Raw genomic sequence first — 118,852 nt, 5'->3', positions numbered from 1 at the left:
GAATTAAGATTGCTGTGAGTTTTCCTGGCTGTATGGCCATGTTCCAGAAGCAATCGTTCCTGACATTTCGCTCACATCTATGGCAGGCATCCTCAGAGATTGAGAGGTCTATTGGAAACTAGGACAAGTGAGGTTTATATTTCTGTGGGAAGGCACTGCAGACTAATTCAACCAGAGAAGTCAGCCATAGTGGAGCACCTGATGAACCAATCTGGACTCAGCATATTATTTGAGAACACAGAAATGCTAGTCCACTCTAACAACCACCATGTCAGACTACACAGAAAAGCCATTGACATCTTCAAGCATTTGGACAATTTCAACTGAAAGGAGGTAACCAATGAAAATGAATGAAATCTGTCTACCAGTATTTTAAAAAACTCTAAAATCAGGACAGTAAATAAAGAGCAACACTAAAAAAATGGGAATTCCAGACAGGAAACAATCGGGGCCTGCTAACACCTCCCAACAAAGGATTTCCCCAGTCAGGATACAGCCAGGCTTTAAAGCTTCAAGGCCATTCAATACTAATCAAGGTGGCCAACTGCAACATTCACACTTGCCTCACACAGACAAGTTCTGGAAAACAGTCTGAAAAACTCACATAAACCTATATTACAGTAGTGACGTGAACATCTTGCATTTCTTTCAATGAGCTCAAGGTGGTGCACAGAACTCTAGTTTTTCACTTTCTCATTAGAAATCTGTCGTGTAGGCACAGGTAGAAAACTGTCATAAGGTCATTCAGGGAGTTCAGTGACTCGGTAGGGACTTGAACCTGGAGCTCCCAAATTCTAAACTAATGATTACACCATACTGGCTCTCTTCAGGTAAGTGGATGGATCTTGTTGTGTACCATCCAGTTATTTTTCAACTGGTGATGATCTTAAGGCAATTCTTTCATGGGGTTTTCTTGGCAAGATTTGTTCAGAGGGGGTTTGCCTTTGCCTCCCCAGTGGATTTCTATGGGTGAGTTGTGATTCAAACATTGGATCTCCAGAGTCATGGTCCACCATTCAAACCAATACACTAACCATGCTGGCTTTTGCCACTGCAATTTGCAGCATTCCTGTTTAGAGTTGCAACTTAATACCCAAAGAAGGACGGCACAACTTACTCCTGAAGCAAGGAGTTGGCTCCAGATATAGTAATTTTAGCACTAACCATGGATTACATCTGGATTCAACTTGTTTCAGGAGTGGGAGTTGTGTAGCCCTTTTTGATATTGTTAAGCTGCAGCTCTCAGCAGCCACAGCCAATGGCTAGGAATTCTGGGGATTCTAGTTCAATAACATGTGGATACATCACAATCACTATCCCTGTTCCTTTTCTATTGTTTAGCCCATTTCCCCTTCTAAGCTTTATGTTTACTTTTTGTAATAAAAACAACTTGAACTGAATGCAATTAAAATAACCACAACACCATTCTTTGTATTATATTTTATTTATACCGATCAGGTATATATGGCTTTAACCAATATGAATATGGTGCATATACACTAGAATTAAAGGTCCCTCAGCGTAGTGGATTAAATCACTAAGCTGCAGGACTTGCTGATCAGAAGGTTGGCATTTTGAGTCCGGGGAGTGGGGTGAGCTCCCACGGTTCGCCCCAGCTTTTGCAAATGTGAGTAGATGAATAGGTACCGTTTTGGCAGGAAAGTAATGGCGCTCCATGCATTCATGCTAGCCACATGACCTAGGAGGCGTCTACAGACAACTTCAGGCTTAGAAATGGAGACGAGCACCACCCTCCAGTCGAACACAACTAGACTTAATGAATGAATGAATTGTTTATTGTACCAGCCATAGGCCATGCCATCAAATAATATGTGTTGTTGTTGTTCATTCGTTCAGTCGTCTCCGACTCTTCGTGACCTCATGGACCAGCCTACGCCAGAGCTCCCTGTCGGCCGTTACCACCCCCAGCTCCCTCAAGGTTAGTCCAGTCACTTCAAGGATGCCATCCATCCATCTTGCCCTTGGTCGGCCCCTCTTCCTTTTGCCTTCCACTTTCCCCAGCATAATATACAACCTTTAAAATGAGCACTTTTCAATATAAATATTAAAACTTATTCCATATACTGGCTCTTTAAAATGATAGTAGCAGTGACATGGTAAACAATAACAGATGTCTGATTTGTATCATACCAAACTATCTCTATTTCCATTTCTAGCCTCCACTGTGGACTTTACTAATTTAGCTCAGATTTTTTGGGCTGCGACTGCAAATGTGGCAACCTTTAACGTTATAGTTTTGGAATAATCTGCCAACAAGTCACATATAACTATGTGCTGTTGCCATGCTGCCCTTTTTTCCAAAAGGGCTCCCAGAAGATTGTTTCTAGGGTCATTATACAAAGGGCAATATAGCAGATAATGTATTAAATCCTTTCTTTCCACGGACCCACAAATACAAAGTCGTTGGGCATGAGGGATCTTTCTATATTTTCCCTCTAGCCACCCTTAATGCAGTTTGACACCACTTTTACTTCCATGCTCAATGCTAAAGAATTCTAGTTTTAGTTTGGTAAAGCACCAACCCCTTTTTGCAGAGAAGGCTAAAGACCTTGTAAAACTACAGCTCCCGTGATTCCATAACATTGAGCCATGGGCATGTACATGTACAGATCAGGCACGAGCAAACGTTTCCTAGTTTTAGTTTGATGAAGCACCAGCCCCTTTTTGCAGAGAATGCTAATGACCTTGGAAAACTACAGCTCCCGCAATTCTATGACATTTAGCCATGGAGCATGCACATGATGTTAAACTTGTTTCCACAGTATAGATCAGGCATGGGCAAAGTTTTTTCTAGTTTTAGTTTGATGAAGCACCAGTCCTTTTTTGCAGAGGAGGCTAATGACCTTGTAAAACTACAGATCTCGCAGTTCCATAACATTGAGCTATGGGTGTGTACATGTATAGATCTGCCATGGGCAAACTTTTTCTAGTTTTAGTTTGATGAGACATCAGCCCCTTTTTGCAGAGAAGGCTAATGACCTTGTCAAACTACAGCTCCCGCAATTCCATGACATTGAGCCATGGGGCGTGTACATGATGTTAAACTTGTTTCCACAGTATAGATCAGGCATGAGCAAACTTTTTCTAGTTTTAGTTTGATGAGGCACCAGCCCCTTTTTTGCAGAGAAGGCTAATGACCTTGTAAAACTACAGATCCCACAATTCCATATCATTGAACCATAGGTGTGTACATGATGTTAAACTTAATTCTACAGTATAGAATGAAGCATTGGTAAACTTCAGCCCTCTAGATATTTGGGACTTCAACTCCCACTGTTTCTATGTTAGAAAATGTGGGAGTTGAAGTCCCAAACATCTGGAGGGCCAAAGTTTGCCTATGCCTGATCTATGCTAAGTTCAACTTCCTGTAGTCTGCCCGGTATAGATGAACCCCTGGATTTCTCCTCTGCAGCCTCCCAAGGGTAATGTATCTGGAAACCTGAAATCTTATGTGCAGACCAAAGAACTGCAACTCTATTTCCTTGCTGCACAACACAACAGCAGGAGGGGGCCCTTTGTGGAGGCAGCAGCAGGACTGACACACACCGCCTCCCGATTGGCTCCTCTGCCCGCCCCACGCCCTCGCCTCAGCCAATCAGCGCTGACTATCCTCCCAAAAGATACAGCCAAGGAGAGAATCTATTCACATGAGCTGAGCACCCAGCTGGGAGAAGGGAGCTGATTCCAGAGGCGTTCTCCATCCATCTATTTACCTTTTTCATCTTTTTCCCTCCCTCCAATCAACTTTGCAAAGTAAGTAATGGAAGAGCAATTTCTCTGGTCATTTAGAAAGGCCAGAGTGGGGGTGGGATACAAGCAGCACTGGCTCTCTTTCTACACAAAGCCCTGGAGAAATGTGTCTAGAGCAGGCCTGAGCAAACTTGGGCCTTCCAAGTGTTTTGGACTTCAACTCCCACCATTCCCAACAGCCTCAGGACCTTTCCTTTTGCCCCTCAGTCGCTTTCCATCAACTAATTGATGGCTGAGGGGCAAAAGGAAAGGTCCTGAGGCTGTTGGGAATGATGGGAGTTGAAGTCCAAAACACCTGGAAGGCCCAAGTTTGCCCAGGCCTGCTAAACATGCACTTTTGGTTTCCAGAATCATAGTACAACACTATTTCTACTATGTTTCTTTGGGCTTTGCTCCCAGGTAGACAAATATAAGACCGAAGCAAATGGGAATACATGAGAATCGACTACCAGACTCCTATCAGGGCTCTTTAAACAAGTTAAACTAAAAACTGCAACATGTACAAAATGCAAATATTATTAACTCAGTGTAAAAATGCAGGAGGCAGCATTTTAAATGCGAAGTTAGTCCTCCCAAGTTAAAGTGCCATGCGTCCGAAATTGAATACATAACTATTATGTAGTTATGTATTATATTTCAGTTCGGTCCTCGTAAGTTAAAGTGTGTGAAATATACATCACTATTATTAACAGAAGGTCACAAAAAAGGTATTTGAATAAGTCGAACAACAAACGAACCATTTTTATTGGTTAGCCAGTTTTTGAATAAGTCATTTTTCAAATAAAATATATACTCTGCACAACGCAGAACATTAACTTAGGCCAGACGCTGCGAAGGGTGGTCCAAAATGTAACATTTTGTAATGTTCTGGAATATGTGTTTCATCCGAAATTAACTTTCTCCCTCTGAGTTGCTGTGAGTTTTCTGGGCTATGTGGCCATGTTCCAGAAGCATTCTCTCCTGATGTTTCACCCACATCTATGGCAGGCATCCTCCGAGCTTGTGAGGTCTGTTGGAAACTAGGCAAGTGAAGTTTATGTATCTGTAGAATGTCCATTCACACTTGTCTGTTGGAGGCAAGTGTGAATGTTGCCATTGGCCAGCTTGATTAGCATTGAATGGCCTTTCAGCTTCAAAGCCTGGCTGCTTCCTGACCAGGGGAATCCTTTGTTGGGAGGTGTTAGCCGGCTCCAATTGATTCTTATCTGGAATCCCCCCCCCCTTTTTTTTAAGTGTTTCCAGCCATGAGTGCCTTCAACAACACTTTCTCCCTCAGTTTTTCACTTTTTGATAATGGCTGAAAAATTCTATAGAGTTGTCTTTTCAAAAAATAGCCTTTTCTATGTCAGGAGGGAATGCTTCTGGAACATGGCCATGCAGCTCAGAAAACTCACAACAACCCACATTCCTGTGTTGTTATGTTTTAGTCACCATAGGTTTTTCATAGGATCAGTTTTCCATAGGAAAAAGGAAAGGCAAATTATGAAATCACAAAATCCACAAATGTAGCTGATGAAAGCAGCACCATTTCTGTCAACATAAGAATATAGGAAAAGATATTATTTGTGAACAAAATCCCAGAAATGCTTCCTTCTCCTGCTTGAACATTGGAAAGAAGATCTGCCTTGGGGAACTTGTCCAGGCTCCAATTACATATGACTTCTTCGGCAGATAAAATGGCAAGAGAGCCTTTCCAAAAGGGTTCAGGTCAGAGGTCAAAAGGAAGCTGGGTATAGTTCCAGTCTGGCAAAATTCCAGAAATTCCTGTGGTTTCCTTTTTCTTAAAGGAGCGCAATTCACACAGCAGTTCTTTTCCATCTTCCAACCCCTATTACCATCGAAAAGAAATGGTCTGGGTTGGGATAAACCTTATTACCTTTTGTTGCTGGTGCCTTTTGTTACCTCTGGGGTTTTGTGTGTGTGTGCCAGGAGCAACTTGAGAAATTGCAAGTTGCTTTTGGTGTGAGAGAATTGCCATATGGGTGTGTACATGATGTTAAACATTGAGACATTGCCCAGGGAATGCTTGGATGTGTTACCATCCTGTGGGAGGCTGCTCTCATGTCCCCACATGGGAAGCTGGAGCTGACAAATGGGAGCTCACCCCATCTCACAGATTCAAACCACTGACCTTAAGGTCAGCAGTTCAGCCAGCACAAGGATATAACCCATTGCACCACCACAGCTCCACACTTTACCTCAGGCAAAACAGCAATATTTAATATTGCATATCACAATTCTGATCTTATATACAGGGAAAATGCAGGCACGTTTATGAGGCATTTACAGAAGAAAAAGAAAAACAGGCATTCTGAATTGGCTGATTTACAGATCAATCTTGTGCGCGCTTTCTCAGTAACAAGTTTCCATTATGTACTAATCGTGTGGGCTTTGTAAGCAAATATTTGTGTAGAAGGGAAGCCTTTAAAAAATACTGTAGAAATACTGCAGCAACGGCTCACTAGTTAATGGTTGTCAGCTCTTCTCATAAACCAGAATATTTTGACATAAATCATTATATATTTACATCATATTTGTGGAATGGTGTTTGCTTTTGCCATTATAAAAGATTGTATATACTTCCTTCCCCATCTTTCAATACGCATTTGGGAAATATAGCTGTATTTCAGTCATTGAAAGAAGTGGATTTTGCAGATGAATTGCAGATGAATCAGGATTCCTCATTCAGAAGTATCTGAACTTGGAAGAGTTGTGTTGTCAGACTGTTTCTTGCTGCTTTGGACTTCAGTTCCCAGGCATTCCTGCCAGTTCAGCCAATAGTTAGGAATTCTGGGAGCTGAAGTACAAAACATCTGGAAGACCAAAGTTTATAACACTCAGACTTTATTTTTATGAGTGTTAAAATTAAATTGTTTTTGGGTTGCTATGAGTTTTTCGGGTTGTATGGCCATGATCCAGAAGCTTTCTCTCCTGACGTTTCGTCCACATCTATGGCAGGCATCCTCAAAGGTTGTGAGGTCTGTTGGTGGGAGAAAGAACTTTTGACTATTGGAGGCCAGTGTGAATGTTTCAATTGCCCAGCTTGATTAGCATTGAATAGCCTGGCAGCTTCAAAGCCTGGCTGTTTCCTGCCTGGGAGAATCCTTTGTTAGGAGGTGTTATCTGGCCCTGATTGTTTCCTGTCCAAATTCCCCTGTGTTGCCCCAAACAGACAAGAGTTCTTTCTCCCATTAATAGTTGTAATAGGTGGAGGCGAGAGAGGACAAAAGTAATCTTCAATTAAAAAGCACACTGTCACATCATACAAAAATTACTTCTGTAAACTGCAATTACTGCTTTGAATCACAGCATGAAAAAATTACTTTTTTGGACCATAACCTGCTGGAAGTTTTAACCTTTTCTTAGGCTCTGAATAGTATGCTTGCAGAACCAGTTACTACTCCATTCAGGGTGACATTTCTCTCTCTCCCAAGTCTGAAAGTGTGAATATAAAGTAAAAGTGCAGAGATTTCTAGGCACAAAGATTACTGCAGACTACAGCCAGGAAATCAGGAGACGCTTACTTCTTGGGAGGAAAACAATGACCAAACTCAATAAAATAGTGAAAAGTACAGACATCACACTGGCAATGAAGATCTGCATAGTTAAAGCAATGATATTCCCAGTAGCAACCTATGGATGTAAGAGCTGGACCATAAGGAAGGCTGAGCAAAGGAAGATAGACACTTTTGAACTGTGGTGTTGAAGGAAAATTCTGAGAGTGCCTTGGACTGCAAGAAGATCCAACCAGTCCATACTTAAGGAAATAAAGCCTGACTGCTCATTAGAGGGAAGGATATTAGAGGCAAAGATGAAGTACTTTGGCCACATCATGAGAAGACAGGAAAGTTTGGAGAAGACAATGATGCTGGGGGAAATGGAAGAAAAAAGGAAGAGGGGCTGACCAAGGGCAAGATGGATGGATGGATGGTATCCTTGAAGTGGCTGGCTAAACTTTGAAGGAACTGGGGGTGGCGACGGCAGACAGGGAGCTCTGGTGTGGGCTGGTCCATGAGGTCATGAAGAGTCAGAAGCAACAACGAATAAACAACAACAAAGTAAGAACAGGGCTTACAATATCTATTGTTGATATAGTGACGTGACAAGAAGGGTACACATATAATTTGGTGGTTTTATTTTGGTGTGCCTTCAAGTTGCTCCTGACTCATGATGACCCTAATATTGTATTCTCTTGTTAAGATTTATTTGGAGGATGTTGTCTATTGTCTTCCTCTTGGGATGAGAGAGTGTGACTTGCCCAAGATCTCCCTATAGATTTCCATGGCTGAGTGGGGGAGTGAACCTTACTTCTCTCTGAGCCCTAATCCAACACTCAAACTAGTATACCATACTGGCTCTCATAAGTAAGAAAACAATATCAAGTATCAACTTGATATAAACTGATGAAATTAAAGGTTTGACTATGCATGTGAAACTTCTGAGCATGTCTGTGCATTCTCAGTTTTCACTTGACACAGAACTCAAGTATAATAGACTATCCTGCAGTATTTACCATACTATCTATCCTAGGAATGTGATAATTATAGAGGGAGCTAAGAAAGGAAAGGTGAGGTGGGTGGGACAGTGATGCATGTGGGTTTCTAAAAACCTTTGATTCCTTTGGTAAAACCTTTGGTAAAACAAATCCCAGCATGAATAGAAGAGGTAATAGAGATTCCAGAGTATCATTGCATGAGGCTGCTGGCACATGCTTAATGTAATTACTATAACTATTTAAGAGACTTCTGTTTTGAACATAATTTATCAAATATGTTTATGAGGATTTAATTGCACAAATAAATGGATGCAGTAATGGAAGAAGTTTCAGTCTGAATATCTTTCTGAAAGGTTTAGGCAGTGATTCCTCCACCCTGCAAAGAAGTTGCAAGTGCCATGCTTTGGTTCTATGCTAAGAATGTAGAGTTGTCGGTCTGCCAATGAGTAGTAGCATGTGAAAGGTATGGTTGCATAATAGTTGTCTTTCAAGTTGTAAAGATAGCAATTTATACATAAGATTCTAACTGGAGGTTGTAAAAGTAGTGTTGCACACTGTTTCATTTGGATAATTAAAATCTCCTGATAAGTCAGATAATTTTTAAACTTGAGACAACTTGTTCTTGTTTGTTCATTGACATCTCTCTGCTTGAGTGAAATTATTTTCCTGCTTTCTGTTATTTGCTAAATCGTCAGGCTATTAATAACTGACAAATCTATTCCTCCTTCTTGCATCTTTGACAGTGTTGCAGCTATGGGTATTTATATAGTTTTTCAAAGTTTGATCAACTTTGTGTTCAATTTGTATGTTTGAGAACAATGTTGGAATGCCCAAAGATCAGAGTTTTTGAACAATTGATATAAATAGTCTGATTGGTTGACTGATTAATTGAAGCTTTAAAGCTCTTGGTAACTATTCTGCAGAGCAAACTATCACCCCTACATAGTTATTGAAAGTTATGAAAGTTATTTTATTTATCATGTCAGAAGCGAGTTGAGGATACAGTTAACATGTATTTAAAAACACAAAGTTTAAAAACTTGGCATTATGCTAAATGTCCCTTGACCAGAAGCTGGCCACTTGTAGTGCCTCTGGTGTTGCTGTGAGAAGGTCCTCCATGGTGCATGTGGCAGGGCTCAGGTTGCATTGCAGTAGGTGATCAGTGGCTTGCTCTTCTCCACACTTGCATGTTGTGGACTCCACTTTGTAGCCCCATTTCTTAAGGTTGGCTCTGCATCTCGTGGTGGCCAGAGCACAGCCTGTTCAGTGCCTTCCAGGTTAACTAATTTCTGTGTGCACAGGAGGGAGTTTCTCATCTGGTGCCAGCCACTGATTAAGGTGCTGGGTTTTAACCTTCCACTTTTGAATTCTCGCTTGCTGAGGTGTTCCTGAGAGGATCTCTCTTGATCTTAAGAAGCTGTTTCTTGATTTAAGGTGTTGGCATGCTGGCTGATATCCGAACAGAGGATGGGCTGGAGATGTCACTGCCTTGGTCCTTTCATTATTGCCTGCTACTTCCTGGCTTGTGTCTGGTAGTGCAGTACCAGCTAAACAGCATAATTTCTCCAGTGATGTGGGGCGTAGACATCCTGTGACATGTCTTATTAAGAGCCACATTCACTGTTTTAACGTATTCCGCACTGGACATGCATTTTCAGAAGCAAAGTAGCAAAGGGCAAGGGCAGCTGGCTTCACTGTACCTGGTTGTGATTCCCAGGTTGTGCCAGTCAGTTTTGTATGATATTATTTCTAGCACCCACTTTTTGCTTGATATTCAAGCAGTGCTTCTTATAAGTCAGAGCACAGTCCAGAGTGACTCCCGGGTATTTTGGTGTGCTGCAATGCTCCAGTAGGATTCCTTCCCAGCAAGGAATCCACTTCAAGGGTTGCATCTTGCAGCATGCAACCCTATTAAAGTGAAAAACCACAAATAAAAATATATTTGAGAGAATTTTTTTGTTTTTTATGTTTTCCAGCAATATCTGCTGGAAGCTTGACTATAGAATTGCACTGGAGGACATAGAGATTCCTAGAAAGGTGTTTTCTCTATACATCTCTAGTCTTCCAGCATGACTGAAGGAAATTGGCCATAGAATCACACTGGAGAGCCTAGATATTCATAGAGTTCATGTGTTTAACCGTACCCATGAATAATCAAATCCTCAAAAATCAAAACTGTAAATGCGGAGAGGCAACTGTATATTTATTGATGTAAAACTTTTCCCACCCACAGATAAATCAAAGCCCTTCGTTTGGTAGGTTGCCTTATTCACTTCTGTGGAAGACTTGAAATGGGCATGAGTATAATTCACTTACTCATTCAGGACTGGATTCAAGACTTCCACTTACTGGGGGCACTGTCACATTTCCAGGGCTCTGCCTTATTTAGGTAGAGATGCATCAAACTCCCAGTTTTAAGAAACAGTTCAATTAAAACAGCACTTACTTGCTGGCTGTTTTAATAGACCAAAACATAAAACACAAAGATAGCATGCAGCTACAGAATAAACAAAAACTGATAGCAAAAATAACTTCGTAGTCAAAAGGATCCAGTCAAATGCCAAGAGTTCAATAAACAAAGTCCAGGGATCAAGAGTCTATACCGTAGTCAAAAGCCAGTCCAAAGGTTCAAGGTTCCAAGATTACAGGAAACAGGTCAGGATACCAAAAAAATCCAACAGACCTGGGGAAAAACCAGCAGCATCCACCACCAAAATGCAACAGATACTTTTCTCCCAAAGATCAGTCCCAAGGTTAGCTCCTTAAATTCAGTAACACGCAGCTGCAAACTATCTCCTGCATGTCTCCACCCTTAATTGCTTTTACCTATAAACTGTTACTTACAAACTACTCGGCCCTTTAGAACCAAGACTTACATTAACCCTTCCATCACCAACTACCAGGTCTACCACCACCAACCACCATCAACTATGGAACATATGGCAGGCACCCTTTTGGATGAGAGGACATATATGAACATGGACATATATGTACTGGATATTTCTAAAACAGAAGTGAAACATAGAACCATATATATTCAGAATTTCTCTCCATGTTTTGGGGTATGATTCCCATCAAGTTTTACAGGCATCGGCAGCCAGAATCACATGAAAGTACTGTGTCGGGAACTACATGTTTGTGATCGGCATACAATCATAGCCAAGAATCCAAAGTCCCATAGTCTTCTGTATTTTTACATTGCCTCTGGAGATCAGATTGAGGAATGGAATTGCATGCTAATATAACTCTACCTTGAAATCTGGGACATTGAATTTGTTGCTAATCTTCATATATAAGGGATGAGAACATAAAAATATGACATTGGAATAACTGTATTATCATCCTGCTGGCACCATATAATTGAAATCTCCACCCCAGAATGTTCTTGGCAGGTGATTGTGCAATTTTCATTTTGACATGGTCCGCCAGTTGTAACTTGTTTTGCCTTCTAGACAAATCAACTCCAACTTTTACCAGATTATAATCTCATCTGTTACAATTTGCACATCATCTGGGATTTCTTCATGAAACTGTCTTGAGCATTTTATGGAATCATTGGGAGAAACCCATCCAACCCTCTGCCATGCAGAAAAAGCACCACAAAGCACTCCCAACAGATGGCCATGAAGCCCCTACTTTAAAACCTCCGTACAGCTCTTACTGTCTTATCTGTCTTCTAATTAGGGGAAATAGACTTCTAAGGACAAAAAAGGCATAAAAATTTCATTCTTTTATGATTCTATGATTATTATATTTTCCAATTTACTCCACTTTGATTTTCCCCCACTTGCATTTTTTATTTTCTTGCATCTTGACTCCGAGGCAAAGACTTCCACTTCAGAACAGCTCTTACAATCAGGGAGTTCTTCCTAATGTTCAGATGGAATTTCCTTTCCTGTTATTTGAACTCATTGTTCCAAATCCTAGTTTCCAGGGTAACAGAAAACAAGCCTGCTCCCTCTTCCTTATAGTATCCTTTCTCATATACTTGACTAACATGTCTCCTCTCAGTCTTCTCTTCTGCAGGCTAAACATAAACAGCTCTTTAAGACTCTTCTCATAGGACATGGTCTCCAGACCTTTGATCATTTTAGTTGCCCTCCAGCTTGTCATCATCTCTTTTAAATTGTGGTGTCCAGAATTGGGCACAGTATTCCTGGTGAGGTCCAACCAAAGCAGAAAAGAGTGGCACCATGACCTCCCTTGATCCAGACACTCCATTTGATGCAGCCCAAAATCCAATTGGCTTTTTTAGCTGCTGCATCACACTGTTGGCTTGTCCACTAAGACTCCAAGATCTTTTTCACATGGACTGTTGACGAGCCAAGTGTCACCCATCCTGTATCTGTGCATTTCATTTTTTCTGCCTAAGTGAAGTATCTTGCATTTGTCCTTGTTAAAATTCATTTTGTTTGTTTTGGCCCAGCTCTTTAATCTGTTGAGGTCCTTTTGAATTCTGATCCTGTCCTCTGGAGTATTAGCTATTCTTTCCAATGTGATGTTGCATGCAAACTTGATAAGCATGTCCTCTAAATTTAAGACATTAATAAAGATGTTGAACAGCACCAGGCCCAGGACCGAACCCTGCAGCACTCACAGTCACTTCTTTACAGGAATGACAATGAACCATTGGTGAGCACCCAGGCCCGTATCCAGGATTTCGTTTCGGGGGGGGGGGGCTGAATTTTTTTTCAGGGGGGGGGGTTCGGGGGGGGCTGAGTTTCGGGGGGAGCTGAGTCTGAGTGAAAGAGGGTCTAGCCTAGCAAACCTTTTGTATCATTACTCCAATACCCCCATGCATATGGGATATATTGAGTATGGTGATCAGATCATGATATGAATAAACATAACAGTTTAAATAATGCACCAGTAAGGCCTTTTCGCGAACCACCATGAGAATTTCGGCTACATGCCTGTGAGCACCCTTTGGGTTTGGTCACTTAACGAGTTAAAAATCTACTTTATTTTCTATCTCACATTTTAAGTTCTCAAAGCAGAGGACCTAGAGGTGCCTTAAAAGGTGTCTTTTGGGTCCTTCAGCTCAATTCTGAGGCAGGCATTGTTTGTTTTGAAGGGTTCACTAATACAGTGGGAATGTTGAATTACAGTGGAGTAGATTTCTTCAGAGGCTGGTATGCTCCTCCCAGTAGTTCTTACACCAAGTCTAGAGAATGAGGGATGGTGTAGTTGTGAGTTTCCTTCCCTGGCAAAGGATTGTACAAGATGGCCCTTGCATCGCTTCCAGTTCTACCTCCTCTGGTGTTTTATCCAAGGGCATAATAGTGATGGTTGGAAGAGGTAAGAAGGTATCTTACCTTAAGAACCTCTCCTCATCACTAGCAGTAAATATCAAACTGGATAAGTTGCAATCTGCTGGTCCTACATGACTCTACAGATGCATGTTAATCTAAGGTGCCCTGCTTAGAGCATTATTTCACATTCAAACAAATGAAGATAGAAAGTGGAAGTAGTTTATAGCAGATTAAGAGAATACCCATGGTTTATGTAGCAACAAGTGCTATTTCCTGTGGCATAGGGATGTAAGCCATGCCTTCTTCCAGATCTTGCTGAATTGCAGATCCCAGCCAGGCATGTAGCCGGGGGGGGGGAGGGGGTCAGCCTCCCCCCCCCCCAAATTCTCATGGTGGTCCGCGAGAAGGCCTTACTGGTGCATTATTTAAATTGTAATGTTTATTCATATCATGATCTGATCACCATACTCAATATATCCCATATGCATGGGGGTATTGGGGTAACGATACAAAAGGTTTGCTAGGGTAGACCCTCATTCACTCAGAATCAGCCACCCCCCCCCCCAATCAAACTCACCCCCCCCCCGAATCAAAATCCTGGCTACGGGCCTGATCCCAGCATCCCCCATGACTGAAGATGTAAGAATTACAGTCCAGCAACATCTTTCCTTAGTGAAGCTTATGTGAAAACATCTTCAGGACACTCCTATCAAGTCAACAGAGCTGGATATTGTCTTAAGGAATTAAAAGTATCTTTTATCAAATATCTGGACAGAGTTACACCCATGAGTCAACACTAAGCCGGCTTTGTATTTTGAAATTAAAAACCTCAGAGCTGATGATTATTTCCATGACGTACTAAATCTACGTTACAATAAACTGCAGCAGAGACAGCCTTTCAAAGAATTCCATTTCCCAGAAGAAGTACAATAGAGTTCTTCTAAAGTTTACAAAAATGACCTCCTCCTCCAAGGTTTAGTGAGGAAATCATTTCAGGTTTGAAGTGAGGATATCATGTTCAAAGGATGGCAGAGTTCAGGAAATCACTCAGACACTTCCTGAAATATAGGAAGGACACTAGTGGCCTCTTGATTTGTTTCTGTCATTCGGCTTGCCTATCAAACTGAGGGCCATGAGTTACCCCATTCCACCAGGGCTGTGGCTACCTTGACTGCTTTCATGAGGGGCGTTCCATTGTAGGATGTCAGCCAAGTGGCTGTATGGTCAACTCCGCTGACTTTCGACGCTCACCACAAGGAAGAATACAGTGTTCAGCAGAGCAGTTCTTTTTTCCTTGGTGGCATGACACCCGCCTACTGCAGTAAGTAGGTAGATAGCCTACCATATGTGTGATTTTCACAGAGACCATGAAGAAGGAGGAAAGGTTGCTTACCTGTAACCATGTTTCTTTGAGTGGTCATCTCTGAAATTCGCACATCCCCACCCATCCTCCCCGCTATTGTCTTGCCTTGGCTGCCATTTGTTGGTGAAGAAACTGAGGCTACAGCCCCTTCTCATGGTCTATATGCCTCCTGGGAGGGTGGGCAGGGTATAGCCAGGAATCAAAAGCTTTCTAGAAGATTCTGAGCTACCGCACAGGTGCAGAAAGTACCATGTGTGTGAATTTCATGAATGACCACTTGAAGAAATGCAGTTACAAGTAAGCTATTGGCTAGTGGCCAATAGTACTGTCCACTGATTCACTACAGGCCATGAATCCCTACTTGGCATCTCAGCTGCTCAATGCTATTTGCTTCTGGTTTTTGGCTTATGCATGGAATGAGCAGCTAAGGCGAGAATATTGGCAGAGGTTGTTCATACAGGTGGGGGAAAAGGTCCCACTGTCACAGCTCTGGGCTGACTGGCTGAAGCAAAGGGTCATCCAGACCAGTGGTTCTTCAGCTTTGGTCCTCCAGTTCACAGAAGATAATCAGGATGATCCAGGGAATCCTGGGAACTGAAGTACAAAAATCCTGAAGAACCAGTAGATGAAACTATTGCTCTGATCCAAACACTTTCTTGGTACAAGAAATCCAGAGTTAGCGTACTGTAAGGCCTCCTGTCTGCAGGGGTTACGTTTCTGATTGGAGTGTGATTATTTGAGAGTGTAGTTATGACAAAACACCATGGAACTGCTTAACTTCTAGTCCAGCATACTGTAGAATTGCACTGGAGAACCTAGAGATTCTTAAATAGATACCGTCTTTAAGATATCCTTTCTAAGATGAAATTGCAGGTATAAGTCTTGCCGTTATCTCATTTCTTCTTGAAGATCACCCGTCTGCAGTTAATTGATTCCACTGTCAGCTTACTCTTTCAGAGAAGCAGTTTTCTAGATGTTTAAACAAAATCTTTTTCTTCTGAGTTAAGTTCGTTAGATATCCTTCTGGGGCAGCAGATAGCAAATCTTTGCCTTCTTCTCCGTGGCAGCCTTCCATGTATTTGACTATACCACTCCAGTCATCTTTTCTCCACCATAAGCTACCCATTTCTTCTAGCGGTATTTTATTGAACTTGTTTTCAATATGAGGGACCATATTCATTGTGTGTCTCTTCTGCACTGACATCAGATCAGATAATCCACATTATCTGCTTTGAATTGGATTATATGTGTCTACACTGCCATATAATGCAGTGCAAAGCAGATAATCTGGATTTTATATGGCAGTGTAGAAGAGGTCTCTGTTAGCATTCTTCTTAAAATGTGGCATCCAAATCACTGAACAACTGCAAAATAAAGTATTACTTCACTCATATTAAATATTAAACCCATATGTATGTATCTAAGTCTTCCTTTCATTATAGACTGCCTTTTTCAATGAGTTCTAACATGGGTGTATTCTTCCTGACCTCTTCAGTAACTTTTTGTGCTAAATTAGACTGCGAGACAAACACTGACCCAGGACCAGTGGCGGATGGTACTTCGAGTCATAGGCCCCTTCCACACAGCTAAATAAAATCCCACATTATCTGCTTTGAACTGGGATATGTGGCAGTGTGGACCCTGATAACCCAGTTCAAAACAGATATTGTGGATTGTTCTGCCTTGATATTCTGGGTTATATGGCTGTGTGGAAGGGCCCATAGTGGAGATTTGACTTGAAAACTCCAAAATCCTCGTCTAATAACCTTTTCCACCTTGGCTCTTCTAATGCAAGTCCCATTGATTTTAGTGATCTACAACTGGAATTACTAAGTTTGAATCCAATTCAATAATTTATCTTGTTCATTTCCTTTCCCCAAAGATCCTCACAACTCTCATTCTTGCATTAAAATTCAATTTCAATGTAGTTCCGCTACAACAGATATTGTAAACACCAGCCATATTCTGGACTTACTCCTAGGTTTATTAATATAACTGATGAGCCTTGGGAAACAGATATGCCAGATTCTGTTTGGAAAGATCCATGGTACAAGGGGAGTTCAGATTTTAGAGCCTTAGAGCTATATATATCATAACAAGCATTACAACTACTACTTTTATATCTCAGTATGCTGACTGCGCCTGCTGTCTCTGCTTTCCTACAAGTGGGTGTTGCATAATCTTGGCGCACCATGCAGTAACTGAGAACCAAATAGTAATAGTTGCATTTGTAGTGTGAAGCTCAGCGATCAAATTATCACTCTACTGGCGTCAATGTAACACATGCTTTAAGAAACACCCTACTTAACACACCTATGTTTGCTTTATGAGACCCCAGTACACCAAAACATTATTGGTGTGCACATTTAGGATATCAGCAAAAATCTTTCCAAGGTTGTGCTGACTGGGGGATTCTGAGAGTTGTAGCTCCAAAATTCATGTTGGTCTAATACAGTGGTTCTCAGCATTCCTAATGCCGCAACCGCTTAATACAGTTCCTCATCTAGTGGTGACCACCCAACCATAAAATTATTTCTGTTGCTACTTGATACTGTAACTGTAATTTTGCTACTGTTATGAACTGTAATGAAAATATCTAATATGCAGGATGTATCTCCATTCACTGGACTAAATTTGGCACACATACTCAATACGCCTAAATTTGAATACTGGTGGGGTTGGGGGGTGGGGATGATTTTATCATTTGGGATTTGTAGTTGATGAGACTTATAGTTAACCTACAATTAAAGAGCATTTTGAATTCCACAAAAATTGGCACACAGAACTCCCATGCCTATCAGAAAATACTGGAAGGGTTTGGTGGGCACTGACCTTGAGTTTTGGAGTTGTAGTTCACCTACATCCAGAGAGCACTGTGGACTCAAACGATGATTGAGTTTGGGGAAAACAGACTTTGACATTTGTAAGTTGTAGTTGCTGGGATTTATAGTTCACCTACAATCAAAGAGCATTCTGAACCCCATCAACAATAGAATTGGCCCAAACTTCCCACACAGAACCCCTCTGAAACCCCTTTGTGACATTCTATCACACATTTATAATTTGAATGAGTTGCTAACATTTGGTGTGGAAAGTGATTGATTTGGGGGCAAAGAAGAGTCATTTATACATTATGACTATTTTAATGGCCCTTTATTGTATTAACATGTAGATACCTTACTGTCTTAGAAATCCCTCTGCTGAATTTTTTAAGTTCTCAGAATATTTGTCTGAATTGTATAGTTATATTCTGACAAAACACAGGATTCCTTTCCTTTTAGTGCTTCTGATTGATTATGTTCTGTTGTTTTTCCTATTCCTTGAATGTATCAGGCTTGTTTGGGAAGAAACCAAGATGGAAAAGTTACTATGGGTAATCCATACTAATATTCTCTTCATCCAATGGGATCTTATTTAAGTATCTCTGAGAAGGTTCAGACAACTCTTGACATCTGCGTTTCACTTGTTTTCCTTTTTTTCACTGATAGAAACAAATGGATTTCTGTGTAGGATGGCTAGAATAATCCTCTTCACAGGACAAGTGTGTAGTTTGGCAAGCAGTAGGTCTCAACTTTAGTTCTGTGACATAAAAAGCAGAAGTAGGAAACAGAAAATGTATGCTTGCATAATAATTCCAGTTAATTAGGGCAGCAAAGCTATAGTATGAGTCACATGCATGCAAATATGCACATATAAATATGCTGTAGTTGTACTTTCACTCCTTTTCGGAAAAAGGAGAGGTGAACTATTGTATGAGAACACACCCCTCACTGCCACTTGTCCCTTCCAAAAATAGTATTGTAATTAAATGATGTTGAAAAAAACTTGAGAAGATATCCAAGAATGTCCAGGAAATAAATTTAAAGCCTAAAACATTTTAATCTTCCTTGTCTAAAGATTGCGCCACTGTCATTGCTGGCATTATCTGATGCCCTGTCCTCAGCACTGCTCATGGAAGATGGTTTTTCCTCCCTGCTTTAACATCTTCTGATTCATCCAGTGCATTAAAAATGACTGTTGCTTTAAAGCTTTTAACCACAATGCCCTCCTTGATAAGGTCCTAACTTTTAAAGAGTGGACCAACACCCTGAGATATGGATGGAGGATGATGAACATCAATTTTAGTGGGACGACTGACCATTGTATTTATTGAATGTAATTGCTGTTTTAATGTTTTATTGTAATATGAAGTATGATGTTTTATTGACTGTATGTGATATTATGGTTGGAAACCGGTCTGAGTCCCTCAAGAGAGGTGAGAAGGTCAGTATACAAAACTTTTAAATAAATAAATAAATAAAGACACATATGCACATCAGTGCTTCACATTTCCAGCCGGTGTCTATTGGTGATCACTGCTCATCATCCACTCATTATACAAATGCACAAGAAAAAACATTAACAGTCATGGGGAACCCTAAGTTTTGCAAAAGCAGAAGCATACAGGAAAAATGCAAGAAGGGATGCCCAACCCTTTACGAAAGACCCTTTGGGGGCTGATCATATTGAATGACTGCAAAATGGTGGTGGTTCTCTGGAGGACAAATGGAAATACTGAAGTATGGTCAAATGGAGTATCCTGCAGAAGCTTGTACCTCACTGTTTGGATCCCTGGACAAGATTATTCTGCATTTCATCATTGTCTTGGACTTCTCACTTTATTTACTTTGATAAAGAATGGGACTGATTGAAGAGACAAAAGACAAAGAGCAGAGTAGTCAGGGAAACCTTGTACCTCTTTCATTGCCCAGTAAGAGAAAACAATGTACTGCAAAGGCTGTAACAAACTGTGGAAAAAAAACGTACTGTGATCCATATTCTGTGATTGTTTTGTTTTAATGGAGAAAGTTACTAATCTTCGTATAATCACGAAACTCTCAGTTTCCATTTTCTTTCTTGACCTTGTGATGGCACAGAAGTTGGAACACACAGTACAGTAGAAATATCTGATACTATCTTCCATGATGAACAGCTTGTCCACCACACAGGGTTTATGACCTTTTTACAATAACCCCACATAGGAGATTGTTGGTTTTGTTCCAGACTTTTTTCCAGATAGTGACCATATTCTTTGGAACATCCCAGAGATCTAAGATGAAATTTTCTTCTCTCAGAACTGCTGAGGGTTAAATGGATAAAAGTAGAGAATGAAATAAATCTAGGATGGGGAAAATACGGGCTATACACCAGAGATATTAACAAAATAAAGGAAAATCTAACAGGGCCGAGAAAGGTAGCATATGACTGTTAGCAAAAATGGCAAAAACTATGGGCATATAAAATATCACGAAAGACCCCTATTAAGAGCATGGGAGCATGGGACTCCCGAAAGGTTAGCAAATAACTTAGAAGAAAAGGGATTAAGGAGGGTACAAGATATGTGGAAACAAGATGGAGAGATAATTAATTGGCCAGAATTTTTGGAAAAGGGGGGGGAAAGAAAATTGGTTAAAATTAAGAGGGATTTGGGAAAAAGTAAAAAAAGAGGGTGCAAAACCCACTGAAGAACTAAAGGTAGATAAATTGCTAAATGCAAGAGAAAAGACAAGTAAAGGAACAGTGGCAAAAATATATAATTTAATGGTAGAAGATAAAGAGTTTATGATTAGAGCAATAAGTAATAAATGGATTGGAGTTAAATCATTACAGACAAGAGAAATAGAGGAAATAATTAGGAACATGAATAAAATAAAAATAGAAAAATATAATGAATTAGAAAAAAAGATGATATTAAGATGGTATAGAACTCCGGAACAATTGGCTTATATGTTAAAAGGAAAGAATTCGAAGTGTTGCCATTGTAATAAAGAAAAAGGTACTTATTCACACATGTGGTGGGAGTGTTCTGAAATAAAAAAATTCTGGCAAATCATACAAGTAAAAATTCAGGAGATATTCCAGATAAGAATTCAAATTAATAATGATTTGCTACTTTGGGGAGTGTTGGATCATCCGAGTATAATAATTAATTGCCAGGAGTTATTTAAGGTAATGATAAGAGCAGCCCATGCAGTGATTGCCAGAGGATGGAAAGACAAATCGAAATGGACGTTAACTAATTGGAATGATTATATGTACGATCAAGTGCTGTTAGACATTACGGGAATTATGACCAAGCAAACACCAAGAATGGACAAAGAAAAGATCATTACAAATAGATGGAAGGTCTACTTCAACTGGGTGAAAAATGGAGGAGCCAACGATCACATCAAAGAAAAAACACAAAGACTCTACCAGTGGCTGGATCTGCAAGATTAGCTAGAAATATACTGTGGTTGAAGAGGGAGGGAGGGTGGGAGGGAGGGAGGGAAGGTGGAGATAAGGTAATATACACCAGTGTAAATTAGTATAATATCTTTAATATTTGTTGAATTATTTAGGTTTTATATGTGTAACACTTGGAATTTGGCTTACTGATCTGTGTGTATAATATAATAAAAATATCTTTAAAAAAAAAGAACTGCTGAGGGTTTCGCCAATCTCAGAAATTAAAACAAATGCCTTATTGGTGTAAAAAATGTGGCTGCATGCAAGTTGCATGATAGCAGGAGTGTTTTATGCTTCAATCATGTGGTTCATTGTAGTTAGGTGACCAACATTATAAAGATATTATAGCCTGGGTTCCTTTCTACTCTTTGACCAAATAAGCAAGTGGTCTGCCGGGATTAACACTCCCTTCGGATGTTTAGGTGGCAAGGTAATGAAAAGATATGTGACAATTGATTTATCATCTCATCTTGAATGAAATAGTGTAGGAAAGTCTAACAAAGTGCAGGCTTCTCCCACTCATGACAGTGTTTTCTTAGTGGGGCACTCTGGCTGAAGAATACTCTTCCCTTACAGTTTGGATGGTTCCAACATTCAGTTTTTGGCATTCACTGAAAATCCTCCTTTTTCAGCAGGGCTTTTGATTAGACCTAGGTGAAAATCAGGCAGCCTCCAAATAATGTGGAAACTCAAACCAAAGGTGAAGTATCCCTGACAGATGGCCACCCAGCCTCTGTTTAAAAGCTTCCAAGGAAGGAGCTTCCACTACATGCCAAGCCAGAGAGTTCCACTTCTGAATAGTTCTTATAGTCAGGAAGTTCTTTCTAATGTTCAGGTGGAATCTCCTTTCCTGTAATTTGAACTCATTGCTCTGAGTCCTAGTTTCCAGAACAGCAGAAAACACACACACACACACACACGGCTATCATATCTCCTCTCAACCTTCTCTTTTGCAGGCGAAACATCCCAGCTCTTTAAGACACTCCTCATAGTTCATGGTTTCCAGGTGTTTGATCATTTTTGTTGCTTCCTCTTGACATCTTCAAGCTTGTCAATGTCTCTTTTATACTGTGGTGCCCAGAATTGGACACAGTATTCCTGGTGAAGCCCAACCAAAGCAGAATAGAGAGGCACCTTGGCCTCCCTCCATCTAGACACTATATTCATTTTGATGCAGTCCAAAATACCACTGGCCTTTTAAGCTGCTGCATCACACTGTTGGCTCATGTTCACCTTGTTGTCTACTAAGACTCCAAGATCTTTTTCACATGGACTGTTTTTGAGCCAGGTATCACCTATTCTGTATCTTTGCGTTTCATTTTTTTCTGCCCAAGTGTAGTATCTTATATTCTTGTTGAAATTTATTTTGTTAGTTTTGGCGCAGCTTTGTAATCTGTTAAAGTCATATTGAATTCTGATCCTGTTTTCTGGAGCATTAGCTTTCCCTCCTAATTTCTCTGAAATAAGTTATACCCCTCCATTGCTACATTCCAATTATAGGACTCGTCCCACCAAGTTTCGGTTATGCTTGTTACATCGTAACTGTATTGTTATGCTAAGAGTTCCAGCTCATCTTGTTTATTTCTCATGATCTAGGCATTAATGTGAAGATATATAAGCCTGTGGGACATTCTCCTTAGCTATTTATTTGAGATCATTGTCCTCTCACTGCTTGGTACTTGTGTTTGTCCAAACCTTTCTTTAGCCTTTTGTCTGTTAACTCTGTGTATTGATAAACTACTGCCCCCAAGGAAAATGTCACCCTCCCCCACACAATCTAGTTTCAAAACAGTCTGATCAGGATTGCCAGTTTCTGAGCAAAACCATTCCTTTCTACTTATGTGAGGAGCAACCCATCCTGTGCCAGTAGCCCATCTTCCTGGAATAGCAGGCCATGGTCCAAGAAGCCAAATTGTTCTTCCTGACACCATCTGTGGATCCAGTTACTCACCTCTAGTATTTTTCTTGGTCTTTGTGGGCCATGTCTTCCAATGGGGAGGAGATATGAAAAGACATTAAGATCTTTTAGCTTTCTTCTGAGAGTTTCAAAATCCTTTCTGACGTTTTGAAGACTATGCCTTTCAGTATTGTTAGTTCCTACATGAAATAACATTGGGGGGGGGGTCAGTGGGCTTGATAAGTCTTGTCAGTTATGTGGTAGATTGTTGCCCTGAGTAGATGGCATATTTCTCTAGACATCCTGTCAGGTTTGCAAATTACTGCTTCTGTTCCTCTCAGGAGGGAGTTACCTACGACCAAAACCTGTCTTCTTTGAGGATTGACAGGATCCTTTTCATGTATGTGTGCTCTGCAGATCTTCTGAAAACTGACCCTGTTGCTGAACTGGATTGTATAGCTCTAAACTTTATTAGGTCTAACTCCAGACATTTGAGGGTTCTTGGAAGATTGCCTTTGAGGTGTCCCCTTGTACTGGCTAGATCCCACACAATCATCCAATGCCACACAATCCCTTGCCTTGCCTCCCCCCCCCCCTTTCAAGCAGGTAGGGTTGACAAAAGTGGAATGGATTTTCAGTTCCGAGACCATTACAGAACTGTTGCTAAATGAGCCTACTGGTGGAAGAAACTGGTTACAGCATGTGAACAGGCTTTCACAGGTGGTGGCATTGGCATCAGATGCAAGTTAGACAAACATCCCACTGTTGATCCATTGCAGCACCAACATACAAACATCATGAACTTTAAAGAACTGCTATAGGGAACCAATTCTGTATGGCTGGTGAGGACCCTGGTAAGGCATGCAAATGCCCAGATATACTCATACTAGACCTGTTTTTTCTGTATGTTTTGCTTGGAGACAGGTTTGCACCTTCCATATTGCTTTGTCAATGGGGCTGATCTATCTGATAAGATTTCAGCCAGGACCATGAATAAGGAGGCCCACTAAACCAGATCAACCAGCACAGAGAACAAGCACTTTGAGTTGAAGGCAAACTACAGAGGTTTATTACAGTTTGTCCAAAAGGGATGCAAGTGCCAGCCAATGCTCAATGGGCAAGCATAACCCCATAGAAACATACAAGACATTTTATACAATTCTGACTGCTATTCAGATTTCCTGCACCTTCTCCTGATTGGCTAAGAAACTGAATCGGCTGGATCCACGGATATTGGCCAGAGATTTCCTGATGTCACTGACAGGAGGAGGGGATTCCTGTGGAGAGAAGAAGAACAGCTGGTCATTGGTCAGTTTACATGTCTGGTCTGTTGCAAAGATGCCTGTGTGGACGGTGCAAAACAGAAGAGAGTGATGACATGGTTATGCAGATAATTCCTTGATTGACCTAAGTGTCCAGTTCCATGGAGACAAAGGTGTAAGACTCAAACGACAAAGGATGACAGTCCCAAATAACCAGGGGCTTCAATGCCTATTCAGAAGGCTAATTCTTCTTGGAATTAGCCTTTTCTTCCATGAGAATGGCAAGTCTCCAGCCTTAGTCAAACAGGTAAACATCCTAACCTCATCTTGGTCCCATACCTACATGCACAGAAGGATCTGATATTTTCTGACTTGAGAGATCACTGAAGGGACCTTTCTTTAATTGTATAGCAATCTCAGTTCCCAGAAGCTAATGCAAACAGGGGTCACTGAGGAAGCAGCTGCCTTTAGGATATATTTGATACATGTTTATATGTATATAAATTGATTCAGTACATAAGCAATACAAGTTACACAAGAAATATGAATTTTATACATTTATTAAAGGATTTAGCTTTAATATGGTTCGGTGTATAGTTGCTGCTCGGTCCTTTCAGAGCCCCTAGCGGCTTTGACATTGCGAAACTCTGAAAGAGCAGAAAATGTCTTATTGAAGTTCATAAATCTTTCAGAGGGGATGCCAGGGCTCGACAACATATCTATCACATAGTACATTGAGTTTCATTTGGATACAAGCTGGAGCCTGACTTTTCGCCCTTTGCAGGAGGAAAAACTGGCAACCCACAAGTTCTTTAAACCTTGGCCAAAAGAAAGTTGGAACACAAAGAAAAAACTAAGCTGCACCCAGTATGGAAACTCTGTGCTTTTTCTTAAACTAAGTATTGCCATTTATATTTATCTCAACTCCTGAAAGACTATCTCCTATTCATTCTCTAAAAACATGTTGGTAGAGGCAAATGTGACAGTTTGTTGTAACCTAGAATCAAGTTCACGTATATAAAATTGTATTTAGAAATACAAAAACTTAGAACTAGATTCAAATTGCATTGTGCATTGCAGTCTTAGACTGATAGGCTTGCCAGAAGATGCAATCTTTTCTGGTTATAAAGGTCAAGCTTCCAAAATACAATTTCGAACTGTGATTACAGCAATAGCTGACCAACAATTAAGAACAAAGCCTGTTTTCTGTACCTTAGATGGCTCTACATGCAGCTACTTTGAAAACAACCACAAAGGTCATGGGGGCTTTGGGTGGTAGGATGGGCAAATCAGCTTTTTATGAGAAAAGGAACCATGGGGTTAGGAAAGGATGACTTTGCACTCTACAACATCAGCTGTAGAACAAGTAGAGAGTTCAGGCAGAAGCATTTGAAGGAATCCAGTGTCATTACAGCCCTATATCAGCAGCTAGCCAGATATGCCTTGGTGAGTAGCTATTTCTCTCATATGGCTCCTGTGCCTTTGCAGATGGCATGGCATTTGTAACATTTGTTTATTTAGCATTTGTAGGATTCGTTTATTTTGGTTCATTCCCTCTCAGATTACCTGATCCCCAGAAGTGACATGAAACAGTTTCTCATTTGAAAAAGACACAAAGATCCCGGACAAACAAAGTATTTGACTTCCCTGTTCATTTCAATCTCATTGGAACTTTCTCCACTAGTTCATGCTGGGGATTTCTGGGATTTCCAGGTTGTGGGGGAGTATTTAAAATCACCATAGTACCTCTGTTTTCTATGTATGGTTGTAAAAGCTGGAAGGTGAAGAAAGCTGAAAGACATCAACTCAATTTAAATGTGCTGTTAGAGGAGCATGCTACTGATACCATTCAACGACTGAATAGGGAACAGAGTGGGACATAATATTATTGCCCTCAGACTAAACTTGTGTGGCAGTTTCAGCTTGTCCTCTCTTGATGGCTGACAAATAATCTTTGAAGTTATGTGGCTGATGCAACCTTTTTTGTTCTTATCCAAGACAGCAGCAGACAGACAAGCACACCATTAGGACTACTAGCCAAATCAAATGAAAGGTTGACTAAGTTATCCTGTTAGAAAGTAAATAAAAGACCTCAAGGTATTATCTCCTACAATAGCCTTGGATTGAAAACTGTAGTGTAGGATTACCAGTCCTTTATCTAGACATTTCAGGGCTCAATCAATACAGGGTTTGATACTACAGACAGTCAAAGGTTATTTAAATCCAAGTACACTCCTACTATGTGACAGTACCATTGACTTAGTGTTATCCTGAAGTTGATGCTTATCTTGACATCCAGGGGATTGTAAAGAAGAAAGATTTTGTCCTAGAGTAACGGATGGCCTCAGATTTATTCAGTCATAAGGAACCTATACTATAATCCCATATTCCTAGTCCTAGCCTGTGAAACATGTACAACCACAGAACACAAAGCAGCCACTCGCAGCAGTAAAGATCTGAGAAGGAAACATTTTCATCTTTTGTTTGTAAATACTTTTGCTGTTGTGTCCATGTTGGTGTTTTTACATTCCTGACAGACAAGGAGGGTAGCAACAGGGAAAGGAATGTAAGAAGGCTTGTTGTGGAGCCCTTGGCTTCATGAGGATAATTATCATAGAACTACTTGGCAGAGCTTGGGAAAGTTACTTCCGTACTACAATTTTTAACTGGCATGGTTTAAATGGCTAAATAAGTGATGTGACACTTTGATTCTGGATCAAAACTCCATGGAAGAATTTATTTCAAAACAAACAACCAGTTTACATATAGATCAGCTAAGTGTGACAGAATATTCTGCGTAATGTATTGTTGAAGGCTTTCATGGCCAGAATCACTGGGTTGTTGTAGGTTTTTTTGGGCTATATGGCCATGTTGTAGAGGCATTCTCGCCTGATGTTTTGCCTGCATCTATGGCTTGCCATAGATGCAGGCAAAACGTCAGGAGAGAATGTCTCTAGAACATGGCCATATAGCCTGAAAAAACCTACAACAACTCAATATTCTGTGTAGTTTAGCTCTTTAGCACATCACTTGGTCCCTAACGTCTTCCTTGAACCCAGAGCCTGTTGCAAGTTATGCCTTAGCTATTCTTTTAAACTATGGTCCCACATCCTCTTAATTTAAGTTATAGGGATAGAGGCCTCCTGTGGTAGGGAAGCGGAGAAAGTGGGGCAGGGAGAACATCATTGGTCACTGGAAAAGAAACAAATTATCCATCATAGGTCTTCCTATCATCTGCTCCTAATGTCATTTTGTAAAGTCCACAGCAGGGATAGGGGATACAGTCCTCGAGGGTATTGTAAACTGCTGTTTGTGTTCACCTTGTGCTGCATAGCTTATGAGGTGGGATGATTGATGTTTTACTTAGCAATGTCGGGAATATCACACATTCCCCATTCTTGGTCTGAAGGCTAAGCAGAATTTCACAAAAAGATCATGTTGTTGGGAAATGCTGGAAGTTGTTGTGCCCAGAAGTAACATTTTCAAGCTCAGAGCCTAGCTTCACAATTTTTCCACTGAAGCTTATTGTTCACAGCTGAACTAAAAGAAACTTTTGGCCTTGTGAGCACCATTAATTATGTTTCCCCACTTGGGCTCAGTTCTTGTCTAATCAAGTCCTTGTGAATGTTTCCATTCATCCATGTAGATTACTGCTTCCTTCCTACCTTCTCATCATTGTAAGTGTGCCTGCTAGCAGATGCTATTTGACTAGCAAGATTGAAAGTCCTTTTCAAATAATTGCAGGACCTTTCAGTCGTGTGCTCTATGCAAGCTTTGCTCTCTCTTGGCATGGCTTATGTTCTGCATAGCATGTGGAGGGTGTGTGATAGGGCTGTGTGAGGGTGTGTAGGGCTGGGTGTTGCCACGTTGTCAAGGCATGTGTATTGACAATATGGGGGTGTTGTCAGTATGCAGTGCTGTGATTGGTGAGTGGCAATGGAGTTTCCAGAGGCACTAGGGGGGAGTGTCTGTCACTGCTATTTTGGTTTTGGTTTCTGCAGCTGTTGTGCTATTGGTACTCCTGTTGGTTAAGGATAGGAACACAAGTATGTTACGTTGGCACATATCTGGTGCATAGGATTACCTCTTCTATTGTTTTTTCAACTCTTCATCAATTGCAGGCTTTACAAAGTACAATGTCCACAAACAGGCACAAACACCTGTAATGGTGATGTAGATGACACAACAAGCGTATATTATTTTTGGTTGCATTCATTCCTCAGTACCTTCTCATAATTATGGCATCTTACATACAAGAAAAAAATGTTTAATCACTTTGTTTTAACAATCCTTTGGCCACCTTTAAAAAAATTCAGACTAGCCAAAGCCATTCCTATCCATAGATCCCTTTTATCAATTATTGGTGAAAGGTTTCTAACATAATTTAGTACACATGCTTTGCATGCAAAAAATCCTAGGTTCTCTCTAAGGTTTATTGCCTTTTCAGGAATGGCAGTACCTGGCAGGATACTGTAATTTATGTAGACGCACCACAAAACACCCATATTTACTGTCATTACGCAATCTTTTATTTACATGAATATATTTTTACGAGGCTGTCAGTTGCTTCCTCAAGTCCAAAAGACTCCATGCCAGGTGCATTAAGAGCAAAATCCCTCTTGTGCAGTTGTTTAAATTGTAATCTCTAAAAGCTCAGAACCATGTTCAAGAGAAAAAAAAGATGCTAATTTGTGTATGTATGTGTTAGGGTGTAGTACAAACTCTGTGCCCACAGGACTAGTACCTGCTGTTTGATCTACATGTGTCTGAAATTTGGAGGCAGTAACATCATTTCTCCTGAGCCTAGTCTCTATAACATGGTCTCGTCTCCTGGCTACCAGGATATTTTGGCAAACAAACCATAACCTGTCCGAATTTCTTTTTTTGCTGCTTCCTCATCAACAAAGTGGAAGGTGCTTTCTTGTCACTGCTAGGGATCAAATGTGATGCAAACACCTCAACACCAGAAGATTCTGGTCAGGTTCTTGCTAAAGAGAGTATTTCTTGGTGCTTTATGAACACACAGGCAGCATTTCCTGATGCTGTGACTCCTCTAAACTCTACTAGTTCCTGATTTTCCAGTCTTGTGAACGTCACTGCTGCTTGCTTACTTGCTACACAAAGATTTTGTGTTTATTGTTTTCCTGGTTGAATCTTTTGAAAATAATGTAAGTGTTGTCACCTTCAGATGGGTCAAATGTTTGGGGAAGTTGCAGTATTTGTTATGATAATTCTCAGGTTTTAAATATATATATATGCAAACAGTGTTTTTGTTATCCATGACTATTTTCTGGTAACATTTTATTCCTACCTTCAAGTGGAATTCCTTCCAGTTCAAAGACATATCAGAACAAACATGTATTCTTTTCTTTCCCTCCTTTAAAACAAAAATGTGCAATGTCATTGAAGCAAGTGCCAATAAAAGAAACCTTTTATATTCAAATACTATAATTAAAAAATCAAAGTAGAGGAAATTTTGACCTTAAAATCATTGCTACACCTCAACAAACTACATCCCTGGTTTTATAAAACATTTGTAAGAGCCCTAATGGAGATTAAAGAACTACAAACAAGTGCCAAAAAGAATGGAACGAATGGATATGGAAACGACAACAACTAGCAAAACCACAGAGCTATACTGAAAGAACTCATACTTCGTTAGACTAGTCTGGAGAGTCCAGAAATAGCTGCTTTCTTGCAGAACAAATACTTCATATTGGTGAAGTTAGGGTGCACTTAGAATTTTAGTCCACACTTAGGTGTGAATATGACTTCCAGATTAATTCGAAGTTAAGCCTTTATTCACTGAGATGTAGCTAACATGATTTGTCCACAAAAGACTTATGAGACCATTGTTAAACTTTAGAAGCATTACTGCTCTTGAGGTTCAGTTAATTGCTGAGGAATAGACCTCTACACAACACCATAGAGAACTTCTAAGGCTTAGTCATAACCAGATTCTGGAGATGTCACTTTTGAGGTTTTAATTTTCAGAATTAATATGCTGTCACTGAATTATATCTGAGTTTCTATCAGTAACATTTCCAGTGCGGAGTAGCCTCACTTTGTATGAGGAAATGTCATTCATTCAAGAAGCCAAAGCTCACATTGTTCTTATAAGCTGAATAATCCAAACCAATAGTAACTTTTTGCTTTTCACTTACTGCCCCAGAGCAAATAGACTCACATTCTTCCTTCTAGTCATGAAGATACAGATCATTTACATAGTGCAATTATTAAAGAGGGTTTTTTCAGTTCCTGGTCAAGCAACAAGATTAATTTTCCCCATAGTAACCTTTGAAAGGGTGTGTTGGTGGTGGTTGTGATGCCTTTTTAAAATGCAAAAGTGTCTACATGCTCTAGAAAATGTAAGATGCTAGCATTTCCCCCTTATTCTCAAGAAGCAAGTTGTTTTTGCATATCCAGTAAGATGTCTCCCAGCCTTCCAACTAAAAGTGATTTTGTGTAAACGAAACAAGAAGCAGCAAAGGGAAAACATAGAATCATAGAGTTGGAAGAGACCTCATGGGCCATCCAGTCCAACCTCCTGCCAAGAAGCAGGAAAATCGCATTCAAAGCACTCCTGACAGATGACCATTCAACCTCTGTTTAAAAGCATCCAAAGAAGGAGCCTCCACCACACTTCGGGGTAGAGAGTTCCTCTGCTATACAGCTCTCACAGTCAGGAAATTCTTCCTAATGTTCAGGTGGAATCTCCTTTCTTGTAGTTTGAAGCCGTTGTTCTGCATCCTAGTCTCCAAGGCAGCAGAAAACAAGTTTGCTCCCTCCTCCATCCCTCGATCAAATGTGAAAAATGATGATTTTATTTATTTATTTATTTATTTATTTATTTATTTACTTTGCTTGTATACTGCCGTTCTCAGCCCGAGGGCGACTCACAGCGGTGTACAACATAGAAAGGACAGGTTCAAATTCAAGACACAATCTAAAATATCAATCTAGCAATAACCAAAAACATCATCATCAAAAACATCAACAGTATCAGTAATACAAAAAGCCATTCTCGTCGTCTCATCATTTAAACCACAATCCAGTATCATTTTCCGTTGTTCCATTCCTGTTGTTATTACCAATTATGCACTTCTTGTTCGAATGCCATCTTGAACAGCCATGTCTTTAATTTCCTGCGGAATATCACCAGGGAAGGAGCCAGTCTGATGTCCACGGGAAGGGTGTTCCACAGCCGAGGAGCCACCACCGAGAAGGCCCTGTCTCTCATCCCCGCCAGGCGTGCCTGTGAGGCAGGCGGGATCGAGAGCAGGGCCTCCCCGGATGATCTCAAAGTCCTGGTGGGCTCGTAGGCAGAGATGCGGTCAGATAGGTATGGGGAAATGATGTATTTCCCCTTCTCCTAACATTCTCTGTTTCAGTTAGAATAATGGGATACAGAGTGGAAGGATCCATATAGAAACACTCCTTGAATATGAATGAATACATATAGATATGTGGGTGTGCTTATGCACGTTTAAGTCGCTTGTCTACTTAAAATCATCCCATAAATTTCATAGGGTTTTACTATCTAGCACAGTGGTTCTCAACCGGTAGGTCCCCAGGTGTTTTGACCTTCAACTCCCAGAAATCCTAACAGCTGGTAAACTGGCTGGGATTTCTGGGAGTTGTAGGCCAAAACACCTGGGGACTCTCAGGTTGAGAACCACTGGTCTAACAAATTCCTCTTGAACCTGTAAGACTCATTAATTCAATTCTTCCATTCCAGTCGTATGCTCTTTTCTTCTTTCTCCTTATTCTAAATCCTAGGACATTGAAGATGAAATCACTCTTAAAATAAAAATGTGAGGAGCAAAGCAAACATGGGGTGCATCTACACTATAGAATTAATGCAGTTTGACACCACTTAACTGGCATGGCTCAATACTATGGAATCCTGGGAGCTGTGGTTTCACAAGGTCTTTATCTTTCATTGCTAAAGAGTGCTAGTGACTTTCCAAACAACAGGATTCCAAAGCACTGAGTCATGGCAGTTGAAGTGGTGTGAAACTGCATTAATCATGCAGTGTAGATGCGCCCTTAAACAGTTTTGTATATTTATTTATTATTTATTTATTTACTACACTTTTATCCCACCCTTTTCAGCCCGAAGGTGACTCAGGTTGGCAACATTAGATGCCGAGGACAAAAAAAAGTTATCATTTAAAACAGGTTAAATCACATAATAAAATTCATAATAAAACAGTTTAAAACCATTAAAAATCAATGACTTCTGGGTTAAAATTCATCCATGTATATCACAAAATATCAAAAACCTTGTTTAATATAGCCCAGTGCCATGAAAATGAAGCATCAAAAGAAAAGCACTCTGTATTTTCACATTAGCTGGGAGGATTTTTAATTTCCAAAAGTAAATTACAGTACAGTATTCTGCCAATTATAGGATTTGATTTTTACTATGTTTGCTCAGCTTTGAAGATGTTGAGTCACTTAGTAGTCGCAAGGTACACATAAATGTTCTACTTCTTTATTTGAGATCGATAATATTGACGTTCCAGTTTGCATTTATTGACAAGTGACTGAAGGATTGCCCAACGATGCCTTTTGCAAATGATTACTCACAACTACATTGTCCTTTTCTCCCTCTTCAGGCCACTATGCCATCACTTCCTGCAGAGGCTGAAATGAATGCCCTCTCTTGCCCTCACTTCTCAGCCAGCTGCATCCCCAATGGAGGTCTGGCAAAGGAGTCCAGCAGCACCCTTGAGAAAGACCCTTGCAACAACACAGAAAAGGAAAGGAAGTGGATCAGGCCTGATGCCCCAAGCAAGTGCAGCTGGGAGCCCGGAAAATCTCCCTCTGAATCACCACATCACCATGTCACACTGTAAGTGGGCGTTCAGTAGTACTCTACCACATAGTAGCTGTACTTGGATTTTTCTGAGGGTCAGGCTGAGGAATGGAATTGCTCCAGTCATATCCCATTGTAACTTGTACATGAGATGGAGTAAAAAGCCTGCCCTAAACACATTTTCTTGTAAGACCCACATATTGCTTTGAAATCTCTTTCCACGTAAATGTATTTATTGTAATCTTGGGCTTGTTTGATGCCAGGGATTCAATATATGTTAATCTAAAACATCATTCTGTCAACCTAGCAGTTTGAAAACATGCAGATGTGAGTAGATCAATAGGTACTGGTGGGAAGGTAATGGCGCTCCATGCAGTCATGCAGGTTGCATGATCTTGGAGGTGTCTATGGACAATGCTGGCTCTTCAGCTTAGAAATGGAGATGAGCACCAACCCTCAGAGTTGGACATGAACAGACTTCATGTCAGGGAAAACCTTTACCTTTACCTTAAAACATCATTCCCGCATGGCATTGGATTGGACTGAATGGTCTTTATGGCCTCTTTCAATTCGATGATCACATTTAGTTATTTGTTTGTTTATTTGTTTATTTATTTATTTATTGAAAGCTATGTTTTAGATGCTGATGTATTGCTGTGGGGTTAAGGACTGTTTTCCATTTCTATTACATGTTTCTGTGTCTTTCTGCTTTAGAACAAAGACTCCACATATTATGCCAAACATCCTGAAGAAAATCGGCGACACTCCATTGGTGCGAATCAACAAGATTGGAAAGCAGTTTGGTCTTAAATGTGAACTTTGTGAGTATTGTGGAAGAAACACAGAGCTGGTGGGGGCTGTAGCACAAGTGCCACTCATGCCATTCAGATCATGCTCGAGGAAAATCCTGTTCTATCCAGAAGTTGATGGTGTTTACTTTTACTACTTGTGTTATCTATAGCCATCTGCCTAGTTACTGTACATATTCCCAATTATGTGTAGTGAACAGGAACTGATAGGCATTCGTTAAAAGGCCAAAACAAGTCTGAATCAGAGAGATGGAAAAAGAGAAGGAAAGGTACAACCCCCCCCCCCCCCCCAGGTGGGCTTACTGGCTGTTGGAAGAGGACCTTTTCTAGGAAAGTGATTTGTCAAGAATTCTTGGGAAACAAAAACTCAGGTTAGAAGACAAAACATGTTATCTCACATCAGTGTTAAAGCTACCTAAAAGAGGAAGCACAGCATTGTAATGATCCAGAATAGATATAATGAAAGCCTTTAGTTCAGATGGGCAACTCTTCGGAGCTAGGGTAATGCATTGAGACCTACGTGGGAAATATTGGGTGGCTGCAGCCCCTCTTTTTGGGCTTCCAAAAGCATTAAAATCCCTCTGGGGGCATGGGGAAATTTAATCGTGTTTTAGGCCCAGGAGTGGCCTTTTTCCTAACAAGGGGTAACCTGGAAGCTTCAGTTGTTAAAAAAGGGGGCTTTCCTGGACCTAAAACAGTATAGATGTGCTAAACCCATGGCACAATTGCCCTTCCATGAAGCAATTTAAAAAATGATACAATGAGTCCCTCCAGATATGTGGGCTCTGGCTTCAGTATTTACACTGTCCACAGATCATCATACACCATATCTATGAAAACCATGAAGCCATATAATAATATGGGGCAAGATCATGCATGCTTTTTCCCATTTGGAACTGAACCCATATGGACACTCTGGGCCCATTGTGGTCTGAAGGAGCCACAAAAATGGCTCTGAGAAGCTGCAGACAGCCCAGGTCATAATTTCTTCACCACCGCTTTAATTTCATCATCTTTTGTCCACTTGGGATACAGTTAAACAGACCACATGTCCCTTTTACTGGGTGATGGCTAGTTTTAATTATGTTCACCAAATCCTTCACTACAATGTGGTGTTCATTCTCATCCATCACCAGCTTTTTGGTGTGGTGGGAGTATTGATTTTGCTGAAATTTCAGCTGAAAATTCCAATTTAATGTGTTGCTTGTGATTTCCAGTGGCAAAATGTGAGTTTTTCAATGCTGGAGGTAGTGTGAAGGACCGAATAAGCCTTCGTATGGTTGAAGATGCTGAAAGGGATGGTATTCTGAAACCTGGGGATACTATTATTGAACCAACTTCAGGAAATACAGGTATTGACATCTCAGGCTGAAACAGTAGTAATGAGAATCTGAATTATGGTGTCTACAGGGAGGGTGGGCAAAGGAACAGGATATGGTATTTTCTTCCCTTCCCCCCTTTCAAAATAAAAATACAGTGACAGGTGTGAAAAGATTAAGCATGTTCCTAACTCTTGGTTAATAATAAAATGTCCATTGAATAAATTGAGTGAGATGCACTTCAGACTGGTGCACACTCAAATTATATGTGTGTGTGTGTGTGTGTGTGTGTGGTCCAAAAAAGATGTTTTCAAAACAAGCAAGCAAACCATGAATTGAAATGGAAGTTGACCCTAGATACATGGGGGAAGGGTCCTTTAAGATCCTTTTAAAAATTAAAAAATTGTATGGAGACACAAACAGGGCACATGGAAGAGGTTCCTAAGCTGTTGTCCATCAGTTTTTCCCATCTGATGCCCTCTTAATGTATAAGACTGCCACTCCTACATTTCCATCACAGCTGGTTATGGGATTCTGACTAATCAGGAGTACACTGAGTTGAAGAGGGGGTGGTGTAAACAAGGCTGAGCTAGATGAACCAATAGCTTGATTCTGCACAAGACAGCTTCCTATATTCTTATGGATGAATTATTCTTAAATATGAAGCAAGTATGGTTTCTTTTCATGACATATTTGTCTTGGTTCCAGGGATTGGACTGGCCCTGGCAGCTGCAGTGAAAGGCTACCGCTGTATAATTGTGATGCCAGAAAAAATGAGCATGGAGAAGGTCAGACCCACTTATCATTTCGGATGTTTTAAGATCAACACTTAATTTCATGACTGGACTTTAAAGCCAGCATTGCTGTTGGCTATATATATCTAACTAGCTGTGGCAGTAAAGTAGTACCTTGTATAATGAGGATAAGTATTTAAGTTAACATTATCCCAACATGTGAGGTCAATACTGTTGTGGTGTCAATTTGCTAAGTATAACTGAAATAGCCAACTATTACTTCTGAAGTATACTATTTAAATTCCTGTTGTTTAAGTTTTCATTTCTCACTTGGAGCAGATATTGCAACACATTTCACCAGGAAAAAATGTTTTCCCGTTTTTTAAAAAAATAGGTGGATGTCTTGCGTGCTCTTGGAGCTGAAATTGTGAGGACTCCAACTAATGCGAGGTTTGACTCTCCAGAATCTCATGTCGGGGTGGCATGGAGACTGAAAAATGAAATCCCCAACTCTCACATTCTGGATCAGGTATAGTATCATCCACGGGGGGGGGGGGGGGGGGGGGGAGAGTATTAAAAATGGGTGCATCAAGTTCCCAATGGGGTAGTCTTTTGTGGAGTACATTTATTGGCACATGAGAAACTGAGTGTTTAGTCTCTTCCCCAAGTGATCTGACTGGCTGAACTTCCATTTGAATCATCATTTCATGAAGAGGTGAAACATAACCATTATTTGTATTATTGACGGCTTCCATAGCTGGAATCATTGGGTTGTTGTGAGTTTTCTGGGCTGTAAGGCCATGTTCCAGAAGCATTCTTGCCTGTATCTATGGAAGGCATCCTCAGAGGTTGTGAGGATGCCTTCAAGCTTGTAGACCTCACAACCTCTGAGGATGCCTGCCATAGATGCAAGTGAAATGTCAGGAGAGAATACTTCTGGAACAAGGCCTTACAGCCCATAAAACTCACAACAACCCAATAACCATTATATTTCCTTAGATGGAACAAAAAAAATTTACCCTCTCCCCTACATCTAACAACATATAAGCATTTAGTGCCCAAAAGACAGGCAGCCATGTTGTGTTTGAGACATGTGATTTAACATCCCACTAGTGCCATTTTCTCTCTCTGACAGTAAAAATAAAATAGTACTTTCAATAACATAACAATTTTCTGACCTTTCATGGTATACACACTTGTCCTTATGCTGTATATGAAGCAGCTAAACTCCTAGGTACAACTCTAATTCAGTTTAAGTCTAATATTCTGATTAAAGCTGAATTTATGTTCTTCCTGGGTCTTATAGCAGAGAGTTTTAGCCATCACACTCTTTGGTTCAGCCAAAGTTTCAGCAAGTTAAAAGGACTTGGATCAGTTGCAACTAAAGAGGAGTAAATATTGACATGTAAATAATCTCTGTGTTATAGTAAAGGTAAAGAAATTTGAAACATCCTTCTTATGAAGCTGAGTAATGCTGAAATTGTCATAGTTTCTTTGAATCTATTATTGGTAAATTAACATTTGATAAATCACCTGTGAGAACATAGTTCAGCTTTTTAATTTAAACAGCAATAATAGAAATACAGTAACATGTGCTAAAATACTACAAACTAGAGAAGGGAAAAACAAGTAGAACACCAGTCAAACGTATATGTATATTTACAATTATTCCTAGGCTACTTTTATGGGTTGAGCGCTCCCATAGCAAGACATATACATAAAATACAAACAGTCAAAATCAGCGATAAAACAATAAATGCCTAACTTTACTTCAAGGAAGAGCAACAAGTGGGTCTCCAAAACATCCCTGAGGAAAAAAGAAAAGGCCTAATGAACTATGAATGGAGACTCAATCCTGATACTCAATTCTGACAAGTCCCTTTCTGTCATACTTGCCACTATGAGCAGAGTGTAATGAGAAGAGGCCTCTATGGATCAACAACACCAACCAAAAAAAGTCACTTCCAGATTCTGTAAATAACATGAACCTCCATCTGTGCCTCTGCATTAGTGTTATTCTTAAATTTTCTTTATTTTTGCATTCTCCTTCCTTTTTTAATACAGTATCGCAATGCCAGTAATCCTCTGGCCCACTATGACACAACAGCAGAGGAGATCCTACAGCAATGCGAAGGTAAGTCCAGCCTGCAGGTATCATCTCCATTCTTCGTCCAGTATTCTTCCAGAATTGGTGGATTCCTTACAATAACTTAAACAGAGAGAGCAGACAGGGACCAGACGTTTCCATCTACAAGCTGCAGGCTAGCGACAAAAGCCACAATTATAAGCTAGGTCATTTTACTTTGGAGTCCATTCTGCTTTGAAGTGAAATTGTGGGTATTCTGCCATTACATCACAACTTTTGGGTGTTGCACCATTGCATTCAGTGGTGATGTTTGGGAGGAAAATGGCAAATGGCTTCGAGGTGCGGCATTGCCTTGATTTGGTAGTTGTCACTCACCCTTGAATTTCCACTGCTCTCTCTGTCCTAAGATGGAAGAAAGGAAAACTTCTGTCCCACATGCCTGTCTTGACCAATACTCAGGTGCCATGCCTTTTCTAACCTCTGAGGGTTTTTTTAGAGAGAGTGTCTTATCAAAAAGGTGATCTTTACTACACATTTGCTTTGGGATAATTCTCAAAAAGAGTCAAACACAAAGCAAAATGGCAAAGGATAGGGCTTGTAAAGGTAGCATGTGTGTGTGAATGGTGATTGCAGTGATGACCACAACCCACAAGAAGTATTTTTGTGGTGTGATGTAAAATAAACCATGTGTAGTTCATGTTTGATCAGCCCACACACTGCCTTGCCAGAGAAAGAAAATATGCCACGCAGGTGAACAATAAAGAACAAGTAGTATACTCTTTGTAATGCAGAACAACATATTTACAATTATGTGATCAGTTGCATAGACTCACATAATGTCCTTTTATGAGAGATTTAAAATTGTCTTACTTTGTCGATGTGGAGAAACTCCTTCAGCAGCTCAAGAAGCAAGAGCACACTCCAAACTGTCTCTCTCTGCAAGCACTTGCACAGCCCAGGCCTAAAAATGTAACAGTAACCAAAAATCCCAGGCTCAGCTAGCTCCCCAGACATAGCCCAACCCATCAGCTTTGTGCATCTTATTTTGAAGTTAACACGCACATACTAACTAATTTCTTACATGCTCCAACATTTTTGCTGCCTGCGAATATGTTTCAGAGGAACTGTGAAATCTTTTCATCTGCATTTTTGTTTTAATGTCTGGCACAGAACTGTGGGGAAGCTGTAATTCCATTTTGTTAGACCCTAATGTTTCATAGAACTCTTCAGTGCACAAGGGATTTCATAACATTCCTGCCTTCCTTGCATTCTCCATATCTTTGTGGCGCTGGATAGACAGAAGGTCAGTTAATACATTGAAACTGGTCAGCTGTGCCCTACGTATACATCATTGGAGAAAATTGGAAAATACCTACTTTGCACAGTACCCTGTGGAAGTATTCTGGAGGTGCTTTCAAATAACAGTCGTAATATGAAAACCTGAAAATTGAGATGTTGGAGTTTATGTACCGAGGCAACTTTGTAACTGAGGAAGGACTTCTAAAAAGTTCCTTTCTCTAATCATATATACATAAGTAGCATTATAGTTATTGTTTTACTATTACCCCCAGAGTCTCAAAACAGGGCATGCTAGATATTTTTAGTAAATATACTCACTGGTAGGCTTGTGCACAGATTCGGAGTTGTTGGTTCCCTTCGGCCAGTTCGGCTTGGCCAGATGGCCATAACAGTAAGGGCCCAGATGTCATGTTTATCGTCCCTTACAGGACCACATGGCAGCTGATCACTGTTCCTCCTTTCCCTGTGAGCCCTCTCTGTTGGACCAATCTGAATAGAAGAACACCGTGATATGTCTTTCGCAGTGCTTCTTTAACCCTCTTGCTCAAACCCAGACTTCCTTGAAAGGAAGGGAAAAAAAGGGCCCCAGGACGGGTGGTTCCTTAAACCTGTTGCTTAAACCCAGACTCTTGAAGGCAAGAAAGAAAAGGGGTCCCAGGAAGGTTGCTTCTTTAACCCTGTTGTTCAAACCCAAACTCCCTTGAAAGGAAAGGACCCCAGGAACAGAAGGGGGAGTTTTGTAAGTTGCTCATTGCCACCAATTGGCCGGATCTTCCATATCTTTCAATGCATAGCCAAATACAGATATTTCCATTAGCTGATTTTCGGGAGGTCTCCCAAAAAACAAATCTGGGTGCCCTGTGAAATTCAGTTGCCAAAACTGGATCGCCTTCCAGCCAAATTGCATAAGCCTATTCACTGGCATTAGCACTTTTGAAGTCACAGAATGACAACCCAGCTCTGTTTTTAAACTATTTGGCTATAATCCCAAGGCCAAATGAGGAGGAAACACATGTTACACATTAGTTACACATTACAAGGAATGCAAAGTGTATATTTTCCCATATTCCTCTTGCCATGTTTGCATAGGGAAGGTATGTGATATGATGACATCTCGTTCAGTAGTTTCATATAAAGAACAACCCAAGAAAAGGGGGGTCTTGGAAAGTTATAATGTCACACATCTCTCTCCTTTAAGTATTTTAAGAGCAGCAGGTCAGAGACATTCGTTGTAATGTTTAACTAATTTGGGCTTCATTTAATGTCTTGAGGAAGTAATGAGCTCACTAATTAACCTGCTGTGTTTAGGCTTGCTGCTTTGCCTCCAGCAGAGGGTGCTCTCACATAGCAAGTTCTAGACTTAAGGAAATCCATTACAAAAAAATTAGACCTAAGGGCTACATACTCCTAGTTCTAGTCACACTGAGCTACCTATTGCCTATAGGAAGTCAATGCTGCGTTGAGCATATCTTCTATAAATGCCATGCTAAATAAATAACCCTTATATCAGTTCTTGGGAAAAGATAGTGACCAGCATCTAAAATGCACATTTAAATTGCTAGGAGTATTATCTGAGAAATAATTTGCATGATGTTGTAATTCGAATAATGCATTTCAGCCTGAAGGCCTTGAATAAAAAGCAAGAGGGGGCCATTCAAGCTCTTTTGCCTTGAATAGTAGTGAAGTATTGAGAATTTTTGCGATTAAAAGCTTCTCCTGTCGCGGAAATGGAACGTAATGCTAATATTGAGTTTTGTGTGCCATTGTAAAAGGTACTAAAACCTTATCTAATGGATGCAGTTGCCATAAGTGAGGTAAAATGCCTTGAGAGATGTGCAGGCATTAGAAATTTCTTATGCTTAAATTAGTATGTATATGGAATCTTATGATCCTCATAAAATTTTATAGGGGCATGTTTTATAGCATGTAATAAAAAAGATAAATGCATATGTAGGTTATTCTTCATAATGAGAGACTGAATCTTATCACATGGAGAGGAACTGGTGACAAAGGCTTAAACTACTGGCATGAAAGTTTGTATCATAATTTATTTCCTTATGCTCATTCTTCTTTAATTGGTCTTAAATAAAACCACAGCAAATAGTCTTTATCATTAATTTAGTGCTTTCTTATTAATGAAATAACTTCTGATGCTGCCCCCAGTGGCGCAGCAGGTTAAACTGCTGAACTGCTGAATTTGCTGGCAGAAAGTTGGTGGTTCAAATTTGGGGAGCAGGGTGAGCTCCCGCTGTTAGCCCCAGCTTCTGCCAACCTAGCAGTTTGAAAAAATGCAAATACAAGTAGATCAATAGGTACCACTCCTGCTGGAAGGCAATGGCACCCCATGCAGTCATGCCAGCCACATGACCTAGAAGGTGTCTATGGACAGCGCTGGCTCTTTGGCTTAGAAATGGAAACGAGCACCACCTCCCAGAGTTGGACTCGACTAGATGTAATGTCAAGGGGAAACCTAAACCCTTACCTTTACTTGCTGCCTTCATGCCCTGCTTTCTCATAAATTAAAGAACTATTTTCATTTACACTTCTTGTAACCCACTTCAACTCTTTCTGCCTGTTCAATAGGTAATATAGACATGGTTGTGGCTGGAGCTGGCACAGGGGGCACCATCACTGGCATTGCCCGAAAACTAAAGGAGAAATGCCCAGGATGCAAAGTGAGTGTCAAACTGGGGTATCTTAGTCACTGTTTACACTTATCACTGTAAACCTCAGAACATTGTTTTTGACTGTAACATGCTCCTTATTTCAGATTAAGTTCTACCACAAACTCTTGCTCATAGGACCACCTTTCCCATATAAAGAGTCCCACATTTACAAGGGGTCAATAGAATGTGTCTAGATCATTATTCAATCATGGTGGAAGTGCTGTATGAACACACCAGGAGAAAAGAGTGCTGGCTCCATTCCTTGTATCCAACATGGCTCCATCACAGTTCCAGTTTGCATAGGTAGCCTTCATAGATGGCAGAAGGAGCCTCTGGTGGCACAATGGGTTAAATCTTTGTGCTGGCAGAACTGAAGACCGACAGGTCGAATCTGGGGAGAGTGCGGATGAGCTTCCTCTGTCACCTCCAGCTCCCCATGCGGGGACATGAGAAGTCTCCCACAAGGATGGTCAAACATCAAAACATTTGGCCGTCCCCTGGGCAACATCCTTACAGATGGCCAATTATCTCACACCAGGAGCAACTTGCAGTTTCTCTAGTCGCTCCTGACACGGGGGGAAAAATAGATGGGACACTACTTCAGATGGCCATTTTCCATGTGCCGGACAGGGACAAAACCCAAGACAGAGGGCATAAGGCTAACCGTCCTCTGTGTTACTACAGTACATTCCCCTTGTGTGTTGTTACAGTACACTTATATAATGACTGAATAAGGTTTATGTGGCAACAGAGGGGATGTACATTTATTATCATGATTGTGACAAAGGCAGTGCTGCCTTGAGGAGAGGAACTGCAGCCAGTCATCTCCTTCATGACTACTACATTCACTGTCCATATTTATCCATATGAATGATTGAACATGCCTCTAAGAAACTGCTACATGGATGTGCGATTCATTAATCACACACAAAGGGAAATGCTTACACCAGTGTTGACGCACAAAATAGATCATTACGCTTATTGTGTTCTTGATGTGAGACTCTCTTGTGTGCTATTGCACACTTCTATTCAGTATTGAAACTTCTATTATTTTGCCCTTATCCCCTCCAGCTGCTGAATGGTGTTCCTCGTGGAATGTCTTTCCCAGAAAAAAAAAAACGTACATGCTGAGATCTTGTTCTCGGCCTCACTTCTGAGAAGGCAAAATCAGGGAGCAAGACCCAACTATTCTGGAATATGGGTTGCTGTGAGTTTTCTGGGCTGTATGGCCATGTTCCAGAAGCAGTCTCTCCTGACGTTTCAATCACATCTGTTGCAGGGTATCCTCAGAGGTTAAGGGGTATTCTGGAATAGTCTCTTAAACCACAATGAATGATTTTTCTGTTCAGGAAACATGAGAGGGTTGTGTGAAAAAGCTACATTTTTTCTCTTCACAACTTCTTTGGGGTTTTAAAATACTGAGAGGAAATTGCACAATGGAGAAGACTGATTCCCCTCTTTCCTGTGGACATACACTTTGGGAAAGTCATTTTTTTTCAGCCTCAGAAGAAGACAACGGCAAAATCCCTCTGAACACAACTTAGCAAGAAAATCCCTTGATAGATTCACCTTTCGATCACTGTGATGACTTGAAGGCACACAGCAACAATATTCATGAAATGACCATTGCATAGACAATTGTGATTAAGTTATCTCTGTCCAGAAATGCCATAGCTAGCAAGCTAGTTTTAAAAATATGTTTTTAGAAATGTACTGATCCCTATCACTTACAACATGATGACAGGGAGATGTTTGTCAAGAGACATGTAATGTAATATTGTTCCTTGCATCTCTTGGGAGTGGGGTGGCCGCTTTTTAAAATATTGATCACAGATATGTTCTGTAATGAGATCCAGCATCTGAATGTGATCCAGAGAAATGCCTTGACCTCCAGCCTTCTACTAAGCCAAATGAAATGAATTTAGGAGCAGTGGGGTTTTTCCACGGTCTTTAAAAGCATCCACAGTTTTAAACTTGGACATTTTTCCACAGTGTAAATGCATGAGGAAACATTTCTGCCATTGCTTCATCATGGTGTTGTGAATTGAACACTGCAGTTTTAATAGATGTATTTGGAAAACTAAACTGCTGCTTCAACTGTTTTGCAGGTTATAGGTGTTGATCCTGAAGGCTCCATCCTTGCAGAACCTGAAGAACTGAATGCAACAGACAAAACTAGTTATGAAGTCGAAGGGATTGGATATGATTTTATACCTACAGTTCTGGACAGATCAGTAAGTCAACCACTAGATCTCATTGACACTGCTTGTTAAATTGCAGCTCCCAGAATTTCCCAACCAGCAGGAGCAATGACTTTGCTGGCAAAGGATTCTGGGAGTTGTGGGTCATGAAACTATTTTTTCCAAGGTATATTTTTTCTACCTATTTGTGCACCTTGCATTTTCCCCCGTCATTCTTATGCACACCTCATGGGGGTGTCCGCAAAAGTAGCAATAGTCAAGCTGTTGTTGTTTTTATTGTTATATTATTATAATTATTTCTTAACCACCTCTCCTCAAAGATTGAAGCAGGGTACAACATTGTTAACATACATCAATAAAAACATGAGTGCAGTTTTATTAAGTCTTAGTTGATATTTTATAGGTATATGTGTTTTGCTTATTGCATTTTGTATTGTATTTATTTTATGTTCTGTTTTTAGGCAGCTTGTGCTGTGTGTAAGCCACCCCAGGTCCCTTCGGGGAGATGGTGGCAGGATACAAGAATAAATGTTATAACATTATTAAAGACACATATATTAAAAGACATAAGATTGAAACACATTAAAATCATTCATCGCAATAAACTGCCAATTTAAAAATTCATAGTTTCAAATCCTGCCAGAAGAGATAGATCTTTAATTTTGTGACAAATTCTGACAACTGCTGAATCTCTTCTGGTTATTCTTAAGTTTGTGACAGACATTTTTGCAGAACTGGCCCCCTTTTTTTTGTGTCAGGAGCAACTTGAGAAACTGCAAGTCGCTTCTTGTGTGAAAGAATTGGCCATCTGCAAGGATGTTGCCACGGGATGCCCGGATGTTTGATGTTTTACCATCTTTGTGGTAGGCTTCTCTCATGTCCCTTCATGGGAAGCTAGAGCTGAGACAGGAGCTCACCCTCTTCCCGGATTCGAACTGCCAAGATGTCGGTCAGCAGTTCTGCCGGCACAAGGGTTTAACCCATTGCACCACTGGGGTCTCCAACTGGTGCACTGATTGAGCTAAATCTAATTTCTATCTGACAGTGTTGACCTACATATTTTATTCAGATTCCTAGATGTTCTTAACTGACTGGCCCTTTTGGAAACAAAGCAATTATTTTACTAAGAAAATGATTTTCTCATATTTGCAAGTGTGTGGTGTAATGCATACAAACTGTTCTGATGCTCAGTTTCAATCATGTCCACCTCATTTGCACTCTGTCTAATGGTTGGACAACAGCGGCCGCTCATGTCCATTGGTGTAGTAGCAGAAGGCAGAGTGCCTGCCTGCAGGTGGAACCAGTATTCATAACAGGGGCAGAGAAATCAGTGGTGGGTGGAATTTGTAGTCATAATCTACCTGTCTGCTACAGAATGGAGTGTTCTTGCTTCAAAAAAGGGGTTAAGGCTTAGATAGCAAAGGTTGGGTAATGTTTTCTTACTTCTGCCTCAAACTAGGTGCTCAGTATTCCAAAAATAGAAACAAATCTGAGCAGAACATTCCTCCATAGTGCTCTGCCATAGCTTCAGTGTACAGTGGCCCTTCTACATTCACTGGGGCTTGGGCACAGGGCCCCTATGAAAATGGGAAAACTGTACATTTTTCTGTCTGAGAGAACAGGAATCTCTAGGTCCTCCAGCATGACTCTATGGTTAACTTACAGGAAACTCATCCTGGAGGACCTAGAGATTCTTAGAACATGATAATCAAGCCACAAATAATCAGATTCATAAAAATTAAACCCCCAACGTGGAGGGCTGGCTGTCATAATCCTGAGCATGCCTGTTGAGCTGGTTCTAGGTTGAAATATATGGAGGTGGGTAAGGAAGCCATCCATTGGTGAGAAAGGAACACTATAGGTTTCCCAAAGCAACGGAAAGCTGAGAAAACATTGAGCTGATGTGCTGCAGCAGGAGAAAGACTGTGTGAGGTCAAGAGACAGAAGAGAGAAAGGGAAAGGGGCTTGCAACACCACACCCTTAATAAAAAATGGCTAAAACTAGACATACTGGGAGTGATTTGGTTAGCACAAACAAATGAAAGTTAGAAGAGAAGATGTACATAAAATAGAAGCTGCAACCTTTCCAACTTTTTTCAGCTGGCTATATTATGGTTGTTGACATGAGACCCAAACATTAGCTTCCGGGCCCACAACACATCTTTATACAAATAGGATGGGAATGCATTGGTGTGCCAGTCCTCAGCTTAGTGAAACCAAGTCATAAAGAGAGCAGGAAAGTCATTGGCAGAGACATCTGAGCTACAGGTAAGTGTCCTTCCTTGAATTTGTGATGGTGAATGCATAATACTACCTTGAACACTCCTGAGGAACCCATTTTGGAGATGAGACAGGGTCTGGCTCAGTTAACCTTTGGATAGAATACCACCAGCAAACCCAAGAGATCTCCAAGAAGATAATTTCCTACTAGAATCCCTGGGGGGGTCCTTTCTGCCAACTCAATTAGACAATGCTGGCTGGGCTCAATCAGCCAATATCTGTCTCCGTATAGAACAACTTCTGATGTTCCTGACACTTTGATCCATTTCTCTCCTTGTTTGTTGGCATTCTCAGCGTTACTGCAACATCGAAATGGAGAATGAGCTTTAATACAGTACTTTCCCTTTCTTTCCTCTAGCTGGTGGATCAATGGTATAAATGCAATGATGAGGAAACATTTGCCTTTGCGCGCATGTTAATCAGGGACGAAGGATTGTTATGTGGTAAGTGCACTCTGAAGGTTATGTTCGAAGTTTCTGAAGTGGATTATTGGACAGCTATGGTGAAGAGGGAAAAGTAGAAAAAATTATGGTATTGGGGTTGGCGTGTGTCATACATTGGATTGTCTGTAAGAGGATTGAGGATTGGAGCTTGTGAGTTTCAGTCAGATGTTGTAGCTCTCCAATATATGCCTTTGGGGCTGAAATAGTTCCCATGAGTAACACCTGTGAAATACATATTACCCTACTTATACCATGGCACCACAAGAAGAAGTAGTCAACCATAATGTATGAATCTTCCTCTTGAAGCCAGTTTAGACTTTAGAAGGCAATGCCATTTCATTCAGAAGGCAAATCTGATGAAGTTCCCTGTAGTGCTGTCTGTGTAACAAAACAGGTTCTTATTTTTTTGATCTGGAGAAAGAAGAGACGACTGATTCCATGGCCAAGACTATAGGTTCGAATGATGCACAATGATACCAGTTTATGGGTTCCACACTATAACTTAACCTTACGTCAGATAGTCTGTCAAGTAGAATTTAGATCATTAATTAAGAGAATTTTACATCAGGGTTTTTCTCTTATCATAAAATCATCGAGTTGAAAGAGACCCCAAGGCCCATCTGCCATGCAGGAACACACAATCAAAGTACGTCCAACAGATTGCCATCCAGTCTTTACCATGCTTCAAGGCAGCATATTCCACTACATAATAGCTCTTACTATCAGGGTTTTCTTTCTCATTTTGAGACAGAATTTCTTTTCCTGCAGTTTGACTCCTTTGCGCCATGTCCTAGTCCCCAGAGCAGCAGAAAAATCAAGCCTGCCCCCTCCTCAATATGACAACTTTTCAAATATTTAAATATGACCATCTTGTCCTCTCCCAACCATCTTCAAGCTAAATATATCCAGCCATTCCTCATATGACTTTGCTTTCAAGGGGTTTTACTATTTGGGTCATAATTTTCTTTTTCTCCTTTAACACCTGCATTTTTGATAATGTTTTCTCTCCTTTTGACAGGTGGCAGCTCTGGCAGTGCAATGTCTGTGGCTGTGAAGGCTGCCAAACAACTGAAAGAAGGCCAGCGGTGTGTTGTCATCCTCCCTGACTCTGTCAGAAACTACATGTAAGTAACTCTCTTCTGCTGTGACATCCCTCCTGAGTAGAATAATCTCTGCTTGCATAACTGGCCCCATCTGCTTAATTCTAATCATGAGGACATCTGAGTGGACTTTCATAGCTAAGCACCTCCATTACCATTACTATGACACATGAAAATCATTGAAGATATTGAAACCTATTATCGCTGTAAGACAGAGGATCTGTAGTGGAGTTGATTGTCACCCGTAACATAGTGGGCTCTCTGGATCCACATTTTCCAGCCATCTTAGAAACTGCCACCTTCCAAAGTAGTATTTCTGCATCTTAAGATCTGAGGGATGGACCCTTCCCTGTTTCCCAGGTTTAGTGGAGGGTGGGGTTGGTGGACATGACAGAAATGACCTTAACGGTGATCACACAAGGTGTGGTGTATCTTAGTATCTTAAGGACTATGCCTTCCAAAGCAATCTTTCTGTTCCTAAACATATGATGATGATGAATACGCCCTTTCTTGTTACATGGAGGTGGGGTTGATCGACATAACAGAAATGACCTTCTTGGTAATCACATGAATTTGAGGTTTTTTTCCCCCTGAAGGCTCAATTGACAGTCTTTTCTATCATATTTACTTTAATAGTTGATAAGTTCTATCAGATGCATACCTCTGCTGTAAAAAAAAGCACATCCTCTTCAAGAATGTTTGTGGTTGGTCTTAATTTTGGTATTGTCCTGGTGTGGTATAAAAGCTCCAGGAAAGCATAAAAATAAACAAACTGAAGATCGCACTTCTTGAGTAGGACCTGCCTTCTAATACATAGTGATGCTGTTTTATGCTGCCTTCTCATCCTGCTCCCACTGAGTCTATGATGACTGATGTTTCTGATTATCCTCATAATTCTATCCTCATCTTTCCAGGCTTCCTTTCCACTGCTACGTTTAAATACTGAAGCCAAAAGGAGGAATCCTGTTTTCTTTTGTGCACCTAGGGTGGTGTGTGTGTGAAAAAACAGAAGTGGATTTCTTGTTTTCTTTTAGACAGGACTGGAGGCAGCCTTTGTAGGATATTGGTGGCTGGCATTTGTATTTGACCTCCAGAGCCTTCCCACTCTTACCCAGTTACACTTGCCCCACTACGACGGTAGTAGTCGGTGGCAATAAACCATCAGACTTCACCTATGGGTTGTGTTTGATTTCCTCAGATGAACTTTTGCAAACTTGTGTGACAGCGTGATGTTTATAATGATGTATTTTTGTCATAAATGCAAGCTGTGAAATTTCTTTCCACATCATTTTTAATAACTTGTTTACTTTTCAGGCGGGTTTAACCTAAATTGATGATTGTGACTAATCTAGTATTGTGGTCATTTCCAGGTCCAAGTTTTTGAGTGACAAATGGATGACCCAAAAAGGGTTCATGACAGAAGAGAATGACATCATCAACAAACCTTGGTGAGATGATAAAAATCTGTCATGATACATCAGATGCACTTGTGAAGTCACATCCTAAAATAATCCCTAAATTGCAAGAAAGTTTATATCATATTCTAGCTAGGTTTCATTGGACCAGATATGTGATAAGATAATGCTGAAAATTAATATTCCTTAGGTGAAAATAGTTACTGTTTTAATTAAGATGAGGTTGTTCCTACCTCCAAAAAATTATATGTTGGATGTCATGTGCCTTCAAGATTTTTCAGATTTACAACAAACCTATCACAGGGTTTTCTTGGTAAGATTAATTCAGAACAGGTTGGCCTTTGCTTTCTTCTGAAGCTGAGAAGGTATGACTTGTGTAGGGTCACCCATTGGGTTCTCATAGTTGAGCAGGAATTTGAACCCTGGTCTCCAGATTCATAGTCTTGTTTGCATATGCCTGCTGATTGAAGATACCACTTCATGTGTCTGATAAAGTTGACTCAGGCCTGTGAAAGAAGGCGCTGAACAGACTGCGCTCTGGCACCACAAGATGCAGAGCCAATCTTAAGAAATGGGGCTACAAAGTGGAATCCTTGACATGCGAGTGCGGAGAGGAGCAAACCACTGACCACCTGCTGCAATGCAACCTGAGCCCTGCCACATGAACAATGGAGGACCTTCTTGCAGCAACACCAGAAGCACTCCAAGTGGCCAGATACTGGTCAAAGGACATTTAATCAACTACCAAACTCACAAATTTTGTATTTTGTCTGTTTGTTTGTTTGCTTTGTTCTGTTAGAAATGTAATATAATTGACTGGTTGCCCCGACACGACAAATAAATAAATTAACCTAGTTGTTACTGTTGGTGGTTAACTCTTTTGTCTACGGATTTTTAATTAGTGTGCTGGCCTTGGTTTCTTTTGGACATTTTGATATGAATCCTTATGTTTTTATTTCAGCTGAGATTCATTACATAGTAAAAGTCCTGATGATAATAACTCCTAGGTGGTATTGTTAAAATGTCCCACCCACCTCACTGAACACAACTAGTGGCACAATGGGTTAAACCAGGCATCCTCTCCAGCTGTTTGGGCCTCCAACTCCCAGAAGCCCTAATGAGCTTGTTCAATTGTCAGGAATTCTAGGAGTTGAAGGCCCAAACAGCTGGAGGTCCGTAGTTTGAGGATGTCTGGCTTAAACCCTTGTGCCCGCCGCAGGTCTGAGGACCAACAGATCACAGGTTCAAATCCGGGAAGAGCACAGATGAACTCCCTCTGTCAGCTCCAGCTCTCCATGTGGGGACTTGAGAGAAGCCTCCCACAAGGATGGTAAAATATCAAAATATCAAAACAGACTTCCATTTTCAAAACCATGAAACCAAAAAAAGTACTTGTTGCTGAATGTAATGTTCAGCAGCAAAAGGTAATTTGGCCATTACAGTTGCTGTCTTCTTTAAAAACAAAAATATTAGAACACTAAAGCTTTCAGCAATGGAAAAGAAAACCTTGGGGTGCATCTATGCTGTAGGATGAATCCACTTTAACTGCCTTGGTTCAATGCTATGGAGTCATGGGGTCTGTAGTTTTTTAAGGTCTTGAGCCTTCTCTGCCCCACCAAACTACAAATCCCAGCATTGCATAGCGTTGAGCCATGACAATCAAATTAGAGATGATGTCCCTCAAAATGGAGCTCCAGGTGTTCCTGAAGCAGCTTCCCCTTTTGCTTTGGCTCAGTACTAAGAATACCATAGTACACTAATCTGATGTGCACCCTAATATTGACAAGGTAATTTAGCCAAAATAGGTGAGCGTTAGATTCGAGTAAACCCAGTACTGTTTTCCTTTTCATATGCAAGACCTTGTTGCCTAATTTAGCCCCAGTAATTTTGCTATAGATTTTTATTTGCCACACAATAAGTGGCCCCACCAACCTTTCTGTGAAAGATACACAAAGTATGAGGACATGTATTTTTCTTCAATGCCTGAATTGCTTGCTATAAAATCATGCGCGTGATGTGCCATAAAATCACGTTTATGGGGAATGATGATGTTTATTTGTTTTTTTCCTAGGTGGTGGCACTTGAAAGTTCAGGAACTGACCCTCTCTGCCCCTCTTACAGTACTACCAAGTGTCACCTGTGAAAAAACTATTGAAATACTTAAAGAGAAGGGCTTCGACCAGGTACCAGTTGTTGATGAATCAGGGTATGTGCAGACTTTGTGTTTCCTCCTCTCCTTTACACCCCTAATTTTCTAGAGATGTGGTCCCCTGTGCTGGAGAACCTTGAAATTCCTAGAGAGGTGTTCTTGCAGGTTAAAAAAAGAGCAGGTTTCTTTTAAATTTGTGTTTTTTCCCACTTTCATGGAAGTCCTACATCCCTAACCCCCATGAAAGTGGCCTACTCTAACAAAACATTGAAGTCATCCTTAATGGAATGTCAGGATGATAATATGGATCATAAGGAAGCTGACTCTGACTCTTGGCTTGTGCCTTCCTAACAGATTAAACTCCTTGTACAAAAAGTGTCCTAAACTTGCCTGGATGACTCAGGAGGTACCTGATCAGAAAAACATCCCACCTTCTCATTCCTTTCTTTCTTTTTTGATCCTTTGTTCACTTCCTTGAGGTTAAGCGGAATAGGCATGGTAGCAGTTGTTGGGTTTCAAAATCTGCCTTTAAAATTGGTTTTATTGCCTTTTGAGGGCTGTGGTCATTACTTCGAAATGGCCCATAAAGGAATTAACTGAGCCCAAACTGTATCTCAGTTCTTAAGACAGCCAGGTAGGAAATAGGCCAGTGGATTTGCCAGCATTATTGGCTGGTCAGATGGGGACAAACTGCAATTCAGGCAGTATGTCCGCACCCAGAATACAGTCTGGTTTGCTAAATGAAGTTTACTTTTTGATCATCTACCATGCCAATTTAAAAGCCCAAATCATCTAATGACATTTACCCAGATTGGAAAAGAGGAAATGTGCCATGTTTGAACTTTCAACTAATTTCAGCATTTCTTTAAAGGTTAATGTGTGTACACATGCTAGTAGGCGCTACCCAGGCAGCCTAAGTCTAAAATGCACATGTTTTTGCAAGATAATAAAACAGGTCACCGTGAATAGTGTAAATATATTTCCACTGTTTCAGTAACAATAATATGATGATAATTGTGATGATGATAACAATTCAGAGTGCTGGTTTTAGCCTATAAAACCTTAAACGGTTCTGGCCCAGTTTACCTGTCCAAATGTATCTCCTCCTATGAACCATTGCAGAGATTAAGATTATCTAGGGAGGCTCTGCTGTTGGTCCCACATCCATCACAGGTGCATCTGGTGGGAACAAGAGACAGGGCCTTCTCAGTGGTGGTCTCTTGACTGTGAAACTCCCTTCCCAATGACATTAGATCAGCTCCCTCTCTCCTGACCTTCAGAAGGAAAGTGAAAATCTGGCTCTGGGGTCAAGCCTTTGGAGATTAATCTATAGTGCAATAATAGCCTCAAATTATGTGCAGTTGATCTTTGGAATGGCCCCGGGTTATGATTGAGGATGTTGTGATTTTAATAGTGAATGTAATGTTTTATATGTTATAATGTGTATTCAATTTTAATTTTAATTTTTTAACTTTTGTATATTCTATTTGTTGTCCAAAGACATTGAATAGTTTCCATATGTAAACCCGCTTCGAGACCCCTTTGAGGTAGAGAAAGGTGGGATACAAATAGAGCAAATATTCGATTGGAAAAGCGTTCTAAAGTGGAGAGTGGTTAAGAATCTGTCAATAAGATTAAAAGAAAATGTGTAGAAAAGTCATATGGAGATGGTATACCACTCCAGTTAAACTACATCAGATGGATAGTAAGCAAAGTAACCTCTGCTGGAGATGTGGCATGCACAAAGGGACATGTTTTTATTTATGGTGGGAATGCCCCCAGTTGAAAAGTTTTTGGAACAACATATTTATCAAAATAGGTAACATTATAGAGCTAAACCCAATACAAGGTTAGCATTGCTAATGGACGCCATAAAGTTGAATTTAGAAATGGAAAAGAAAGAATTGGTGATTATTTTACTCACAGTGGCGAGACTTATAATCACAAGGAATTTGAAAATAGTAACTAATATCACTCTGGAAGCATGGTATGGGGAGATTTGGAACGTAGCCTTAAACAATAAACTATCAATGGAAATGAGGGTGTTCAGGGGAAGAAACTAACAGATCAGATTTTGATTCATACTGGTCGGTTTTTATTAAATATGTTTTAGAAAGTGGAAAAGGAAAACAATATACCTTGTTAGTCAGGAATTTTGGATTTGACATTTGGTTAATGGTTGACTCATACATATATGGCAAAGGAAAGGATACTTGTTCAGGCCTTGGTGGTGGGGTTATGTGTTTGTAAAATGTTTGTTGTTTTGTGTTCTGTTTACACTGCAAGCTGTTAATGTATGTAAATAAAAATATATTTTAAAAAACAGAGTAAATAAATAAATATTCCCCACACCCAAGTGGAATCATTTGGACAAGTAAGGATTTGGAATGGTGTACTTTGTAGTCAGGCAAATGGTTGAATGCCCCATTTTTCCCCTCTAGGTATACACTCTAAATTTCCTTTCGGGAATTAGCGTTTCTTTTTAAAAGCAATGGTATTATACACAACATGTGATGGGTCGTTTGCAATTAAAGACCTTAAAAAACAACAACCAGTGAATTCAGACTTGAAGAGGAATCTGAAAATACTAGTTCAAGGTAGTAAACTGAACAGAAAGTAAGGACATGGAACTCATTCTGTAGGAAGTCCACCTGACCTGCTGTGCTTGGGTTTTCTTTTCAGAGTGATTTTGGGAATGGTTACTCTTGGCAATATGCTTTCTTCAGTGCTTGCGGGCAAAGTACAGCCATCAGACCAAGTCAGTAAAGTCATCTACAAGCAATTCAAAAAGGTACCTGCATCTTCTAGTATCTCTCTCTCTCCACCCCTCCCCATATCATGACACACACCATCAATTTAGTACCATTCGACATTCAGGCAGTGTGTTGATTTCACCACAAAGGATTGTTTTATAACTCTTAGATCTGCAGCAGTAACAGAAGTACACTTTATTTTTTAATACTGGGTGAGCACAATGTAAATGCCTGCTTCATCCTTTTGTGGCCAAAACCCAAAGTGGAATGACACATTAATCAATGGAATTTATTGATGTGCCATTCAATCGACTTAATTCATCTAGTCCATTGGGACAACAATTGAGCTTAGACCAATACCTTAAGATACAGTGCTACTATATGATTTTTGAACACAGTAAATCACTTGTTTTTCTCCTCTAGCTGTCAAATGAATCATCCTACAAAATGGTGCGTAATTCAGCAACATAGCATCTCTTTTCTCTAGCTTGCGATGGCTGGTGTCTATATGGAGAATGTTGTTGGTGGCTGATCCTAAATTAAAGAAAAGCTATCTACCAACATTTCCCTAATAAGAGAAGGGAGCTACACTGAAGGGAATCCTTTTTTTCCTACTTAATACAAGATGCTTTTACAATCAAACTGCCATTCTTGCATTGGAGCAAGCTCACTTGGTTTGAACTGTTAAGAGTAGAGCAGAAGGTTGAATTATCGATTATGTAGGTAGGCTTAAAAATCTACTGGGAAAAATGAGTTAAGTAGAGTGTATTTGTTCTTGTGGCCAAATCCATGGTCCTGCTTACTATGAAGCTGGGCCACATCAACCTGGACATGTATATCAATGCATATGGGTTGCTTGTTAGGAAATAATAAGGTCAGAGATAAAATACTGCATTTGTAGAATAATGCAGCTGCTATTATATGCCTTCATGTTGACTATATTTGTAGCAACCCTATCACATACGGTTTCCTTAATAATATTTGTTTAGATGAAATTTGTCATTGCCTTCCTATGAGGCTGAGAGAGTGTGACTCAGCCTTATTATTATTATTATTATTATTATTATTATTTTACTCTATTATTATTGGACGCATACGTAAGCACATTTACATTGAAGAAAGTTAGAATAATGGTTTAATCAGAGTTGGACAGTCTTATTTTAAATTAGTTTATGTAAATATTCAAAAACATTCAACCTACTGTTGCCTCAATTCATGTAATTTTATTGGTATCTATTTTTATTTTTGAAATTTACCAGTAGCTGCTGCATTTCCCATCCTTGGCTTATACTCGAGTCAATCAGTTTTCCCGGTTTTTTGTGGTAAAATTATGTGCCTTGGCTTGTATTCAGGTCGGCTTATACTCGAGTATATACTGTAGTTAAAACCATTAAAAACCTATTTAAAATACATAAACACCCCACCCGTGACTTGGTGTTACAGACTTTCTTCTTTAATAGGAAGATTTCCGTATTTGAGCCCTCATCTCCCAGAGTTCTAGTCCAGTACTCAAGTTGGCTCTTGACCTGCTATGGAAGCATTCAATCTCAACATATATTTCTACCCAAAACTTGGTTTTCCCCATCCCAAACAGCTATATGAAATTTGACATTCAAATCCACTATGCAGTCCACTTGTTTCACTAACTTCTGTGATGTCACCTAACCATTTTATAAACCCCCGAAATGATTTTACCCTTACCAAAAAAAGTTTTTTAAAAAAATTATAATCGATAGATGACCGAGCTGCCTACATTTGGGATGGTTTGGTTGATGTAAAAGCATAATGCGCAAGGATTTATCTTGTTTCATTTTTCTTTTAAGGAAACTTGTTTTCTTCATAAAGTTCAAAACTATTCTGCGTGTTTGTATGTGCTTTTGGGTTCTTCCTTTTTCTTTCTTTCTTTCTTTCTTTCTTTCTTCTTCTTTCTTTTTTTTTCTTTTCTTTTTCTTTTTTCTTTTTTTTTTTTTTTTGCTAACATCACAGGGAATAGCCAGCGAACACTAGTAAGCCTAGCCAGTGGTGATGGATTTGCTGTTTGACCAATAGCTTGGAGGGCCATATAGTCCTCATCCCTTGTATGACATCCAAACTTTTATTCAGCTGACTTCAATTATACCTGTGTCTTTGTAGTTCATCCATTCATATGAACATTGGTAGGGATCTATGACAGATAAGGGAACTGTTTTTATTGATATGCCCCCTCCTCCCCCCCCCCCCCCCCCCACACACACATGCAAGTTGTGTGCTTTGCACACATAGCAGAAAAATAAAACCAAAATAAATCAGCGGAGAGGGTGAGTCCAACCAGCACTCCAGACTTACTGCTACATTTTGGTGGAAGAGCAATACAGTCTTTTTTTCTTCTTCCTGCATTTCTAGTTTTTATTAAAACACAGCAATTTCATGGGAGAGGTCCCTACAAAATATAATAATTGCTATTATAATTCAAGTATTTTTTTAAAGAATAATTATCAAAGTACCAGGTTAGGTGAAAATTGGGATGTTTATCTGTTTAGACATTTTAAAAATAGACAATTTTTCTCTTTCCAGATCCGTCTGCAGGACAACTTGGGAAAGCTGTCTCATATTTTGGAAATAGACCACTTTGCTCTGGTGGTTCATGAGCAGATTCAGTGTGAGTAGAAGAGTGCTCTGGACCATTTCCTACCTGTTCACTGTGAACCTATCATTTATACCTATCTGTGTTAATTGCTTTTCTATCAAACACTCTTGAGGCATTTTTCAATTAAAGAATTATGTGATTTTCTTTTTTGTGTCAGGAGCGAATTGAGAAACCGCAAGTGTGATTAGGGCCACATTTGATTACTATCAACTTCCACAGTTGACTGTCTCAAGTTTTTTTTTCTTAATAATGGAATGGACTTATCATATGCACCTATATACAGAGTTTCTATTTATTTATTTATTTATTTCATGTCAAAAGCATTGCATAAAATAGTTTATCTAAAACTGATAAAATAGTTTATCTAAAACTATTTAGATAAATAGGGATCACAAGCTGCTAGATAGTTTTAGAACAAAAACAGGCAACAGTGACCGCATTGTCTGTAGCTTTAAACAATGTTTCCTCTGTGCATGAGGCAGGACATTGTGGGCAAGCCTACAGATGCTGAGTTGTTTGTTCTGCTTCACAGTCACACGTGGCGGATTCTTCTAAGTAGCACCATTTTACCATCTTTTGTTCTGCCAACTCCACTTCTGAGTCTGTTCAGGGACTTGCCCATTCTTGGTTTGCTCCTGGAGGAAGGGGGAGGGCATCCAGTCCAGTTGGAATTGCCTGATTTGTAGCCCACAGGGGTATTCTGGAGTGGTGGTTCCCATTAAACTTTTCCTTGATTTAAGGCTACTGGGAGGAGGCTAGTAGCCATACAAACTCATTTTTAAAGGCATAGCATTAAACCCTTCTTCATTTTTATCCCTGGTTTTGTTTGCTAGCTACTTTGGGGCAGAAGGCTAACCTGAACAGTCAAAGATAAATAAATAAACATCCTCTGTGTGCTGATACAGATAGCATTCCACCTTTTTTACAGACCTGGCTGTCTCATTGTGTATCTGAGAATGATCCTTGTTTATTTAACCTTCTTGTGTCTGTCCTTCTTTGTGGTGGTTCCAAAGGTTCCCTTCCTTCGGAAGAAAGAATTTTCTCTCAACAGAGTGATTTTTTCCATCAAAGGAAGGAAATGTTTGGTTCTAATCCTTGGTTTTTAAACTCCTTGTACTGCAGGCAGATCTTTGAAAACAGGGGTGCAAAGGTGAAGTATTCAAACCTCAAGGCTGCTTTTTTGAGATCACCCCAGCACCACTCAGAAGGGGGGTTGGTTTCAGGAAATGGTATTTTTCCACAAAATGAGGGGTTTTAAAGAAGTCCTCCCTAAAAAATGCTATAAAAGCCTCAGAGGGCTTGGCTGACAGTTTTGCTATATTTATGGGGACTGGGCTGTTGTAGATGTGGAGAACCTTTTTCCCCAACAGGACACAGTCATTGAGATCACTTCCTGTTGGAAAAGACCCCCCTTGAGCTAAAACAGCCACAGACATGGTTAATGTATCTCCAGGATGGGAAAAAAACCCAGCAGATTATAACTGTCTAAGCGAGGGGGGAGCATTGGGGGCCCTTAAACCCCCGAAATTGCCTACCCTGGTTTAAAACAGCGAATAGAAAACAAATATTCAATATTTGGGAACTGAAATCCTGCCACTAGAAGAATACTACAATATCTAAGGCTCCAAAACATTTGCCTGGTATGACTTCCTTGTCCAAAATGTTTCTGACCATTACCTCTCTTTAAGGTGCTTTTATCTTTCAATCCAATGTTTAGCTGCTGTGGAGCAAGCTAAGACTGGTGCCTCAACACCTAAAACAACACTATTTTTACAAGGCAAGTGAAGCAGTGTTTGGGCAAATTCTTCTTCAGATGCCCAGAACAATCTTTGTTACTACTGCTTGTGCAGAATTGCATAGGTTGAGAGTAAAACAATGTGATCAGTCAGAAGGCCCATAGGATCTGGCAGATTCTGTATCTTTCAAGAAAGTTCATCACTTGTCAAGAGTGCCAACTGCACCAACGGTTCCAGCTTCTAGAGCAAAACAATATATATACATACATACATACATACATACACACATATATATATATATATTTGTCCTTCATGCTCTCTGTGAAATGAGCATATATGGTAGATGATGTACCACATGTGCTGATTTCACAGATGACCACTCAAAGAAACATGGTTACAGGTAAGCAACCATCATATATTTGGACTAATTCCCAGAAACTAGAAGTCTGGGGGTTGCTGTCCAAAATAGAGGAACATTTCAGAGTTTTGTCATCATTGAGCATCTACAGTTTGCTGCTAGGCTTTCAGTTCAGTAGTTCTCATGAAAAATGGGGCACGTGTTTATGAATATGTGTATGTATCTCTAGATTGGGGAATGACTCTCCAGATGGCAGTGAATAAATCTTCTCTTATCTCTCACTAATTGGTCTATATAGGTAGATATGTTCTGTAGTTAGTAGTAACCTGTTGGTGGTGTGTGCTTTCAAGTGATTTCCCCTTTGTACAACCTTATGATGGGCCTGTCATTAGGTTTTCATGGCAAGACTTGATCACAGGGAGTTTTCCTTTGCTTTCCTCTAAAGCTAAGGCTCCTTTCACATAGCTGTATAAAATCCCACATTATCCGTTTTGAAGTGGATTATATGACAGTGTGGACTGAGATAACTCAACTCAAAGCAGATATTGTGGATTATCTGCCTTGATATTCTGGGTTATATGGCTGTGTGGAAGGGCCCTGGGAGTGTGTTGCTTGTCGAAGGCCATCCAGTGGGTTTTGATGGCTGAGCAAGCATTCAAACCCTGATCCTCCATCATAGACTGGTGCTCAAGCCACTATACCATGCTGGCTCTTAGTAGTAATTAACTATAAGTGGTGCTGTGAAGCTGGAACATATTTGGATTATAAAATATTGTATTTTGTATTTTGTTCTCTTCCTTAGATCACAGCAATGGTGAATCCAGTAAAAGGCAAATGGTGTTTGGTGTTGTCACAGCAATTGACTTGCTTAATTTCGTGACTGCTCGAGAACAGCAGAAAAGGGCAACCTAACTTCAAGAATACTGTTAAATCTTGGTGGTAAATTTTAAAGTGGCTTTTCACTGTATTTTAAAGTGTCACCCTCTCCCCTCCCCCTCCGCCGCACTTCCCTTTTTATTATAACAGCCTCAAAATTTTTGTTTTGGTCTAAACATATAAACCAAAAGTCATCAGCAAGAAATATTTGTTGCCATTGAGTCTCTGCAGATCTAAATTCCAGGATGCAATGGACACCCCAACATTTAGGGAACTTAACTTTGTGGTAGTGCTCAAGATCATTGATATCATTTTCACACAACTGAGCAGCAGGACAAATATTCATTTCACGATTGGTGTGACAAGGTCATCAAGGAAGGTAATAGTATCCTTATGGGGGCTTTCCAAAGCCACAGTAGTCCTCCTGTTATATGGGGAGCCCATTTGGAAACTATCCTTCTCTGTATTACATTTCATTTTTTAACAGCTATGGAAGAGAGATGGTCTTAGATATCTCATTCATCTTCCAAGTTCATAAATGTAATATCTACTGGATATGTTCTCTATTACAGACATATGAAAATACATCTGTGTCCAAACGTGACTTTTATGAGAAGACACTTTTCATGTTTTTCTAACAAAATTATAGTTACTGTATATGTGGAGTAATGAGGTGGACTCCAAATATGTTCTGTCTCCTTAAGAATCTGGAAGTAAAGTCAGTGGCAGGGACAAATGTCCAATCTGTCCAATGTCCAATAGGATGTTTCCCCAAACTCCAAAATACTGAGTGGCCAATCTTCTAGCTGTCTTAACATGAGCTTAATAGACTGCCCCAAATTGTGAAGAAATGGAGAAAAAAGGGCAGAATTCGAGTTAGCAAAAAATACATAAAATAGAAACAGGGAAGAGTTTTTACCAGTAAATCAGCAAATTGGTTCTGTCATGCTCTCCACACTTACTTTGTATCAAAATTGTGCATTCTGTATTTTCTACACATTGTGTATAAGGATATCAAACTTGCATCATCTTCAATCAACACTATTTTTTCCTTTGCTTTGTATTATTTGCTCTGTCAAACATAATGTGAAGAACCTGGATTTGTAATAACCTATTGTCACCTAATTTGGATAGCAGAATTTTCTAGAGTGATATTTGTATTCTGGAAGGGTGTTTGTATTCATTTTGTTGGAGCAGTAACAAGTCCTTTGGCACCTGAAAGATTTAACAGTTTTTATTTGGCATACGCCTTTTCTTCTGAGATACGTGTATCTAAATAAAGAAATGGGTTGTCACCAGCAGAAGTTCATGCCACAGAAATGTGTTTGATAACGTAAAACATGGAATGTCTGTATATTTTGTTCTGTGAAGACCAAATCATGTTTCCTGGATTGTAATTCAAATCTTAAAAGTGCTAATTATGATTTTTAATTTAGATGTATATATGTCTATATTCTTTAAGCCATCTACATCATTATCAACTCACTATATTTTGACATGGGTAAATGGCTAAAATGTTACTTTAAAAATATTTGGTTATACATTTCTTTAGGCTTAAGGGGAGATAGTGGAAAGGTCAAGCAATTTGGCTTTTTATTTACACAAGTTAATCTGCCAGTCTGAATTAATGTTATTTTTCTTCCATGGCTTCATGCAACTTTTACTGGAAGCTTTTAAGAATCATGTTACTGATATTAATTATTCCAGCGTCAGCACTACTTGTGTTCTGTGTCAGAAATCGAGATGGGCAAACCCCCGGAAAAAAAATGGGGAAAACAGATTTTTCTGGTTTTTTCCAAAGCCATTTTCCCTGGAAAAATGGGGGGGGGGGGAGTGTTTAGAAACAAAAAGCCTATTTTTTTTTTCATTAAGGTCTTCATGTTATATAGTTTGAATCCTATGTCATAGATATATTATTTAGCATTGGAAAATAACATATTCTACACACTTTTCAATTTTTCTGGGGGGAAATGGCTTTGGAAAAAATGAGAGAGCTTTCTAATTTTCTCCATTTTTTCAGTTTTTCCCTGGTCTTCCCATCTCTAGTCAGAAGACCTTCCTTGCCACAGTTAATTGTATAAAAAGCTCATTAAACAGGATAACATTATGATTTTAAAATGTATAAGATCTACCACTAGATACCATCTTGATGTTATATCAGGTTTGTTCCTTTTGTAGAAGACAAATTTAGCCCCAGGGATCTTGTTCTGAGCATTGGTACTTCAGGCTCTCCAGGATTGTGGAAAGAAAACCTAAAAGCTTGTGTCATCATTGTTCCAAATTCTGTATGAAGAGCTAAATAAATAAAACACTATTTCTGACAAACAGGACAACTTGTCCATTTTTGTTTTTTATTATTATTTTTGAAGTATTTTTGAATGAAGACGTACAGGCCCTCAGGATGAAGCCTTGTTGGAAGAGGATAGGTAGAGATGCTGCGGGCAGCATTGCTTTCCATAATCTCCAGGTAATTAGCAGCAGTCACTACACTAATCACATTATAGGAGTAGTTTTCAATCTGGAGCTGGGATCTTTGGCACCAAGGAGTTGGGAGCCTGAAGGTTCACAGATGTCCAGAAAACAACATCCATAAAACATGAAATCCAAATGGGAACCAAATTCTGTCTTTGTTTTGGTTGTTTTTATGCTGCTTCTACATATGGGCAAAAAGATCCTTATGTGTCCAGGTTGTGTATATTTTTCATTTCTTGGCAAATCTGTGTGTGCCTGATCATAAAGGTGCATAAAGTCGCATAAATAATGCGACTGAAATTAGCTGGGTATTAAATGTGCATCCCTTGAAAGGGAACTATAGTAATGATTTTCTTTGGCCCTCCAGTTGGGTATCATTTCAACTTCCAGAAACCTCAGCCAGCATGGCCAGGAGTCAGGGATATAAGAGTTGGGAGTTCAAAACATTTGGAGAATCAAAGGTTAAGAAGGGTCAATTTATACTGGACCTTTTCTAATTCATTTTTTATTGCTTATGTATTGCCACATTCTCTCACTCAGGCTGAATCAACACAAGGGCTCCCAGCTCCAGTACACAATATCCTGCCCTAGTTTGACTCCAATAATCCAAACTTAAATTGGTTTTGAAAACCTCATAGTTCCTTTTTCCTGAAGTCACCTTGGTACAAAAGGAGAATTTCTGACATGTTCACTCCTCCAGTCTGATTTCCTTCCAGCAACCACTGACTTAAGCCTGACTTCTCCAGTGATATCTAAGTCCCTGTTAAAAATGGTATAGGGAACTAACCCCTGTGTCTAACTGCTCACAAATGGGGGAGGGACAGCTTTATTTAATAATATTTAATACAGAAATAAATATTTAATAAAATGTAACACACCCACACACCAGCAAGCAGAGAATTTCAGACCTTTTGATATTCAAATATCCCATTAACCTATATGCACCAATCATGAATGAGTTTAGAAGCACAACCTAATCCAAGATGTCTTTACTAGGATCTGGCATTAAATTCACATTTGGTTTAATACATATAACTTACTACTTCCTGTGAATTAAATGGAGCTGTGAGCAGAATTTCAGTGAGCTGCCTGAGCTCTGGGACATCCTTGGGGGTTTATCAACCATATCGAGTTGAAAAATACTTTTTCATAAAAAGGACAGACACAAACACCTCAAGACTCAACGAATTTCACATCCGTCACTAAAAAAGGAGAAGCAGAGAGGAGGGGCAGACATTATATACCCCATCAACAATGTCATGCAAGCAGAAGTAGACAAGCAGTTTCGATTCTCTTCTTAAAATACTATATGCAACCTAAAGATGCCCTTCAATCTGCTGTAAGCTTACCAATTATGAGAGGTAAACTGTATTATTTTTTTCCTCCATTGTAAATTGTAAACATATAAAAATGACCTTAAAAATCCAATTAGTGGAACTATTCTTCAAGAATTTTCTAAGTCTGCCGGATGAAACTATCTGGTGAGACCAACTACACCTTGAGTCCCCTCTGAGGTTGAGAAAGGTGGGGAGAGGTAGAAATGTCGCAAATAAAGAAAGGGTGAGAAATAATTAATTTGTTAAAGATTATGTTATAAGAACAGTGGGAATAAAAAATGTTTAATATACCTAAGAACTTGATAGCCATTACATTCTGGGACTGCATGGAACCACTGGACTGATTCCAAACAGGAAGAAAGGAAACAACCATAGATATGAACAATAGAAATAAAACCATAGAGAAAACCATAGAGCTTAAAATACAGAAAACAGGAAAACAACTAAAAGGGCTATAAGCAACAGCATACTGAAAGTGAAAGTGGCTGAAGGAAGGACCACATCAAATCTTTACAAATTATACATCTATTTTGTTTTGTTTTTAAAAAGATAGCTTGACTACAGAAATGACTGCAATGTCAACAAGACCAAGATTCAAAGGTCAGAAAGACTAGAAAGAAGCTTTCAGGAGAGGGACTCCTCCATAAGAAGAAAGTCCAATGAGGGAAATGTTGACCCAGTTAAGAACCTTTATAGATGGAATGAAAAATTTGGAGGTAGGGGTTGACAAGAGAATTATACAGGCTGAAGATTAATTACGTAAAAGTCAACAAGAGATGGAGAAAGATATGCAACTGATGGCAGACACAATGAGTGGTATTTTGAAACAGCAAGAACAGCAAAAACAGAAAATAAAAACAATTGAAGAGGCACAAAAGAAGATGCAAATGGATTTTGAGAGATTCAACGTAACTCCAAAGATTAGAATATTCGCAAAGAGAATACCCATTGAGGTTGAGATGAATAACGGAATCTGTACAGGAACTTGATATGGCAATAATAGAACTTGTGGCTGGAATCCTTGGTAGACCAGAGCATGTGGTTGAGACTCAAATCAACAGGACCTCTAGGATCTAATTCCAACAGTCTGGGGAACTCTATGACCTGGAGTGTGGTGGAGGCTCCTTCTTCAGAGGCTTTTAAACAGAGGCTAGATGGCCATCTGTCAGGGGTGCTTTGAATGCAATTTTCTAGCTTCTTGGCAGGGGGTTGGACTGGATGGGCCACAAGGTTTCTTCCAACTCTATGATTCTATGAGATGTGATTGTGTTGTTTACAATAAAGAATATATGAAACCAATTTATTTCATTTATTTCGAGGTTTTATATACCGACCCTCTCACCTTCAAAGAGGGATTCGGACCGGTTCACAACATGTGTTAACATACAAAAAATATACAAGTTTTGCAAGCTCATGCCAAAGATCCGATTGCATTCATACCCTGAAGAATGCACACACACATCTCAACACATCATTCAACTATTGATTAAATTGGCATTTTGTAATTAGATGTCACCAACCGAATGTTGTCCAGTGTTTTAAGGAAATAAGAGGAAAAAGGAAATCAATAAAATACAGACTTGGTCAGATGGTCCTTTCTGTTGTTCAGCTAAGAAGCACATAGAAATAGGTGTGCCCTCTTTCACTGCACCCCATGTAGATGGAACAATATATCTAAGTTGAGCACAGCATGTTCCCTTCTCTACTTGCTCAGTAGATAAACAGAGGACTTCAGTCCACAGCATGACTTTCATAAATAACCCTCAGAAATAATTTTGTATCTTTAACTTTTTATTAGCAGGTTGGTCAAGGTAATTTTAAAAGATATGTATACAAAGAGAGAGATTGAGATTAATGGTTATATAATAATTAATCCATGTAACATTCTTACTTATACACTGAGTCATCAGAAAGCAAAATTGAGGCAATTTTGAATTTTGGGGCATTTTGATTTTGGAATTCTAGATAAGGGATGCTAAACCTGTAATGTGTTACTTTCAAGTTCTAACCCAAGAACAGACAGTGATCAACTCACTGGCCACCACTCTGTACTACACTTTAACCCAAATGTATTATCCTAATACATTTAATATGTATTTACTAGGGTTGGATAGGTTCGTTCAGAAGAGCCTAAAAGTCGTAAAAAAACTTCTGAATTTTGACTTTTAAAACAGTTTTGAATCATGCACTAACCTTTTTTCCCCGGAAATATTCCATAATGTTTGGATGTCTCCCAAGGTTATTTTAATTTTTAAAACAATTAAGCAACTTTGGTAAAGCCTAAAAAGTTTTAAAATCTCATGCTTTCCCTCCCCCAGCAATGCAAGGGAGGGATGAGGTTGACGTGGCTAAGCACAGCCATTGTTGTAGTTTGTGAAGGCCAGGCCCCCAATGGTAGAAATTGCAAAAGGCCCTGCTGTTAAACTACATTTCCCACCCTGTCCGGCTGCTCATTAGCCAAAATGGCTGAAGGACCCCTATAGCTATCTGTAGCAGTCTTCGTCTAAATATAAAATAAACTGATTGAAGCTACAAAGAAGTCTAAAGAAGACAGAAAAGCAATAAGCAACTTTTGCAAAGCCAAGAGTACATAAACTGCTTAAAAACCAATCATTTCACTTTGGCCTGATTGCCATGAACAAGGTACTGGGGTAGCCAGCCACAGCCAGCCAGCCCTTTACATCAGTAAGTAATGATAAGATAAAATGATTGATTGCATCTGCAAATAGGAATAAATGGATGGATGTGTCTTGAGCGTCACATCCAACTCAGTAGAGGAAGCAAATGGATGTCAAGAGTTTGGATGGTGCCTTTCTGCCCAGAAGAAGCGGGTCAGTCTCAATGTCCCTTGATGGGGTCTGTACTATGATTTCTGTTCTCCACCAGTTTATCACAGTTTGTGCCACACAAACAAAGTTTCTGGAGTAGAACAACTTCTTTCAAAGTAAAGACCACCCAATTACACAGGAAATAATACTTTCAAACCAGGAACAGATCTTCTTTATTATTAAGAAATGTTTTTTATTTAAAAATTGAAAATTCACCAAAACTCCATGGATAAGTCAAAGATTATGAAATTTGATGAGCTAACAGTGGTCCATGTGTTCTACGACTGTAGCAAGTTTCATCAGGATTGGTCTAAACATGAGGGAGGGAGAATCCCCTGAATTTTCCCCAGTACCAATCCTGGTTTTTTGCTACTGCACATGTATCCCACTGGTTTTTTCCTACTGCACATGTATCTGCCATTAACAAAGCGATTTGGAAGTTATTATTTTTGAAGTATTCGGAAGTATTTTTGAAGTATTTCAGAAGTTTCAGAAAGTTTTGATTTTTTTAAATAAACATTCGGAAGTGACTTTAGAATTGAACCACCAGTGCCCCCTACATCTGAAAAGAGTTTTGAACTTTTGGGGGGTTTTTTTTATCAACCATGCCTAGTATTTACATCTGGGGTGGTTTCTACTTCCCCCCATCCCAGTAATCTGCAAGGGATGTTTCACTTTTAGGATTCTTGCCTGTCATTTAATCACTAGAGGCACAAGAACCTGGCCAGAAAGTGGTATGATATTCATCCTATTTTGAAATCAGAATTTAAATTACACAGAACTCAAGTTATTGTGCAGCATTCCTCTCTCTGCTACAGCAGTTAAAACTATTCAGAGTTGCATTTCTGCAACATTTGGAGGACCAAATGATTTCTGCCTATGCTCTGAATGCATGAAAGCTATCAAGAATTTGTTTTCTGACACCTGTAATGCCAATGGAAGCTGTGAATTGCAAGGAACAACGTTGTCAATTGCAATACCTACTGATTTCTTTTCTACATAATTTCTTTCCTCCTCCCAAGTCACCAGGTGTGGGATATTTTATTTTACGATGTGGACTTGGTCTGTAGCAAAAAGATAAGAGTTATATAACCTTATAAAACGATGTGTAATATTATACCGACAAAGACCTTGAGGGTAATTTGAATTGCTTCTGTGGGCGTGGCAGGACTGAGACTTTACACCCTTCAAACTCTCCTTACAATTTTTTCTAACCTTGGGTGGAAACTCATCCAGATCCAAGGAACTAAAATCTAATAATATTCAAATCTTGGGCACGAGTGCTTCAAGGCTCTTGTGTTAAAATTATAATTTAGGTGGCTATGCTTCAACCTTGGAGCCCCCGGTGACACAGTGGGTTAAAACTCTGAGCTGCTAAACTTACCGAAAGGCTGCAAGTTTGAATCCGGGGAGCGGCATGAGCTCCTGCTGTTAGCCTCAGCTTCTGTCAACCAAGCAGTTCCAAAACATGGAAATCTGAGTAGATCAATAGGTACTGCTCTAGTGGGAAGGCAACAGCGCTCCATGCAGTCATGCTGGCCACATGACCTTGGAGCCATCTACAGACAACACTGGCTCTTTGGCTTAGAAATGGAGATGGCCACCAACCCCCAGAGTTAGACACGACTAGACTTAATGTCAGGGGAAAACCTTTACCTACGTTTATGCTTCAACCAGTTTTTGACTTGATGCACTTAAGAACAGATTAATCTGCAAACAATAATGCTTTTATTATCTCACACGGTGTGATATGACATCCACATTGCGTTCTGAAGCCCAGGCTGTGATCAAAGAGATATGGACAGAAGAGAAGTGGTTTTTAGGAAGGAAATGTAAAATTTCCTGTTTTGATTAGAATGAATTAATCTAGAAGTTTTGCTTTCTCCACCATTCATTTATTTGTCATGTAGCAGGAAATTCTATTTTATGACGAATTAGCATTTGATCAGTTCATTAAAAATGAACTGGGTGGACCTCTCAGCCATCCACACTATTTTATTTGTTTGTTTGTTTATTTATTTATTTATTTACAGTATTTGTATACCGCTTTTCTCACCCTGAGGGGGACTCAAAGCGGTTCACATATAAGTAAAGGCAAAATTCAATGTCACTACAAACAAATACACTACAGTTAGACACAAAACAAATTAAAGCAATACATCCATAAGCAATAAAACAATTATTAAAACAATAAAACAGTCTCATCCGTCAAATCACCATTGCAGTCACTTACGTTGCTCTTGTCTTCTACATTGCTATTAAAGCTGAGAAGTTGCCATAAAAAGAGATAATCCTAACTCACTACCACAAGCAAAGTGGTACTTGGGCATTCAAAGGATATTAAGAGCAAAGCACCAAGGTTTTCTGCCTTGGTAGGCAGCTCTTCCGGTCACTCTCTCCTAAACAGATAGCCAGCCATATGTTTAACTCTTTTATTCCTCATAAGAACACAATCATTAACCACATGGAAGCCATATGTCAAAAGGTAATCAACTCAGATAGTAGATGAATGTGCTATGAGATTGCTGGCCTGAATAGATAGATAACTGTTCCATCACATGTTGCCCAAATGGTAGTTAGCAAAAATTAAAAAAAAACACACACGAAATACAAAATTTGAAATAATAATAAATCTTTGCATACAATGCATAGTCTTAGGGGCCATATGGAAAAGATAGATGGGACTTCTTCAAGCTTAGTTGTTGATTGTTGATTCAGGAGGTCTAGCTTGTCATGCAAGCTGCTGAAATGTCCTCCATAAATATTCAAAATCTTGTCTCCCCTGCCCCACATGTATCTGGCCACCTTATGTAGAATACATACATCGTTGTCTCTACTTTTTCCTTAGTTGCGAGCACACAAGCCGTGAAAGTGCAAGATTTTCCTTTTCTAGAAATGATCCAAACTCCTCTCCTTCCTTTCCCCCTCCATCTGCCATAATTAGAAAAAAAATCCATTGGAAATCAGCATTTGTATATCTATCTTGTGTGACTTCAAATCATATCTAATATATGGCAACCCTATCACAGGGTTGCCCTGGCAAGAATTGTTGAAGAGAGGTTTGCCATTGCCTTCTTCAGAGATTGAGATCCCCTTCTACACTGCCATGTAGATTGTATGGCAGTGTAGGCTGATATAATCCAGTTCAAAGCAGATAATATGGATTGTCTTCTTTGATAATCTGGATTATATGGCAGTGTAGAAGGGGCGCCAAGAAAGTACAACTTTTCCAGGGCCTCTCAGGATGCATTTACACTCCAGAATTAATGTGCTTTAACTGATACAGCTCGATGATATGGAATCCTGGTATTTGTAGTTTGGTGAGGCACTAACACTGAAGACATTATAAAACTACAAACCCCAGAATTCCATAGCATTGAGCCATTGATGTTAAGGTGGCACTTGCCCACCGTCACTCAGTGGATTTCCATGGTTGAGCAGGGATTTGAACCCTGAACTCCAGAGTGATAGTCCAGTGTTTAAACTGCTACACAACACTGGCTCCGGTAAATCTATCTACAAATACTAAATGGTTCCACTTTTATTTTCTGCATAAGATGGCTTATAAAGGCACATCTCTATCTCTATCTCCTGCTTTCTCTGCCTCTCTCTCACTGCCCCCCTTCTACAGTGCGAAATATAATCCATATTATCTGCCTTGAACTGGATTATATGGCAGTTCAAAGCAGATAATGTAGATTATCTATTTTGAAAATCTGGATTATATAGTAGTATAGATAGAAGTGGCCACTGAGTGAGAGAGTTGCAGTTAGTGTTTAAGATGTTAAAATGTTCAATCTTGTAATGTAATCTATATAAATAAAAATGTAATGTTCGTTTGTGGGATTAACATAACTCAAAAACCACTGGACGAATTGGCACCAAATTTGGACACAATACACTTATCAGGTCAATGAGTGACCATCACTCAGAAAAAAAAAAACACTGAAAAACACAGCAGAGGGGACTTTAAAAGCCATTTTTAAAAAACCCATTACAACACATTTGCAAAACCACACACATACACAAACACACATATATACACAAAATATACACACACAAAACACATATACACAGACTGGGCCACAGCAACGTGTGGCAGGGGATGGCTAGTTTAAAATAATTTTAGATCACGAACAACAAAAGAAGCAGATGAATTCCTATTTCTCTTGCTGCTTCAGTCCTATCACTTGGAGACTGATCTTGTTTTAAATCTGAATACACAGCCTATCTAACGCAGGCAGAGCCAATCTCTGCCCTTCGTTCAGTATACAAAGGTAGCTAATTGGCTTCCTGAGTCACAGATGGAGATATAAATGGGCTGAGAGATGCATTAGAGGCACTCTCAGCAAGCAACCTAGCTCACAGGTAAGCAATTCTTTCTCTTCTGAATGTTGACTGTACCTGTTCACCTTTCCCTTGGACTAAATAACATTGCATTGTTTTACTATTAGCTGTGAATACATTGGACTTTATTGGTAGTCCTTGGCTTTTTAATAGTGGATAAGATTTTAAGATAAGGATTCTATACTAAGTTTGAGGCTACAAGTGCTTTACGTGCAGAATAGAAGGAAACTCCTCTTTTGTTAAGTTTCCCTTTATACTCAATATAATTTAGATGTGTTCTTTAATAAAGGAAGTATTTTACCATTTGAAAAAAATGTAAATAACTGCCAACTTCTTTAATCTCTACAAAGATATAAACAGTTAATAAGGCATTTTGCATAACTGCTTTGATCTAATTTTTGTCTTTTATCTTCTGCCTTCCCACCAACTATAGCAGGCATGGGCAACTTCAGCCCTCCTGGGTGTCTTGGACTTCAATTCCCACAATTCCTAACAGCCTACTGGCTGAGTTGAAGTCCAAAACACCTGGAGGGATGAAGTTTGCCCATGCTTGAACTATAATCTTTATCTCTGCATACACTGCAATGCTTTTTATTTTAATGTATGTTTCATGATTTCCTACTATATAACATTTTTGCAGAAAATTCACTTCATACTTAGCTGTGCATTTACAAATATATAGTTACATAGCTTATTTATTTATTTCGGACATTTCTACCCCGCCCTTCTCACCCCCTAGGGGGGACTCAGGGCGGCTTACATCCGGCACAATTTGATGCCAACAATTACAATAAAATGCAATAACAATAACACAATAGTTAAAAACATACAATTAATACAAAATCAACTAAAACAACTCTATAGCCCGCGTTCATCGAGTTCTAAAATCCGTCATCCATTTAGCATTACCATAGTCCTTTCCAACTCTAGTCATCATTACCTTTTTGATCTGCCAGATTACCCAAATGCCTGGTCCCATATCCATGTCTTCAGATTCCTTCTAAAGGAGAGAAGGGATGTTGACGACCTTAAACAGCACATACAACATCATGAGATGGGGTTTTCCCCTGTCCTTGTGTTCTGCTGGCATACTGCTGGAACGAAGTCCGCCATAGCCCATCAAATGACGTGGGACTCTGTGCCAGCAGTGTGCCTGCAGCGCACTGAGATGGAGCCCTGAAGAGATGGGTGATAGTGGGGAAATGTAGTGGGACGGCAGTCCATGACCAACCACAGTAAGAGGAAGAGGCTGGGTGCTTCCCCACAATGTTCTCTGACTCTTGGACCTCAGTGTGATGAGGTCCGTTGAGAATCCAGCAGTCATTCATTTACTTAAAATTGCTGCTACCATAGGAGCCCCCAGTGGCAAATGGGTTCAACTGCTGTGCTGAACTTGCTGACAGAAAGGTCAGCAGTTTTAATCTGGGGAGCAGGATGAGCTCCCACTGTTAGCCCTAGCTTCTAACAAACTAGCAGTTCAAAAACATGCAAATGTGAGATCAATTGGTGCCGCTTTGGCAGGGAGGTAATGGCAGTTCATGCAGTCATGCCAGCCACATGACCTTGGAGGTGTCTATGGACAATGCTGGCTTTTCAGCTTAGAAATGGAAATGAGCACCACCTCCCAGATTTGGACACAATTAGACTCAATGTCAAGGGGAAACCTTTACCTTTACTGCTACCAGAAAAAAGAACACATTCTGTAGCAAATAAGTGAACGAAATATAACATAGAGAGAAACGCAGCATTATGGATCGCCGTAAATGGTTATCTGTCTGGAAACAATTAACACTTTGTATATTTACAAAGTTCCCTATAGTTAAAGGGGAGAGAGACTTAACCTATTCCAGTCCATCCTCCAGGAAATAAAGCCCGACTGCTCACTGGAGGGAAAGATACTAGAGACAAAGTTGAAGTACTTTGGCCACATCATGAGGAGACAGGAAAGCCTAGAGAAGACAATTATGCTGGGGAAAGTGGAAGGCAAAAGGAAGAGGGGCCGACCAAGGGCAAGATGGATGGATGGCATCCTTGAAGTGACTGGACTGACCTTGAGGGAGCTGGGGGTGGTAACGGCCGACAGGGAGCTCTGGCGTGGGCTGGTCCATGAGGTCACGAAGAGTCGGAGACGACTGAACGAATGAACAACAACAAATGGTTACCCTATTGTATTGTGACACAAACATACCTAATTCTTGAGGCAGATGTGATGATTTCATATATTCATTGTTTAGCCACTTTAGATAACAAATAGTATGATCTAAATATTAATGTACTGTTAAATGTTTATTTCAAAATTCTTTTTTGAAGAGAAGTATAGAGAGTACTATGATACATGTCCTATACAAAATGTTCGTCCTCACAGGTGAGGAATAGGTTAAGTCTCTCTCCCCTTTAACTATAGGGGACTTTGTAAATATACAAAGTGTTAATTGTTTCCAGACAGATAACTGCAGGAAATAATCTGGTAGGCTAAAGTGTATCTTATCACGATGGCAAAAAGGGGGCGGGGGGAATCATGTGTGGCCTCCATAGTGCTTGGCTGTAATAAACATTTTGACCTTTGACTCTGTTTATAACACCTTGCCTTGCAGCTTCTCAGGGACTAGTCATGAATCCATATGTTAAAAAGAGTATTGCATTTTCTAGCCCAAAATTGTGATCACAGTGACCTACTAATAGCGTGTTCCAAATCATTGTCTCCACTTCCTGAGAAGATGCCAAGCTCTTCAAATTCAGCTCTGGTACTTAAAATAAACTCCTGGGATCTGAATTCTTTATTATTTTTTCTATGGGTGTTTTCTCTGCTGGATGGCTGTCAAGGGTCTTGTGCCTGGAGAAAAAAGAAAATTGCATTTTCAAGATGCAAGTCTGTCCATATCTGCTGACCTTATTATGAAATCTTTAGGGCCTGTAGGTTTTCTTTAAAGTCAATGAGTCTTCTCTTCTACCCTCTAATATTTCACAGATGAAAACTGCAAGCATGTGGCTGAGTCACATCAAAATGTGATTTAAAAGGGAATGGCCATTCAACAAGAAGCAAACATTTTTACAGGTTGAGTCTCCCTCATACAAAATGCTTGGGACTGAGGTTTTTCAGATTTCTGTTTATGGGAATACCCGTATTTGCATATACCTAGTGAATGAGGGATGGGGGGAAAGGTGGCAGATGATACCTTTAGGGCCCATGAGTTTTCTTTTAAAAGCAGATGTCCTAGATCAGTGGTTCTCAACCTGTGGGCCCCCAGGTGTTTTGGCCTGTAACTCCCAGAAATCCCCAGCCATTTTACCAGCGGTTAGGATTTCTGAGAGTTGAAGGCCAAAACATCTGGGGACCCTCAAGTTGAGAACTACTGTCCTAGATCCTTCTCCAGCTCAATGTGTGACCAACCCCTTTTCCCCAAAGGCAAAATTAGCTGGCTTTGGACTAATTTGGATTTCTGGATATCTGAGACTTAGCTTGTTATGACACACACACACACACACTACAACTACTACTATTTTAAACTCTAGTTCAAGGGTCTCAAACTTTTAAACAGAGGGCTAATGAAATAGTCAAGCTAATTAGGACTGTTGTTGTGTGCCTTCAGGTTGTTTCAGACATAGGGAAACTCTAAGTCTAAAGTGTAGAGCTGGGTAAATAACTTAGGAGAGCGGGCATTAGTTTGGGGACCCCTGCACTAGTCCTTCAGTTGTTTTGGTGTTCAACTCCCAGAGACCTTAGCTACTGTGGTCAATAGCCAAGGCTTCTGGGAGCTCAAGTCCAAGTTCTGGGAGCTCATGTCCAAAAACTCCTGGCCTGTTTAAAACACACACATAAGAAATGGAGCAGAACACAAATGGTTTTGTTATTACTAGAAGACATTGATGCATTTCCTTTAGTTAGCACAGTTTCAAAAATGGTTGTTAACTCAGAAAAGCAGTTATAAGAAATCTAACCCCAGCACTACCATGCTAATATTTGATCGTGTTAATTAATTCTCAAACACATGCTTTCTTGGAAACCGCCCTGAGTCCTCTCAGGGAGATAGAGTGGTATATAAATAAATTTTGTTGTTGTTGTTCTTTTCGATTTTTTAATGCAAGGATTTCAAACAAAACCAAGAAATAGAAGTTATATATCTCAGAGACCAATTTGAAGCATTATTTTAGGCCTTGAAAAGCTGCTAATCGAGGGTGAGAGAACTTTTGACTCTCCAGATATTTTGGACTGCAGTTTATGTAATTCTTGTCATTGACCTTGTGAAGTGTGGGATCTGAAATCATTTATTTATTTATTTATTTATTTATTTATTTATTTATTTATTTTGAATGGACTAACTTTGCCCCTCCAGGCTTTTTGGACTTCAACTCCCACAATTACTAACAGCCTCTAGAGGGTCAGAGGTTTACTATTTCATCTTTAATGGCCTGGGGCTACAGTTCTTAAAGGACTGCCTATATGTGCACATGGGCTTTAAAAACCTCCCTGGAGGCCCATTGTTGAGTATGATGACACATTGTGGAAATGACCCTTTCCGTTGAGTTACAGAATACCTTTATCTGAGACTTTCAGCAGGGAACTACCTTAAAATTATTTTAATGATTTTTCATTCTTCTGTGCCTTACAATCTGTTTTAGCTGTAACCTCTAATCTCTCCACTATGTGATTTTATTGAGTAATTATCTCCCCAAATAATTTACTCACAAGAGCAAGTTATTCAGCTCCCCTTGCACATCATCCTCTGCTTTGCTCCTAGTGATGAACCTTCCTTTAAAGAAAAACACCACCTGAGAGCTTTTTATCATTTTGTGTTGATGCTACTTTACCACTTGGCTCCCATTCCATAGCATTATTTTTCAAGACAAATGAAACTTTTGCTTAGAGAGGAATTATCTAAAAGCTGGATAATCAAAATAGAATGGTTTCTCAACTTTCTTTGAAAACTTCAAGCAAAAAGTAGAAGTGGAAGATTGCTCCTTTCTTAATGTGTTTTTGTTTGTTCGTTGTTGTGTTGTCTTCAAGTCATTTCTAATTTATGACAACTCTAAGGCCATAAGTGGTTTTTTATGGGGTTATCTGTGGCTGAGAGAATGTGATTTACCCAGGATCACCCCATAGGTTTCCATAGCTGACCAGGGAGTCAAACCCTAGCCTCCAGAGCCATAGTCCAACATTCAAACCACTACACCAGTGTTTCTTAACCTGTGGGCCATGGACCACCAGTGGGCTGCGAGGACAAAAATCTGGTCTGCGAGCCTCTTTTTTCTTTATTTTATTTTATTTATTTCCTCTCCTTTCATGCTGCCTGCCACTCCTTCTATCGCTGATCAGCCCTGATACCTTGGAAAGACCATATCAGTTCTAGATTATTAAATATGGTTTCCTGTGGGTAAGCCGATGGCAACTACTGGATGGCATATGTTCTGTATCAGAAACTTGAGCTGATGTGGTCTATCCAATGCAATTTTCAGAATCAGCACCCCAAATAACCAAACCAAATCTAAAGTTGACCAAAAACTGATTTGTAACCCTTTTGGTACTAACGTTGGAGAGTGGCCCCTGGTCAAAGTGACTCCTGCTAATTCTCTTCGTTACTCCTGGCCTGTTTAAAACACACACATAAGAAATGGAGCAGAACACAAATGGTTTTGTTATTTTTATTTATCGTGTCAGGCAACCAAACAGTTGTATTACATTTTTGACAGAACAAACAAACAAACATACAAAAGACACAGAGTTTGCAAGCTTGGTAGTTGATTAAATGTCCTTTGACCAGTATCTGACCACTTGGAGTGCTTCTGGTGTTGCCGCAAGAAGGTCCTCCATTGTGCATGTAGCAGGGCTCAGGTTACATTGCAACAGGTGGTCTGTAGTTTGCTCTTCTCCACACTCGCATGTTGTGGATTCCACTTTGTAGCCCCATTTCTGAATGTTGGTTCTGCATCTCGTGGTGCCAGAGCGCAGTCTGTTCAGTGCCTTCCAAGTCACCCAGTCTTCTGTGTGCCTAGGGGGGAGTTTCTCATTTGGTATCAGCCACTGATTTTGTTATTACTAGAAGGGGATAAAATCTTAAATTTTGGAAAACTGCCAGAAGATCTGCAAGCTGTAGGTGTGAGCTTTACCTTTGACCATTGCCTGTTGCAAAGAGGTGTGTCTTCTCGCAGATTGCCTGATATTTTAAAAATGTGAATAATATCAGGAGTAACGAACGCTGGAAAATACCTCTCTAGGTGCCTCTTGAATCAAGAGCTGCCTGTTTCTATGTATTCTTGATCTTTGACAGAACTGCTCCTGCCATTAGGAAGAATGAGGTGGCTGCTTTAGGCAGCAGATATTAAAGAAGGAAGGAGAAAGGGAGCGAGATCTTGGTAGACAGAGCACTCTCTGTGTGGCACATGCAAAAGTGAACTCCATTGACCATGCAGAAGTGAACTCCAGCGTAAAGTCAGCAAGCTTTGCCAATTGTAGTGTTACACATGTACTGTATATGATGCAGGAGGACATCTCATCTGTATCAGCATGTCTTGGACTTGCTCAGATTGCTGCAAAATTAATTTGCTCATAGTATTTTATATTTGTAATAAAATATACCTAAAAATCCTATTTGAGCATGAGGCATAGGAAGTAATTTTTAAATTACTGATAAGTATAGCATTCATAGTCTGTGCTGGTTGTCATTGAACCAGTCTGTTGTGTGAACTGTCTGTGTGAACTGTCTGACCCAATAAAGTGTTGGAGCATACAAGGAATCAGTTAATGTATATGCGTCAACTGTAAAATAAGATGCATGAAGCTGATTGGTTGGGCAATGCCTAGGAGCAGGCTGAGCCTGGGACTTTTTGGTACTGTTACATTTTTGTTCAGGCCTGAGCCATGCAGATGCAGTTTGAAGAGGAAAGCAGAGAGAGGGAGTTTGGAGTGTGCTCTTGCTTCATGAACTGCTGAAGGAGTTTATCCACATGGACAGAAAAAGACCATTTTAAATCTCTCACAAAAGACGTTATGTGAGTTGATGCAACTGGTCACACTGTACATATGTTATTCTGAATTAAGAAGAATAAATTACTTGTTCTTTATTGTTCATCTTTGTGGCATATTTTCTTTCTTTGGCAAGACAGGACCGATCAAACATGAACTACACATGGTTTATTTTACATTACGTCACGTAAAGGGCATTGCCTTACTCTCCAATAAAAGATCTATTCTCTCAGTCAGTTTTTCCTCCAATCTCCTCATTTATAGTATAAAGAAAATAAGAATTCAATCTATAATTCTTATATGTGCTGTGTTTCCCATCCCTGGCTAACTTTGCCTGCTCCTATATTTCTAATGCTCAGTGAAGTTTTAAGTTACTACAGTGCTTGTAATTTTCAGAATGAAGGAAAATGCCTTTGGGAAAAACAAAATTTTTAGTGAAGAGATAATGTCCCCATATCCCCCTCTCATGTCATAGACACACTCCTGGCCCAGGCACCGGCACAATCTCCACCAACAGCAGGGATATCTGAAATGAGAGGCAATTGGATTCTGGAACATATTCTTGGTGATAACAAGCTATCTGCAAAGAAAGTGGAAAAAAATCAGTTAGTAACCTCTGTAGAGAAGAAATAAAAAAATGTGAATATCTGGGTTTGCAGAGCAAAGAGCTATATTAGGTAGACCTTTTGCTGACAGGACAAGGTCCAAGAAAGAGTGCATTGCACTCTGGAAAAAAGAAAGAAAGAAAGCTGTAGTTTAATGAGCCATAGAACTGAGCCATAGGTAGAACACCAGTGTGACCCTATATAAATGCTCCCATTCTTTCTGTATTGCTTTGTAGCTTGGCTCCCAGGATTTCATGGGGCCTTTGGTATGTTTGATATACAAACTGGATGTACTGTACAGCCAATGCTAATATGATTCCTAGCTTTGAACCACATGAAACGTAGGTAAATCAATAATGGCAAAAAACAACAACAACAAAAAAAACACTGATGTGGTGATTCGTCTTAGCTAGAGTAGATCCATTAAATTAATTGAAATTTCTTAAGTATTAACTCACAAAATCTGTATTGATTCAGTGAGTATTTGTGTTTACAAATAAACTCACTGAGCAGTCAAGCATGTCTGATCTTTAATTATCTGGACTAACTGTTGGTAAAAGTAAATTGAAAAATAATTGAGCAATTTTATATGATTTTTATTTTTTCACCAGCTTGACAGGTGTCTCTGAAAGAATTCCATATTGAGGGTGCAAACAGTACAAAAGACGCTACCCAAGGCCTGCAGAATTTGGCCTTTACAAAGGTCCAAGATGTTCCACAAAACCCTTCAGCGGGCCACATCTTCTCACTCCCCTTCCCCTCTTGGACAAGCCCGGTGGGGAGATGACTCCCACCCTTTCCTCAGCTTCACGCCATTCCCATGGAATGGTGTGAGAATGGGGATGTGCCTCAGCTTCTCCCTCAGCAGGCATGCAAAGTGTCAAGAGAAAAGGTTCCCAGGAAATGGCACTAGACTGGGGAGGGGCCTGAGGTTGCCTGCAGGCTGAAGGGAAGGCCTTTGTGGGCAACATCTGGCCCATGGGCCATATGTTGTGCAGGTCTGCTTGACCCAGACCTGCTCTACACATATAAATATGTGAGAAGAAGTCATGGAGAGTAGGAAGCAAGTTTGTTTTCTGCTGCCCTGGAGACTAGGACACGGAACAATGGCTTCACATTACAGTAGATTTTCCATCTGAACATGAAGAAGAACTTCCTAACGGTGAGAGCTGTTCAGCAGTGGAACTCTCTGCCCCAGACTGTGGCGGAGGCTCCTTCTTTGGAGGCTTTTAAGCAGAGGTTGGATGACTATCTGTCGGGGCTGCTTTAAATGTGATTTTCCTGCTTCTTGACAGGAGGTAGGACTAGATGGCCCACGAGGGCTCTTCCAACTCTATGATTCTACCCCTTATTCTATAGTGCAATCCATAGAATTTGAAGCCAAGGTCCCTCCAGAGATTTCAGTGTATGAAAGAAGACAACAGTTTGGGAGAATTTATTCACAATGTAATATAGGCTCAACCCATATATGCCTTTAAAGGTTAATGCCCAAAGATTGAATTTTACTTGGAACATAGAAATCTATAAGCCTAAATGTCATTAGTTGGTCCAAAATAGAGAAGACCTATGAAGTGTAGGATTTTTAGTAACATGTAGGTAAACTCCATTCTAGGTGAGGTAATAAGAAGATTCTCTTACCGGAAATTATGTGCTACTCTTTTGAATTCATCCAAGATGTTGTGCTGCATAATAGTGCATAAACACTCTTTGAAGCCCAATTCATGAAACATAGGAAATGTTCAGAGGTGATTCTCAAGGCATAGATGAAGCCACTCTGAATCCCCTCTGGGGTGCGATAGAGCAGGGTAGAAATGCAATAAATAAATAAATAAATAAATAATATGCAAATAATAAAATAATATAGTTTTCATCTATGCATACGGTATCACCATTGAAGTGACATGTATCAGCCATTGATAATAACTGTTTTCATGATAACGCATCTACAAAATCAAAGTTGGCCATGACTATGGCAATTGGTGGCAAAAGGCCCATCTGGCAACTGGCCGAGCAATAATCACTTGGCAGGATTTCGGTAATGTTTATTGTAGATGTTGAGACAGAATTAGGGGCATGGGAGAAATTATCTTACACGTGAGTTCATGAATGCTCTGTAAGGCATAGGACACCTTCGGTTATTCAGGCCAATTTCCACATGGACTCGGCGCCTACATTGAGTTATTCTTAAGAGCATCAATACAAATGGATGCAAAAAATATGGTAACAGTGTTCACAATATGGGTAAATTGACACTCTCAGCATAATATCTACTGTAGTATTGATACATTTATCAGTTCTTCAACTGATTGTATTTGGCACTGAAGAAAATGGCACATTAAATGGAAGGACACGGGTCCTCTCGATTGGCCTACAGCTCATTGACAAATAGTATCCTACCATGCTAAAGGCTTTTCTCTTTTTGAAAGGCACATTTGCTAAAGGTAAAGGTTTTCCCCTGACATCAACTCGAGTCATGTTCAACTCTGGGGGGTAGTGCTCATCTCATTTTCTAAGCCGAAGAGCTGGTGTTGTCCATAGACACCTCCAAGGTGGCCGGCATGACTGCATGGAGTGCCGATTGCTAAAGTATACTCCTATATAGAGTTGCCCTCAGTGGAAAGGTAAAAATAATGAAATAAATACAAGAATAAACCAGTAGTAACAATGTACCAATCTTTATTGGTAGACACAAATACAATTAACAGTCAGAATAAGTATCAAAATCAAAGGATAATTTCTTACATTTGATACATGTGCAGACTTCTTTCAAAAAGTAACAAGAGTGTGAAACAATGTAAAATTGCTTTATTGAACAAATACTTCTCAATATTAGAGGAAGACTTTTCTCTATTTAAGATGTTAGACCTTCAAAGTAGCATGACAATTGATTAGCGCTGTCTGATCTAGCTGAAGTGGTTCTCAGGCTGTGGGTCCCCAGATGTTTTGGCCTTCAGCTCCCAGAAATCCTAACAGCTGATAAACTAGCTGCGATTTCTGGGAGTTGTAGGCCAAAACACCTGGTGACCCACAGGTTGAGAAGCACTGAGCTAAGGAGTCCAGAGAAAACCTGTAAAACTAATTTTGTTCCATTGACGTCACATTGTGAAGTCAACAACCTGGAAACACTTTGAAAGTAATAAAAGTTGGATCCTATTAAGTACATTAAATGAAACCTTTGAACTCAAGCATGACGTGATTTACATAAAATACCAGATAGCCGGGACATCTTTGGCACCTGAATGAGAGGGAGAAATGGATGTATAGCTCTAGTAGTACATGAGGAGGAGAATATTGCCACTTTCTAGCAGTCTTGCCATTAGAACCAAAGAAGTGGGTTGAATATGTCATTGTAAATTATTGTGTGTGTGCCTTCAAGTTACCTGTGACTCCATTAATTTCATTTTCTTAAGATATGATTTTACTGGTTCCTTCATCTGAAATATAGCCCAAAGAACCTGGTATTTATTGTCAGTCTTTCTTCCAAGTACACTTTTCAGCTCAAACACTAACATTTAGAAAACACTGCATGAACACCAAGCACAAAGTAGATGAACACAATAACATCTTGCAAAAGTTGCTGGCAGTGCATGGGGAGCAGACCCAAAATTAATAAGAACATCAGCCCTGGCCTTGTCTAACTCAGCTGCTGAGTGTGCCTGTCCTGTTTGGCATAAGTTTGTTCATGTGAAGTTGGTGAACATAGCACTGAATGAAAAATGCAGAATAATCACAGGATGTCTCAAACCTACACCTGATGATAGACTCTACAAGCTAGCTGGCATCTCCCCCCCCCCCTCCCCACAATGAGAACCACCATTCCTCTTAATGTTCTCCCAGCAACAGCAAGGGCATCCTCTGAGCAGCTATACCAGGAAATTCCAATTGGATGCCCCCCTCCTCCTCACAAGGGTCTGCCTCCAGGAGCAAACCAAGAATGGTCAACATGGAAATCCCTGTACAGACTCAGAAGTGGAGTGGGCAGATCAAAAGACATCCTGGCTAAATGGAACTACCTAAAAGAATCCTCCACCTTGTGCGACTGTGGAGCAGAACAAACAACCCTGCACCTGAATGCTTGTTCACAATGCCCTGCCTCATGTACAGAGGAAGAATTGTTTAAAGCTACAAACAATGTGGTTGCTGTTGCCCGGTTTTGGTCAAAAATTACTTAGCTGCCTGTGCTCCTTCTATTTTTTATCAGTTTTATACTTTTGTCTGCAATGCTTTGATACGGAATAAATAAATCAAAGTACTAACTCGGGCTGGCTATACTTAGTTTCCAAGATCAGATAAGATAAGATCTGGTGGCTTTAAAGTATTTAGACCATAGCAGAAATTATGGGGGTAGGAAGTACGGAAATGGTCCAGGCAATTACTGTTACGACCCAGAGAATCATCTTGCTACTATTCCGTTATTGATGGCTTCAGTGTGTCAATGTTATTCATGTTTTGTTTAAAGGAGATTTTCAAGTGTCTAAAAGCGGCAGTTCCTATCTGATCTTGGAAGCTAAGGAAGGTCAATTCTGTTTGGTATTAGGATGAGAGACTATCACTGAATACCAGGTGCTGTATACTATATTTCAGAAGAAGTCACTGGCAAAATTATCTTTGAGTATTCCTTGAGTATGGGGTTGGCATCAGTTGAAAGGCGACTTGAAGACATGAACACAGTTTAACAAGTGAAGCCCCTGGGTGATCTTCAGAAGATAAACTTTCCATCTTCTATGATAAAAGGAAGTAGCATACAGGATGTGAGATTCTAAAATAAAGAATGTTTTAGAACATTGTTTTGGAAACCCTATGAACTGCGAAATGCCTGAATTCTGACATTCCAATCTGGCTCCACTAGAAGATGGCTTAGGCTCAAAACCCTTCACGTTACCTCTTCTTCTACAAGCTGTTACTGTTATCTGATGAAAGGGCCATTCTCTGTGGTCACTGTGTGCCATTATGTTACACAAGGGCTCATTAAAGTCTAAATCCAAGTTTCAGATTATAGTGGGTTTACTATCATTTGTTAGTCTTCTTTTGTTGATGTGTGCCTTAGTTTCTGACTGATGGTGACCCTGTCACAGTGTTTTCTTTGCAAGATTTGTTCAAGAGAGGTTTGCCATTGCTTTCCAGTGAGGTTGAGAGAGTGCGACTTGTTCAAGGTCACCAAGTGAGTTTCCATGGACAAATGAGAATTCAAATTCTGATTTCCAGAGTCATAGCCCAATGTTGAAACTACTACACTGACTCACATTTATCTGATACTTAGCTTGCCTGCTTCAAAATATTACTATGTATGGTATATTAATAATGCAATTAAAATAGCCGCCCTGAGTCCCCTCGGGGAGATAGGGTGGCCTATAAATAAGGTATTATTATTATTACTATTATTATTTGAAACATAACAAGATTAGTACACAACAAAAAAAGATCACTATGCTGGCTTTTGTATTTGATCACACGTCGGACACTTTCCAAATGTCTAGGACTGTGTGATGTATCAGCACATAATGTGTGCAGATCCTAGTAGGGTGGCCTTTTGCAGCTGACAGATGGTAATTTTGTCAGTGCCGATTGTGTTTAAGTGCAGGCCAAGGTCTTTAGATACTGCACCCAGTGTGTCGATCACCATTGGGTTGTTGTTGTTATTATCATTATTATTATTATTATTTAAATGTTATCATCCCGTCCAGTGAAGAAGCAGTTAACAATTTCAATTTAAAAGGTGACAAATATATCCAAATAATTAAAAAAAACATAATGATCATATACTACATAGCAAATTACATTTTGCATCCAAATATTGTATTTGACAATTTGATTATGGCTCAGATTGTAATGCAATGCAAAAAGCCAACATAGGGATGTAAGGTCATTAATGAAACTTTATTTTTATAGAAATATGCATTATATCTAATCTAATTGCTAATAATGTTCATTTTTAGAGCATTTAATCTGATATGCTATGACTGACCAATGTTTGCTGATCAACATGATATATTTCCTATATTCTTTTTTTTAGCTTACGATGGCGTCTGTTTTCACATCCAACAAAACAATCCGGGTTTGTCCTTTCCTCAATGGAGAGGTGGAAAGCTCGGAAACAAAAACTAACAACACATGGATACGTCCCAATTTGGCCAGCAGATGTACATGGAAACCAGGAAAATCCATTTCAGAGTCCCCTCATAGTTGTGTGCCTCTGTAAGTAGATACTGTTACTGGAATATTGAGTGTATGATTTTTCTCTTTCGTCTACCCAGCTTATTTAGTAAGGGTTTTTCTAAGATGACTGCGAGGATTACAAACAAGGAGCTTCCTAGGGGTCCTGTGAATGCATTCTGCTATAGTTGCCCTCATATGCAACATACTGTGGTTTTCAAGTTGCTGAAGTAAATGTTTGTACATTTGCAAATACTCCTGTGCGTAACCTCTCGATCAAGCACAATTCAGATGGTATTGATTTATAGTATTTATATTCCGCCCTTCTCACCATGAAGAGGACTCAGGGCGGATCATAGAACATATATATACAGCAAACATTCAATGCCATTTTATACACAGACAAGACAGACAATTATACACAGAAGGAGGTATATATAGGCTTTTCCCCATTCTCAGCATCTCAGAGACTTGTGCTCTGTTCCATCCATGGGCATGTGGGTGTGTGTATGTGCTGTCGCTCCATCTTCCTGCCAAAGAGCTCTTTTGTTCATAAACTTCCTCCTTTTTTGTTTGGATTGCCACCATTTTCTGGCATTTTTCATTTACGGGTGCATTTAAGCAGTACCTATTTATCTACTCACATTTTTTTGCTTTGGAACTGCTAGGTTGGTGGAAGCTGGGCTAAAAGCCAGGAGCTCACCCTGACCAGGGCTTCGAACTGTCAACCTTGGATTGACAAGATTTCCTGCAGCTGGTGGTTTAACCTACTGTGTTAAAGCATCTTGTCCACATGACAGCTTCTTATGCTCCTCTTGTTCTGTATTTTTGTTATACCTTATCCACAATGCTTGAGACTAAAGATATTCTGTATTTCAGGGTTTTTAAAAAATGATTTAGAAAACTTGCATATGTATAATGAGATGTAAGGAGATGGGATCCATGTCTAACCACTAAATGTATTTGTTTCATTTTACATCTTATACACACAGCCTAAAGGAAATTCTATTTCTAGAATATAGAATACTCATCCTATACAACAGGCAGCCAACAGATGGCAGAACGCCAGCGGTTTTTTACGCAGGAAGATTTTCATGGGCTCTTCTAGATTGTTTGACAGAAATGTAACTTCTCACAATGTAGCTTGTCATGTTTGGTGACCATCGTTCCACTCCTGTTCTTTGTAGCAATTTGTTTGGCTCAGGCCCCCACACTGTCCTCCTTCCGGAAGGAACTGAAGACTTGGATGTTTCGACAAGCCTTTGAGAGTGCCTAGTCCCAATGGTCCACAAATAATGCCACAGCACAGCGCTTTTGCCCCATGCCCTAGTTCATTAGCTAAATTTTGCACTATCCTATTCCCTGATTATGTTTGCAGTTGGCTATGTTTTACAACAGTTCTCATCCTAGGTTATTGGGCACTGTTTTGAGCTTACACTTTGTTTTATATGCTATTGGTTCTAATCTTGTATTGTATTGTGTGTTTATTATGCATTGTTTTAGGCACATTGTGCCATATGAAAGCCGTCCCGAGTCCCTTTGGGGAGATTCCTATATTTATATAGTAAATATAAATATACCGGTGGCACAGTGGGTTAAACCGCTAAGCTGCTCAGCTTGTTGACAGAAAGGTCACAGGTTCGAATCTGGGGAGTGGCATGAGCTTCCGCTGTTAGTGCCAGATTCTGCCAACCTAGCAGTTCGAAAACATGCTAATGTGAGTAGATTAATAGGTACCACTCCAGCGGGAAGGTAGCAGCGCTCCATGTAGTTATGCCGGACACATGACCTTAAAGGTGTCTACGGGCAACGCTGGCTCTTTGGCTTAGAAATGGAGATGAGCACCAACCCCCAGAGTCGGACATGACTGGACTTAATATCAGGGGAAAATCTTTAACTTTACCTTTACCTATATTTATATTATGCCTTTCTCTACCCCAATGGGGACTCAAGGTGCCTTACATATAGGCAATAATTCAATGCCTTAATAACAAAATACGATTAAAAACATTTCAATTAAATTAAAATCAAAGTTAGATTACATTAAAAAAAATTAAAACATTACAATCACTATAAAACTAATCATAATAATAGTATTAAATCAGCAATAATAATAATAATAATAATAATAATAATAATAATAATTTTAAAGGGTTTTTAAAACCAGTTTGCTGAGATTATGCTATGGTTTCAAGAGTCAATTTTATCCTCTCTAATTTTTAATTTATTTTATTGAGTTATAGTACTATAGTATTACACAGATCTGCTATGACTAAATTTTTCTTTTCTTTTTTTAAGAAGCAATGTATTTGTTTGTTTGGTTTGATAGATCTTAGAATGAAAAATAAAACAAACCTATGCAAAGGTGGTACTAACATTTTGTGGCTAGTGACAGAAATATCCAGAAAATAGTCCAGGACAACAGAAATGTGGTGTGTGTTTGTGTGTGTGTGTTAAAAAACAAGATCTCCAGCAGCAAATACTGCAACTTACCAACACATTTGTCTTAACTGAAGAAAACCCATGATAATTCTATAGAGTTTACTTTTAATTCTAAGACACTGGAGTCAGAACAAACATGGTGTCCTTTTATTTCACTTTCTTTCAGTCTCTTTTGTTATTGTGGAAGTATGAAATCTTCTTGCTTCCACAAAGAGGTGGAAACTAATATTAAACTTCATAAGATGCAGGTCCCAGCTGCCAATTTAGGGCATTTGGTTCTTCCAAAATCATTAAACTCTCATTATTTTAGAAATATATAAAGGAGCTCTTCTGCAAAACAGGAAAAAATCTACTTGGACTTATGCAAGATGGCATAAGTTAATGATAAGCAGTTAATGATAAGCAGAAAGATTTAGAAGTCATTTGTGAAACCCTGACGACTTTGTCCTTATAATGTTAGTTCTGTCTTTTAGAAGGGCCCCATGGGTTCAGTACAATATGTCCTAGATGATAATCCATCATAACACCCACTCCTATTTGCCTGATTCCAGGGGGAAACTGTCTTGAGGAAGTGTTTTCTACTTAGTGGCTATCACTTTCTCTGAGCATTCAACTTACAATATATTAAATCTGAGGAAAATAAAGTTTTATTTACATGGGAGAGGCAGTGTGTTGAATGAAAATTACAAAGATCTGTTGAAAAATTATTCAAGACTGGCCACGTTGGCAATATAGCAAAATAAAATGTAATGTGGGGATCTAGACAAGGAGCAGTAAAACTGTAACTCCATTAGTAGCAGCACAGTAACTGCTAATAGAGTTTAATTTTACCGTTCTTTGTCTCAGTCCCAATGGTATGGCTGATAGGAAAGATAATACCAAGAGCGGCCCTTTGTGTGAGGCAGAAAAGGTACGTTTATTTTCAGCTGAGACCCTGGTGTGGAATTGCGTCCAAAAGCAGGGTTGATTTTCCCTTTAATACATCTTCAAATGCAGACAAACAAAGAAACATGCTTCTGCATATGTTAACATTACCACCATGTCACTTTTGCATCATAGAAATATCAAATTATATCTTCCCTACATGTAAGGGGCATGTCTCTATATTTTTTCTAAAGCAGCTTACAGCAATAGAGATAACTAGGATTCAGCTTAGATCCATCCAGAGGCCTACTTTTGACCTGTCAGGAGGGAGGGAGAGAAACTTCTTACTTTTGGAAGTAAGAAGGTATGTCCTGTGCTAAGCTGTACCAGTCTCTGGGTTGTATAAATAGCATGCCCACCTTCTCTTCCTCCTTTCATCACAGATCTCCTTCAGCATTCTTTCTGTCCTGCCAGCTTGGCTTCCTAATACAAAGAAAACCTGATTTTTCTATATTTCAGTGCTTCTGATGTACATACAATATATGTATAAATATCTATATTTCCAATATCTCCACATCACCCATATGGCCAAGAAAGAAGTGGGATCTGCCTTCATGGAGATCCCGCTGGACACTTGGAGGACCATAGGTTGTGCAGGCCTAGACTAACTGAACAATAACAGAAACAACATCTAATACAAAATGTAGGCTTCTGACCAGCACTGCCCCCCCCCCCTTTTTTAGCATCTTTTGCTTGATGAAGTCAGTGGAGCTTTGAAAACTTGCATGATGCGCTTTGTGCATTTCAGTTGGCCAATAGAAGCATCTGTTGGATAGTATCTGGAACATCCCCATCATAGCATCTTGTGAGAGTTCAATGACAACAGTATTCAACGAGACAGGAAAATTCTGCAGGATTTGAAACTGTAGTTTCAGGTTAAGTTACAAAGTAATCCCCCTTTAGGTTATAGGCTCTCAGGCCCCATCTATACTGCCATATAAAATCTGTATTTATTTATTTATTTATTTACAGTTCTTATATTCCGCCCTTCTCACCCCGCAGGGGACTCAGGGCGGATTACAGTAAACACATATATGGCAAACATTCAATGCCAGTTTGACAAACAACATTTAACAGACAAAGGCTATATAACTTTTTTTTTTCTGGCCGCCAGGGGAGCTGCTGCTTTTCATCGTCCATCAATGACACCGATGAAGTTCTTCCGCATTCCACATTCCCCGGAGTCTTCTTTCTTTATGGCCTCATAAATTAGTTAAATTTAGCCTCCCACACAAGGTGGTACCTTATTTTCCTACTTGACAGATGCAACTGTCTTTCAGGTTGCAAAGGTCGACAACGGGCTACACAATGGCTGGACACCCACTCCAGCCCGGGCTGGCTTCGAACTCATGACCTTTTGGTCAGAGTGATCTTAATGCAGCTGACACTCAGCCAACTGCACCACAATCCCAGTGCTGTAGTATTTGTTTTGAACTGGATTATATGGCAGTGTAGACACATGTTCAAAGATGGTAATCTAGATTATCTATTTTGATGATCTGGATTATATAGCAGTATACATCCAGCCTCCGATATTCTTTTAAGACCCCCTCTATACTGTCATATAAAATCCAGATTATCTGCTTTGAACTGGATTATATGGAAATGCCTATATGGTTTGATAATGATGCTTCAACTTGTTTTAACTCAATGTTCTATTTATTGTTTTAAATTGTGGTTATATTTTTGTATCTGTTTTATGTTGCGGCATCACATTGTTGCCAGATGTAAGCCGCCCAGAGTTCCCCCTTGGGGGTTGAGAAGGAAGGTTTAGAAATGCTGGAAATAAATAAATAATAAAATTATTTATATAACAATGTAGAATCATATAATCCACTTCAAAGCAAATAATGTGGATTATCTGCTTTGATAATCTGGACTATATGGCAGTGTAGAAGGGGGCTGATAGTTACTTAGGGCCCTTCCACACAGCCATATAAACCCACAATATCAAGGCAGATAATCCACAATATTTGCTTTGAACTGGGTTATCTGAGTCCACACTGCCATATAACCCATTTCAAAACAAATAATATGGGATGTTATACAGCTGTGTGGAAGAGGCCTTAGGGAGGTGGGGTCCAAAGAAAGTTTTTTCAATAAAGGTTTTACAATTGTTTCCTTTGGTGGATTTGGAACAAAGTGTTTTTTCACACCAGGGTTTTCTCTCACTACAATACTATTGTTTCTAAAAACATTTTAATGACAGCTTCTACTGACTATTCTTGACTTGTGTGTGTGTGTAGATAAAAATATGTTGGATTTTATTACTCATTTGTGGAAGTTGTTATTTTGTTTATGATTTTTCAGTTGATTAAATGAATTGGTATTTTTGATATCTTGCAACAATGAAGGTTTCTTGCAATCAACAGTCAGAAGGTTTCTTGCAACAATGAATTTGTTATATATTCATAAGTACATAGAAAATGAGGTTTCCAAATCTTACTAGCTCCTCTTTTTGTTCTTTTCCCTACTGCAGTCCAAAAGAACCAAAGATTTTGTCAAATATTTTGGAAAAAATTGGGCACACCCCAATGGTCCGTGTCAACAAAATTTCAAAAGCCTATGGGATTAAATGTGAACTGTGTAAGTATTTTCTTGTCACAACTCTTCTCTCAGGGCGCATCCAGAAAGCCACTTTAATGTGGGAGTTACCGCAATAAAAAGGGGGGCTGTCCAGATGACATCCTAGACAAACTCAAATTAAATCGCCACAAACCAGGGTTTTCCTGGTTTGTGGTGAAAAGCCACTACTTCCGGTGCCTGGACTGCAGTCCAAACAGTATTCCCACAGTTGGCCTGAAAAACTAAATTGGCCCGAAAAACTGTGAGAACACAACCCCCTCCCCAAAAGACCCCAAAAGCACTGTAAAAAAAACAAAAGAACTTCCCTGGCCTCCATTAGAGGGTTGCTGGAGCTCTCCTGGCATGTACAAATGATGCGCCAGGAGAAAGAGGGGAGGAGAAAAATCACTCCTGCCCCTTTCTCCTGGCATGTCATTTCCATGCACCAGGAGAGCTCTAGCAGCCCTCTAATGGGGGCCAGGGAAGTTCTTTTGTCTTTTACAGTGCTTTTGGGGTCTTTTGGGGAGGGGGTTAGAGTGTTCGGGTGTTCTCCCGGAAAGTTCTGGGAGAACATCTGGACATTCACCCCAGAATGCATGTCCTTTTTGGGGTATGTGTGGATAGGGGCCCAGGAAAATCCACATCTTTTAAACACGGGTGCTCCTGAGATAAAGCGTTGTGTGGAAACACCCTCTGTTTCTGTACTATGTTGTGGAAGCTAATTAAGGTGGAAGCGGAGAGGTAAGTTTTAGCACATATGTAGTTTTGGGAGTGGGCTCTATTATGTCTTTTGTGGGAGTGGGCTCTATTATGTCTTTTGTTTCAGACAAGAAAATGTTTGCTCTAGCCCTGTTGGAAGGAAAGTAGATGTGATAAGACTGTTATTACTTTCACTTAATTCAAAGAGTGACATTTCATGACTCTTCATCTTCATTGTTCATATCTCAGAAAATATTTCACCCATATTCTAACTGGGTCTTGACTTGAAATTCTAGTGGCTAAGTGTGAGTATTTCAATGCTGGAGGGAGTGTGAAGGACCGGATCACCGTAAGGATGATAGAAGATGCTGAAAGAGCTGGGACTCTAAAACCAGGAGACACAATCATTGAGCCTACATCAGGAAACACTGGTATGCCAAAAGGACATCAAAGGGCCCTTCCACATATACCTATATCCCAGAATATCAAGGCAGAAAATCCCACAATATCTGCTTTGAACTGGGTTATCTGATAGGCCTGGATAACAACGGAAAAATTTGTTTCTAAAATCGATTTGTATTTGGGGGGTTTTTTTGTTTCGATATTTAAAATAATTACAAAATTTTCCTTTTAAAAAGTTCGATATTTACGAAATTTCGTAAATGGTAAAAAAATTAACGAATCGATTTCCGAAACAATAACGATTCGATTCGTTAATGGCGGACGCGACCGCGAAATACGCTAAAAAACCTCCAAAACCTTCTGAAGCTTCCCTCTCCCTCTATTGTTGACTGTTGGTGTGATATTATAATTTTTTTTCACTAATTAAACCATAAAACTGGCCCAGACATGCGGAATAATAACGAAACAACCTCAAAACAATAACGAAACGAATACAATATCGAAATACGAAGCATTTACAAAACGTTTTTGAAAATTCGTTTTTTTTTTAAATTGCTCCAGAATGGTTCGTTATCGTTTTGTAATTGAAAAAATTAACGAATTATTAACGAATTACGAATTAACGAAACGAAACCGCCCAGCCCTATTATCTGAGTCTACACTTAGATAATGTGTGATGTCCTGCCTTGATATTCTGGGATATAGGCAGAGGCGGCCATAGGTAATTTTCAATGGTAAGCAAACAGTATTTTGGTGCCCCCCCCCCCAACCAATCACTGATATATATTTTCTGTTTGTCGTGGGAGTTGTGTGTGCCATAGTTGGTTCAATTCCATCATTGGTGGAGTTCAGAATGCTCTTTGATTGTAGGTGAACTATACATCCCAGTAACTACAACTCGCATATGTCAAGGTCTATTTCCCCCCAAGAGCGCCTCAAGAGTGCCCCTGGGCAAAATCAACTATACTGCAAATGCTTATTTTGCGTAATGGGTTGAGCCGCCCCTGGATATAGGGCTGTGTGGAAGGGCCCAAAGACTTCTGTGGACATTTTAAGAAGTTGCCTTTTAATGTGATGAAAGGTTATGTCAATGTTATTTTTAACAGTATCAATATCGTGATAATTTATATGATGGAAGAGAGGAATTATACTGCAAGAAGGTAGTCGAAGCAGACGTTGTACTCATAATTGCCCCTATTTATTTTTATTTCAAATAATAATATGCTAAACCATTGTTTTTTAAGACAACTATTTTTAAAAAGTGAAAATTCAGAAATAGTCATTTGCTTTTTCAGAGAATACTGTACTGCATGTATAGGTCTTCCACTTAGAGGTTGGAAGAGTTACTTCTTTGGTCTACAACTCTGAAAATGTACAAGCCAGTACCAAAGGGGGGGGGGGGCTTACAGCATATTGCATTATGTACAAAGTCAGATCCAGTGGTTTTGATTAAGTCAAGTGTCAGGTAAATAGACACAGGATCTCAGCCTTAAAGTACAAACTATTAGATCTATTTACTGAAAAAGTACAGTTAAAGCAATGGTATTTCCCATAGTAACCTATAGATGCGAGAGCTGGACCATAAGGAAGGCTGAGCAAAGGAAGATAGATGCTTTTGAACTGTGGTGCTGGAGGAAAATTGTGAGAGTGCCTTGGACTGCGAAAAGATCCAACCAGTCCATACTCCAGGAAATAATGCCTGACTGCTCACTGGAGGGAAGGATATTAGAGACAAAGATGAAGTACTTTGGCCACATAATGAGGAGACAGGAAAGCTTGGAGAAGAATCATAGAATCATAGAATCAAAGAGTTGGAAGAGACCTCATGGGCCATCCAGTCCAACCCCCTGCCAAGAAGCAGGAATATTGCATTCAAATCACCCCTGACAAATGGCCATCCAGCCTCTGCTTAAAAGCTTCAAAAGAAGGAGCCTCCACCACACTCCGGGGCAGAGAGTTCCACTGCTGAACGGCTCTCACAGTCAGGAAGTTCTTCCTAATGTTCAGATGGAATCTCCTCTCTTGTAGTTTGAAGCCATTGTTCCGCGTCCTAGTCTCCAAGGAAGCAGAAAACAAGCTTGCTCCCTCCTCCCTGTGGCTTCCTCTCACATATTTATACATGGCTATCATATCTCCTCTCAGCCTTCTCTTCTTCAGGCTAAACATGCCCAGTTCCCTAAGCCGCTCCTCATAGGGCTTGTTCTCCAGACCCTTGATCATTTTAGTCGCCCTCCTCTGGACACATTCCAGCTTGTCAATATTTCTCTTGAATTGTGGTGCCCAGAATTGGACACAATATTCCAGGTGTGGTCTAACCAAAGCAGAATAGAGGGGTAGCATTACTTCCTTAGATCTAGACACTATGCTCCTATTGATGCAGGCCAAAATCCCATTGGCTTTTTTTGCCGCCACATCACATTGTTGGCTCATGTTTAACTTGTTGTCCACGAGGACTCCAAGATCTTTTTCACACGTACTGCTCTCGAGCCAGGCGTCACCCATTCTGTATCTTTGCATTTCATTTTTTCTGCCAAAGTGGAGTATCTTACATTTGTCACTGTTGAACTTCATTTTGTTAGTTTTGGCCCATCTCTCTAATCTGTCAAGATCGTTTTGAATTCTGCTCCTGCCCTTTGGACTATTGGCTATCCCTCCCAATTTGGTATCATCTGCAAACTTGATGATCATGCCTTCTAGCCCTTCATCTAAGTCATTAATAAAGATGTTGAACAGGACCGGGCCCAGGACGGAACCCTGCGGCACTCCACTTGTCACTTCTTTCCAAGATGAAGAGGAAGCATTAGTGAGCACTCTCTGTGTTCGTCCACTTAACCAATTACAGATCCACCTCACCGTAGTTTTGCCTAGCCCACATTGGACTAGTTTCCTTGCCAGAAGGTCATGGGGGACCTTGTCGAAGGCCTTACTGAAATCCAGGTACGCTACATCCACGGCATTCCCCGCATCTACCCAGCTTGTAGCTCTATCGAAGAAAGAGATCAGATTAGTCTGGCATGACTTGTTTTTGATAAATCCATGTTGACTATTAGCGATGACTGCATTTGTTTCTAAGTGTTTGCAGACCGCTTCCTTAAGAATCTTTTCCAGAATCTTGCCCGGTATCGACGTGAGGCTGACCGGATGGTAGTTGTTTGGGTCATCCTTTTTTCCCTTCTTGAAGATTGGGACCACATTGGCCCTCCTCCAATCTGCTGGAACTTCTCCCGTTCTCCAAGAACTCTCAAAGATGGTTGCCAATGGTTCCGAAATGACTTCCGCTAGTTCCTTCAATACTCTGGGGTGTAGTTGATCTGGCCCTGGGGACTTGAACTCGTTAAGAGCGGCCAGGTATTCCTGGACGACTTCTTTCCCAATTTGGGGTTGGATGTCTTCCAATCCCTCATCCACTCCATCTTGCTGAGGTTGAAGACTCTCTTTTTGTGAGAAGACCGAGGCAAAGAAGGCATTAAGTAGTTCTGCCTTTTCCCTATCCCCTGTTAGCATTGCCCCATCTTCTCCTCGAAGAGGTCCTATCGCCTCCTTGTTTTTCCTTTTTCTATTGACATAAGAATAGAAGCCCTTTTTATTATTTTTAAAGTCCCTGGCAAGTCTGAGCTTGTTTTTTGCTTTAGCCTTGCGGACCTTTTCCCTACAGGTGTTGGCTATTTGTTTGAATTCTTCTTTGGTGATCTCTCCCTTTTTCCATTTCTTGTGCATGTCTCTTTTGTGTCTTAGCACAGTTAGAAGTTCTTTGGACATCCATTCTGGCTTCTTTGCACTTGTCCTATTTTTTCTCTTTGTTGGCACGGTTTGCAATTGCGCCTTGAGTATTTCACTCTTGAGAAATTCCCATCCATCCATAACTCCCTTGTCTTTTAGTATCTGTGTCCACGGAATGCTGCTCAGCGTTTCCTTCATTTTTTGGAAATCAGCTCTCCTAAAGTCCAAAATACGGGTTTGACTTGTCTTAGTTTCGGCCTTCCTTTGTACCTCAAATTGCAGGAGCACATGGTCACTTGCCCCTAAGGATCCTACCACTTCGACCGCATCGATCAGGTTCTCCACATTTGTTAGGATGAGATCAAGAGTAGCCAATCCCCTTGTTGCCTCTTCTACCTTCTGGACCATGAAATTGTCTGCAAGGCAAGCGAGGAATTTGTTGGACCTTGTACCCTTGGCCGAGTTTGTTTTCCAGCAAATATCGGGATAGTTGAAATCGCCCATGACTACTACATCTCTTCAGACAATGATGCTGGAGAAAATGGAAGGAAAAAGGAAGAGGGGCTGACCAAGGGCAAGATGGATGGATCCTTCAGATGACTGGCTTGATCTTGAAGGAGCTGTGGGTGGCCACAGCCAACAGGGAGCTCTGGCATGGGCTGCTCCATGAGGTCACGAAGAGTTAGAAGCGTCTGAATGAATAAGCAACAAACTAAAGAAGAGCTTCTTACCTACCTTATCCCTGTTGGGAATTTGTGGGAAGAAAGAAAGGATAAAATCCTGGACAAATCTTTTGGAACCAGTAAATAAAATAGTGTAATTGGTTTCTATGCTTGAGAGCAAACCATTTTTAATACTTGTTATTAAAAATGGAATTAAGTTGGGTCGAGATGAAATTTTCCCAGTTACATCCTGCTGAAATGAATAGAGCAAGTTAGTTTAAGGCTTCTGAACATTGAATCACTGGGACTGAAGAGCATCCCATTCAGTCGGGACATACTGCCTTTATTTGTAAAAGCGCAACAATATTATGGATTAAGATTCTTTGGATCACTGAAAATATGGTGTCTAGAGAAGGTCTTAGAAGAATCAATTTCTTATTTTGTAGAACATAATGTAAGAAGACTCAATTGACAAGGTCCTTATAGTGCATCTCAAAGGACCCCAATCCTATTTGTTTCATTATTGCCTGGTGCGCTAGATTTTACTTTTTGGAAGAAAGTATGTCAGAGTTTTAAGCAGGAAACATGTCATCTAAATATGGACTCCAACGGGTCTATCCAGCATAAGGATCTTGCCAGAGCTGTAAGCCTCCCTGAATCCCCCTATGAGGGTGAGAAACGTGGGGTACAAATGAAGCAAGTAATAAATAAGAATTGTGGTAATTGTAGTCTAACAACATTCTTGTTCTTGATGGACCTGTATTTCTGTGCATTTTTGCACTCTTTTATCAGCAATGCTTGCTTTCTGCCAAAGATGAGTTTTGCTGTTAATCTCCTCTATATTCCTGGATATAGTAGCTACTAGGCATGGTTAGGTTCGGTCAGAATCTTCGTAATTTGGAATACATTTGGAAAGATTTCCTTTTTGAAGCAATTTCAAAGTTTTTAAGGAAACCAGAAGTCCCTTTGCTCTTCTGAAGCCTTTTCTGCCATTTCTCTTACGAATCTGTAAGTGAGTCAGAAATGATTCAGCTTTTCAAACCAGTGTGGGTGGATTCCCTTCAGTTTACTTTTCCTCCCGGTCAGCCTTGGGCGAGAGATGCAGTTTAACGCAGTTTGGATGGATTCCCTTTGGTTGCCTTTCCCTCCCAGTCAGCCTTGGGTGAGAGATGCAGTTTAATCCTGTTTGGATGGATTCCCTTCGGTTGCCTTTCCCTCCTGGTCAGCCTTGGGCGAGAGATGCAGTTCAACCCTGTTTGGATGGATTCCCTTCGGTTGCCATTCCCTCCTGGTCCGCCTTGAGTGAGAGATGCAGTTTAACCCTGTTTGGATGGATTCCCTTTGGTTGCCTTTCCCTCCCGGTCAGCCTTGGGTGAGAGAGGCAGTTTAACCCTGTTTGGATGGATTCCCTTTGGTTGCCTTTCCCTCCCGGTCAGCCTTGGGTGAGAGAGGCAGTTTAACCCTGTTTGGATGGATTCCCTTTGGTTGCCTTTCCCTCCCACAATTCCCCCCCCCCCCGCCCCCTCCCGCTTCTGGAATAAAACAACTACTTTCAAAGTAAAGACCACCCAATGAAACAAGAAATAACACTTTGAAACCATTAACGAAGGATTAGGAAGTCTCTGAAGATTTGAAAAGTTTTGAACTTTTTTTTTCTGTGAAAATCGGAATTGACTTTAGATCCAAACCACCATTGCTGTCTACATCCAAAACGAGTTTTGAACCATTTTTTTTTAAATCAAACAAGCCTAGTAGCTACCTTTGTTTTTAAAAGACCAATAGAACCAAGAGAAGGCACTGCAGTCATTATTCAACCATAACTGGAAAATCAGTAACTAATTTCTCCTCTGCTAAATGCCACATCCTCACTTAGCCTCCTCATTTAAACTACCAAGAGCTTTCTTCATACTTGCTTGTAAAGAAAGTCAGAGACATACACTTAATATATTTATACATTTACATATTTTTTGAAAGAGGTGTGCCCCCGTAAGTGAAAAAGATCAGTTTTTTATAGCATGTGGTGCTCCCCAACGATTTATTTTGCATTTAGAGAAAAAATGTTTGAAACTGATCATTGCAAGTTAAAGATATTTGAAAGTGATTGCTATTTATTTATCATGTCAGAAGCGAATTGTAGTAATGTATTTAAAAACAAAGTTAAAAAAACTTGGCATCATACTAAATGTCCTTTGACCAATAGCTAGCCACTTGGAGTAGCTCTGGTATTGCTATAAGAAGGTCCTCCATTGTGCATGTGGCAGGGCTCAGACTGTATTGTAGTAAATGGTCTGTGGTTTGCTCTTCTCCACACTCGCATGTCATGGACTCCACTTTGTGGCCCCATTTCTTAAGGTTGCCTCTGCATCTCGTGTTGCCAGAGAACAGTCTGTTCAGTGCCTTCCAAGTCGCCCAGTCTTCTGTGTGCCCAGGAGGGAGTCTCTCATCTGGTATCAGCCATGGGTGGGGGTTCTGGGTTTCAACCTACCACTTTTGGACTCTTGCTTGCTGAGATGTTCCTGCTAGTATCCCTGTAGATCTTAGAAAGCTATTTCTTGATTTAAGGCATTGGCGTGCTTGCAGCATGCAACCAATGTAATTGCTGAGGAATATATCTCAAAGCACATCATGTTTGGGGGAGGTAAATGAGTTAATTGTAAAGTGTACAATTCCCTTTAACATTTGACTCTTCAAATATCTTCCACTTTATTCCTTATTCACTTACATCCCAGGTATTGGACTAGCCCTGGCTGCTGCAGTGAAGGGCTATCGCTGTGTCATTGTCATGCCTGAGAAAATGAGCATGGAGAAGGTGAGAGTCCTATCTAGTTAGACATCATTGGCAACAACATGATATACATCTCTTTTTAATTGATGGCTTCAAGATACTTACTTCCTCCTTAGCAAAACCACCCCCCCCCCCCAAAAAAAAAGCCTTGGGCAGTTGGGTTTGTGGCATTGATGAAGGTCACCAGATAACCTCACCAGATAACTCTAAACATAGCTTCTTGTGGAAAGCAAAAATAATTCAATGTATGTCAGTCGACCAGATGTTTGTTTTATGAGATGAGCTTATGGATATTAGAAGCATTATTTGAAGGTCATGTCTGTCAATAAGAGTCCTCTGTTGAATAAGCAAAATTATTAAAAAGAGTTTGAAATGGTAACAAAACATACTAAAGGACACATTAAGTCAATCAATAAGAAGCTTTTCATACAGAGTTTATATCTATTCCTTCATGAACCATTGTTTGAATGCAAGGAGCAGCAAATGTCCTGTATGCATAATACATGACCAGAGCATGGTGCTATGAAAAGTAGTGTCATGGCTGGCCTAGTTTTGCACCTCCAGTGTGCACACACAACTGCTTCCGGCACTGGAATATGTGGCACCTCAGGAAGAGACCTCCTTGAGCACTGAATCAGGCACAGTGATTTATGAGCCTGCAACCTTTGGGGATGTACATGCTGAATATCCCCGTTTATTTCACTGGTGGAAGCAAGGTGCTCATTGTGTTGTTGAAGGCTTTCATGGCCGGAATCACTGGGTTGCTGTGAGTTTTCTTGGCTGTATGGCCATGTTCCAGAAGCATTATCTCCTGATGTGTCACCCACATCCATGGCAGGCATCCTCAGAGGTTGTGAGGTCTGTTGGAAACTAGGCAAGTGAGGTTTATTTATCTGTGGAATGTCCAGGGTGGGAGAAAGAACTCTTGTCTGCTTGAGGCAAGTGTGAATGTTGCATTTGCATTTAATGGCCTTGCAGCTTCAAAGCCTTCTGCTTCCTGCCTGGGGGAATCCTTTGCTGGGAAGTGTTAGCTGGCCCTGATTGTTTCATGTCAGGAATTCCCCTGTTGTTTGAATGTTCCTCTTTATTTACTGTCCTGAGTTCATTCTTTTTTTTTTCTTTTTTTTTCCTGCACAAATGTGGCTCTACTGCCGAATTGAATGAGAACAGCCCACATAAGAGAACTTCATGATCATCCTGGAAGATGTTTTACCTTAGAATGGTCACCTTCCTTGAGGCTCCTTCTACACTGCCCTATATCTCAGGATTTAATCCCAGATTATCTGCTTTAAACTGGATTATATGAATCTCCATTGCCAGATCTGGGATAAGAAGATAATATGGAATCAGATCCTGGGATATAGGAGCAGTGTGGAAGGGGCCTGAGACTGAGAGTCAAGCTACATCACCTCCAACAGTCAGTGCCACTCTTAACACATCTGAACTCATCTATTTAGGCTCAAATCCGGTTAGTAATTGGAAGCAACAGCACTGACTGAAATCCCGGACAGTTGCTGCCAGTCACAGCTGCCTTCGTGAGCTAGATAGCCAAGACAGTTTGCAGTGTCCGTGTGTGTTACAGTCAACATGTCAAGATGTAGAATGCAAAGATCTATTGTAAACCATGTCTTCTTCCAGGTGGATATCCTAAGAGCTCTTGGGGCAGAAATTGTAAGAACTCCATGTACAAGGTATGATGCTCCAGAATCCAATGTCCGTGTTGCTTGGAAACTGAAAGCTGAAATCCCAAACTCACACATTTTGGATCAGGTAAGCTGAGAGTGCTTTCTAAATATTATGACAAGAATAGACACTGATTGCGGAAGCTAAGTGGAATCAGTCCCAGGGCCCTTCCAGACAGGCCCTATATCCCAGGATCCGATCCTAGCTTTTCTTCTTTAACCTGGATTATATGAGTCTCCACTGCCAGGTAATCTGGGATAAACAGAAAACCTGGGATCAGATCCTGGGATATAGAGCCTGTCTGGAAGGGCCCCATGTTAGTTCTTGGAAAGAACCATCTGAGAATGTCAGATAGTGTAGGTTATATTCAAAATAAGGCAATGGCAAAGCACCTCTGAATGACTCTATGCAAGAAAGATAAGACTGCCATAAATCAGAATTCACTTATAACACTTATATATTTATGTTGGTGTTTATGCTGGATTATCTGATTTTTTACAAAGCTGATTTCTTTGCAACAACCTGAGATTAGAAGGCAAGGAGTGACATTGGTAAAGCAATCTTAATCCTCTGATGAGGGCTTGTTGCAAAACGTTAGCATGGAGAAGAGTGGTAGGGAACAGCCAAATAGCAATTGATCCTTCATATGGTTCTGCTGTCTTACCTTGACCTTTGCAAACATGAGCAATTATCACTAGCAGATGAGAATTCTGCTATTCTCTTTCTGCTAGTAATCTAATTTATTTACCAATCTTTATAGGCTACCGATACAATCCAACAACGCATTCCTCCCTCCCCCACCCAATATCCAGGAGATTTGGCTCCAGGACATCCCGTGAAAGACAAAAAAAAAAAAAAAAAACATGATGACAACACAACTGTGGTTTGGGAACTCACAGATTAGGAGAACTCACTCTGTGTATTCACATATTTACACACACAAATAGTCAATATTCTAAATCAGTTACTGTGAAGTATACTCCTGACTAATAGTGATGATACATGGGGAAAAGGAGGTTCTTTTTGCTAGTCAAGTGCAGTACTCTATATTATACAGGATTACAGTTGCCATCATCCATAGCTAGTGGTGAAGAAGGCTGCCTACAACATTTGCAGGGCTACTTACTAATTGCCTAGTTCTCTCATCTTTATTTATGGGCTCTTTAAAAGTGTCCTTCAGGTTTTGTGAATTGGGAGAGGTTTGTGCCTTGATCAACTATTGTTTGCCTCCAGAAAAATAATTCTCTCATATTTTGGAAGAAAATTAAATTTGTTTCATGCAGCCTTCCTGAATCTGGCACCTTCTAGCATTTCTCAACCTGGGGGTCAGGACCCCTGTGGGGTCGCAAAGAAATATCAAAGGGGTCACCAAAGACCATCAGGAAACACAGTATTTTCTGTTGATAATGAGGGTTCTGTGTGGGAAGTTTGGCCCAATTCTATTGTTGGTGGGGTTCAGAATACTCTTGTATTGTATGTGAACATAAATCCCAGAAACTACAACTCCCAAATGTCAAGGTCTATTTTCCCCAAACTCCACCAGTGTTCACATTTGGGCATATTGAGTATCCATGCCAAGTTTGGTCCAGATCCATCATTGTTTGAGTCCACAGTGCTCTCTGGATGTAGGTGAACTACAACTCCAAAACTCAAGGTCAATGCTCACCAAACCCTTCCAGTATTTTCTGTTGGTCATGGGAGTCCTGTGTGCCAAGTTTGGTTCAATTCTATCGTTGGTGAAGTTCAGAATGCTCTTTGATTGTAGGTTAACTATAAATCCCAGCAACTACAACTTCCAAATGACAAAAACCACACACACACACCCCATCCCCATCAATATTCAAATTTGGGCCTATGGGGTATTTGTGCCAAATTTCATCCAGTGAGTGAAAATACATCCTGCATATCAGATATTTACAATTCACAACAGTAGCAAAATTACAGTAATGAAGTAGCAAAAAAATAATAATTTTATAGTTGGGGATCACCACAACACGAGGAACTGTATTAAGGGGTTGCAGCATTAGGAAGGTTGAGAACCACTGTTCTGAAGTATCATCCCTACACACTGGTTGTTGTTGATGGCGTGCATTTGTAGTCCAAGATTCCTGAAAGACAGTAGGTTGGGGAAAACTATGCCTATTTATCGGTCTTTTCTCTAAGAATTGGACCTGGCTTCATTTTAACAGTAATGTACCCTTTTCTCTCTATCCTTTCTACAATAGTATCGAAATCCAAGCAACCCCTTGGCACATTATGACACGACAGCTGAAGAGATTCTGGAGCAATGTGATGGTATAATTAAGGCTTCCTCCTCAAATGTATTGTGTGTTATTACATTCCCTTTAACAGAAGCCAATGCTGCTTAGTTCACTATATGATGCAAGACTGCCATTAGAAACTGACTGTTGTCAATTTACTGCTGATGTGTAGATAGATAATCATGACATTATTTGTAGAAGAAAATAAACCATGGTTGTCATCTTATGTATTAGGGCTGCTCTCGCATATTTGCTTTGTTACAATTTAGCATCAGACAATATGTATTTAATGTATTGTCGAAGACTTTCATGGCTGGAATCACTGGATTGTTGTAAATTTTCTGGGCTGTATGACCATGTTCCAGAAGCATTTTCTCCTGACGTTTTGCCCACATCTATAGTTGTGGGCAAAACATCAGGAGTGAATAATTCTGGAACATGGCCATACAGCCCGGAAAACTCACACCAATCCAAAATGTATTTACTCCTCATGTTTGTAGTCCATCCTTTTCATAATTATAATTTTGGGTTACTATTGGCATTAAGTAGATCTGTAAATAAACAATATGTTTGTGGTTCTCCCTATATGTTAGAAACCCCAGACACAAATGGTAGGAGACAACAGTTGTATGATTTGGCCAACATGACTTTTTTGGCCTTTCCTCTCTGATGGAGGAGAGCGTTGTGTGTGAAATGCAGCCTTTTCTGCATTTCACACACAACGCTTTTCTGTCCTCTGTGACAGAAAATAATCCTCTCCCACTTTTGAGGTAAGAACCCACTGACAAGTTCGTTTCCAAAGGAGTTGGGATCTTGTCTTTTAGTCTTGTGTCTCAACCAAAAAACCCCAAAACATTTTGGTCTTGTTCTTCCCATGGTCTACACAAAGAATAATACAAAAAGTCCATGCTCTTAATAATAGTAACCTATTTGCGGTAGTAGATTACACTGATGTTTCCCAATATCGTGTGAAGGACTGTAATGCAGATGAAAAATACAGATAATCACAGAAGTACGGATTTTTAAGCATCCCAAACGCGTCTGTGTTTGCAAACATTTTTACCATGGGCACTATTATCATGATTTCCAAGTAATATTTCCAAGGCATAGTTATGAGCTTTTTTCATCTAGACATTTAGAAAAGCCAAATGGTCTGATTGTGAACTCCTCCCCTCCTTTCATTTAATTTCAGGCAAAGTTGATATGTTTGTGGCTGGAGCTGGCACAGGAGGCACCATCACTGGTATTGCCCGAAAGTTGAAAGAGAAATGTCCTGAATGCAAAGTAAGTGAAAGCCTTAGTTGACTCAGATAGTAAAGGTAAAGATTTCCCCTGCCATTAATTTTTGCTGTGTCCAACTCTGAGGAGCAATGCTCATTTCCATTTCTAAGCCGAAGAGCCAGCGTTGTCCATAGACACCACCTAGGTCATGTGGCCAGCATGACTACATGGAGCACTGTTACCTTCCCACAGAAGCAGTACCTATTGATCTACTCAAATTTGCATGTTTTTGAACTGCTAGGGTGGCAGAAGCTGGGGCTTACAGGGGGAGCTCACCCTGCTCCCCAGATTTGAACTGCAGACTTTTTGGTCAGCAAGTCCAGCAGCTCAGTGATTTAACTCGCTGCACCAGTAGGGGCTCAAATACTCATTGAAAAATATTTCCTATAGTCAGGGGCTTCAGGAAACCATACATTTAGCATCAGTCTTCCCCTAATATCATAAATGGCTGGAATCCTGTTGGTTAGTCTCAACTTGATTAGACTCAATGAATCAATTTGTTAAAGGATGAGTCTAGACATAGGGAAATCTCAATGATTCCATGGGTGTAGTCTAGTCATGAGTAGCAATAAGATTTGGGCCAATACTGAATGTGCTTCATGCATGTTTCTATACACAGCACCCTTGCTCTCACACAATAGGATTTATATTAATGTGCAGCCCTGGAATCCAACCCATGGGTTTAACGTTTTGTGCAAAAGTCAAGCCCCACATTCATGAAGGGAATGTTTACTTTTTGGAAAACCAGAATCTCCATAACCTTTTGGAGAAAAATGGCATTCACAACCATTTGAAAATCATAAGCTTTTGTAAAAGTATGATCTTCCAAAGAAGAGCAAAAAAACCAAAACTGTTTGAGTAAAATCTTCTCTTTAGTGGTATATATCCACATGTACTTATGTGAGCAATTTAGTTTTCTGTTGTTAGACTGATAACCTGGTTGCCTCTGATCTGTTAGGGACAGAGATTATGCCAATGCACAAAATATAGCAGTTCTTTCTTTCAGTGCCCCCAAACATCTACTCTCTCATAAAACATCTTGTTTCTATATCATGCTCTCAAGAGACAAAAATAAAGTAGACTTCATTAAAAGTAACATATTTGGTTTACTCACAATCTTCATGTATTCAGCATACAGGTACATAACTTGTCAATCCAGTTACAGATAGGTTTGAAATACTTTGCGCAGATCATAAAACCATAGAGTTGGAAGAGACCTCATGGGCCATCCAGTCCAACCCCCTGCCAAGAAGCAGGAATATTGCATTCAAAGCACCCCTGACAGATGGCCATCCAGCCTCTGTTCAAAAGGTAACACAGGGCATCTTTCTTACCATCAGCAGCAACATGAGTGTGCTCTTAACAGTCCAAAGTCTAAGCAGGTAAGAGACAGCATTAACGGTCTGAAAGTCTAATGGAGTCTGAGGTCTGAGCAGTCTCAGACCTGATCATGTGGTCTGCAGACCTCCCACAATCTCAAGAAACATAGAGCAAAGGGAAAGCTGCATTCTAAAACATACAGCAAGCAAACAGAATCACATACAAACAAATTACTAATGGAGGCCTGGAGAATGTTACTATTTCCAACACTACTCTCTCCAACCACTGAACAGAGAGAGGAAAATTTCTTTCCTTGACTTTGGTTCTCCTTTCTTTTGCCCACAGAAAACATATGGGAGGGGGAAGCTAAGGTAGACATTCCGAAATGGCACCTACAAGTGCCAGAGAGAATGCTTTCTTTCTGCAAACTCTTCTCTTCACAGAGACCCATATACATTAGCTGGCTTTTGTGGAAAAATGTGGTGGGCACATTTAGTAATGTAGGTGAACTGTCCTTAATTTTATCTTCTTATATTCTGGAATATCTTGACCTGTTCATATCATTGCTGGTCTTAGTAAATGCTGGTGTTCTTCCTTCAGGGTCTTTGGTTGATGTCAAATTCTTAGCAAGGGCAAGTATCTCATGGAACTTACTTTGGTCTAAAATAAACAGTGAAGAGTGTGTTGCATCCAACTCCATCTTATAAGCTGTGGAGCATCCCCTCCCCCAAATACAGGCCTTTTCTGGGTTGTCAAATATCCAAGTGATTAGTGGCAACCAGAGGCGGCCCTAGGTAATTTTCAACAGTAAGCAAACAGTATTTTGCCCCCCCCCCCCCCCACCAATCACTAATATATATTTTCTGTTCGTCATGGGAGTTCTGTGTGCTATATTTGGTTCAATTCCATCATTGGTGGAGTTCAGAATGCGCTTGGATTGTAGGTGAACTATACATCCCAGTAACTACAATTCGCATATGTCAAGGTCTATTTTCCCCCCAAGAGCGCCTCAAGAGCGCCCCTGGGCAAAATCAACTATACTGCAAATGCTTACTTTGCGTAATGGGTTGAGCCACCCCTGGTGGCAACACATCCAGCTATTTTCCTTTAGCTTGACACACTGTGACAAGGACCTATGAGGGTCTCTGGACGATCTCTGCAGCTGACATCCTTGCAGCTTTTCCAGCTAAAAGAAAATAGCTAGAAATAACCACTGATTCCTTTGCTTTCTAACAGTTGATGCTGGAGGTTACTGAATGGCCATCCATTTGGGAGCGCTTTGGCTGTTGTGTGGTTGGAATATAATACCAATGTAATCAATCAAAAAGTGACTGTTGCATCATTTGGTAAATAGTAAGCACAAAACCATGTTGATTTTCATTAAGGCTGATTGATCAGAAATTTTAGTCTGATTTACTACTTCACCTTCCTCCACAGATTGTCGGGGTCGATCCTGATGGCTCCATTGTTGCTTTGCCCAACTCCCTTAACACAGTGGCAGCAGAAGATACAACAATGGAAGTAGAAGGAATTGGACATGATTTTATCCCGACTGTCCTTGACCGTTCTGTAAGTAGCAATAAGACCACTATTTGGAGATGCAGGAATGAAATTTAGCTTGTTCTTATTTAATGGACAATCAGCTTTACACTTAACCACACAATTCATTTGGAATGAGAACAGTTGATTCTTAACACACAGGGTCATCCAGCAAATGTAAATCGGTGCGATTGCATAAGAGGCAACACCATGAGCGTGATGCTTTGTAAGCTTTGCTACATAACTTTATGTTGATGGCACTGTGTCACAAACACATTATGTAACCGTGTTAAAGAACAGCAATAATGTATAAGATAATGCAGGATGGCACATAACAAAGCTCCTCACAATATTGTTCTCTCTTCTGGATTAGCAACATCCCATGGCTCCATTAGAGGCCATTGCCCCCACCTTGTGCTGTTGATGTGTAGGGTGATCTGTCCCACAAAGTGTCGTTTTGTGTTGCATTGTCACCATTGTGCAATAGCCACACTGCATACTCTACTTATTCAGGAATCCCAATGGCACAGTTACGACAACTCTTCCCCTCCTGGGAATAGGAGCAATGTTGTCATTCTAAATGGTGCACTTGTACATTGGTTTACAACATTGTAAGCTCTCCAAAGGATGACAGCTGCCATGTCTCATCAACTGGTGCAATTTAAAAAGCCTAATCAGAGTAGAAAATAGAGATCGCTTGTAGAATCTCATTTAAGTGTGGCGTTTTAAAACTAAAACTCATAGGGAAAGATTATCTGATGTTTATCATAGCAGCATATCTTTTAACTAAAATTCAGAACAAACATCATGCCATTGCCTTTCTTGGAGGTTGAAAGAATGTGACTTGACCACAGTCACACAACCAGTTTCCACAAAGATTTGAACCCTAGTCTCCAAGAGCCTTAGTCTGACATTCAGGCCACTAGGCCATGGTTGCATTCATATTGACTGGGAACTAAATTTCACTTTTTTCCTACAGATTTTGCTCCTGAGGACATGCACATAGGATTGCAATATATTTCCTTGAGGGACTTCTCATAGTGTATGCCTATATTTCTTTTGTCTCTCTGGTATGAAAGGTTTTTGCAGATTTTTGAAACAACGCAGTTTTGTAAATCCTCTTTAGCAACAAATGAGAGTTTGCTTGTTTTTCAGTTGTTGGACTTCATTTAAACAGTTATATCAAGATGAACAATGACAATTTATTCAAAAATATACTGAATTATTTCAAATAACATATTTTATTTTAAATCTTCTATTAACTCTCTGAAAACTCCATCATTTGTCTCCAGTCCTAGCAGATAGGCTAAACCCAAGAACTCCATCTAAACACCTTCTTTTGCCTCCTTTGTAGGTGATTGATGAGTGGTGCAAGAGCAATGACACCGAATCTTTTCTTATGGCTCGTAGACTGATTAGAGATGAAGGTTTGCTCTGCGGTAAGCATGGCTGAAAGGTCTTATGCCCACCAACAAAAACATGTCAAATTTAGTCATGTCCTTTACCATATGACAATTGTAAACAAAAAAAATCCTTACTGCAATGTTGACCATGTGACCATTGGTGATAATATCTAGGTGAGTGAGGTAGTTAATTGTTGCAATTCTGTATATCAAATGGGGCAAAAGCAATTCTCTGCCCTCTTCTTGTCCTGACAGCTGTCAAGTCCCAGGAGAGAGTGCTGCTGCTCATTGAGGGAGAGGGAATTTGAGGGAACAAGAAGAATCTGGTCTCAGCTTGGAAAATAAACTAATAGATTTATCACATGAGGCAAACTGAAGTTACAACAGGACATCAGGATCTTCACCTTGGACTTATCACATGATGTTGCCCCTTTCTTGTTGCAACCGTTGGAAGGTGCTTCTTTTATCAAAGGAGGTTGTTAACAAATGATTTGTGTCTGTAAAAGAAATACTTTTTGGGTTGTTTCCCACAAGAAAATTTCAGGAAAGAGAGATAAGCCCAATTGCACATGCAGTTTTTATGTGATGAGCCCCATAATGAAGGTGCACAGATAGAGGCATCCCTCCTTTTCTTTTCCCTTAGAGTCTGTACAACCCACTTCTTCATTGTCTGAATGTGTTTCCATCCCATTGGTAAGCAGAAACAAAAATGGGTCCTCCTTGGGCTTGACAGGTGTCAGGAGATAATTTGAGATAAGATGCAAAGGGCTGGAGCCGTGGTTCTCAACCTATGGTTCTGCATGTGTTTTGGCTTACAACTCCCAGAAATCTCAGCCATTTTACCAACTGTTAGGATTTCTAGGAGTTGAAGGCAAAAAAAAAAAAAAATCTGGGGACCCACAGGTTGAGAACCAGTGGGCTAGAGAAATAGTCATCCCAAAAGAGACATACCATACCTGTATATAGGAAACACTTACTCATGTGTATCTCTCTAATAGAATGCTGACCAATGTGCACAAACGTGATTTTTTAAAAGCTGTTCACAGTGTTTTGTCTTTTCAAGGGCCAAGTTCACGTTTGTACCTGTAGCTTTTATCTTGTGTTTGGTGTTCTACTGCAGCTTTCTAAATTGTCTTCTCAATGCACACTGAGTAATATATTTGTTCTCTTCTTCATTTGGTAGGAGGCAGTGCAGGCAGTGCAATGTCTGCGGCAGTGAAAGTTGCCAGGGAGCTAAAAGAGGGACAGCGCTGTGTTGTCCTCTTACCTGATTCTGTGAGAAATTACATGTAAGACAGTCTTTGTTTCTCTTTTTCATATTTGGAGGCCCTTGGACTTACAGCATTTAGTTCAAATGTGAGAGAGTGTGTTTGTGTTGATTAAAGGGCCAGAGATTATACATCATATTAAAAGTAATGGGGAAATTAGTGTAAAGGTTGTCTCTAGAACAACCAGAAATTCCTTGGCACTATCCCTATGAGATTGTTTTATGTTGGCTTCTACTTTTAGGGCCAAGTAGAATAGACCCACTGAATAAATAAGGTTGATGTTGACCTACCATTCAGCAAATTGATTCTGTGGACTCACAATTTAGAAATTAATTTAGTGGATTTGTTCTAGTTAGGATTCAAATTATAATTGCCACTCTTCATTTACCCAATTCAGAAAACTAAAAGCACCTAAAAGAATCCAGTTTGTGGAAACCAGAAACTAAAATGGTCATGCAAATATTGAAGTGATATGAAAAGTATAAAGATAACAAAAGACCTAGAATGGGAGGAACATATGTCCTTTTCCTTTCATTCCATTCTGACAATCATAAAAATCTCTCTAGATTGTGTATTATTGCTGGTACCTCTGTGGGTTCAGTTAGCAAAACAGACTGATTCAGAAAGAGAAATAAAAAATGCAATTGACCACAGAGGGAAATCAATTCTCAAACACAGGTTGGCTTCTAATTCCCTAAAAGTCTTATATACCAGTCTGGCTTTAGCAGGTTTGTCATCGTATTCTACAATACCACAATATATTGCCTTTTTTAAAGCTCTATAATGTGCTTTTTGCCTGCTATTGTTTCTTTTTGTAATTAAATTTGAATATTTTTGGTGTTCTGTAGGCTAGAAAAACTGCAGTTAGACTAGTCCAGTAGTTGTGTGATGGATCTTAAGGTCAGACTAAAGTCTGATACCATTTATTTGTCTTTGTTCCTCACCTATAGGTCTAAATATTTAAACGACAAATGGATGATCAAGAACGGATTTCTAAAAGAAGATGTTCCAGAACAATATCCTTGGTATGACTCAGGGTATCAGAATGCTTATTAACAATGACTGGTCCATTTTGCTGCCTGTATTTTCTTAGAGATAGTTGTCTTGGCGATCAGGCTTGTAAATTAAGCCTGTATTTACCTTGTAATCACTTTTTAATGAATGCAAAATGCAAAGGTAGAGAAATCAATGCTGATAAAACATATTTTGACTACTTGAAGGAGCTTATGTTTTGAAAATGGCATAAACATGCCATCTAGTTTGACTCTATTTGTTCAACACTTGCGTTTTTCTGGATTCGAGAAAAGTATTAGAATGGTGGGGCACTAAAAGGTCAACTGATTGTTGATCTATTTATTTGTGCTACTTCTTTTGCTTTTCAAAACAGGAATAAAATTGGTTAATAAAATCCAGAGATGCACTTAAGAGAAATGCACCCAGACTGGCCATAGCTTATAGAATTCATTGCTTGTATTTGTGAGCAGTGGCATCACAGTCCATGCCAAATTCTGTGTTTTTGAGTGGTTTGTAACTACTCATTGTACAGAATATGTGTATTTTGTATTCCAGGAATAGTTACACATATCCATATTTTCCCAATATATCATTATTGTAGAGTTACTTATGTTTGATAAAGTTAAGACTAGCTTCTATAGGTCTGTTTCATATTATGTTCAGCTGCAAACAGACTTAATTTCAATTTCTGTCTTTTCCCCTTTGCCTTCTACCTGTAGATTCTACACCCAAAGCCTTACAGAGAAACCCTTAAAACTCCCGTTTTCATCAGAATTCTTCTCAAAATGGTGACAAGAAGTTATCATTCCAGTCACAATTTGGGGAAGGACTCGGATGAAGATAGGGGAATGTATTACCATTGCCAGTGGGTGCAGCCAATGAGGGATAGGTCAGGAATGGCAAATTGACCCTTGTGCTTCTTATATTTGCTCAATCCTTGTACAGACCAATATTTAAAATAAGATACATGGCAGCCTCTGTTTTGCTGAAGGTCAACAATATGCAGTGCTCTTTTTGCTTGACAGGTGGTGGAATATCAAGGTGCAGAAGCTGAACCTGGTGGCCCCTCTGACTCTTCTTCCAGATGTGAACTGTCAGAAGGCCATTGAAATTCTCCGTGAGAAGACATATGACCAGGCACCAGTTGTTGCTGAATCAGGGTAACTCTCTTCCTAGCTAAAAACATGATTCAGCAAAGAGTAGATTTCCAGAGAATTCTGCAGTCCCTGCAACTTAAAGTGGGAGGAGGAATAACCTACTACCTGCATAATGACTGAGATCTTCAAATAAATATCCAAAATGTCTAGATTATCACAGACTCAGTGCCCATACATAGAGGATTCGTATGTATTGGGAGACATGCTCCTCTCCTGGTTTTGTAGGACTACTCCACTGCCCAATTTGTGACCATCACATTACATTTCAGTGGCATGGAAGCAAAGCAGTGAAAAGTAGTTTTGCAAGGTGAAGGGAGAAGCACATAGCTTCATATTTAATAGGGACTTATAAGCCTTACTTGCAGAGAGACTGCTAAGCCTCATGAAGCTTGCAGAAGGACTGCAAACATGAGGTGAAGCTTATAAACCTTATTAAAGATGCCAATGGGGGCAGCAGAAAACTCCGCCTACCAGACAGGATCATTCTTAGCACAGCTGAGGTGCCAAGAATGCCAAGACCCACTAGCTACTCACTTTTGCTTTAGGAAGGAACCCTGTCAATCAAACAAAGAAACAAGTAGTATTCCCCACTGTGGATTCAAATGTACAGTATGGTGTATGTTTCTATTTCCAGTGGGTTGAATCCATGGATTGTGAGCACATAGAAATGGAGAGCCCACTGTATTTAGATCAGTGGTTCCCAATGTTATTTTGACCAGGGACCACTCTCCAACATTAGTACCAAAAGGGTTACAAATCGTTTTTTTGGTCAACTTTAGGTTTGGTTTGGTTATTTGGGGTGCTGATTCAGAAAATTGCATTGGATAGACCACATCAGCTCTAGTTTCTGATACAGAATATATGCCACCCAGTAGTTGCCATTTGTTTGCCCACAGAAAACCATATTTAATAATCTAGAGCTGATGTAGTAGTAGTAATCTTCCCTGGGTAGTCAGCCTCTCCACTCGTGACATCCCCGTTGCCTCAGCACTATAAGAGGGTTTCACAAGACCAATCGCTCTCATTGCCACGTGGTTTCAAGGCAACGGTGTAGTAATGGTGAGGCCGCGGACCATATTTTCATTCTTGAAGACCACAAGTTGGGCACCACTGAATTAGCTGTTTGAATAGGTGTACAACCTATATGTGCATTATTCTTCGTGGGATTGGACAGTGGAACAAAACAGGGTGGACTCAACTCTGACTACTTGCTTTGTCAGAAAAGTTTGTTGGTTTGTTCACTCGCACCTGACAGATTTCAAATTCCCTCTAAACATGTGAACACACAAAAGGTATGATAAAGCACAGTATACATTACAATGAAACGATTGTATAGCTTTTTAGATTTATGTCTTATTGTGAATGTGTGCTAGTGAATATTGGTTGACTGCTCCCATTTACCTATAATTTGTTTATAAAGATTTCCAGTATAGGAAATCAGATATGTCTTTTCCCACATAAGTCAGAATCATATATCAGGTTTAATTCTTTGTTTTTAGGCTGTCTACCCTAATGTATTGACTTTTGCTTTTCAAATTCCTTTTCAAATTTGTTTCATTTTTATACAGTCTAGATATATTTTGTGTGGATCATTTAAAACCATGTTTGTTAGGATCTTCTGTCCATCTGAACATTAAACTAGATATCAAAGTAGTATGCATATCCCCAATGATTAACACATGAGAACGGACAATGCTTATAGAATCATAGAATCCTAGAGTTGGAAGAGATCTTGTGGGCCATCCAGTCCAACTTCCTGTCAAGAAGCAGGGAAATCACATTCAAAGCATCCCTGACAGATGGCCATCCAACCTCTGTCCGGCCAAGATGGACATAACTGGCAGGAGAAACTGATCAACTTTTGTTAGACAGCAATAAAATTATATAAACTAGTCTAATTTAAAAGATGGGAATCATGCCTTCTATTGTACTACCATTGAATTTAATTTACATAAAGTCAGTTCTCTGACCCATTACCTTGTTCTGTGTGTATTCCTATGATTTTGTTTCTGTGACAGGAAATTCAAATGCATTTACTTCATTTTTCCCATGAATGCAAGTAATGACAGTGCAAAAATCTGGTTTTTTTTTTTTCCTGAAGGCTCATTTTGGGAATGGTAACCCTCAGCAACATCCTCTCCTCAATCCTAGCAGGAAATGCCCAGTTCTCGGATCCAGTCATGAAAGTCATTTACCAACAATTTTCAAAGGTATTTAACTTTTAAAATTCAAGAGAAATCTTACGAGCAGCCTCAGAAGGGCTGGCATCTTATTAGTAGCATACATGTGCATCTGTTGATCTTATGCTTACATCTTGTAACTGTAAGCATGCATTTTTTTTTTAGTGTGGAGGTCTTTCTCTATTTGCAGTGACCAAACCCTTATCTGGATCATAAGGCCATTGAAGTGGCCATGCACACCCATTCATTCGTGGACAGCAGGAGTGCAATCATGGAATGTTTCTGGCTATGTCCCTGGTACAAGATGTGTACAGTGGCTATCTAACACTATGTAACATGATTTTTGTTCCTGGTTTATAAATGTCATTTCCTTATTGGCTCTATCATAAAAACATGGAAAAGGTTTACTAAACTGCAAGAACTTTGTTTTTGTGGGACATCCTGCAACACATTTTGCTATCATTTTTCAATAGATATCTCATTGACTCTCAACCAATTCAACATGGTTTGTGGCAGCCACAAAAACGAAGTTTCTGGATTTAATACCTACGTTCAAAGTACGTACCACACAATTAAATAGGAATAACACTTTCAAGCCAAGAACAGAACTTTTCCAAATTTTGTTACATAGTGTAAAGTGCCTTGAGTCACCTTCGGGCTGAGAAAGGCGGTATAAAAATACAGTAAATAAATAAAAAAAATTAAAAAATTCTGGGATGTCCAGAAAACCCCTGCAGAGAATGTAATCACATTGCACTGGCCACAGAGATATTAGCTAGATTCTTCTGGGATCCCTACTTCCAAGCACATAGGAGTGACTTCAGTGGCACTCCCATAGGGCCAGAGATAATAAGCTGCTCAGTGTATGACAGTTCAACATATGGAACTACTATGTTATGCTAACCAATGAAGAATTACAGCCAGAATGTGTTTATTGGATCAATTGAGTTTATTGAGGGAGGGAAGGAGAGGAAGGGAGGGATGCTTAGAATGACTTTCTTTGTATCTGGAAATCCTCTACAGGTTAGCCTGGATGACAACCTTGGAAAGCTTTCACGTATCTTGGAAAATGATCACTTTGCTATTGTTGTGCATGAACTGGAGCAATGTAAGTAATAATATAATAAAAAATAAAATGTTATTTGTATCTCACGCTATTTCCCCTCGAGGAGTCAGGGCGGTTCACAACAAATAATGGCAACCATTCAATGCCATAAAGTGCAACCAAAAAAACGACGACATAAATCAAATAAAACATACATATTAAACAAGAACATAAAATAATAGTAAGATAATACACCAAATTGGACATCACATAGCTAAAATGACATCTTAAAAATAAGCACTTAGAACAACATTTAAAAATTAGGGGCTAATAGCAATTAAAACATAACATTTAAAAGCCAGAAAAAGCCATTTCCTTATTCTGTTCCATTTTGATTGTGTCAGATGGTTATATATTATATATGTCCTCTTTATATGCTTGAGAGCATAAAAAGTCTTCAGCTGTTTCTTAAAAGAGAGGAGGGAGGGGGCAATTCTAATCTCTTTAGGGAGGGAGTTCCCTCTCTCGTTCCCACCATTCTTGCTTGAGACGGGGTGGGACTGAGAGCAGGGCCTCATCTGCCAATGGCAGCACCTGGGCAGGCTTGTATGTGGAGATGCAGTTAGCCAGGGAGTCTGGGCCTGAAACGTTTAGAGTTTTAAAGGTAATAACCAGCACTTTGAATTTTGCCCAGAAGCAGACTGGTAGCCAGTGGAGCTGCAGTAACATGGGAGTGGTTCTTTCCCCAGTTAGTAATCTGGTTGCTGATCTCTGGACCAGCTGAAGCTTCAGAATGGTTTTCAAAGGAGCCCCATGTAGCATGCATTACAGTAGTCTAGATGGGATGTAACTAAGGCATGGACTATCATGGCCAGATCTAGTGTCTCAAGGTGCAGCTAGTGCACAAGCTTTAATTGTGCAATGGCACTACTAGCCACCACTGACACCTGGGCTTTGAGGGTCAGTGACGAGTCCAGATCACCCTCAAGCTGCGTACCTGTGTCTTCAGGGGGAGTAACCCCATCCAACACAGGTTGTATCCCTATGCCCTAATCTGCCTTCCGACTGACTAGAAGTGTGTCTGTTTGGTTAGGATTTAGTTCCAATTTATTAGCCCTTATTCAAGCCATTATTAATGACAGGTAGTTCAATCAACATAGATAAGGATTGTTTTGAAGTCCACCTCTCTTAACTTCTTGCATTCCTTTCAAATGGAGGGGCTCTTCACAGGATGGGGCTGTCAGATACCATGACAGCCCTATCCTTCATATCACATGATGCCATTGGCCTCATCACCAAAATCGATGTGGGCATCTGTGAATGAAAGCCTGTGTCCTTCTGCCTCTATTTGCACATGTATTCTAAATATCCTAGGAGGAATGGCAAAGGGCCAGGCATATTTTCTTGCTTTTTTCACTCCTCCTTGAGTGTTGCTGCCCCATTGGCACCTCCAGCTGGTAGAGCTGTCCGGATCCTGCAAAGTGAATATTGGGTGGGTGCCTCAAAGAGCCTAAGATCATAGCATGAGGAATTATTCTTTGTGCATTATTAAAAAACAGATGTAAGCATATGCAGTGTTAGGTTGTGCGTGTCACCAACAAGATCCCAGCCAATGTTCCAAAGTCTCAATTGGGGATGTCAGCAATATGTAACCTCCTTTATTTCTGGGCACTTCTAGACAATGCAGATGGTACATCCTTTATGAAACAGATGGTTTTCGGTGTGGCCACGGCTGTTGATCTCCTTAGCTTCGTCACTACGCAGGGCAAAATTCATGAGTCAAGTGATACAGCATCTAAATCAGCTTCTTCTGAAAGAACTTTCTCTGCAGCGCAATTTTAAAAGAATCAACTGAAAATGTTAACTATAACATTGTGAATTTGTTTGCCAGTATGGTTAGGTCTACTATTTTAATTTGTTTAACATACTCTGTTTAATGTCATCCTAATGCCACCAGTGGAAATGATCTGGGATTGGGATGATCTGATAAGAGCTTTTAAAATTAAAATAAATGGCTATTATGATGACCTGTGAAAAATGAGATTCTCAGAAGATAACAGTAGACATAATGCTCCTGCAAGGGTTTGCAGAATCAATTTCTAGTTGATGTTTTGCTGTTTGCATTAATAGTGACTGGAAAAAAAATATTTCAAAATCTGCTGGCAGAGGAATAAACATTGCACATGCAAAAGCTTCCTGAAATAAATGTAGAATAACTTATAATTCAGTTTACTTGTACCAAGGAAATCTGAATCAACACTATTCTGCTGGCAGAGGTGTAAGCAGAGGTGTAAGAACTGTTCACTAAAATGGACCTATCTTTTTTGGTATGGCTGACCATAATATGGGTCGATTACTACACTTAGAGCAACTTCCCAAAATGTTTCAGCCACAAAATTCCCTTAGGCCAGGGTGAGAATTATGTGGTCCTCCACGTATTGTGAATTCCAATGGTTTTCATCACCATAGTCAATAGTGAGTTTTGGCTGTTTCAGTTCATCTACAAGGAAAAGCAACACTGAGCACATGAGCTGCATGTGGTTCCCAGACCACACAAAACCCTGAAAGGTGTGAAAACATGCAAAACAGTTCCACCTATCCGCAAAACCACCCCACAATACTAAACACTCCAGTTTCCCTCTGGAGTCCACTTCAAAAAGGTGGCAGGAGGTGACACACATTTGGTTTTGCTGGAGAGGGTACAACCTTTGCCTGACCATCATATAGTTTCCAACTCCTACCTTAGACATTAGAATGTCATGCAGATGTTCACTTCATTTTGGTTTCTACCCAGAAGAGACTAATGCCAGCGCTATATCTGCCAATTTGAGAGTAAAGCTCAAGAAGATCTAATCCCAGTACAGAAACTGTGGACAAGCTGTGCCCAGCTGGTCATACAGAGCTCACAATAGTCTTCCCTGTGACTCAGCAGTGTCCTAAATGCTGTTCCATGAAACATCCTTCCATCTGTTACTCTACTTCCTAGGACTTTGAAATGTCCTTCTTGCTGCTGTAATTCTCTCTACCTTACGACTCCATTCTCAAAACATTTTTGAGAGGAAAACTGCAAAGTATAGAGAGTTGGAACATCATGTGCTGCTTTAGGCCATAATACTCCATGGTTCTGCTCATGAGAATAACCAGGTTACATATTTGCCAGTTCCCTTTTTAGCTTTGATACATACTTTTCCTCAAACATTGATTGATTCTATGTTGTTAGCATGTCAAGATGTCTTGTACGGTTATATAAACTAACAATGAAGCTCTTTGTGCTTGACACTAGAAAATCAAGTAATCCATTTGCAAGATGTAATTGTAGATGAGTAAAAAAACAAACAAACCTGTACATCCTTAGAGATGCCATTAGCCAAGACTGTTAAACTTTGGATCTGTGTGAGTTATTATAGAATAAATAAAGGTTAACTTTCTTCTCTTTATGTTAGTGTTGCCACAAATGTCAAAGGATTGTTCGTTGTGCACTGTATGAAAAATGCACGTCTATTTGGCTTTTAAAAATTATTACTATTATTTGTTGCCTCTTGATTTTAAATGGATTTATATGTTAAAATAAATTACTTCTCTGCATCTAACAAGACTATGGAATTAATTCTTCCTTTGCTAGACATCTATATCTTAACAATGCAAGATTTTTATTGATTGAACAATATATAATCTTACGATCTTGTTGTCTTGTTAACCAGTGCTCTTTTAGATGATGTCATTATAGGATGAAGTTAACAACTTGTGGCCCCTCATCTTTCAACCAGTAGGTTTTTGGCCAGAGCTGGTGAGAACTGAAATGTATTATCATGAGAGTAGCA

General features: G+C 39.9%; 2 protein-coding genes across 5 annotated transcripts; both read left to right on the top strand.

Annotated features, from left to right (window-relative positions):
- The first annotated feature begins 3,647 nt into the window (after window positions 1–3,647).
- Window positions 3,648–62,311, top strand: LOC132771809 (cystathionine beta-synthase-like protein). 4 transcript variants are annotated; one of them, XM_060770259.2, is made up of 18 exons: window positions 3,648–3,774; window positions 32,929–33,164; window positions 33,843–33,949; window positions 35,155–35,289; window positions 35,965–36,044; window positions 36,385–36,519; window positions 38,055–38,124; window positions 41,959–42,050; window positions 44,150–44,275; window positions 46,881–46,965; window positions 47,984–48,089; window positions 49,436–49,513; window positions 51,552–51,686; window positions 54,312–54,420; window positions 54,806–54,832; window positions 56,936–57,020; window positions 58,726–58,785; window positions 59,905–62,311. In XM_060770259.2, exons 2-18 carry the CDS (start codon window positions 32,935–32,937, stop codon window positions 60,012–60,014), a joined length of 1,770 nt encoding a protein of 589 aa, XP_060626242.2. In that variant the 5' UTR covers window positions 3,648–3,774; window positions 32,929–32,934; the 3' UTR covers window positions 60,015–62,311. The 4 variants fall into 4 exon arrangements, with proteins under 4 accessions (XP_060626242.2, XP_060626243.2, XP_060626244.2 ...); XM_060770260.2 differs by lacking the exon at window positions 54,806–54,832 and having other exon boundaries at window positions 3,649–3,774; XM_060770261.2 differs by lacking the exon at window positions 58,726–58,785 and having other exon boundaries at window positions 3,650–3,774.
- A 22,234-nt stretch (window positions 62,312–84,545) lies between these two features.
- Window positions 84,546–118,624, top strand: LOC132770008 (cystathionine beta-synthase-like). The gene is made up of 15 exons (XM_060766899.2): window positions 84,546–84,723; window positions 90,527–90,633; window positions 91,608–91,742; window positions 98,825–98,904; window positions 100,519–100,650; window positions 102,789–102,858; window positions 104,017–104,108; window positions 106,863–106,994; window positions 108,319–108,403; window positions 109,551–109,656; window positions 110,586–110,660; window positions 111,675–111,809; window positions 113,908–114,016; window positions 115,010–115,094; window positions 116,710–118,624. Exons 1-15 carry the CDS (start codon window positions 84,548–84,550, stop codon window positions 116,871–116,873), a joined length of 1,683 nt encoding a protein of 560 aa, XP_060622882.2. The 5' UTR covers window positions 84,546–84,547; the 3' UTR covers window positions 116,874–118,624.
- Window positions 118,625–118,852: the final 228 nt, after the last annotated feature.

The sequence above is a fragment of the Anolis sagrei genome, chromosome 3 (genome assembly GCF_037176765.1).
Source record: "Anolis sagrei isolate rAnoSag1 chromosome 3, rAnoSag1.mat, whole genome shotgun sequence".
NCBI lineage: Eukaryota > Metazoa > Chordata > Lepidosauria > Squamata > Dactyloidae > Anolis > Anolis sagrei.
This window is presented reverse-complemented; position numbering and strand designations above follow the sequence as displayed.

Bases quoted from the DNA above. Each gene is read 5' to 3' on its own strand.
- LOC132771809 (XM_060770259.2), top strand. From the start codon at position 32,935: ATGCCATCACTTCCTGCAGAGGCTGAAATGAATGCCCTCTCTTGCCCT. The intron at 54,833-56,935 runs GTGCGTAATTCA...TTCTCTTTCCAG, and splicing joins ATGAATCATCCTACAAAATG to ATCCGTCTGCAGGACAACTT. The intron at 57,021-58,725 runs GTGAGTAGAAGA...TCCAATGTTTAG, and splicing joins GGTTCATGAGCAGATTCAGT to CTGCTGTGGAGCAAGCTAAG.
- LOC132770008 (XM_060766899.2), top strand. From the start codon at position 84,548: ATGGCGTCTGTTTTCACATCCAACAAAACAATCCGGGTTTGTCCTTTC. The intron at 91,743-98,824 runs GTATGCCAAAAG...CTTACATCCCAG, and splicing joins GCCTACATCAGGAAACACTG to GTATTGGACTAGCCCTGGCT. The intron at 110,661-111,674 runs GTATGACTCAGG...TTTGCTTGACAG, and splicing joins GTTCCAGAACAATATCCTTG to GTGGTGGAATATCAAGGTGC.